The sequence below is a fragment of the Geotrypetes seraphini genome, chromosome 2, assembly GCF_902459505.1.
Source record: "Geotrypetes seraphini chromosome 2, aGeoSer1.1, whole genome shotgun sequence".
In the NCBI taxonomy this organism is placed as follows: domain Eukaryota; kingdom Metazoa; phylum Chordata; class Amphibia; order Gymnophiona; family Dermophiidae; genus Geotrypetes; species Geotrypetes seraphini.
The window spans coordinates 315,635,993-315,780,171 of NC_047085.1; the positions used below are offsets into that span (position 1 = coordinate 315,635,993).

General features: G+C 44.7%; 1 protein-coding gene across 2 annotated transcripts; it reads left to right on the forward strand.

The window, feature by feature from the left end:
• Window positions 1-14,162: 14,162 nt before the first annotated feature.
• GASK1A (golgi associated kinase 1A) lies at window positions 14,163-104,167 on the forward strand. 2 transcript variants are annotated; one of them, XM_033930070.1, is made up of 5 exons: window positions 14,163-14,323; window positions 65,102-66,487; window positions 82,985-83,107; window positions 99,269-99,372; window positions 102,789-104,167. In XM_033930070.1, the coding sequence occupies exons 1-5, from the start codon at window positions 14,321-14,323 to the stop codon at window positions 102,976-102,978; spliced, it is 1,806 nt and encodes a 601-aa protein (XP_033785961.1). In that variant the 5' UTR covers window positions 14,163-14,320; the 3' UTR covers window positions 102,979-104,167. The 2 variants fall into 2 exon arrangements, with proteins under 2 accessions (XP_033785961.1, XP_033785962.1); XM_033930071.1 differs by lacking the exon at window positions 14,163-14,323 and having other exon boundaries at window positions 65,348-65,466; window positions 65,634-66,487.
• Window positions 104,168-144,179: the final 40,012 nt, after the last annotated feature.

Genomic DNA, 144,179 nt, shown 5'->3' on the forward strand with positions numbered 1-144,179 from the left:
TCCCTGTTTCCAAGTCATTAATAAATATATTGAATAGCAGTAGTCCCAGCACTGACCCTTGTGGGACTCCACTTGTGACCCCTTTCCAGTCAGAATAGTGTCCCTTTACTCCTACCCTCTGTTTCCTGTCCGCCAGCCAGTTTCTGATCCATCTGTGTATGTCCCCTTCCACCCCGTGGTTCCACAGTTTCCTTAGCAGACGCTCATGAGGTACCTTGTCAAAGGCTTTCTGAAAGTCCAGAAATACTATGTCTATGGGGTCACCTTTGTCCAAATGTTCGCTTATCCCCTCGAAGAAGTGCAGTAGGTTCGTTTGGCAAGATTTTCCAGTACAGAAACCATGCTGGCTTGTTCTCATAATACTAACCTGGTCCTGGAGGGAGGGGGGTGTACAGCAGCATTTTCTTTATTGTGCTGTCATCTCGCAAAATGGTAGCACCTGACCCCTAGTGGTGCATTAGAATGCATTGTTAGGAGTCTGTTTGCCAAACCTCCCAACCCCAAAAGCAGGGAGGATGGTGATCCATATACTCACTGGGCTGCCAAGGAAATTCTTGAAGAGTGAGAGGCAGGAGAGTCAGGGGTTAATTTAGCTATCAGGGAGACCTGCTAGAGAAGATTATCTGAGGTGGAGGGAAGATTTGGTGCTTTTAGAAATGTACAAGAAACTGGGAGCAATTTAGAATCTGACCTTCTAAAAAACAAAAGGAATTGACCCCAAAATATCCACAAAGAAGAAAATCCAGAGAAAACAAAAAAAAAACTCTGTGGAGTGACGATGCTCCTAAATGGACTTTATTTGAAAGTGTCAAAGTTCCAAAGGTACACTGAAATCATCCACATAAAATAATTTCATCCACATAAAAATAAATCATCCACATAAAAGCCTTAAAGGATCTAGTCCGCTAGGGATACAGGACCCAACACGGTCAGCGTTTCGACAAAAAGTCTTCTTCAGGGATCCCTGGGGGTTCTATAAAGGTGAATACGTGGGAAACAATTATGTGGTGAGCCGGAAGTGAGACACTGCTTGCATTTGCAATAGAAAGGCTTTTAGGTGGATGATTTATTTTTATGTGGATGAAATTATTTTATGGGGATGATTTCAGTGTACCTTTGGAACTTTGACACTTTCAAATAAAGTCCATTTAGGAACATCGTCACTCCACAGAATCTGACCTTCTATCACAATTATCAAAGATAAGCAGTAAAAAGCAGAAAAGATTTCACTATGACAGAGCAGCAGAGCTATTTTTTAGTCTCTGAAAATGATACAGAATCTTCATTCTAAGGGAATGTTGTTGATACAACTTTGGACCATGTTATCAGTGAATACATTTGTATTCCATTCAGGCCTAAAATAGCTGCTAGCACTGAAGTCTGAGAAGCCAGAAGATATATCTATTTCACAAATACCCAACAGATCTTTCTGAGAATTTTCTTTGTGAAATAATATTGAATTTGAAAAAGGGCAGTGGAGGATTAAGTGACTTGTCCAGGGCCAAAAGGAGCAGTGCAGGATTTGAACCCACAACTGCAGTGCTGAAGCTATAGCTCTAACCCCTACATTACATTATATTACATTACAGATTTCTATTCCGCCATTACCTTTCGGTTCAAAGCGGATTACAAAAAGAGTTATGGAAGAAGGGTTACAACGTTAGATCAGAGAAGGTTTCCAAGAGAGGGAAAAGTAGGATCTGGGGTTAGGGAGGGGATGGTAAGAGGGGGGTTAAGCTTTATCATGGTATTAAGCTTTATTAAGGGATTTCTTGAAGAGTATAGTTTTTATTTCCTTTCTGAACATCTTGTAGTCTGGGGTTGTTGTCAATAGGTTGGAGACTTGGTTGTCTATCTTCGCTGCCTGAGTGGCCAGTAGTCCGTTATATAGTTTTTTCAGTTTTCTTCTTTGATTGGGGGGTAAGTGAATGGGGTGTGTGTTTTTCTATGCCTGGTAGAGGTGGTTTGGATGAGGCGGTCGTTTAGGTAGGTTGGGCTGTCTCCGTTTATAGTTTTAAATAGTATACAGTAGAATTTAAATTGTATTCTTTCCTGGATTGGAAGCCAATGAGAATTGATGAATGCCTCAGTAATGTGATCATGTTTTTTCAATGAATAGACGAGTCTCAGAGCTGTATTCTGAATTGTCTGTAGTTGTTTAATCATTATTGCAGGGCAGGGGAGGTAGAGGATGTTGCAATAGTCTAGGATACTTAGGATTAGAGATTGTACTAGGAGCTGAAATTGTGTTTTTTCGAAGAATTTTCGGACTTGTCTAAGGTTTCTCATAACTGCGAAAGATTTCTGTATTGTTTTGTTAATTTGTGGTTGCATGGTGCAGCCTTTGTCAATAGTCATACCTAGAAGTTTTAGGGTGGTTTGCAAAGGGTAGTTGATAGAGTTGATTTCTAAGTTGGTTATGGTTGGGATTTTGTTATTTTCTAGGAGGATGAATTTAGTTTTGTCTGGGTTGAGTTTCAGTTTGTGGTCTTCCATCCAAGTCGTAACTGTAGCTAGAGTTCTGTGTAGTGTGTCTGACATTAAGAGCATTGGTTGGTCAAAAGGAATGAGGATGGTGATGTCATCAGCATAGCATCACACTCTCTTCCACTTGTTACATATAGAATCACACTTAATGCCCATACGCATGACTAACATATAGGCACACCCATTTATTTATTTCAAAATTTCTATTCTGTACAATTTACAATTCTAGGCAGAGCACAATTGAACAAGCATAAAATTAAATAAGACCGATACATAAACATACAAAACTATTCTTTACATTAGCTTCCAGCTCTGTTAAGAGTACACTTTTTCAAGTAAATCCAAGCCATTTTTCATAAAATTCAGCATTACATCCCAAATGTTCTCTCAGACAAGACAGTGTTTAAACTTTTCTTAAAGTCATTAATATTTTTCAGCTCTCTCAAGTGCAAAGGTAATGTATTCCACAATAGTGGGCCAATTACAGATAATTTTGAAACAAGGAATGTCAAGTAAATTCTGTAATTCAGACCGAAGCGATCTAGATGGCTGGTGTAAATGTAGAGATGATTCCAATAACCACTGAAATTGGATATATTGTTACTTTAAAAACCAATAAAAGAATTTTATACTGAATTTGAAATTCAGTAGGTGGCCAATGTAATTTTTGGGAGCACAGGAGAAATAGGCTCAAACCTTGAAATACCATATAAAACTCAAAACAGTGGCATTTCGTGCAATTTGTAAACTCTGTAGCACTTTCTTCAGTAAAGTACTCCCCTGAAATTTGCGTGAATATGGTTTTTCACCTGTCATAAAGCAGGAGAGGGCAGCTGGGGCGCCGGTGGGTGCAGGAAATCACTCGCGGTATGCTCCGACCGCCTCTTCCTGTTACTAAAGTCAGGCTACACCAATCAGGAGCTGATTTGACATACCAGATAGCGTGTCAAAGCATCTCCTGATTGGTGTAACCATGATTTTAGTATTAGGAAGGGCGGTCAGAAAATACTGCGAGTTACTGAGTCTGCGATTCGCAAACTACGAATTCACAAGAGTTTACTGTATACCCCTTAATAAACCATTACAGTAGTCAAAATTTGGGGTCTGCAGTTTTCCTTTTTTGTTCATACTAGCATAAGTCCACAGTTATTCACCTAACTTTAGGTATCAGCTCAAAGATTGTTGAAATACAGTTAGGCGTGTAATTGCGAGTACTCTATAACGTTATAAGTACTAGTCCTGCTTCCGACCCACCCATGCCCGTCCCAAGCAGGGTTACCAGATTTTACATGAGTAAAATCTGAACACGGTGCCCCCATCCCTCAGCCCTGCCCCAGCCCCGCCCCCAAACCTCCTCTTCTCGAGCTCAGAGCCACATGTGGAGAGCCTTTGAGCATGCGCGGGGGTGGATTTGGCATGTGTGATTTGTAGAGTAGAGAGTTGCGCAGAGACAGAAATCCCACCCATCCTCGCCCATCCCCGCCAGGATCCTCTCCGTCCCCACCTGTCCCCGTCAGAATCCTCTCCGTCCCCACCCATCCCCGCAAGGAATTACCTCCATCCCCGCCCATCCCCATAAAAAGCAGCAATTACTTCTGACAGGATCATCAATTCCACAGTTTCTTTTGTGTTTGCGCTGCTGTTTTCCTTGTGGAATCTCTTTAGTGGAACCCTTTTTTTGTTTTCTGTTCAGGTAATTAACTTATAAACCCCCTCTTTTACTAAGGCTGACGTGTCCATTATATTATATGGACAAACCCTGCTTCCAAAGCCTTCCATCCCCGTGGGAGTCCCGTTGGCTAGAGGGGGGTCCCCATGGGAGTCCCGTGGGCCAGAGGGGGATCCCCATGGGAGTCCTGTGGGTTAGGGGGGATTCCCACAGGACCCCTGCGGGACCTATGGGATTCCCGCAATCCCCGTTCCCGTGCAGACCTCTATTGTAGAGTCCCAACTAAGAATACATGCATAACTGCTAATTAGTTCAAATTAATATCAATTAGAGCCAATTAGCAGCTAAGCATAAAATTGTGCTCACAACGTTATAGAATTAGGGGATATAGCATGGGCTTTTTAAGAAGAGTACAGACGCAAACTAAAACCAGGAACAGAAAACCCCACGTAAAATACAACACGAAAAAGAAAATAGGTGGGGAGTGGGATAGAACACATCAACCACTGGGTTATTGAATTTCAAGGACATTATATTTAGGCTCTCTTTTACTAAGGTGTGTTAACCGATTAGCGCGCGCTAATCGCTTTAGCACATGCTAAACGCTAACGTGTGCATGTTAGTCTATGGACACGTTAGCGTTTAGCACATGCTAATTCAATTAGTGCACGCTAATCGGTTACATAGAAGCATAGAAGATGACCGCAGAAAAGGGCCATAGCCCATCAAGTCTGCCCATTCTAATGACCCAACCCCCTAGATTTTACCCCCCCAGAGATCCCACATGTGTATCCCATTTCCTTTTAGCGCACCTTAGTAAAAGAGGGAGTTAGTATTTATTTATATCCTTGTACTTTTGGCCCTCTTCTATTAAACAGCGTTAGCAGTTTTTAGCGCGGTGAGCCACACTGAATGGCCTGTGCGGCTCCCGACGCTCATAGAGTTCCTATGAGCATCGGGAGCAGCATGGGCCTTCAACGTGGCTCACCACGCTAAAAACTGCTAGCGCAGTTTAATAGAATTATGTGTGTTTTAATTGGAGTCTACATGAATAAATATGGTTTCAAGGTTGATGTGCTCTATCCCATTCCCTACGTGTTTTCTTTTCTCTTTAAGAAAAGTCCATCCCCTTTGGCCAAAGAATTTGGGTCTATCCTGATGTGACCAAAACTACTCAAGAATATAGGAAATTATTCCTAGACATGAGACAAGAAGTTAAGGCATTGAGGGCCTCTTTTTTGCTAAGTTACCCGTGCAAATGTTTAGTTAACTATGCTGGTACCAAATATACTTTTTTTCCCCCCGATCAGCTTAAGGCCTTTCTAGACGCTAAGAAGCTGCTCCATTAATACAGGGTTAATGTAAATTTGCAGATGTTGTTATAACCCGCTAAGCATATGCCTGATTGCTGTATATATATGATTCTAATTGATCTCCTTGTCTTTTAAGTTCTCCCCTGCTTATATTGTGGTCTGAGGAAGAGATTATGTATTACTTTGAGATAGTCAATAGAGAATGACACGGGGAGCGATCCCCGCAGGGAGCTGCGGCGTGGCTGCGGTTTGGCTGCGGGTTATGGAGACTCCAAAGCCAAATCGCCGCAGACACGGGGACAAAAGTTTTCACCGCCCGCAAAAACGGTGAAAAGATTTGTCCCCGCAGGCCAATGTACCCCCTTCTAGGAACCGCTATTTACCTGTGTTTCACCGTGCTCCTCATTTGTCAGATCAACCCTTCCTGCCAATAGAACCCGCCCCCCCCCCCCCGACGATCGCCAGCAGGAAGGTGCTCAGCCCTTCATGCCGACAGAACCAGCCCTCCCCAACGATCGCGGCAGGAGGGTACCCATCCCCTCCTGCCTACCCCAACAGCCCCCCCGACGATCGCAGCAGGAGGATATCCAACCCCTCCTGCCAGCTCCCCAACAGCCCCCCTATGATCACTGGTAGGAGGGTGCCCAACCCCTCCTGCCGGCCCCCCCAACGGCCCCCTATATCGCCAATAGGAGGGTGCCCAACCCCTCCTGCCGGACCCTCCCCCAACAAACCCCGCCATCCCGGTGACGGGGCGGTGCAGAGGATGGTGAGACGGGGACGGGGCGGTGACGGGGACCAATTTTTTCACCGTGTCATTCTCTAATAGTCAAATTTCCTTTTTATTGTATTAATTCCTTATTCTCTGTATTTCCAGAACAAGTGAATGCTTGTAAATATATTGATGAAATGAATAAACATAATAATAAAAAAATAAAAAAAGAAGAGTCCATCCCTAGTTTGAAGCTCCATATTATACTACTCTTTTCTGCTTCTTTGTAAAATGGTTGTTGCCTTTTATTTGTCACCTTGAGCCATCTGCTTCTTGAGTGCCCCCTTCGACCTTAACATCTCTTCTTGTTTCCCGTGGGAGGAAATATGACATTTTAATTTTCTTTTTTTCACACAGAAAATGCTGGCAGCTGGCAGTTCACACACCTGATTATTATTTTATTCAAATGCGCAACACTAAAATCAAAGCTTAAAAAAAAACCAGCATAGGTGATAGGATTTAAAAAGGCTCGACTTTAGTCCTTTGAAAAAGATAACCCTTTAACTACCATGAGCAGGTCAGTAAAACAGCCTCACAGTTTTTCTCATCATTACCTAGTGGTGAAGAAAATTGACCCAGTGATCATGCAGGCGCTTAATGAAGTGTTTTAATTGTCTCCAAGCTGCAAGTAACATGTTGGCACTCTTTATACCAGAGGTGTCAAAGTCCCTCCTCAAGGGCCGCAATCCAGTCGGGTTTTCAGGATTTCCTTAATGAATATGCATGAGATCTATTTGCATGCACTGCTTTCATTGTATGCTAATAGATCTCATGCACATTCATTAGAGGAATCCTGGAAACCCAACTGGATTGTGGCCCTCGAGGAGGGATTTTGACACCCCTGCTTTATACAGAAAGTGAAAGTCCATAACTTTATGTCTTAATTCCCAATTACTCATAACTTCCTTTACAGTTACTGCAGTTACTGGCTTAGTGATATTTTTCGGTATTTTCCTGTAAATAGTTTGTTTTCTCTTTTGACTATAAAATTTCTAATCCTAAAATACTGTAGAAGTGACTTTTGTGGTGTCACCTTTGTAGTACTGAGCTGTATTGAGCTTCTGATGCTGGTGATTTCCCCACTGCTTCCTATGGAGCCAGGAAAAGGAAGCATTTGAACATATACCAATATCTATACTTGCATATCAGAGACTAAAATCAGCTACGCTATTCGCTTTTACTACAACCCCGGCAACACGTTTCAGAGCTTAACTATTCTCCGAGTGAAAAGAAATTTCTTCCTATTGGTTTTAAAAGTATTTCCCTGCAACTTCATCGAGTGTCCCCTAGTCTATCTAATTTTTGATAGAGTGAAAAATCGATCCACTTGTACCCATCTACTCCACTCAGGATTTTGTAGACTTCAATCATTTCTCCCCTCAGCTGTCTCTTTTCCAAGCTGAAGAGACCTAACCATTTTAGTCTTTCCTCATACGAGAGGATTTCCATCCCCTTTATCATCTTGGTCGCTCTTCTTTGAACCTTTTCTAGCACCCCTATATCTTATAAGGTATAGATAAGGAGACCAGAATTGAACGCAATGCTCCAGATATATTCTCTCGAAGAGCGCAGGGAAAGGGGGGACACGATAGAAACATTCAAATACATCAGGGGCCATACTGATGTGGAGGAAGAAATCTTTTGTCTTACGGGTCCCACGGCGACAAGAGGGCATCCGCTAAAACTCAGGGGAGGGAAGATTTCATGGGGACACCAGGAAGTACTTCTTCACCGAAAGGGTAATTGATCGATGGAATGGTCTTCCACGTCAGGTAGTCGAGGCCAGAACCACGCTCGACTTCAAGGGACGATGGGACAGACGGGTGGGGTCGCTCCAGAGGAATGCTTAAAAGATGGATTCCCGAAGGAGGGAGGGTTCTTGATGCAAGGTGGACCCTAGCATCTGGTAACTGTGATTCGGGTTATTCGTCCCAACATGCATCACTTTACATTTGTCTACATTAAATTTAAAATGCCACTTGGATGCCCAATTTCCTAACCTTAAGACATGTCACAACATGCACCGACTTGTTTCAACACACGTTACTTTCTTTCATACTCAGGTAGATAAATTATTTAACGCCCCTCCTATTAAATCCTGAAAATAAAGTAAACTAATCCAATAAAAAAGAGGTTTTTTGTTTGTTTTATTCTCATTTGTTATTCTTTATTTCTATGCTATCTATAATGTCAGACCGAGTTGCATCAAAACAAATGAGTCAAAAGCAAAGAAATGGTGGAACTCAGGGTGAACTGTGGACTATGCCCCTGATTGCCATAATCCACAAAAGACAAATGAACTTCACTCTCACACATTCGACAGGGAGTAACCTGAATTTGGAGCTGCTTAATAGTGGTACGACCCAAGTCAGAGAATTATGGCTTGCCTGATATTTTGTTCAACAAATACACCGTAAGGATGTAAGAAAAGAAATGTTGTTTCGGGTTGGGACATGTGGTGATGAAGCAGCAGGGAATGCGTAGGAGAGTCCAGAGAGAGCACTTGCCTAGAACAATTACGTAGTAATCTCTTTTTTTGTGTCTATATCAGCAATCAGATTGATTTGATTTTTGGCTAGTTTCTTTTCCTTCTTCACAGCTACTTGAAAATGCTTTAAAACCATACACTGAACCAGTTCTTCTGGGAATTAAAGTAGCACTGCAGAGAACATGTTTTCAAATCCCTTATAACACAAAAACATACTTCCATAGGGAATACCTGCTGCTAAATGCATTTTCATATTTTCATCTCCATATTTCCTTTAATGAAAGCCAAATGTTGTTATAGCATGTCTTACACTCGTATGTTTATTTATTTTTTTAAAATAATATAATTTTTATTGATTTTCCAGTAATCATTCACCATAACAATGAAAAAAGTAACCCCCCCTCCACCCCCAATCCAATCCCTGAGAGCTCCAGCATCATGATTTTATTAACAAACTACATGCTCTAAGACAGTGTTTTTCAACCTTTTTACACCTATGGACCGGCAGAAATAAAAGAATTATTCTGTGGACCGGCATCGGTCCATGGACCGGCGGTTGAAGAACACTGGGCTAAGTCGTGGGCCAGACCCCGCCCATCTCTACCCAATATCCACCCCAGACCCCGCCCCCATACTAGTACTTGCACCTTGCACGTCCCTTGCGGACCTGATGGGCCGCCGCGGGTGCGGACTGTTGGGCGCGATGGACCTCTGGTCTGACCCAGCGGAGGCAAATTCTTATGTTCTCATCTGGAAGCCTTCCCTCTGACGTTGCAATGTCAGAGAGAAGGCTTCCGGTTCAGGCGCAGGACGCACGTAGGAGCCACTGCCCGTGGCTTTGTGCACTGAATCAGTTAGGAAGAGGGAGCTGGCTCGAAGATAACGCCGCATCGATCGCACAGTGGACTGGCGGTTGAAGAACACTGTTTTGGGCCTGATGCACGTGCTGGCCCTGTGGACCGGCAGGAAATTTCTGGGACCGGCACTGGTCCATGGACCGGTGGTTAAAGAATACTGCTCTAAGAGACAAACCGTCCCATATAGGTGACCAAATTTCTTTATACTGTTTCCACAATCGAGGTGACCCTCGCTTAACATCCAAATATTCCATTTTCAACAATGTAAACATTTTGTTTCTCCATAAGGTGAAAGTGGGGGAATCAGATTGTCTCCAGTGTTGTGCTAATAGTGAAGCTTTATGGAGCAAGGCATTCTATCTCCCCTCCCCCCCTCCCCGGACAGACCCAATGACCTTACATTAGAAAATAACAATAAATCGGCCCTCAAAGGGATCCATTTACTCAATACAGTTTGTAAGTAAAAGGCAATAAATGACCAAAAGGTTTGTATTCTCTCACAAGACCAAAACATATGTATCAAGCCAGCAGGGGTATAGTGACAAATAGGCCACTCTGTATGAGAAGCAATACCAGAAACTTAGGCTTGATAAGGTGACACATACAGGCGGAGAAGGAACTTATATTGCAGCTCCTCTAGGGCAACAGAGCAAGTCAAAACTTTTAAATGTTCCATGAGAAGTCTCAGTTCATCCCCTGGTACATGTTCCGAGGGTGGAAGGTCTCTATTCCATACCTCCACCAATGCATAATAGTCTCATGGGGTACTGAAAGTACCCAGGCTTACATGTTCTTATGAATAAACTGGCTTTGGTTTGTTGGGATAAAGTAAGATTTATTATTTTTTTTTTGTTAATCTTTATTCATCTTTTAATCTAAAAACAGTGCATACAAGAATTCATGCAAATTATTTGAAAAAACAGTACTTACATCCATCAATTAAATACACAAAAATCATTTTATCCCCTCCCCCCCCCAATTTCAATGTATCCAAGAAAAACGATACAAAGGTACTTTCACATCATTAATGGACCAATTCCTACATATTATCCCACTCCCTCCCACCCACCCCCCTTCCCTGGATGTGCAGATTATAACCAGAAGTTAAAAAAAATGAACCATTCTTTTTTTATATATATAATTCTTTATTCATTTTCACAAATTACATTAAGTGTTAATATTTTCATTCACAGTAACAATAAATACATCACTTATAAACAATCATTGGTATATTACATATATTCTTATCCCTATCCCTCGCCCATCCCCCCCAACCATATACTCCATTATTGTATGATATATGTAATAATAAAATACCCCCCTCCCTACCTCATAAAATGAACCATTCAATTAGAATCAATAAAATTAGTCAATGGACCCCATTTCAGATTAAACCATATCAGCCATGTCTTCATTCAAAGTAGCCAAGTTCAATGATTGAATATAGTGAAAGACCTGTTGATAAGAAAACGAATCTTGCTCCTGCAAGGGACCTTCAATCTGCAAATTCTGGAATGACTTCATGTTTAAATTTTTTTTTTATTACACAACATAAGCTCACAGCATGGCCCACATTTGTTTTATACACACACACACACACACACATATATATATATATTTAGAGGGACATAGTCAAAAGAAACATCTAAGTCTGATTTAGATGTAGGGTGCTAGATGCCCAAAGTTGGCAGCGGGAAAATGCCCCAATTTTTTTTTTTTTTTTAATAGTTTGTCTGTACGTTTATGCATTTGATTGTCCAGACCGCCACCACGTCTATCTTTATACCATATTCTCGCCCAAAAATTCATCCAAGTCCCAAACGCCCAGAACAAGGCCTTTTGGATGTGGGAGGGGCCAGCATTGTGCTGGCCACCCAGACATGGTAACAGAGCAGTGGGGCACCTTACAGGGCACTGCTGTGAACGTCACAAAAAGGGTGCCACATAAACATTTCACAAGAACTCCCTTATAGGTAATGGTGAGCCCCCCCAAAACCCACTATACCCACCTGTCAACAACCCCAATAGTCCTTATGGCTGCAAGTGCCACCTATATGGTAGTAGAGTAGGGTTTTGGGGGTTTTTTTTGGGTGGGTTCACATGTTCCACCATGAATGTAATAGTTAGAGTGGTTTGTGGGCCTGGGTCCTCCTCTCTATGGTTCACTAGCCCACCCCCCCAGACTACTTAAACCACTTCCGTGCGTTAAACCGCTACCGTGCCTTTGTAAAAAGGACCCCTTGATACGATTATACTTTATATGTCGATGAAGTTATTGTGCATTATGTCTTATTTTGCCCTGTGCGATTTTAGATTTGCAACCAGAAATCAGTTCAAATAATGTTGTGCCTGTTTTATAAAGATACCCCCAGTTTTGTTAATAGGATTTTATAACACAACTATATATCTCCCATCTCTGTCTGCTGCCTTAAGCTGTATCCCAAGGAACACCTGTGAATCCATATACCACATAAAATCAGCAGAGTATACTTTTATGCCTATATATATATATTTTTTAAATTTTTTATTCATTTTTTTATGTTACAAGTGTAGCAATTAAACTCATATGAACTTAAAGATACACACTTGATTAACTCTCATATAAGCATAAAGTTTAACATTTCATTACAAATTAATATTCTATAATATTTTAAATATTATGTAAGAAATCTAATATTTAAATTATTCTTATTGAATGGAATAACCTCCCCTCCCCTCCCTCCCTATTCATAATACATAAAATCATCCTTACTGTGAAAACTATTCAAATACTCATGTATTATATAATAACAACAAATAAAACCCACCCCTTTTCCCCCCTAATCAAATATCTTATCATGGGAAAAGTTAATCATTCATTACAAAAATCCGTTAATGGTCCCCAGACTTTCTGAAATTTACTAATATAACCTTTTTGCGTTGCTATTGTGAGTTCCATTTTGTATATATGACATACAGAATTCCACCAGAAATTGTAATTTAACCTGTCATACTTTTTCCAATTGTATGTTATTTGTTGTATTGCTACTCCAGTTAAAATAAATAAAAGTCTGTTGTTATTTGACGAGATTTGACTCCTTGCTCTCATAGTTGTTCCAAATAAAATAGTATCATATGTCAAGGCTACCGGCTATGCCTGTATACTATGGTGCAATTTTAAAAACACCAATTTCTCTGCATAAAATGTTATTTTCTATGCAAAACAAACTTATAAAATTATAAATTACCTCACTTTAGAAACACAGGTAAAATTGTCATGCCAATAAAGTTTTGTGAATTTTGAATCTTATTCTGCTGCACCACAAGCTTAAATCACTTGCCTCTTTGTGGTAAGGATCATATGGAGTCAAACAGGACCGATGAGGGCCTCAACCATTTTGAAAGCATTCTTTGCCTCAAAATCATAATGTTATTTTTCCTGGAGCACAACACTGTGGGCTATAATTTTGAGACATAGCTATGATTTTATCACAGCCATTCTGCATGAGCTAACCATGACCTGGAACAATCTGGGAAGGGCCCTAGACTAGTCCAAGAATGAAAAAAAAAAGTCCCTTTTAGACGCCAAAAACTCCTTCCAGCTTCAAAATATTCTTCCTGGAACCTACACGGGCAAGAACTGTATACTTCTCACTATAAGTTTTGCTCCCCTTTATTCTCTACATGCTGTCTTTAATAAAAATTCGGATGTTTTCTTCATACATTAGTTTAATTTTATATATGGCTATTTTTACCTCATTTCTCTTCATGGGTTTAGCATTACATTCCAGAATAGGCTGCCAGGAATGGAAAATATTATACACTGAACTAAGGCATCATATAAATGCAGACATTCTTAAATTGCCACTGATGTCCTCCTAGACCCTGTGATGCTTTTCTTCTTTTCTTTTACTCGGATTTATTAACTGACTTTTCATTAAGAGATTCATCCAAAAAGTGGTTTGACTATTTTAACTGCCTTGGAAAGATCTAAGTCACAAGGAGCAGGCTAGGATCGAACTCACAAACCTCAGGGTGCTGAGGCAGCAAATCTACTAGGCCACGCCCTCGTTATTAATTAGTTTCCGAGTCAATAAAGAACTACGGCGTATTTCCAGGTAAGAGATAGAAAAAAATAAAATGTTTTTTGCTTTTTTGTGTTTAGTTCACCAGTTCTCACTAAATCTGGATCTCTGATTCCCCCCCCCCCGCTCCCAGACTTTTATTCTGAAAGAAATCACTTTCCTCTCTCCCCCCTCCCTTCCCTATCCTTTCACGCTTCTTTCCACTAAAAAGGAGGCTGAGTTGGGCTGCCTGACTGGGGGGGAGCAGCCGAAGCAGCGAAAGTGCACAGACGCCACAGGGCAGCGGGGGGTTAATCGTAGCCGCATGTGTGCGTTCATGCGTGCGACGCGCATCAGCAGCTCCAGGGAGCCAAACATGAGGCGCAAGTTGGCCATCTGCTTAAAGGAAGGATTGTCAAAGAAGCAAAGCGTCTTGGGCAGGAGCAACGGAGCTAGGCACGGAAGAGAATTTGCATGGGGCTCTGATTGACAAGTATTTGACACGGGGGGGGGGGGGGGGGGAGAGAGAGAGAAAGATCCGGTGGCAACTACAGAGCTTTCCGAAGAGAAAACGTGGACAACCAACCAAAGAACAAAAAACCAAACACTCATGAGACATTCAGAGCTTAGTATCCTGTCGAAAGAAGCGGATTGCAGATGAGCACCAGAACTTCGCCCCCGTTCCAAAGGGATGGTAAGAAAGCTTTGCCCTGTTTACTGGAAACGTTGCCCTCCGAGATCACGGCTTTGCTAGTAAGGACGCTTGAATTCAGCACTTTCACTGGACTAGCAGCCCCTGCCGAACTTGACTGCCTGCAGCTTAAGACTCCTTTAGCACATCCGGGAGCTCATTTTCAAATCAATTAGGCGCGCAATAGTGCCCTAGAACCCTGTGGTGCTTTGAAAATGAGCTTTTGTCGCCTAACAAGCGTACTTAATACCTTTTGGACCTCATCTTTAAAATGATTGCACTTTAACTGAACAGATAAATAAGGTTTCGTTGTTTTTGTATTTTTTTTTTCTTTCTTCTTAAAATAAGATAAAGCCGGTGACATCCGAATCGGTTCTGATAACTTGTTCCACAAACAAGGACCTGCTGTAGAAAAAGGTGCCGTTGGTCTCCTAAATCAGTCCTGGAGGACCACCAGGCCAATCGGGTTTTCAGGCTAGTCCTAATGAATATGCATGGAGCAGATTTGCATGCCTGTCACATCCATTATATGCAAATCTCTCTCATGCATATTCATTAGGGTTATCCTGAAAACCTGACTGGCTGGTGGTCCTCCAGGACAGGGTTGGGAGGGAACCACTGTCCTAAATGACCTGACTCATTCTAGCCTTTAAGAACTTATTTAAAATAGGAGACACAACGGTTAAAGGTTTGAAAATCAATGCCCTTCCCCCCTCTCTGGATGACCTTTAGCAGATGTGGAACCTTCTTGTGTTCAGGTGTGCATTGTAAGCATACAGTATGTTGTTTGCTGGGGGGGGGGGTTATTTTAAATTTTTATTACATGCTTTGTTAAAAAAAACAAACCTCCTCCAAGTGTGGTACAAAAATCAATAATTTTAAAAATTACCCTTCTCCGCCCCTTATAAACTTATCACCTGGTAATAAATATTCAAATAAAAAGCCAGGTCTTATCTATTCTCCAAAATCTCATAAGCCTCTCTTCCAAATGGATTTCCAAAGGTCAAGAATGCCATACAGCCGGAGTATGACAGGGAGGCAGAAGTCCTTTGCGAGTGCACTGGGAAGAAGTTCTGAAGGAGTTAATTGCTCATTACAGAGAGGGTGCAGTCCATCAGCTTTAGGGGGTGTAATCTCTTTGGTAGAGTTCAGAGGGTATCGTATGGAAATCTCTGTCTTGGGGCACTGTTTACGGTTGGGTTAAGTTTGCACATACCATGACTGACAGCAGTGAACCTCCCTCCTAAGCTAGGGTATTAGGTACCTATGATCTCAGTTTCTCACATTTTAGCAGGGATGGCAGACTTGCTTTCCTTTCTCTTTTCACCCTGGCATTCTATGAATGCACTCTCTTGCACTCCAAAAGGAAAGGTGATCTCAGCTGAGTAATTGGACCTGTAGACTTTTTGGTTCCCAGCCAAGTGCCTGTGATTCATAGCCATTTCCCTAAAGAATGGTTTAAGTTATGTGCTTCCAACACCACCCCTTTCCCCTCCTCCTCTCTTATTCATAATGAAATAAAAAATGAAAACAAAACTTTGGCAAGGAAAGTAAAAATGCATAATACCACAAAGTAAATTAAAGTATTCTTAATCACTGATTTCTGAGCTTTGTGGCCCTTCTACTAAGCTGCAACAAAAACTCTTAGCATTCTCTTGCTTGGCGCTTCACACACTAAAATCATTTTTACTGCAGCCATATGAGGGGGTGCTGAAAAGTTTTCAGCCCGTTCAAGAAGGGAGTGATGTGAAGCCATGAAATTTAGAAGTTATTCCACGTATTCACTCCTAAGTTCAAGACACTTGGCACATCATGTCTGAAGTTTCTGTAACCCTTCCAAAAACTACTCTGATGTCTGATCACTGAAATGCTACTCTCCTGCTGCAATTATCTCTGGAACACTCAAAAATTGTCACTCGCTAAAATTGAAAGAGGATAGATTCCGTACGAACGTAAGGAAGTTCTTCTTCACCCAGAGAGTGGTAGAAAACTGGAACGCTCTTTCGGAGTCTGTCATAGGGGAAAACACCCTCCAGGGATTCAAGACAAAGTTAGACAAGTTCCTGCTGAACCAGAATTTACGCAGGTAGGGCTAGTCTCAGGGTGCTGGTCTTTGACCAGAGAGCTGCCGTGTGAGCGTACTGCTGGTCTGACCCAGCAGTGGCAATTCTTATGTTCTTATGTTTCAAACTCTTTTTTTTTTTTTTTATTATTATTTAATATTTATTGAATTTTTCAATATAATCAAGCATAAAACTTGTACAGAAAGGAAATTCAGCATGAAATTAATACAATTGAAAACATATATAAAGAAATATCAAATATAAGCATAAATTTCTACTCAAGTCCTCAATAAGATCCAAGAGGGGAAATAGGTGAATCAAAGTAATTATATATAAACCAAGTAATAACTAGTTGAATGAGATTAAAGCACCCTTCTTAAACTAAGCACTTTCTTTCTCCAGAGATGCAGTTGAAAGAAAGGTTGTCAGTTGAGATGGCTCAAAGAAAACATATTTATGAGAATGATAATTAATAACACATTTGCATGGATGTCGCAAGTAAAAAGTTGCCCCAGAGATATAACACTAGGTTTCCTTAACAAGAATTCTCGTCTCCTTCTCTGTGTGTCCCTAGCCAAATCTGGGAACATCTGAATTTTACAACCTAAAAATTATTTTTGTTTATTTTTAAAGAAAAGTCTCAGCAACCAATTTTTATCTGGTGCGAGAGCTACTGTCAAAAGTAAAGTGGCTGGGGTCACTAATTCTCTATCAGACATTTCCAAAATATTAGATATGTTCATTAAATCAGGTCCCATTTTCTGTTGTTGTTGTTGTTGGTCTTGAGTCTTATTTGGAAGGTAATAGACCTGTGTAAATGGTGGTAACGACTCTTCAGGAAGTTCCAATACTTCCGTCATATAACGTTTCAGCATTTCCCTTGGGGCTATCATAGAAACCCTAGGGAAATTTATCAGTCTGAGGTTATTATTACGAGAAAAATTTTCCATTGCCTCCATCTTCCTTCTTAGGTTAATATTGTCTTTAATTAATGTCTCAGTAATTTGTTGGGAGACTTTTAATTCTTGACTTTAATTCTGTACTGAAGTTTTTGAGTCCTCTAATCCAGTCTTTAAGTTTTTAATCTCAGTCTCATGGTTATTAAGATTCTTTTCTAGTTGTTGTAGTTGTGGGTTAATAGATCTTGCCAAATTGGCCACAAGATCCCACAGAGAATCTAATGTAACCTCTCGGGGCTTCTCAAGTTGAAAAGTTTGTGATTTTAATTTAATTAGCTCACCCTCTGGCAACTTGTCTTCAACGGCAGTCTGTCGAATTCTCTCATCCCCCAGCGCTTCCTCCTCAGTCTCCTCGCTCAGACTCCTCTGCACCGGCAGGGAGTCCTGCAACACAGTTCCCCCGTTGTTCTCCTTAGCCTCCGGGAGGAGGTGAACTCCGACCTCAGGAAGTACCTCCTCTCGCGGGGAACTGGTTGACTGAGGGCGTGGGGGAGGTGCTCTTGCTTCGGGGCTCAACGATGTCTCCGGCCCCATGGAGAGCGACACAGACGCGCCTCCACTGTGCGTCTCCCGCGGGGAACTCCCCAAAGCCGCCAGCGTGCCCTACATTCTCCGCATCAGCTCCTCTATATTCCCGAAGACGGCCGTTCTGGAGCGCTGCGAGGCTCTAGCAGCGCTGCGTCCCCTCCTCTTCGGCATTGATCAAAACAGGTAAAAGATTTAAGAGTTTCAAACTCTTTTTAAGGGTTGGAACAGAAAATAGTCCGTTGGAGCAAGATCTGGTGAGGAGGGTGGATGGTCTATGCACTAAAACTCCAACTGCATTAAAACATCCATCATTTTGCCAGCCTTGAGAGCAGGTGCATTGTCATGCAAAAAGAGAACTCCTTTCCGCAGCTTCCCTCTCCTATCTTTCAATGCCTCCTTTAATCAACAAAGTAAGTTACAGTAATATTCTGCACTAGTCTTTAAGCCCATTACATTAACGGGTGCTAGAATAGATGTCTGTCTTTCTTTCTGTCTCTCTCTCTCTCTCCTTGGCTGCTGTCTGTCTTTCTTTCTGTGTCTCTTCTTGACCACTGTCTGTGGGTCTTTCTGTCTCTCTCTCTCCTTGGCCGCTGTCTGTCTGTCTTTCTATCTCCCTCTGTCGCTCTCTGTGTGTGTCTGTCTTTCTCTCTCTCTCCTTGGCTGCTATCTGTCTGTCTTTCTGTCTCTCCCTCGCTCCTTGGCCGCTGTCTGTCTGCCTTTCTGTCTTTCTCTCTCCTTGGCCGCTGTCTGTGTGTCTGTCTTTCCCTCCCTCCCTTTCCCGGCCTGTGCCCCGCTCCCCTTCCTTTGGCTGCCCCCCCCAGCCCACCCCACTCCCCTCTGTAGCAGCGCCACCAGTCTCCAACAAATCCTCATCCTCGACCCGCACAACGAACTGAAATTTACCCAGAGGGGAGAGTGGAGGCAAAGGAGAAGGCCATGCGACCAGGGAGCAGCATTGGTTGTGGCCTTCCCACCCCTAGCTCCTTAGCTCAGTCGCCGCCGCCTCCTCCTCTCCCCGATGTCAGCTCAGAACGTGCGCACACGCGCCGAACGCGCATGCACCGCACTCTCTAACATTTCTCTGCCGGCCACAGAGTTACGGACGCACGTAGCCATGAAGATTGAAGTGCGCATGCACGCTAAGGGTATTATTATATAGGATTGTTTGGCCCCTCGGAAGATCATTACATTACCTTCCTGATCCCAAAACACTGTGGCCATGACCTTTCCTGCTGACTTTTGGGTCTTCAATTTCCTTGGCCTTGGAGAACCTGAGTGTCACAATTGCATAGACAGTTGTTTTGTCTCAGGATCATAGTAATGTAACCATGTTTCATCAACAGTAACTAGTTGTTCCAAAAAGTTGGCACTAAATCGCTGAAAATGCTGCAAAATCAATTTGGAAGTGTCCACTCAACCTTTTTACAGCACTATGCTGTAAATAAGCATACTTTATACATAACCCCCCCACCCCCACCCCAATTTCTATAAATGAACAATAAGGTGCTCAAACGGATTGAAAAGGTGATGGCGAAATCTAGAAGGATAGCCAGTAGGAAAAAGGAGGTATTGGTGAGACCTCATTTAGAATATTGTGCAAAATTCTGGAGGCCACACCTTCAAAAAGATATAAAAAGGATGGAGTCGGTCCAGAGGAAGGCTACTAAAATGGTGTGTGGTCTTCGTCATAAGATGTTTTTATCTCTGTTCTTATCCCTATTTTATTGCTGCAACACGCTTAGCATTTTGATAAGCGTTTTATGAAATTTATAATAAACTTGGAAACTTGGAAGATCTCAATCTGTATACTTTGGAGGAAAGGCGTGAGAGGGGAGACATGATAGAGACGTTTAAATACCTACGTAATGTAAATGCACATGAGTTCAGTCTCTTTCATTTGAAAGGAAGCTCTGGAATGAGAGGGCATAGGATGAAGTTAAGAGACGATAGGCTCCGGAGTAATGTGAGGAAATACTTTTTTTACAGAAAGGGTGGAAGAGGTGGTGGAGATAGAGACTGTGTCTGAGTTCAAGAGGGCCTGGGATAGGCACATGGGATCTCTTAGCGAGAGGAAGAGATAATGTTTACTGTGGATGGGCAGACTAGATGGGCCATTTGGCTTTTATCTACCATCATGTTTCTATGTTTCTAATAATCAATTATTGGTGCTACCTGACAACAATTTGGATTGATGTGCTCATCTTGCCATGTGCTATTCTACAAAGATGCAAATGCACATTTTCAGCATGCTGATGACAACGGGGATGTGGCCACGGGACAGGCATGGGTAGATCAGGGGCATTCACTATAGATGCACATAGTATTATAGAATTCAGGGGATCTGTGCCCGACTTAGGTGCAGGGATTTATACCAGTTTTCATGCACAAAAGTTGGCCACGGAGCCTGGTACTAAGTGCTTTTCTTTAAATGGCAAATAGCTCGGAGCACTGTTTATAGAATAGCGCTTAGCTTGCCTTTTTTTCGGCTCTCAAATTTGGGCACCATTTGCGGAATTTAATCCCATATGTATTGTACAGGGAGGCACGAGCGTGATTTGCAGTAAGTGTTTGAAAGAGTATTGCAGCAGGATTGGCGTTGCTGCTGAATTTTTGTACCAGCGAGAAGTTTATTCTTTGTGTTTAAATACTTTGGGTCTCGGGCTACATTTTTGGGGAACGCTGAGGATCTTCTCTCTCTCCATGATTCATCGGCGCTTATGGAAGAATTTCTCCATAGTGTAAACCAGTGGTTCTCAACCCTGTCCTGGAGGACCCCCAGATATTATAAGACAAAGCCTTACAAGTATATCAACCCCGTGTATCAGAAGATTTATAGCAAAAAGAAAGGGGGAGAGAAAAAGAATTATTATTCAATGAACAAATAATCAATTTGAATGAAGTCAAACTAATTTTGGCCATTATGGCAACTAATAAATTGTATATATATATTATTAATTTATAATATATGTTCATACATCTACTTCAAAAAACAATATCACAGATTTCCTTATTGAGTATTAAAGTGCAATGGTGGTGGGCATATCACCAATTATTATACAGACGTCAGTCTTTGGAACCTCTTATGATGTATACCATTCCAAGTTCCTGTCTTGTATTTCATTGTAATCATCTATGTCTACCACCTCCTACCAAACTATTTGATTGTTAATTAAACTTTTGACAAACCTTATTTGAATGTGCTATTTGAATTAATTTTAATCTGTCAATTCATTTTTAAATTTTGGTCTTTTTAATTCATTTTAATACCCTGAATTTATCTTCCATTAAAACGTTATAAATCCCCAGACTACCTCCATCGCGCTAAACTTAGCTCTACAGATAATTGTCTCAAATGTGCTCAACCCAGGGCAACCTTGGGTCATCAATTTTGGGCTTGTCCCTTGATCCAGGGCTTTTGGACTCAATTGCAACAGCATATTGCCTCTATGTAGCGCCATGGTTACACTAACCGCCCTGAGATGCTCTTTACATTGGACTTTCTTCCCCGGGTGTCCCCGAAGGGCTTCCGGGGTTTTTTGACTCGGGCCCTCCTCTTGGGGAAGAAAACTATTTTACATTGCTGGATTGTATCGGACCCACCGACTTTGTCACTCTGGCGTACTCTTATGCTTCATCAAGCGTCTATGGAGCGTCTTTCCTTGACATCATTGGACACTCCTAAGGGACATTTGTATTGTTCTGTTTGGGAGCCATTTTGGCTTACACTGACTCATAAAGCTCGAAGTAACTTGTTAAACCCGTAATTCTGTTTGTTCACTGGAGGATGGATCATCTGTTCCTGTGGGATACTTGGGTGGAAGGGGGATTGGGAGGGGGGGGGAGGGAGGGTGGGTGGGGTTTGGATGTATTTCATTGCATACTGTGTTTGTACTTGTGTTTTTTGGCCTTTTTGCAAACTTAATAAACATATTCCAACATAAAACGTAATAAATATGGGAAAAATATATAAAACTCATAAGGTTTATCTTGCCTAAGAGATCTTATGTTACATTCTTATCATATCAAACTTCAAACTCTAAAGGAAAGGCAACACTTAGGGCTCCTTTTATCAAGGTGTGCTACGGGGGTTAGCGCGTCGGACATTTCATCACACGCTAACCCCCACGGCACACCAAAAAAAACTAACGCCTCGTCAATGGAGGCATTAGCGACTAGCGCGGCAGGCAGTTGAACGTGCGATATTCCGCACGTTAACTGTGTACCGCAGTTTGATAAAAGGAGCCCTTAGCTTTGGCATTGAGTGGATCCTGCCACCGTCAACGTTGACAATATGACAACTCGCGACGCCCTCTTCTTTTTTGGGCATTTCAACCCACACCGGGTCTTCCTCAGGGGATAATAAACATAAGCTGCCTCTCTAATACTTGTGATACTGAACACAATATCTGATGAGTGTACTAATAAGAAAATCTCGACTGACGAGCAAACGATATGGCTAACAAATTCAGCTGGCATAACGCTCAAAAGAATTTTTAATGAGAACAATGTTTATTAAAGTTTAATTAGCATTTTTCCCTCAAATTTACAAGTTCAATTATGAGGGGGGGAGGGTAAATTCATTGTTACATATTGTATAAGGTATTGATTATATGATAAGAGAGGTTGGGAAGGGTGGGAGATAAGAGCATATCATTTGTACCATTGATAATTATTAAGTGTTATATTTATTGTTAATTTGTTTGGATATATTGTTACACTTATTGTAAATTTGAAAATGAATAAAGAATTAAAAAAAAAAAAAAAGTTTAATTAGCAATCAAATAGTTTGGTAGGAGGTGGTGGACATAGATGATTACAATGAAATACAAGACAGGAACTTGGAATGGTATACATCATAAGAGGTTCCAAAGACTGACGTCTGTATAATTGGTGATATGCCTACCACCATTGCACTTTAATACTCAATAAGGAAATCAGTGATATTGTTTTTTGAAGTAGATGTATGAACATATATTATAAATTTATTTATATATACACAATTTATTAGTTGCCAAATTGATTGTTTGCTTATTGAATAATAATTCTTTTTCTCTCCCCCTTTCCTTTTGATCTAAATCTGGAGGACCCCCAGGCCAGTTGGGTTTTCAGGCTAGCCCTAATGAATATGCATGGAGTAGATTTGCATGCCTGGCACCTCCATTATATACAGATCTCTCTCATGCATATTCATTGGGGCTATCCTGAAACCCCGACTGGCCTGGGGGTCCTCCAGGACAGGGTTGGGAACCACTGGTGTAAACCAAGCAGATCACAATTGTGTTCAGATAACACTCATAATTTTTTTCATAATATGAAGAAACTCCTTTCTAGTTGTAGTACTTCTCAAATTGCAATCTACATAAAGATAGAGACTCATGATGCAAACATGCAACATGTTTGTGTTGTCTTTTTAGTGAAGAATGAAAGCTCTCCTGAATTACCGGTCATCTTCACCTTTTTTGTGTGTGGATTCGATACCCTATGAAGGTGGTTTCTCCTGTTTTGTTGCTTTTACAGGGAGGCATACATATGGGCAAACTGAGTGGGTGAAAAGATGCATGCCACATATAGGGAAGTCTTAAGTACCTGTATTTTATTGTAACCGTTTAGATCTGTAATAGAGAATGACACGGGGAAAAAATTTATTACCATTTGTACCCCGTCCCTGTGAGCTCGTTCCTGTCCCCGCAAGCTCAGTTCCCGTCCGTGCCCCATCCCCATGAGTTCGGTCCCCATCCCCGCTCTGTAAACTGTCAGATCCCACCCGCACAAGCCTCGAATAGTTATGATTTTATATTGAACCTATTTTATTAAAGTATAAAAAGAGCCTATTCTGTACAATTGTCATTTTATAAACACAAATATCCCCTCCACTATTGTGAAAACTGAAGAAACCAAATTACTACAGAATGCTACATAGAAAAATCAAGCTAACAGAATACTTCAGTCATATATGGCACGAATAGTGTTAGGGGAGAGCAACTAGGGCATCTGCCTCCTGGTCAGAGAGAGAGCCCTAAGCCAGCTGGAAGCTAAAGAAGCACAGCCTGGGCTTAGCGGTCCCAAGTTATGTCTAATACCAGCTCTAGCAGGATTCATATTTCAAATCTGAAATATTCTAATCACAAAATATTAAATTTATTATGTTGTCTGGTAATTTTATTTTTCAAATCACATTAGTCTCAGGCTTTAGTTTTGGGTTTCTTCTGTCTTCATCGTGGCATGGCTGACTCCTGAAGGTAAAATAGGCCCAAGAGGAGCTGGAGAGGAGATGCCGAGTCTGACATGGGCACAATTTTTTTACCACAGGAGCAAGACTTTTCACTGCTTCCACGGGGCAGTGAAAGGTCTTGTCCCCATTCCTGCGGTAAACCAGTCGCAAATGTCCCCATTACTGCAGATTTACTGCGGTCACCACGGTTAACTGTGGTAAACGGTCCCCGTGTCATTCTCTAATCTATAATATGCTTAAGCGGTATATCAAATATTAATAAAACAAACATATAGAACAATGTGTATCGGCAGAATTAGGTGCACACTCTTGTGTCAGCTCTCTGCCTAGCATAAGTGCTTGTTCCTCCCTTATAGGCATATCTTATTACTACTACTACTACTATTTATTATTTCTATAGTGCTACCAAATGCACGCAGCACTGAACATTAAACACACAAGAGACAGTCCCTGCTTTAAAGAGCTTACAATCTAATTATGACAGTACATGTCTACCCGGTTACATTCACATTATATAAAGGAAAGTAGATACCTTATGTTCCTTTTAGAGCAGTGTCTTTCAAACTTTCTGAGCCGGGGCACACTAAAGGTAGCAGCCATAGCTTGAGGTGCCCAGATGTGCGCGGACATCAGAATGGAGCCAAGGCCAGCGCGAGTAGCAAGTGGAAGATGCTGCTCCCTGTGAAGATGGTGCCTGGGGTGGTCCACCCCCCCCACCCCTTTATGCCCCTGCCTCTACTAGTAATCATTTCTATCGTATTACTAGACATACACAGAACTGTGCACATTGTTTGCAGGTACTTTCTCTGTCCCTAGTGGGCTCACAATCTTGGGGGGGGGGGGGGGGGAGGGGTTGTATCTGGGGCAATGGAGTTTTAAGTGACTTGCCCAGGGTCACAAGAAGCTGCAGCGGGAATTGATCCCAGTTCCCTAGGATCAAAGTCCGCTGTACTAACAATTAGGCTACTCCTCCACTCCGCTCCACTCTCCCGCACTGCTCCCTCGCCTTTTTCACTCCTCTGTGGCCCTGTACAGTTTATATTGGTAGATCCATGGTGGAGGAGAGAGAGGGAGAGGCACCACCAAAGTAATTTGGATGAGAGTGCTACTATCCCATGAGCCAGCCCTGGGTGTGTGCATTGATAGGAAATGGGTGGAGCTCCTTGCTACATGTGAACCTGACGGAATATTCTAAGTTAAACGCATCTCTACCACATAGAAGTGGGTGCAAAGGGGGAATTCTAGACATGGCAGCCAAAATTAAGCACCGGGAAGATCTATGCTAAACGAGTAGTGTGCACCGGGCACGCTGTACAGAACACAACTTAGCATGGATTTCACACTTAACTTGTGGGTGCAGCACTTACGCCTGCTAAAATCTGGAGTAATTGCTAGCACACAACTCATGGCAGTTGGACATGTAAATAACCCTATTCTATGACATCATGCCTAATTTCTAGGAATGACCCTCCCATGGTCCTGCTCCTTTTGAGTTGCGTGCAGGGCAGGATTAACCAATAGGCCCAGTAGGCACGTGCCTAGGGCCCGAAATGGTCAGGTGGGGCCCGATGAAGGAGGGCATCAACATTGTTTTTTCCAAACGACGATGGGCCCCTCCAGCATCGATCGGCAACATGGGCCCCCCCCAATCGCAACGCGGGCCCCCCCGATCAGCAAGGCAGTTCCCCCCATCAATGGAAAGTAAGACAAGCAAGCAACGCGGGTAAGAAAGGCAACAGGAACTGTAATTGTGCAAGTGGTGCTGCTTGCCAAAAGCTTCCCTCTGACGCAGCTTCCTGTTGCCGCCTGGGCGCATGGTGGGGTGGGGCGGGCAGGGGGCCCAGTGTACTTGCGTGCCTAGGGGCCCTCGATGAATTAATCCTGCCCTGGGTGTGTGTTATAGAATAGCGCATGTGAAAAATCCAAATGAGTGCTCGCAGCTCATTAAGTAATTAGTTTGCATGTGGACTGGGATCTGCATCCAAATTTAGACAATCTTTATAGAATCCAGGGGGATACATATCAGTCGCGCCAATACTGGAATAAGCTAATATTCTATAATGGAACCTGGGTATCTGGGCCCTGAATTTATAAAAGATGTCTAAAGTTAGGCGCCTAGATAGGCATGCCTAGCCAATCTAGGTGCCTAACTTAATTATTCAGTTAGGTTTAATTGGTACTGAAAATTGAAAGCATCATTTAAAAAAAACCCCAATTAAAAAAGTTATCTGGTAGGCACTTAACTTGGTGGATGCCTACCGCTTTGAGGTAGGCGTCAACCTCGAGGCTCCTACCAGAAAGTAGGCGTGGTTAGGGGCGGATTTTGGGCAGGGTTTAACTTGGGCGCTCTCTTGTAGGCCAAGAAAATCCTGGCCTAAATGGGAGTGCGCCTAAGATTTCAGTGCCTACCAGTGCTGAAAACTGCATAGTCACCGCTAGGTGCGATTCTATAAATGGCACCTAGCGAATGATTGATAGTTGTGTTCAGTGGCGCCTACAAGGTACATAGAATATGATGGCAGAAAAGGGCCATCGGTCCAACAAGTCTGCCCACTCGAAGAACCCTCCCCCCTAAGCACTTCCTCAAAGTGAACCCACATGTTTATGCCATTTTTTCTTAAAATTGAGCATGTTGCTGGCCACAACTACTTGAAGTGGAAGATCATTCCAACGATCAACCACTCTTTCGGTGAAGAAATACTTCCTAATGTCACCATGAAATCTCCCTCTTGGTGGATGCCCTCTTGTTGCTGTGGGTCCTGTAAGGAAAAGGATGTCTTCTTCTACCTCAATGCGGCCAGTAACATATTTGAATGTCTCTATCATGTCTCCCCTCTCTCTGCGTTCCTCGAGAGAGTATAGCTGCAACTTACCTAGAAGTTCTTCATATGGGAGATCCTTGAATCCTGAGACCATCCTAGTGGCCATTCGCTGAACCGACTCTATTCTCAGCACATCCTTTTGATAATGTTGCCTCCAAAATTGAACACAATATTCCAGATGAGGTCTCACCATTTATAGACTTGGGGGCCCTACTGCATATGCTCAGAGCACTTAAATGAAGATGCCCACTTGTAGAATTGCTCCCACTACACTTCTGAACAGATTTTCTTGTAAAGATTGATTTCCCATTAAAAGTGTTAGTCTGTTCTCATTATCTGTGCATTCCCGATGCGCAATTTTATGTATCTATAGTTAGAGCTTTTGTGACTAATATTCCCCATTCATAGGGTTACCAGATTTTCCTTTGGAAAATCCGGACCCATGGCCACGCCCCCAAGCCCACCCAGTTCTGCCAGCCCCAGCCCCTTAACCGGTTTGTGCGTTGGGACAGCATCCGCGCGCATTCACGGATGTCGTCCCGCCATTGAAAGCTTTTCAAAACCCAGATGGACCCTCTCAAAAGGAGGACATGTCCTTGGAAATACGGATGTCTGCTAACCCTACCCATTTGTATCACTGTGTTCTCATATTCGCGGACCTGCTCTAAAAGAACCAGCTTTCTTTGTTTTCATTTTCACTTCGTGTTTGGTGTTCACTTCCTATGTGTCCAGAGAGCGAATTACAAGCATCTATTGGTACTCCGAGTTCTGTGCCAAGCAGGAACCTAACCCTATTTTCTCAATAGGATCCACTGTTCATTTTCTGTGATTTTGAGGTACAACATATGCTGCTGGAACCTAACCTCTAATTTCCCACAGACTCACTGCTTTGCTATTTGCAATTTTGCGGCTCCCAATTACTACAAAATAACGAGAATGGCCTGTATAATTGTGCAGGTCCTGTATAAATGCGCTTTATGTTCTGGTCTTATGCATGCTCCTTCAGCAGACACATCTCCTGGAAGAGGTGGTGGAGATAGAGACTGTGTCTGAATCCAAGAGGGCCTGGGATAGGCACCTGGGATCTCTCGGAGAGAGAAAGAGAAATGGTTACTACGGATGAGCAGACTAGATGGGCCATTTGGCCTTTATCTGCCATCATGTTTCTATGTTTCTAAATGTAGCTTTCTTATTGTAGAGTACATGTATAAGTTATGCATTCACATCCTAAGACTGCAGCACGATTGATCCCAGCAGTCAAATCATTGTAGCACGTTGTGAAATGTCGCTCTTGGGTTGTGGAGTCTCTGTAGGATTGGCTTTAGCAAGATAAAATGGATGTAGGTTGTGATGTGTCCAATACTTTTCATTTAAGCAACAGGAAAGCAGGCTATTTTGTCTCTTAGAATAATGAGAATACTTTTACTTTTCACCGCAAAGAGCTGTTTTAAACCCTGTGCAATAATTTGGCTTCATATATACCATATCGGGAAGAAAATGAGAGGGAGATGCTCTTGATTAAACAGGATCCATGTAGACGACATTTGCAGAAATAGTTTGTCACTGTAAATTGGAAAATTGGTTTCATTTTTTATGGTGGCATGGAGAAGGGTCATTCATCTTTCTGTACAACACAGTACAGCCCTAAGGGCCAAGCTTACCAATGTACTGTATATTAATGTGAATAACATGTGTTAGTAGTCTATAGGACCCACTGAGAATGCTAAGAGATGGTATTAAATAATGCATATTACTTTCAAACAATTTTATTGGTGATCAACACACGATGAACAAGTTGCAGCTCAGCAAAATACAAATGAACATATTTAAGAAACAACAATATACAGCTCAGAAGTATGTCAAAGAAAGCAAAATTGTCACCAAGCTTTTATTGCATATAAGCCTTCGACTCACATCTTGTCAACAAATCTACCCCGACTCCGAAAACCTACATATAATTCACCCCTTTCATATCCCTGCACCCCTCCCCCTTCCATATCCACAGCGAAACCTTAGTAAGCACCGCAGAGATATCAGGGGATTGTGTTTTTTATATGACCTAGATCAGCGTTCTTCAACCACTGGTCGGTCCATGGACCAGTGCCGGTCCACAGAAATTTCCTGCCAGCACGTGCATCAGGCCCAAAACAGTGTTCTTCAACCGTCGGTCCATGGTGCGATCGATGCGGTGTTATCTTCGAGCCAGCTCCCTCTTCCTAACTGATTCAGTGCACAAAGCCACGGGCAGTGACTCCTACGCGCATCCTGCGCCTGAACCTGAACTGGAAGCCTTCTCTCTGATGTTGCAACGTCAGAGGGAAGGGTTCCAGATGAGGCATAGGACGTGCAAGGTGCAATTAGTACTATTATGGGAGCGGGGTTTGGGGTAGAGATGGGCGGGGTCTGGCCTACGACTTAGCCCAGTGTTCTTCAACCGCCGGTTCACGGACCGATGCCGGTCCACAGAATAATTCTTTTATTTCTGCCGGTCGATAGGTGTAAAAAGGTTGAAAAACATTGACCTAGATAGTCAAGAATGACACATCCCACCCATTCCCCTGACAGATCATGTTGGACATTACATTACAATAAATTACCATACATTTCTAGACCACAAAACCTTCCAGACTGATGTGGTTTACATAACCAAGAGACTGTACAACAACAGTAATTTACAAAAGAGCCATCATAATCATTAGTTCCCTAAGAATCTTACAAATAAAGTAAATTTCAGTAGCTTTCGAAAGTGCATATATGAACCTGAAGAAGCAAACAAATTACGAAGCTCAGTGTCCCAGCTAGCTGCCTGATATGCGGCCATTCGATGGAAGAATTTCTTGTAAACAGCTATGCACTAATAATGAGGTAACCCGTAAAGGGCGATCTAATTAACAAGCATAAATTGATCCAATAGGTACCCAGGTGCTTGGTCATAGAAACATGATGGCAGATAAAGGCCAAATGGCCCATCTTTAGAACAAAGTAGCCCAAATTTAAACAGTACCCTGGCCTCAAATGGAAAACAGGAGGAGAAAACACAACAATCAACATAACGCATATTAAAGCATTAAAGCACATTAGTGAACTTTGATCTCAGACTGATCCTGAAAGACACTTATATAAAGAAAGCTTCTATTACACAGAGCGTTTCTAACTGTGGGTTGGGCCCTGAATATGCTCATAAATTTGGAGTCGTGACCTCTGTGGGATCTCCAAAGGTGCATCGTTGCTGTCACAGAACTTTATTTGGCTGTGATCTTGGAGGTCACTGTCACAGAAACACTGATAAACACTGGATACACACATATGTGGTCCTTGGACTACCAAGAGAGCCAACAAATTGATTTTGGAAGAGATAGACCGGATGTCACTTGAAGCCCACATGAAGTTACGACTATCCTATTTTAGTGACACTGTTAGAAGAGAGAGATCACTGGAGAAGGACATCATGTTTGAGAAGATCGAAGGAATTAGGCGAAGAGGTTGACTTGCAACTAGGTGGCTGGACACTTTGACAACTACTATGGTGATGACGCTTGGCTGGAGGACTTCGTTAGACTAGCACTTGACCGACTTCATTGTGGATCTTCAACTCAAGTTGCTAGGACTCAAACCCATGTCGATGGCACCTAACACTCACACACTCACACACGTTTCATTAGAATATTGGTATATATACAGTATGTGTGAACATATGCCAAATATACACCTATGTGTTATTCTCTAAATATACGTGTATCATCAGTCATGTATAGTTTGAGGGTGGGAGGCAGAGAGTAGGTGGGGTGCCAAAATATTCATGTAACTTATAAAATAGTATAAGTGGGTAGGTATAGAATAGTATAAGTGATATACCACTTTTTCTGTGTGGTTACAATCAAAAGAGGTTTACATATTTTAGACAGATAATTATTTTGTACCTGGTGCAATGAAATGCTAAGTGACTGACTTGCCCAGAGTCACAAGGAGCTGCAGTGGGAATTGAACTCAGAACCTCAGGATGCTGAGACAACTGCTCTAACCACTAGGCTACTCCTATCGCTGGATCTCGGGTGTATACACTTAATACCAGCTCTATGTCTGGCAGAAGTGCTCACACTTAAGTTATGCATGAGTATTCCATCTAATAAGCTAGGTGCCTACTTTCCTTTTATTGCAGGAGTCCTCAAATCCAGCCCTCAAGATCCACAACCCAGCCAGGTTTTCAGGATTTCCACAATAAATACAAACAAGATCTATTTACATTACACTGCTTCCAATGCATGCAAGTAGATCTCGTGCATATTCATGAACCAATCAAATACATTTTTCCAAATGTTCAGTGAATAATTGGACTCTAAGAAGCTAAAAAATGGTACTTAAAACAGAAGAGCATCTAATGATAGCTAGGGCTGATTTGGGTGGCATTTCACTGCAGCCAGCAGTTGTTACTGGTGCCACAGCACCCCACATTGGGTTAGGTCAGGGGTAGGCAATTCCGGTCCTCGAGAGCCAGAGCCAGATCAGGTTTTCAGGAAAGCCACAATAAATATGCATGAGATAGATTTGCATCTTAAGGAGGCAGTGCATGCAAATCCATCTCGTATATATTTATTGTGGATATCCTGAAAACTTGACCTGGCTCCGGCTCTCGAGGACCGGAATTGCCTATCCCTGGGTTAGGTTGAACTGCTGTTTGCTAGCCCAAAGAGTTGGGTGGTTGCTCACAGTGAGCTGGAGGAGATGGAAGACTTCCCAAACTGGTTATAAAGCGTCCTCCTTCACGTTGGCAAGCTGGACCCTGAGTAGTGCAAACATATGTATGCTTGGGAACAAGCAGAAAGGAGATGGAGGAGGCTAGCAATGCACACATCCCCCCACTTTTCTACTTCTTTGCCTTAGCCTGACACCCCAGATGGGCACCCATTTTACTTACACATAGTGACGGCTCTGAGCACCCTTCCCTTCCCTATCTTCCCACCCTATATAATGTCTCCTCCCTTTCTGCTCAATTTTCCTTTTTAATTTCAAGTTTAAGCATGAGCCAGAGGTTGTGGTAAGAGCAGCTAGCGTAGCTGGTTTTAAGGAAGGTTTGGACAATTTCCTGTAGGAAAAGTCCATAGTCTGTTATTGAGCGAGACATGGGGGAAGCCTCTGCTTGCCCTGCATCAGTAGCATGGAATGTTGCTACTCCTTAGATTTTTGGCCAGGTACTAGTGACCTGGATTGGCCACCATGAGAACGGGCTACTGGGCTTGTTGGACTTATGGCCTGACCCAGTAAGGCTATTCTTATGTTCTTATGATAGCGATTAGTCTGCTGGGTGTAGGATTCAAGCTTTGCTGTAGTGTGATGGAAGTCCAGCCCTTCCAGATGGAAGAACAGCATGCAATTTACAGAAGCAGCATGTGTTCAATTACTCTAACACACGCTGTACAGAATACTTGCTTGCAACCACAAACTGCTCAAATTTTCTGAATATCCAAGATGCGTTTGCATGAGACAAATTTACAAATGGTTCTTGTTTAAAGGGAGCACTCGTGCTTTTCTGCTTAAAATTTAGAAACGGAAATTAAAATGGTTCTACTTATTTACTTCCCTGTTCAGTTATAAAAATCACATTTTGAATATAGCAATATAAAATCACTAATCCACGCTCTACAGCCTTCAAAAGAATGAAATGGTCACATATTGATGATGCAATGGATTGGGTTTATGCGACACAGACATGCCAGTTTGTGTCTGAAGCTGTAAAGCCTCAGGCAGGGCTGAGCCTGGCTAAAAGATCTCCATAGAGCACTGGATTCTTCAGGCAGTGCTGTTGACCCATGGCCTAGTCAGTTGTTAAAGGCCACTAGACACTGAGATGTTGGCTTTCCTATGAGATATTACACCAACCTCCTACCTGCTATGTGCAAAACAATGACCCATATTCCAACCTAGATGGTGTAATCTGCTCTTCTGAAATTCTCCCTCTTAAAAGAAGTTATTATACTAAACTTAGAATAAGCTCTGTTCGTTTGTTGGTTTTATAAACTGTACATTCCCTGCCTAGGCGTACCGGATCAAAATAGCCCTAACAACTCCCCCCAAAAAAACCCAACCCTGACAATATATTTCCTGACAAAAGAGCCCACCCATAATTGGCCTCTGACAAAGGGCCCACCCCTGACTGTTTTATCCATGCTGCTGCTGTGAGCTGAGGTACTTGCTCAGGGCCAGTCATAGGCAGGAGTGTGTGGCACAGTGGATGGAGCTACGGCCTCAGCACCCTGGGGTTGTGGGTTCAAACCCCGCCGCTGCTCCTTGTGACCCTGGGCAAGTCACTTAATCCTCCATAGCCCCAGGTACATTAGATAGATTGTGAGCCCGCCGGGACAGATAGGGAAAATGCTTGAGTACCTGATTGTAGAACCGCTTAGATAACCTTGATAGGCGGTATATAAAAACTAATAAACTTGAAACTTGACGGGGTGCCCTTCCCAGGTCTAGACAACATCTCTCTCCTTCCCACCCTGAATCCAGCATTTCTGCTCCCCTTCAGACTGGAGGAGGGATGAGGCAGAGACCAGTAAGGGGATGGGGGATGTAATAGGGGAAGAGAGATGCTGGACCCACAGATGGTGAAGAGGGCATTATGCCAGGGAGGTGGGCATGGGATAGAGAGGAGGAAATGCTGGATCTGGGATGTGGGAGGAAGGGAAGAGAGAAGGGAGAGACAGGGCACAGACAAGAGATGCTGGACGTGGTGTAAGAATAGAGATGGACACAGGAAAATCCCGGAAAAGGGTGGATGCTAAAAGGGCAGATGCTGGACAGGAAAGATAGGGATGCAGAGAGAAGATAGTTGGCAGACATGGAGAGAGAAGAAATGTTGAGGGCTATTTTGGTGGGGCTGGTATGTAGGGATGCCAACCAGGTGGTGGGTATGTCCTGGGTGTGCTTCTGGCAAAACATATTCTCGATTTTAGAACAGAAAACATGTATACTTTGAAAAAGTAAATGTCTGCATTTACTCCTGCTCCATGGTAGGTATTAAGACCTATAATTCTATAAATGGCACCCTACCAGCGCCTAAATTGGTTAAGCCATTTAAAAACAATTTAAATATCATTTTTTAAAAACTAGGTATCTACTAGCGCCTAGAAAAATGTGATGTTCATCACATCTGCGGAGGCACCTTAGAATGCCTAAGTCAAACTAAGCGTGGTTAATGCTGGACACAACCTTAGGCGTTCTAAGGCGCCTCCATAGACACGATTTTCATCCTAGGTAGGTCTGTAAATGTATGCCTTTAAAACCCTGGCCTGCATTTCTGGCTCCTATCTTTGACGAAAGCCATGATTCTGTAAATGGCACAGTTGTGTGATTGACATGCGATTGGCGGCTGTTTTTTTTAGACAGCTGCTGATAACGGCGCCATTTACAGAATCCAGTCCTACGTTTAAGGTAAGTGCTGATTTGGACCTACAGTTCCCACTTCCCACCATTCATTCTGGGCCCAATTGTGAGGGGTAAAAGAAGGTAAAGAGAAGAATTTTGTATACTGCCTTTTCATGATACAGTCAAAGTAGTTTACATCTTATATGCAGGAACTGGTTGAATGGAAGTAGTCAGAAGATAGTGGTCAATAGAGATTTCTCTGAGGAAAGGGAAGTTCCTCACCAGAGGTGTGCTTCAAGGTTCAGTTCTTGGGCCTGTTCTTTTTACCATTTTTTTGTTAAAAAGGGCTATCAGATAAGATTTGCCTCTTTGTAGGGATACCACGACGTCTGGATTTACCTGGACATGTCCTCGCATCCGGATGGCTTTGCAAAACCCAGCACTTTGCCTGGGTTTTGAAAAGCAGATCACATCAGGAGGGGGAATCTGCGCAGATGCAATGCGGTGATGTCACATGCGCATGTGTGTGACAACATCACATTGCATCTGTGCATGCATGGATGCCCTCCCGACCGATGAGAATAGGCAGGTGGGTCTAGGAGCAAGGCTGGGGTGCCCAAACCACGCTCACGCCTATTGAGTTAGGTGTGAGTTTTAAACATGGGCGTCCATGAAAATGTGGCTGCATCTACAAAGTGGCGTCTACGTTCTTTGGATGCCTAAGTACCAATTATCGCTTGTTAAGACCCTTAATTGGCTCATTAACTAACTTTAGGCATGACTTAGGAATCGGGGCCATTATGTTTGTTTATTTAAAATTTGATATACCGCTGTAGCACACAACTGTTCATAGCTGTGTACAATAAAAAAAAAAATGCGTCAAGCAAATAGAAAAGAACTCCATTAAATATAGAACAGACCTATATAAATTTAGAAATATAATTTTATCTTACTGTGTTTGCAGGTTAATCCTTGAATATCACCCAAGTAAAGATGAATAAATATGATCATTCTGAGGAATATCGTGCCCAAATGCTAAATAAATAAATACGTTTTCAAAAGTGTTTTAAAAGCTTTTAAATTTAATTCTAAACAAATCTGATTTGGAAGTTGGTTCCATAAATTTGGTGCTAACTAGAAAAAAGCCTTTGAACGGGTAAATTCCCATTTAGTCCTTCTGACTGATGGTAATACCAACCTGTTATCCTGTAATCAGCTCAATGTTCGTAGTGGAGAATACGGAATGATTTATGAGTAAAATCAATTCTGTCACTGACTAGTGTACATTTAAGATGGAAAGGAGAGATAGTAAAGGTCTGGTGACTCTGTAGTGGTCTAATCTATTTCACCTATACTCTATTCTAAAGGTGGAGAAATAGCCTCAGAGTTAGAGTGGCTACATTGTTATGTGCTTGAATAACAACTCACTCGTAATTTCAATCAATTTCAAGAGAAAATAAGCTAAGTACAACTATAGATGATTAATGATACATATGATAATATATAATATAATATATAATATATAATGAGAACATGAAAAAATGAAGTAATGTGATTATGTGAAATTCAACACAGCTAGCAGTACTTCTCTGTAGGAATATATACTATACTAGTGTTTAAGCCAGTTACATTAACGGGTGCTAGAATATGTCTGTCTGTCTTTCTTTCTTTCTGTCTCCCTGCCTGCTGTCTTTCTGTGTGTCTGTCTTTCATTCTCATGCTCTGCCTGCCTATCTTTCTGTCTCTCTCCATGGCCCCCTTCTGTCTCCACCCAAAGCAAACCAAGATTGCTCCCAGGCCCCCTTTCCCTGTGTAGCAGCAGCAGCATTCCCCTCCTTCCCTGTGTAGCAGCAACAGCATTTCCCCCTTTCCTTGTGCAGCAGCAGCATTCCCCCCCACTTCCCTGTGCACCCACCCTTTGCCTGCTCCCCCTGTTCCCTTCCTTTTCCCTCCTCCCATCCAGCAGCACCCCTTTCCTGCTCTCCCTGTGCATACTCCCCGCAGAAATCTACTTGCCTCAAAGAAAAGTGCTGCGCCGCGCTGTTGCTGGCCTCGGTGTCTTCTCTCCACTGTGGCCCGCCTAGCAGAAACAGGAAGTTGTCAGAGGGCGGGCCGCAGTGGAGAGAAGACGGTGAGGCCAGTGGCAGCATAACGCAGCGCTTTTCAGTTAAACGCTGTGAGCGGGTGAGCAAGCGAGAGGGAGGAGGGGGAGAAATAGATGCCGGCAGGGGCGCCTGTGCCCCCCGTTCTGAATCAGCGGCGGCAGCGGTTTCTCTGGCGGTGAGTGAGGGCGGGAGGGGGAGTCGCTGGTGTGTTCCCTGCCGCCGGGTTCTAAAATAGAATCCGGCCATGGATCAGAAAACACGGCGGCAGGAAACACAAAACCCTAAGTGCGCATACGCGCTTAGGGTTTTATTATTAGTGATTGCCTAACAGCGTGAGAACTACGACAGAAGAAAAGTTTATAAAACCCGCTTATGAGTTTATTATAAGGAACATATACATCAGCTCCATTATAAAAGATCAAGAAAGTTTGAGGAATATGAACATTAGTTTTGAGTTTGCTATAAGGAATACTGATATCAGCTCTCCTATAAACAGATCAAGAAAGTTTTTAAAGTATTTATTTAGGAGTTTTAACCTATTCCTATCGTGTGTCCCGGATGACTGGACATTCTAAAAATGACATAGACAGTGGATAAACAGTCTGTATGGACTAATAAAGAGCCAGGAACACAAAATATTTGAATTTACAGACTTATGACTTATTTACATTATGTTTACAATAGCTGTAAATGATAACGGTTTATGGGGACAGCTCAGTTTACAACCCAGGAGATGGAAAACTAGAAATAGGTAAGCCTTACTTCAGTGGTTGGAAAAGTAATGAAGAAAAGGACAGTGAACTTCCTAGAATCCAAAGGGTTACAAGATCTGAGGTAACAAAGGAAAAAAATGCCTAACAAATCTGGACAATTTCTTTGACTGGATGTCTAATGAACTGGATAGAGATCATGTGCTAGATGTAATCTACTTGAATTTCAGCAAAGCATAGAAACATAGAAACATAGAAAGATGACGGCAGAAAAGGGCTGTAGCCCATCAAGTCTGCCCACTCTACTGTCCCACCCCATTAAGTCAGAGTGCTTCTCGACCCACGTAGAGATCCCACGTGGATGTCCCATTTATTCTTAAAGTCGAGCACGCTAGTGGCCTTGATCACCTGCACCGGTAGTTTGTTCCAGTGATCCACCACCCTTTCTGTAAAGAAATACTTCCTGGTGTCACCACCAAATCTCCCTCCTCTGAGTTTGAGCAGGTGCCCCCTTGTTACTGAAGGTCCCTTAGGAAAGAATATGTCGTTTTCCACCTCGACACGACCCGTGACGTACTTAAATGTCTCAATCATGTCACCCCTCTCCCTGCGCTCCTCTAGAGAGTAGAGCTGCAACTTGCCCAGTCTTTCCTCGTATGAGAGACCCTTGAGTCCGGAGACCATCCTAGTGGCCATTCGCTGGACCGACTCAACTCGAAGTACATCTTTACGGTAATGTGGCCTCCAGAATTGCACACAGTACTCCAGATGAGGTCTCACCATGGCTCTGTACAGTGGCATTATGACTTCAGGTTTACGGCTGACGAAGCTTCTATTGATACATCCCATCATCCGCCTTGCCTTGGATGAGGCCTTCTCTACCTGTTTGGCAGCCTTCATGTCTGCACTGATGATTACTCCCAAGTCCCGTTCTTTTGAGGTCGTAGCTAGTGTTTCTCCATTCAAGGTGTATGTTCTGCATGGATTTCTGCTGCCGAGATGCATCACCTTACACTTCTTTGCGTTGAAGCCCAGCTGCCATGTCGAGGACCAGTTTTCCAACTTGATCAGATCCTGCGCCATACCATCCATGAGATCGCTTTCACCTACTATATTACACAGTTTGGTGTCGTCGGCAAACAGATTACGTCGGCAAACAGATTACGTCGGCAAACAGATTACGGTCAAGTCCTTTATGAATATGTTAAAAAGGGATGGTCCCAGGACTGAGCCCTGCGGCACTCCGCTAGTCACTTCCGATGTCTCAGAGAGGGTGCCATTGACCACCACTCTCTGAAGTCTTCCACTTAGCCAATCGTTGACCCATGCAGTTAGTTTCTCACCTAACCCCATCGATTTCATCTTGTTTAATAGTCTACGGTGTGGGACACTGTCAAAAGCTTTACTGAAATCCAAGTATACTATGTCCAGAGACTCTCCCAAGTCTAGCTTTCCTGTCACCCAATCAAAGAAGCTGATGAGATTGGACTGGCATGACCTGCCCCTAGTGAATCCATGTTGACAGGGATCCCTCAGATTCCCCTCATCCAATATCATGTCTAATTTCCCTTTAAGTAGAGTTTCCATGAGTTTACACACTATTGATGTGAGACTTACTGGTCTGTAATTCGCAGCCTCCGCTCTGCAACCCTTTTTGTGCAGAGGAACAACATTGGCAGTTTTCCAGTCCAGGGGGATCCTCCCGGAACTTAGGGAGAGATTGAAGAGCATGGCTAACGGTTCCACCAAAACATCGCATAGCTCTCTGAGCACTCTTGGGTGCAGATTGTCCGGTCCCATGGCTTTGTTCACCTTGAGTCTTGACAGTTCTCTGTAAACATCAGCTGGTGTGAACTCAAACTCCTGAAATGGGTCATCCATGCTTTGCTTTGCATCCAGCCGAGACCCGTGCCCTGGTGCCTCGCAGGTAAAGACTGAACAGAAGTAATCATTCAGTAGTTTGGCTTTATCGGAGTCAGTTTCCACATAATTCCCATCTGGCGTTCTAAGGCGTACTATCCCGTTTGTGTTCTTTTTCCTGTCGCTAACGTATCTGAAGAAGGATTTGTCCCCTTTCTTGATGTTAATCGCTAGAGTTTCTTCCATATGAAGTTTGGCCTCCCTGACTGCTGTTTTGACCGCTGCAGACTTTGTCCTGTACTCAATGTTTGCTTCTTTTTCCCCCATGCGTTTGTATGATAGAAATGCTCTTTTCTTCTCCTTGACGAGGTATGATACCTCATCTGTGAACCATTGGGGTTTCCTTTTTCTTTGTTGTTTGGTTACCGATTTTATGTAGCGGATAGTTGCCTCATGAAGGATCGATTTCAAGGTTGTCCACAAAGCTTCCACATTATCAGTTACGTCTTGAACCTGCAGCGTCTGGTAGACGAAATCTCCCATGTGTGCGAAGTCCGTGCCCCTGAAATTGAGTACCCTTGGTTTTGTTTGTGATCTAGGGAAGCCTTTCTTAAGGTTAAACCATACCATGTTATGGTCACTGGTGGCTAGCGTCTCTCCCACTGAGACGTCCGAGACGCTTTCCCCATTCGTAAGTACCAGGTCCAGGATGGCCTGGGCCCTAGTGGGCTCTAGTACCATTTGTTTGAGCCGTACTCCCTTCATGGATGTTAATATCCTTCTGCTATCACAAGCTGTCGCTGATAGTGTGTTCCAGTCTACATCAGGCATGTTGAAGTCTCCTAATAGAACAGCCTCCCCCCGTAAGGTAATATTCTCAATGTCTTCAATTAATTCTGCGTCCTTTTCCTCCGATTGTCTCGGAGGTCTGTTTGCAGTTGATACAGTTCCTCACAGGCAGCTCATGGACAAACTGATCAGGCTGAAGTTAGGTCCCAAAGTAGTGAACTGGATTGGAAATTGGTTGACTGACAGAGGGAGGTGATAAGTAGAATTCATTCAGAGGGGGAAAAAAAGTGAATAGTGGATTATCTCAGGGATCAATATTGGAACTGATTCTAGTTAATATATTTGTGAGAGACACTGAAGAAAGATTAGAAGGAAAAAGCTTTTAGGGAGCAAGATGTTAATTTAGGTCAAGCAAATGGCTCCTAACTTCTACCGAATTGCCACCTTAATGATCTCAAGTTCTTCACACCCAAGCCTGACCAGTTCCTACAACTAATAATTCTCATAATGAAGGACGCTTTTTTCAGACATCCTTTGCAGGTGCTTATTTGGCCATAGAGCCTTATATGTACCAAAAGTATTGCTTACATATGGGTCTTGTTTACTAAAATTACTGTCTCTAGCACAGCGAGAAATAACCAGTATTGATCTGTGTAGAATGAGGGTAGTTATTTGAGAGGGCACCCACTGGTTATCGTGCCCATTTTAAACATATTCTATAGAGAAATGTAGGTGTTTATTTTTCTTTATAGAATATTAGTGCAAATGGCCAAAAACATGTACATTAAGGTAGAATCACACCAGCCCTATAACTGGTGTAAATAGCTATGCCTAGATGTTAGCACATACTGTTTACGTGTAAATGGTAGAATTTTATAATTGATGTGCGTACTGTTGGCTCAGATCATATGGGCAACCACTTGCAAGCTAGACAAATCATAGGTTGTATCCGTAGGAGCTTCGTCAGCCGTAAACCCGAGGTCATAATGCCATTGTACAGATCCATGGTGAGACCCCATCTGGAATACTGTGTACAATTCTGGAGGCCACATTACCACAAAGATGTGCGGAGAGTTGAGTTGGTTCAGAGAATGGCCACCCGGATGGTCTCAGGACTCAAGGATCTCCCGTATGAGGAACGGCTGGATAAGTTGCAGCTTTACTCACTCGAGGAATGCAGAGAGAGGGGAGACATGATCAAGACGTTCAAATATGTCACGGGCCATATCGAGGTGGAGGAAAATATCTTTTTTCTTAAAGGTCCCACGGCAACAAGAGGGCATCCGTTGAAACTCAGGGGTGGAAAATTTCATGGTGACACCAGAAAATATTTCTTCACCGAAAGAGTGGTTGATCGCGGGAACTGTCTTCCACTAGAGGTAATTGAGGCCAGCAGCGTGCCAGATTTTAAGAAAAAATGGGATTGGCACGTGGGATCTCTTCACGGAGGGAGTTAGGAGGTGGGACATTGGTATGGGCAGACTAGATGGGCCGTGGCCCTTTTCTGCCGTCAGTTTCTATGTTTCTATGTATCTAATCATAGTACATACTCTTCTATTAGTTGGTTTTATATAAGGGCATTATGGGCAGAATTTGCTAGCACAGTGCCATCTCTGAACCTTCTTTCTTATGGAATCGCCCTCAATTTGTTTGTCTTAGGTGGCAAACAAGATTTTGAAAGAACTATTGTCCACTTTGTAGGAATTCCATAAAATTTGTTGTACCCACAGCTTTTACTTTGCCAAGATACTGTTTGATTTTGTTGTATAAAAACACTTTAAAATAGCTATTTTCTTAATTGAACTTATTAAAATTGTGCTTAATTGCAGCAGAACAGATGGCTCAAGGATCTTACCATGAGTGCATCCTAATCTTTCAATCACATCCACTGCTTGAGAGAGCACGGATGGGATATTTCTTTTTAATTTCAGCATTTATTTAGCACACCAAACAGGCCATTGCAATTTTACAAAGATAGAAGTCCCTGCCACTAAGAGCTTACAATTGAGTGGGTGCCTGAGGCAACAAGAGACGTGAGGGTCAAGTCCTATAAAAGTGCTCACTTTAATGGGGATGCCCCTTAATGTCACTGTCAAAATGTACATATTTACATAATCTTTACAAAAAAGGTGTGTATCCTGTAAGAAATGTAAGTGCACATTTGCAGTGGGATGTCCATTGATCAGCATGTATTTGCATGTATGTGACATACTCGTTGACATTGCAGGTGTGGGGGCATTTATAAAATGGAGAAACAATAAATGCCAAATGCATAAGCACCACTTAAAGCTTGATAGTAACTGGCTATAATTTTTTACACAAAACTTTAATCCCGTGTAAATCAGTAGCGTATAAGAAAGTAATCCACTGGATCAATATAGTTCAAATCCAACTATTTGATGTTTAGGACGCCTCAGCCCCACCACTCCACCACTGTAATAAATTTATTATAACAGCGGGAAGGCAGCCTTCCCGCTGTTATAATAAATTTATTACAGTGGTGGAGTGGTGGGGCTGAGGCGTCCTAAACATCAAATAGTTGGATTTGAACTATATTGATCCAGTGGATTACTTTCTTAAATGCATAAGCACAGCAGCAATTTATTTCCCCAGGAACCTTAACGGATCAACATCGGCCACATGGGTGGTTAAGGAGAGGTGAATTGATGAGCAATTGATAGTTGCAGCCTAGGACAGCAGATTACGGACGAGATGGTTTACAGTAAGCATTGAAAAAACTGGCTCAACGTGTCCGGGTGTTCGAATGGCTTTTCAAGGTCTGGCATTTTGTCCAGGTTATTAAAAGCTTCCAGCTCAGGAGGGCATCTCTCCGGCTTCATTTCTATTCATACAATCTGAATGCCCAGGGAATATCTGGCTAGTGAGTACACAAAGCACAGCAAATACTAATTACCCTGCCTCTGAAAAGCATACATCACCATCCCCCTCTTCTACAAAGCCACGCTAGCGGCTGCCGCGTGGCAACAACCCTGAAGCCCTTTAAATTTCTATGGGCTTTGGGGGCCGTTACTGCGCGGCTTTGTAGAAGAGGGGGCATGTGGTCTGGATGCCACCTGTATAGCAACCCTAAAATGTATAGACAAGGCTGACATTTTCTCATTGTATATCATGCCAGGAACCTAATTTAACAGCTGCCTTTCTTTATAATTCTCACATCCCACCAGCAAGCTGCTGGACTCGCAGCCACTTCATGAAACCTGTCCTCTTCCTCTCCCTAGAATGGCCTCTCTCCCTCCCTCCCAAACAAATTTTACACTTTGGAAATAATATTTATAATAGGGATATAAGTTAATTAAACTTTTTAATCACACAGTTAATTGCATAAAACGCCCCCTCACATTTCCTCCTGTACAGTGCAATATATATAGGTAGTAGCAGCAAATTCTCAAAACTGACATATTTTAGTTACTAAAAATAAAATCATTTATCTTACCTTTGGTGATTTTATCTTTCTAATTATCTTGTTCCCTGTCTCTGGTTCTGCTTCCCTGGGCTCCCAGTATAGTTCCTGCCCCGTCCAGCACTCCACGCCGCTCCTTCCAGCCACCCAGCAGCTTCAGAGGAAACCCCGACCTCGCCTGCCCAGATGGATTTTTAAAAGGCCAGGATCACCGGCCCAAGACACCCTGCAGCACAACGTGGAGGCAGAGAAGCCTTTCTCCTGCTTCCCCGTCCAGCCACCCAGCAGCTTCGACGGAAACCCCGCTCCCGGCACCGACTACCTTGCCTGCCCAAATGGCCTCTTATAGGGTCACAAAGCAGACAGGCACCACCAAAGGGTCTGGATGGTCCTTGATGTAAGCTGAAGAGACTGAGGAACCAAACCAAGTACCTACATCAAAGCCAAGTAGAACCCTCGAACCAATTAACAAATTAAAAGTTGATGAAAACTAAGGACAAAACACCAGAAGAGAATTGTTCAGTCCACAGTACTGCTTCGAGCCTTTAAGACTTATTTTAATAAAGGAAATCGCTAAACTGATGATTCCCTCGGGTGTGGGAGAGCACTCTGCCCCTCACCGACGCTCCAGCCGCTGAACCAGTTGGAGGGCTCAGCTGGAATCCTTGCTTGTTTAAAAGTTCCCCCTTTCCTTTGGCTCTGCCATTTTGTTCCCAGAGCAACTGAGGATCCCTTTGAGCGTGGGAGAGCACTCCGCCCTTCAACGACACTCCAGCCGCTTAGCCAGTTGGGCTCAGCGGAAACCTTGCTTGTTTAAAAGTTCCCTTTCCTTTGGCTCTGCCATTTCGTTCTTCCCGGAGCAACTAAGGATCCCCTCGGGTGTGGGAGAGCACTCCACCCCACCGACACTCCAGCCGCTGAGCCAGTTGGAAGGCTCAGTGGGAAACCATGCTTGTTTAAAAGTTCCCTTTCTTTTTGGCTCTGCCATTTCGTTCTTCCCGGAGCAACGAAGGATTCCCTTTGGTGTGGGAGAGCACTCCGCCCCTCACCGACGCTCCAGCCACTGAGCTAGTTGGAAGGCTCAGCGGGAAACCCTACAAATCATGTACATATATCGATCCCTCCAAATTCTGGAATAAAACAGACACTACAATCCAAGAATGTGACCCCAAAGACTTCATCTCACAATGGTGCAATATAAGTACAACTACCCTAGACGAGCTAGCCCCAATACAAACAAAACCCAGAATCAGCAGACGATCAGACAAACTCCTCCTCCTACTCAAAAGACAGACGAACTCCTCCTCCTACTCAAAAGAAAATGGAGAAAAAGTAACAAAGAAAACACAAGAACAGCATGGAAAAATCTAAACCAACAATGCAAACTAAAACTAAAAGAAAAAAGAAAGACATACTACACAAACCAAATAGGCATAGAAGCCCAAGACGCATAAAAACTATTCCAATTACTAAAAACTCACAGACACCAAACCCTACCTAGCCAAAAACGACAACCCTCCCCCTTCAGCCACCCTTTTAGTTGAATACTTTAAAAACAAAATTACAACTGCCAGGACAAACTTGGCAGGGACCTCAACCCACCTAGAAGAGATCATAATGCCCCCCACAGAAAAAGAATCAGCTGCAGCAGATAGAACCTGGTCCCACTTCTCCACAATACAATGGTCCGACCTTAACAAACTCTATAAAAAAAAAATACAGCCACGCAGCTTGCGACCTCAACCAATGTCCTCCATACCTATTAAAAACCTCCAGCCTAAAATTCTGCACTCTCCTCATGCAATGGATACAAACCATGCTCAAAGATGGCCTTTTCCCACAAGACCTCTCTGAAATCATCGTCACCCTGATCTTAAAAGACTCAAAAGGAGCAACAGATCAACCATCCAACTACAGACCCATAGCCTCATTTCCACTATATGTCAAGCTAATGGAAGGCCTCGCAGCTAAACTCCTCACCAGCTTCCTAGAAAACCACAATTTGCTCCACCCTACACAGTCTGGATTCAGAACCATCTTCAGCACTGAGACACTACTAGGATCCCTTCTGGACACAGCCAGACAACACCTTAGCACAGGCAAAAAAATGCTGATTATTCAACTAGATCTCACCACAGCATTTGACCTGGTAGATCACGACATCCTGCTACAAATACTAGATACAATAGAAATCACAGGCAAAGTATGCACATGGTTTCAAGGATTCCTACAATCCAGGACCTACAGAGTAAAGACAAACAAAGAAAAATCAGAACCATGGTACAACCCCTGTGGCATACCCCAAGGATCATCATTATCCCCAACACTCTTCAATCTCTACATTGCATCCCTTGGCACCTGCCTAGACAAAATAGGCTTAACCTCCTATAGCTATGCAGACGACATCACCATTCTCCTTCCTTTTGATCAGCCAATGTCCACAATGACAGACACACTACACAGAATTCTAGAAACAGTGGCAACATGGACGAAAGACCACAAACTAAAACTGAACCCAGACAAAACAAAATTCATACTTCTCGAAAAAAAAACAAAAAACCTCAACCATAACAAACCTAGTAATAAACTTAATCACATACCCCATTCAACCCACTCTAAAATTTCTGGGCATGACGATAGACAGATGCTGCACCATGCAACCACAAATCAACAAAACAACATAGAAATCATTTGTGGTCATGAGAAACCTAAAGCAAGTTCGAAAATACTTCATAAAACAATTCCAGTTCCTAGATAAATTCTCCCCTAAAGCCTCCACTTAAATAATCTCTTCCTCCCCAAAACACCAACCAAGTATTCAGATCCCTGAAATGTAACGTAATCTTATTTGTACTCTAACTGTAATCTATTTGTTATATCACCCCAGTAACGTACAGTCAATTTAATATCCAATTTGCAAGTTCTTCCGGAATTAATCCAGCTACCTCTCCTCCCTTGTAACTGAAAAAAACCCAAAACCCAAAACTGTTGTAACTTCACTGGAAATGTCCAGTTAGCTCTTTTGTAATCCGCCTTGAACTGCAAGGTATAGGCGGAATAGAAGTCCCTAATGTAATGTAATGTAATGATCCAGTCCCAGGTCTTCTTGACTACTGAAACATCCTATATCTCACCTGCCCCACAACAATGATAAAACAACTACAAACAGTACAAAACACAGCCCTGAGACTAATCTGTTCACTAAGAAAACACGACTACCGGTACATCACCGAGGCATACCTCGACTCACACTGGCTCCCAATTCAAGCAAGAATACTATTTAAATTCTACTGTCTATTATATAAATCCATAAATGGTGACAGCCCAGCCTACTTGAACAACTGCCTAATCCAAACTACCACAACCAGATACAGGAGAACCCAGACACCATTCACATACCCTCCAGAGACATTAAACGGAAAAAAACTGTACGATGGCCTTCTAACCACACAGGCAGCAAAACTAGACCACCAACTCTCCAATCTACTAATCGTGATCCCAGACTACAAAACTTTCAGAAAAGAAATAAAAACCCTGCTATTCAAAAAAATCCATGAAGACTAACTACACCGTATGAAACATTTCAATCCTCTAAAGCAGTGTTCTTCAACCTTTTTACACCTATGGACCGGCGGAAATAAAATAATTATTTCGTGGACCGGCAAACTACTAAGACTGAAATTTTTTTTTAAAAACCATCGCTGCCCCGTCCCTGCGAGCTCGGTCCCACAAACCATCTGATCCCATCCGCACAAACCTCAAATAGTTATAATTTTATATTGAACATATTTTATTAAAGTATAAAAAGAAACAATATTCTATACAATTGTCATTTTATAAATACAAATAATACAGGGCAAAGATCAACAAAACCCCTGTCTCCCCTCCCCTTCACATATATCCCCTCTACTATCAAGAAAACTGAATAAGCCAAATTATTACAGAATGCTACACAAATATCAAGTAACAGAATACCACAGTCACACATGACAGGAATGATGTTAGGGGAGTGGAACTAGGGCAACTGCCCCCTGGTCAGAGAGAGCCCTAAGCCAGCTGGAAGCTAAAGAAGCACTGCCTGGGCTTTTCACTCCCCAATTATGTCTAGCAAGATACATATTTCAAATCTGATATATTTGAATCACAAGATAGAAATAAAATTATTTTTTTCTACCTTTTGTCGTCTCTGGTTTCTGCTTTCATTGCCTTTTCACTCTCTTCCAGCCAGTGTCTGCCCTAAGAACATAAGAATTGCCACTGCTGGGTCAGACCAGAGGTCCATCATGACCAGCAGTCCGCTCACGCGGCAGCCCTCTGGTCTAAGACCAGCATCCTAACGGAGACTAGCCCTACCAGCGCACGTTCTTGTTCAGCAGGAACTTGTATAGCTTTGTCTTGAATCCTTGGAGGGTGTTTTCCCCTATAACAGCCTCTGGAAGAGCGTTCCAGCTTTCTACCACAGAACTTCCTTATGTTTGTATGGAATCTATCCCCTTTCAACTTTAGAGAGTGCCCTCTCGTTCTCCCTGCCTTGCAGAGGGTGAACAACCTGTCCTTGGCTACTAAGTCTATTCCCTTCAGTACCTTGAATGTTTCTATCATGTCCCCTCTCAATCTCCTCTGCTCAAGGGAGAAGAGGCCCAGTTTCTCTAATCTTTCGCTGTATGGCAACTCCTCCAGCCCCTTAACCATTTTAGTCGCTCTTCTCTGGATCCTTTCAAGTAGTACCGTGTCCTTCTTTAAGTACCAGTGCTGGACGCAGTACTCCAGGTGAGGGCGAACCATGGCCCGGTACAGCAGCATGATATCCTTCTCTGTCTCTTCAGTCCAGCATCTGCCCCTTCCATTCACTGTCTGTCTTTCCCTGCCATCTCTCCTCCTGCCCCCCCCACTCCCCAATTTGGTCTGACATCCATCATCTTCCTTCTGTTCCCCTCATGGTCTGGCATCTCTATCCTTCCCTCCCCCCTGTGGTTTTTAGCATATCTCTCTTCTCATTTCCTCCACTCAGATCTGATATCATTCTCTGCTCTCTCTTCCCTTTTCTTCTCTGGTCTTCCTTCTCTATTTTCTGCCTCCATCTAAATTAAATTCCTTCTTACTATTTAGTCCCGTTTCTCTCTTTTCACTGTGTCTACGCACAGCTTGTCACCCCTTTCCCTCACCCCTCCATTATCTTACTATTTTCTTCCCCCTTTATTTATCTCCTCCTTCCATCCAGTATGTGTTCTTTCTCCACTTCCATTCAGCATCTGCTCTCCCCTCTCAACTGACATCCATCTGCCTTCTGCTCTCTCTCCCTTCTTCTCACTTCCATCATCTGTCCCCTTCTCTCTCTCTCATCTCCTCCATTCCATCATCTGCCCCTTCTCTCTCTCTCTCTCTCCCCCCTCCCCAACTTCCATCATCTGCCCTCCTTCCCCTCACCTTTGTGGGTCACTTTCTTTCCCCTGAGGGTGGCTCATGTTACAGGGGAATCTTTGGCCAAGCAGAACCGCTTGATTGACAGTGGAACTTACTTGATTGATGTCGATGCTGGGGCCCGTTGCCGTTTGAAGGAAAAAAAAAAAAGGTGGAAAAAAGGGACCTGCAAAGGCGAGAGGAAGAGAAACCTCCAGGACAGCTGCTCTTTGCCCTCCTTCAGCGGCCCAAGAGTCCAGACCAACAGCGGCAGCTCTGTGTACTTCTAACTTCGGCACAGAGCTGCTCCTAATCAATAGTTTAGCGCGGTTTCATGAGGCAGCCTCGGGGCCTTTGATAGCCGGCCCGCTTCGATGATGCGATGTGGGCCGGCCTAGCAAAGGCCCCGAGGCTGCCTTATGAAACTGCGCTAAACTATTGATTAGGGGCAGCTCTGTGCCGAAGTTAAAAGCATACAGAGCTGCCGCTGCTGGTCTGGAGGTGCGGAGACAAGGCAGGAGGCAAACGCGGTGGAAGGCAGGAGTCCCGGCGAAGGCAGGAGTCCCGGCACAGCGACTGCAACAGGAAGTTGCAATTCAGCTTACGCCGGCCTTTCGTTGCGGCGGGGACCGAATCCTTTGCGGACCGGCAAGATTTTGTTTGCGGACCGGCACCGGTCCGCGGACCGGCGGTTGAAGAACTGTGCTCTAAAGCAGTGGTTCTCAACCCTTCCTGGGGGACCCCCAGCCAGTCTGCTACTTGGGCGCCCAGTCTTCCAATTTCCTAAGATCTGTTTGCAATTTTTCACAATCTGCCTGTATGGTGATCCCTCCAAAACTCCCCCAAAAACTACTATACCCACCAGTCTCCCACCCCAGTATCCCTTATGGCTGCAGGTGGCACCTATATAGTAGTACAGTAGGGTTTTGGTGGCCTCATACTTTCCACCAAAAATGTAGTTATTAGAGTGTCTTATGGTCCTGGGTGCTCCTCTCTGGCTCATTAGAAAATACCAGATAAAACTGAAGGAAATGAAGAGAGATATATGGCTGGTGAAAGCAGAAATGCATGAAAAATAATGGCCAGAGAAATTAGAAGAGGTGATGAGACTTTTTTTTTGTTTTTTCAGGCTTATTAGTGAAAGGAGGAAGGCTAAAAATGGAAGTATAAGATCAGAAGACTCTATGTGGAGAGTGATGAAGAAAAGCAAATGTGTAAAATACTTCTGTGTTCACAGAAGAAAATCCTAGAGAAGGACCTCAAGTCAGAGCCAGATTGGGATCTTGTGCCTGAAGCCTTCATTCGCACAAACTGGGGATGCTTTTCCCCTGTTTTACATTCCTCCTCCCCCAGAATAATACTGGAGGTGGGTCATTCCGGTGACCATCCTGACTCTGACCATCTAGGCATCACTTCCACTCACCATGCCTCCAGAGGCTGTGACCACTGCCTTTTCAGCATCCCCAGCCAACCTGGACATTGAAATGGGTAAATGACCACATGAGCCATCAGGCCAGCCTGTAGAAATCCATCATGAAACTAAGTGAGCTGCTGTACATAGGAAACCCATGTGAAGGGTGAAGCTTCTGCAGGCCTGTGAATACTTGCTGGCTCATAGGCCTAGTGCTGATTTCTGTGATATTGCTGTCAATTCTATCTTGGTCCCTGAGTATGCCCAATTTTGGAGGAGGTCAAATCTCAGCAGCAGGTTTGTGGCTCCTTCAGAACTGGCCATGACCCCCCCCCCCCCTATCAACACACACACAGCATCTCATCCTCTTTTATATTCTCTTTTTGATCTCTCTGCTCCTATGGGTGTATGAACTGCACTTTAATCTTCTCTGTTTCAGGCTGGCTTGAGTCATTTGAAGATTTTCATTCTCCAGAGTCTCTGTTTTAAAGCCACATTCTCCTTATCATAGCTTTTATGTAGCATACAACCCCTCTATTCTGCATCCTTACACTGCTTGTTAGGAATCATTGCCCAGGAAAAGGATCGAGGTGTCATTGTTGAGAATACGTTGAAACCTTCAGCAGAGGCAGCTAAGAAAGCAAATAGAATGTTAGGAATTATCAGAAAAGGAACGGAAAACAAAGATGAAAATGTTATAATGTCCTTGTATTGCTTTATGGTACGGCCGCACCTCAAATACTGTGTGCAATTCTGGTTGCCATATCTCAAAAAAGATATAGTAGAATTAGAAAAGGTACAGAGAAGGGCGACGTAAATGATAAAAGGGATGGGATGACTTCCCTATGAGGAAAGGCTAAAGCAGCTAGGGCGCTTCAACTTGGAGAAGAGACAGCTCAGGGGGGATATGATAAAGATCTATAAAATAATGAGTGCAGTGGGTAGGGTAGAATTGAATCTCTTGTTCATTCTTTCCAAAAATACTAGGACTAGGGGGTATTCGATGAAGCTACTAAGCAGTAGATTTAAAATAAACCGGAGAAAATATTTCTTCACACAATGTGCAATGTAACTCTGGAAGTTTTTGCCAGAGAATGTGGTGAAATCAATTTGCTTAGCAGGGTTTAAAAAAGGTTTGATATTTCCTAAAAGAGAAGTCCATAGGCCATCATAATGGTTTGGGGAAATCCGCTTCTTATTTTTTACGATAAGATCTGTTTTACTACTTGGGATCTAGCTAGGTACTTGGGACCTGGGTTGGTCACTTTTGGAAGCAGGATACTGGTCCAAGTATGGCAATTCTTATGTTTTTACGTTCCATATGCAGATCCTTCTTCACATCTGTCAATACTTTCAAGGCAAGTCTTAGCAATTAGCTTTCCTCCATCCCTCTAAATGCACCTACTACTACTACTATTTATTATTTCTATAGCGCTGAAAGGCGTACACAGCGCTGAACAAGGACTTGGGAAAATCTACTGCTTATTTCTAGGATAAACAGCATAAAATTTGTTTCACTCTTTTGGGATCTTGCTAGGTACTTGTGACCTGGATTGGCCACAGTTGGAAACAGGATACTGGCCTCGATTGACTTTCAGTCTGCCCTAGTATGGCAACTCTTGCGTTCTTATGTTTTATTCGTCAAGCACTGGAAGAAAAGAGCTGAAGATTTATATGCCAGTGAAAACACATGTCTCAAATAAGACTGTTTGTCATGGAACAGCCTCTTCATTTGGAACAGATTTTCTGTTCTAAATTATTGAAAGAACAGTAAAATCATAAACAAATGTGGAGTGTTTTTTTAATTAGGGCTTCTTCAGGGCTGCACTGATTTCAGTGTGTCCTGGGATGAGCTTGCTCGAGACCATAATGCGGGATGTTGCAGTGAACGTAGCAGCAGGCTGGCTTTGAAGGGTTACAAACGTGTTCACAATTATGGAAGAGTTGTAAATTCATAGTATTGACTGGCGGAAAGAACAGTGGAGATTGGGAAGTCACTGGACTGAGAGCAGAGGGGAGGGAACTGAGCAAAGCAGACCTACTGGTAATTGAAAACAAGGTGAAGCTGAGCATGAATCGTGGAAGTTAACATGTGAAGGAGACAAGGTGGGAAAAATAGAGTAACTGCCTTTTGGGGAACCAGAAAAGTGTTGGCCAGCAGGATTTCTAGAGGCTACTAATACTACTACAATTTATCACTTATATAGCGGTCCCTACTCAGAAGAGCTTACAATCTAACTTGGACAGGCAGATCCTCATCCAAAAAGTGATATTCCATGGAAAATACAATATAAAACAAAACTGACAGCAGGATAAAGTGATCTATCACCTACTTTTTTTTTTTTTTTAAATCTTTATTAAATTTTCAAACTACAATTATGCATGCAAATAATTCGTGTACATATAATATTACAAGAAAAGCACAATAAACTTACAGATATTAATAAGCAATTATTTCCCCCCACCTTCCCACCTAGTAATCAAGAAAATAAATACCCACAAGAAACAACCTAAAAAAAATTCTCAAATCAATTCCAATGCAAACCCCTCCCCCTCCCTCCCACCCTGGATGTGTATGTTTAAAGGTCAGTAAAATAAAGTTAGTTATCATTCCTTACAAAATTTAGCCAATGACTCCCAAACATCCAGAAATTTCCTGTAACTTCCCTGCTGTATAGCCATCAAACGTTACATTTTAAAAGTATAACAAAGAGATTCCCACCAGAAAGTGTAATTTAACCTATCCCAGTTCTTCCAATTCTTCAATATAAGTTATATGGCAACCCCTGTCATTATAAAGAGAAGTTTGTTATTCCGGGCAGATATTTTGGCTTTTAGCTCTAATTAACGTACCCAATAGAATGGTATCGTACATCAATACCACTGGATTTTCCAATATTTTGTTCACCTGATCCCATATGGATCTCCAAAATTTAAGTATCAAGGGACAATAGTACAGTAAATCGTCCAATGTCCCGGCTTCGAGATGACGGGTGAACCTTTTCTGACTGAATTGGCATCAAGGATTGGGCTATTTTATGTGATAAACTTACTGAATATCTTTTGGCCTTACATTTTCTAAATGATGAATTTGGGTGACTCAGACTTTGTATTATTAACTTGCTTCACATCTACCAAAGCGCACAATCTCATTACTGTCCTTCCAGAACTGCTCCTGTGTTTGATGGGTCCATCTGCACCTCACTTATTGCCGTCACTGGCTTTGATGTTATGTGAAGTGGAGAAAGAGGCTGTCGTGTGTTGAGCTTTGCCTTCAACAGCTCCCGTCACTGGCAGGGCTGGTCGTAGGGCTGGGGTGACACTGCTTGAGACAGGGGAAGAAAACCCTGCACTGAAATGAAGATAAGACGAGAAAGTGTCGATGGGAGCCAACAATGGCTGTGGCTTGAAAACGAGAGAGAGATTGTTGCAAGCAAGAATCAGCAGCAGGGCCGGCTTAACCTATGGACCAGGTAAGGCTGTGGTCCAGGGCACCGGTGAAAAAGGGTGTCAAGTGCCTGGGCCAGTTCTTTCCCTTCCCCTCCTGCTGCGGATCCAGAACCTCTTCCTCCTCCTCCTGCCTCAAGTCCATTGCCTCTTCCTTGGCCTCTTTCAGAACCCCCAGACCAGCAAACCTGTTATTCATCGGCGGCGGCAGTAATAACACACTGCCCGAGTCAAGTCGGTTCCTAACCTTTGCAGCGTCTTACAGTGCTTTGACACTTTTAGCAGAACTCAACAAAACTGTTCACAATACAATAAAAATCTTTTATTTTACAGAGCGTTTTTCATGTCCTGTGGGGAAGGAGGGGGGTAGAAGAAAGAGTGATTATCCCCAAAGTGAGCTAAGCAAACATCTTTTTCTGTTGTCATTTTAGCATCTGATCTCATAATGCTTTTGTTCATTAGGAATCCACAGTGCATTTTGCCTTATATTACCAATATTTTTGTAAAAAAAATTTGTCATACATCATGCCAAGCGTAGGTAGATGTGATTTATAAATCCAATAATTTAAATGAACATTCACTGTATAGAACTGACAAGAAAAAAAAATGCAAAATCGCTGCTTAAAACAATGACTTCACATTCCAAGTGCAGAAATCTGCAGACGAGTTATGAACCTGCAGTGTACCAGAGCCGTGCCACAGTCTTATTTTTCTAATTCCCAGATCCCATTTTGAACGCACCTCAGAAAATCTGCCAATTGAAATACATGGCATAGTAGGACACTTCATGCTATCAAAAGAACAATAATCTTAAAAAAAAAAAAATGAAAAGCTGATCGTAGGACAGTGGTAAAGTGAAGTTTCTACTATAAATTGGCATATTTAATTCATCACTGTGAAATATATTTATTAGGATTTTTATTATAAGGGTTTATTTACTGCTTGTTTGAAGAAATTCATTCAGCACAGTGTATAGCAAGTAAACTGAACATAGGCAACCTCCTGCAGTCAGTGGCGAACCAGGAAATTCAGTGCTAGGTCATATCTACTGACATTGAATTTCCGGTCTAAGTTCAGCCGCAGTAGACATAGCTGGCCAAGTCGATATTTATTGGCTGGCCAGCTAAGTCATAGCGGTCAAAGATAGACCATGTATTTAGGCGCAGTGAATATTGGCGTTAACTGGGATATTCAATGAAATAGCCTGCTAAGTTAAGCCAGCTAAGAGAGGCTGGTCAAGTAGTCACAAAAAGCAAAGATGCAAAAGGAAGAAAAAATAGTCAATGGGGTAAAATGGAGGGTGGGGGATGGACAAGACATTTTTTTAGCTATATTGGTGATAGGAAGAAGTACAAAAGTGGCATTGTGAGACTCAAAAGTGAAGGGGAAGAATATGTAGAAGCTGATAAAGAAAAGGCAGAATTGCTTAATAAATATTTCTGTTCTGTGTTCACAGCAGAAGTGATGGGAACGGGACTACAGAAGACAAACAAAAATAGGGATGGAGATGTGGTAGACCCTGATCAATTTTCAGAGGATTGTGTTTGTGAGGAGCTTGCTAAACTAAAGGTGGACAAAGCGATGGGGCTGGATGGTGTACATCTGAGGGTAATGAAGGAACTTAGGGACGTTTTGGCAGTTCCGCTGACTGACTTTTTCAATGCTTGTCTAGAGTCGGAAGTAGTACCAGAGAACTACAGGCTGGTAAGTCTGACTTCTATGGTAAGTAAATTAATGGAAATGCTTTAAAAACAGAGAATGGTAATGTTTCTGGAATACTATGGATTACAGGACCCGAGGCAACATGGATTCACCAATCTAATCAATTTCTTTGACTGGGTGACCAGAGAAAGGGATAGAGGGAGTGTGCTAGATGTGGTGTAGATAACATGAGGAAGGAGCTAGCGAAGCTTGAAGAATGGTCTGAAATCTGGCACCTAAGATTTAATGCTAAGAAATGCAAGGTCATGCATTTGGGCCGCAAAAACCCGAGGGAACGGTACAGTGTAGGGGGTGAAGAACTTTTGTTCACGAAAAAGGAGCAGGACTTGGGCATGATAGTATGTGCTGATCGTAAGGTGGCCAAACAGGTTGAAAAGCTTGACAGCCAAAGCTAGAAAGATGCCAGTAGGATGAAGGAAGTATTGATGATGGTGAGACCTTATTTAGTATTGTGTATAATTCTGGAGATTGCTCATTCCAAAAGATAGAAATAGTATGGAGTCAGTCCAGGGGAAGGCTACTTAAATGGTTTGTGGTCTTCATTATAAGGCATATGGGGGATAAACTTTAAAGATCTCAATATATATACTTTGGAGTAAAGGTGGGAGAAGGGAGCTATGATTAGAGATGTTTAAATATATATATGGCATAAATGTGCATGAGGCAAGTCTCTTTCAATTGAAAGAAATCTCCAGAATGAGAGTGCATAGGATGAAGTTAATAGGTGATAGGCTCAGGAATAATCTGAGGAAATATTTTTTTTACAGAAAGGGTGGGAAAAATTTGTCTCTACAACTGGCACTGGCCTGGAAGATTAAAAGCTGCAGTGTGCAGGGAGAAGGGAGAGAGAGGTACTGGATCCCGCAGGATGAGGGGATAAAGGAAGAAAGAAATGCTGCACTAGCATATTGGGGGGGGGGGGGGGGGGAGGGAGAGGTAAAGGAGAAAGAGGCCAAATCACAGAGGGGAGGGAGCTTGTGGATAAAGGTAAGTCAGTCGATATTGTATATCTGGATTTTCAAAAGCGTTTGACAAAGTACCTCATGAAAGGCTTCTGAGGAAATTAGAAAGTCATGGGATAGGAGGTAATGTCCTATTATGTTTTAAGAACTAGTTGTTAGAAAACAGAGAGTAGGTTTAAATGGTCAATATTCTCAATGGAGAAGGGTAAATAGTGGGGTTCCTCAGGGGTCTGTGCTGGGACCACTGCTTTTTAACCGATTTATCAATGATCTAAATATGTGAATAACTAGCAAGATAATTAAATTTGCTCAACACACAAAGTTGTTAAATCGCAAGAGGACTGTGAAAAATTACAAGATGACCTTGAGAGATTGGACATCAAAATGGCAGATGGCATTTAATATGAACAAGTGCAAAGTGATGCATGTGGGAAAGAGGAACCCAAGCTATAGCTATGTGATGCTGGGTTCTGTGTTAGGAGTCACTGCCCAGGAAAAGGATCTAGGTGTCATCATTGAGAATATGTTGTAGCCCTCAGCTCAGTGTGCAGCAGGAATTATCAGGAAAGGAATGGAAAACAAAGATGAAAATGATATCATGCCTTTGTATCGCTCTATTATGCAGCTGCACTTCGAATACTGTGTGCAGTTCTGGTTGCTGTATCTCAAACAAGATATAGCAGAATTAGAAAAGGTACAGAGAAGGGCAATGAAAATGATAAAAGGGATGAGATGACTTCTCTATGAGGAAAGGCTAAAGTGGCTAGGGCTCTCCAGCCTAGAGAAGAGACAGCTCAGGGGAGATATAATAGAGGTCTATAAAATACTCAGTGTTACATGTAGATGCGAATCTCTTATTTATTCTTTCCAAAAATACTAGGACTAGGGGACATGCAATGAAAGAAGTAGGCTTAAAACAAACCAGGAGAAATATTTCTTCACTTAATGGATAATTAAACTCTGGAATTTGTTGCCAAAGAATATAGTGAAAACGGTTAATTTAGCAGGGTTTAAAAAATGTTTGAATAATTTTCTAAATGAAAAGTCCATAAGCCATTATTAAGATGACTTGGGAGAAATCCACTACTAATTTCTAGAATAAGCAGCATAAAATCCGTTTTTCTCCTTCGAATCTTGCTAGGTACTTGTGATCTGGGTTGGCCACTGTTGGAAACAGGACACTGGGCTTGATGGACCTTCGGTCTGTCTTAGTATGGTATCTCTTATGTTGGAAGGAGAAAAATCTGCCAAACTGGAGGAGATGGGAGATAGAGACATGGAAGGAGAGGAAATAGATGCCAGATGATTGGGGGGGGGGGAGGAAGAGAGGGAAAGGAAGAAGAGGAGAGGAAATACCAGACTATGGGGAGGGAAGGGAGAAAGTGGGAAGGAAAGGAGAAGAGAGGCATGCCAAACCACAGGGGGAAGGGAAGGAGAGAGAAGCCAAATCACAGTGGGGGGGGGGGGGCAGGGGCAGAGTGTGAGAGAGGAAGAGATGCTGACCATAGAGTAGGCCTTAGGAGAGGAAAGAAGAGGAATGGGAAAGAGTAAAGACTGTAGGTATGGAGGGAGCCTCGGGAGAGGGATAGAGACACAGGATAAAGAACATTTGTGGACAATAGAAAGAGGGACACGGAGAATAGGACACTTAAGGGATGCAGAGGGAAAATGGGTAGTGGGCCTGGAGTGAGAAGACATGTCAAATGAACAGGAGACCCTGCAAGAGACACTGGGACTAAAGCAAATAAAGAAAGAACGTGTTCAGACAACAAAGGTAAAAAAACATATACAGTATTTTATTCCAAATTTAGTAACTAGAATGTGTCTGCTTTGGCAAATGTTCTCTGATATCTTGAATTTCAGTTTCTATTTCTATTTCTCTACTAGTGCTGTATATGCAGATTGTGAGTTCTTGAGGTTTCCAGTTCAGTTGTTTGCTTTCATATCTCTCCTACTGGTGTGTGGTCCCTTGTTTTCAATTTGTTGAGGGTCTGTCATGTTTTGTTCATATGACCAAGGTGGAGTATTCAGTTAGCATATATTTTCTGTGAGGTATTCTGCTAGTGTTTTGTTTCTAGATAGGAAGCTGTATCAGTCTGATTTTCCAGTAGAACAATATCGGTATTCTATGGTGCTGCGTTTTCATGGTGAGATTGCTGCTCTATGAAACCTGGATATCAGTGCTGCTTTATTATGCCAGGTTTTCTATATTAGTGTGGAATGTGTTTGTTTTTTTGCAGGGTTTGGTTACTGGAGTTCTGTCAAGCTGTGAAATAATCGTAGAACATATGAATCTCCCTTTTCAGAAAGGTTCTAGGTCCTGTAGTAATATTTTCAGCATTGTATTTTCATGCTATTTGAGTCCTGGGGTTAGTGCTGTTTGGCACGACTTAGATTCTGCATGCCAATAGTGTTTCTGAACCAATCATTTTGCAGTTAGGGCTAGATTCTGCAACCGGCATTGGTTGACGCCTCCAAAACCGGCACTGGCCGCATGCCGATCATATACCGGTGCCGGCTGCAGAGTCGCAGCCATGTGTAAAGTAGATGCTGGAAATGTAGGCCACGGTTTTACTGGCCTACATTCTCCGTGCCTATTTGACATGAGAATTGCATCCGCATGGGCTCCTGCCGGCGCCTAATAATAATAATAATAATAACTTTATTTCTTCTACTAGTTTTATAGCCCGTTAAATTAACGGGTGCTAAAATATATGTGTGTGTGTCTGTCTTTATTTATTTTTCTCTCTCCTTAGCCGGTTTCTGTATTTGTATCTTTCTTTCTTTCTTTTTTTTCCTTGGCTGTCCACCACCACCCCTTGCCTGCTATTTTTGTCACCTACCATATGTTCCTCACATGGTTAAACTGCAGTGCCCTGTCCTCAACAACTAAAACTTAACCGATTTAATTACCGTATTTTTTGCTCCATAAGATGCACTTTTTCCACCCCCCAAAAAGGGGGTGTGTCTTATGGAGCAAATATACCTCTGCACCCCCTGGCGTTCTGTTGCTGCTCGTTGCCACCCCACCATTCCCTCACCGCCCTCTGACTTGCTCACCATTGCAGGAAAGGAAGAGAAGGACCAGCGGTCTGCAAGTCTTGCCCCGATGTCAATTCCCATTGGAGAGAAGGTCCAGGTCCAGGCCCAGACCTTATCTCTGACATCAGAATTGACGTCAGAGGAAGGCTTGTGGGCCCAATTGCAAGCTGCCGGCCCTTCGTGGAGTTGCGTGCAGGAGTCAGCAGTCCTGTCGGAAGCAGGAGTCAGCCGCTGCCGTGTTGGCAGCGGCATCGGGTGTGCTCTGTGGTCCAGGAGTGCAGGAGCCTCGTTTTGAGTGTGTTGCAGTCCAGGCCTTGAGGATCATGGCAGGGAGGAAGGCATTGTTTGCCGGCCGCTGGAAGGAGGGGGGAGTGATGAGCCAGCGGTCCTGTCTCGGTCCCACTAAACCGGCTGGCAATAATGAAGCCAGACATCATGGGGGCTTTCCCTATAGGCTATAGGCTATAGGCTATAGGCTATAGGCTCTGCCGGTCTCGATCCCGCCCCTCAAAATCAGGAAGTAACTTCAGAGATGGGCAGGATCGAGACCGGCAGAGCCTTTAGTAATTTGGCAAAAGGGAAGAACCCATGGCATCTGGCTTTGTTATTGCCAGCCGGTTTAACAGGGACAGGACCGAAGGCAGGACTGCTCACAATCCGGATGTGCCACAGGACGCGGCGTTCACTCCCTCTGTGACGGTTCGTCTTCTGCCAGTGACGTACTAAGCGCGCATGCGCAGTCGTACGGCCACACCACTACAGAAAAGGGATCAGGGAACACGGGTCGCTAGTGCGCATGCGCGGGCTAGCATTTTATTATTTAAGAAGATACCGCCATAATCTTAGACTTCTAGGTGGTTCACAGTGAAGAGAGCTGGACAGTTAGCGAATTACAGAATACAAATGGCGAGGATGATACAGTACAGTCAGTGAATTACAGATTACAATTAGTAAAATACAATAAGATACAATACAGTTTGTACAGTACAAGTATTTCTCAAGTTATCAGCATGGAGTTAATCGTTTAGAACTGGTAACTTTTGGCGCAAGCCTTGCCCGCTTTGACCATAGGCGCTGGTAGGCACCACTGTGGATGGGACCTCGGCAAACTGTTTTATTTTTAATTAGCTTTTAATTGGTTTTAAATTACACGGTCAATTACTGCGTCGTTTATCGCCAATTAAACCAATTAAGTTAGATGGCGGTAGGACGCCTACTGCCATGCAACTTTTGCATCCCTATAAGAATCATGGCCTTATTGTATAATTTAATATGTGTCAGATTTATTTCTTTATTAATATCACTCAAAATTTACTGTTGCTACTTTGTGATATAATAAGTTCACTAGTGTACTGGCATTCACCTGTATGTATATTATTATTGCTGTCCTAGCCCTGGTGCCCTTGCTGGGTCTCTGTTCCAGTGTAATCAAAAACATAAGAAAAAGTAACAAAATACATGACAGGTGAGGAGATACATGAAACAGTACCAAGGGAAAGGGGACTGTTCTGTCATTTATCCAATAAACACATTTAGCTTTGTGTTGGAGTAGGAGTGTTTTATTGCTGTTTATTGATTAAACCTAAAACCAGAAGGCCTTTTTATAATAACTGCTTTTTTAATCGTAGGGGGCCTGATTCTTTCCCTCGTAGACTTGGAGTGCGAGAAAAGGCTTCATGAATCAGACATGAAGTATAGCAGATAAACACTGGGCGAGAGCAATTCAGTTATTTCAAATAAAGTTATATTATCTTTCATTTTTTGATAATCATATATATCGCACCATTTTTTTGGCTTCCTCTAAGAATATTTAAAAACACAAGAGGGACAATTTTATAAAGCATTTTTCATGTGTAAAAGCACTTTTTATATGTGGAAAACAGCTCTTATATAACTGTGCTCTCGAATTCCTGGGATATTGTGGGGGAGTGGGGAGGAATAGCAATGTGGGTACTTATCGTAGAAAATATGTAAGCACATGCATCGATTACTGTATACACTCAGATTTAAACAGAGATTTTTCACTCCGTCAAAAATTACAAAGGCTAGGGGACACTCGATGAAGTTATAGGGAAATACTTTTAAAACCAATAGGAGGAAAAAAATTTTCGCTCAGAGAATAGTTAAGCTCTGGAATGTGTTGCCAGAGGATGTGGTAAGAGCGGATAGCGTAGCTTGTTTTAAGAAAGGTTTGGACAAGTTCCTGGAGGAAAAGTCCACAGTCTGTTATTGAGAAAGACATGGGGGAAGCCACTGCTTGCCCTGTTTTGGTAGCATGGAATATTGCCACACCTTGAATTTTGGCCAAGTACTAGTGACCCGGATTGGCCACTGTGAGAACGGGCTACTGGGCTTGATGGATCATTGGTCTGACCCACTAAGGCTATTCTTATGTTCTTAAATGTCTAAAAATGGGGATCTCTGTTTACATCCTAGCCTCTCTTTTCAACCCCCATCCCCACTGGACCACTAGTTTTTTCCTCTACATGCACATACCCCTCTCTGGCGGTTACCAGCATTTGAGTTCCAGTTCCTACGTCTTTTGACTGAGGCTGACAAAAAAGTTATGTTCTGAGCCAGCCGCAGTACTTTGAGCATCTTTGCATGCTCAAGGCCTGTACTGGCTTAGCCCATAACTTTGTCGGCGTTAGCCAAAGGAGGTAGGAGCTGGAACTCAAATACAGTGGAACCTTGGTTTACGAGCATAATTCGTTCCAGAAGCATGCTCGTAAACCAAATTGCTCGTATATCAAAGCAAGTTTCCCCATAGGAAGTAAGGGAAACTGCTTTGATTGGTTCCACCTCCTCCCCCCCACCCCGAGGCTACCGGTGCTGCTCCATTCTCCCCCCCCTTGAGGAATCCGACGCTGTTCCAAACCCCTCCCCGCGATCCGGCTTCCCCCCCTCTGCGAACTGGCATCCTCCCCCCACTCGCATTGCTCCCCCATCGCGATCCTACTTCCCCCCCCCCCGAGCACGTCAATGACACTTCCTTTACCCGACTTGGCACCAGTGCCGGTGCCCGAAGATCCTCCCTCTTCTGGCGCGGCCTGGGCTGGGCGGTGCGTCGGAGATCCTCCTTCTTCTGGTCTGGGCTGGGCTGGACTGGCTTTGAGCATTTGCGCATGCTCATAGCCTTCTGGTCTCGCTCTCAATCTCGGAGAGAGCGAGACCAGAAGACTTTGAGCATGCGCAAATGCTCAAAGCCAGTCCAGCCCAGACCAGACCAGAAGAAGGAGGATCTCCGACGCACCGCCCAGCCCAGGCCGCGCCAGAAGAGGGAGGATCTTCGGGCACCGGCACTGGTGCCAAGTTGGGTAAAGGAAGTGTCATTGACTGCTTGGGGGGGGGGGGGAAGTAGGATTGCGGTGGAGGGGGGGCAACGCGAGCAGGGGGGGATGCCGGATCGCTGGGGGGATGCCGGATCGCAGGGGGGGGGCGCTCGTACAGCAAGGCAAGCTCGGTTTACGAGGCACCAAGTTTGTGAATGTTTTGCTCGTCTTTCAAAACACTCGCAAACTGGTGCACTCGTAAACCGAGGTACAACTGTACTGGTATTCACAGGGGAGGAGGAAATACCAGTAACTGCCAGGGAAGAGGTATGTGGAAGAAGTAATGGCTGTCATTAGAAGATGGGTGTGTTTGGGGGAAGGCAGGGTGGTGGTAGTGTACACTTGAATATAAATCCACCGATTTATATTCAGGTTAACAGTTTTCCCCATTGGGGGGGGGGGCAGGGAACTGTTATCTCACTCAATACTCGACTAAGTTAAGATTTGAGTATATACGGTACATGCTTACTGTTACATCTTCAGAGCAGATGTAGAATTTGTGCCCTCCTGAGAATGTTTCTGATTGCTTATTTTAGAAAAGCATATCGGAACATATGTAACCTTTATAAAATATTCACCTTTTTCGGTATTCCAGATAGGTACCCTTTTATCAACTTACCTCCTATCTGTAAACCATTTTTGTATGTATCCCTTCCACAGAATATGAAACCTGATAAAAGCATCTTTTCATGTGGAATCCTGTTTCTTTTACAATTCTGGAATACTTTATGGGGAAACTCGGTACAATTGCTAATTCTATTCAGTGAGGGGATGGAATCAGGGCAATAAGAATCTTAGGCATAAGCAGGATGGTTTTGCCGTTTTTGTTTACGATCTGTGCATTTTTATGGAGAATGTAGCACTTGTGACCTTCCTAACCTGCTCACACATTGGAAGCCTGGATATGAGATCATGTCAGGTACCAGCTAATGGTATTGACAAAACTGTGAACTTATTTACCAGGCCACAGTCAAGAGAAACAGAACTACCGTAGCTCCTAACTTTAGCACTGAAGATAATGGCAGTTGCCAATGTCACTTAACCCTCAGTTGACCTAGGTGCAAAGTAAGTGCCTGTGTATATATTTATGTTTTATTAAAACTTGTCATACCACCAGAACCAAGCGGTTTACAATTCAAATACATTATGAAAGGAAAGCCAGAGAAAGAATACATATATCGCCAGTGTCTTAAAGAAAAGAAACATGAATCCTACAATTTACCCAAATGGCCTCTATCCATCGCACTCCCCAGGAATTACACTGCTGACCCAAATTCTTTTAATAAATATGGATAATATCTGATAAAGAACTATAAACCACTTTGTAACCACATGAAGGTGGTATATCAAGTTCCATCCCTTTTCTCCTTTTAAAGAAAAAAATAAAACAATGTATTGCAGGAACTCAGTGGGCTTTGAAAAAATTTGTAGATACTGTATAAATTCTTCAGCATGAGGGTGATTCTTTAGGCTGTAGGAAGGTATGTAAAAGGCAGAATTCTTGTCAGTTATGGCCTTACTTGTAAATGACTTCCTGTAGAATATGGACTAGTGGAAAAGCATGCTCCAAGATTTGAAGGTGTATACTTGGCATGTGCACAAGTATGCACATGCATTCTAGAATTCTGTGATGTACCATATGCACGTTCATGTGAGCATTTAGGCGCTCTGGAGGGCTGGCATAAGTGATAGCTTCCTTAGACGCAAGTACATTTTTGGAAACTTGCATAGTGTTCTATAGAAAAAAAAAGTAGGCACCTATTTTCTTTATAGAATGGGTTTGAAACAGGTACCATAACCATATAGATACTTGAATTATAAAGAATAGTTTGGGTGGGGGGGGTTATTGATCTGTAAGAATCTTGTAATATTTTAAGTGATGTCTATAGTATAAATGTTTTATTTATTGTTCTTCACTTATTGAAATTATTTTAAAATGAATAAAGATTATTTAAAAAATATATATATATAATATATATAATTGCCCTCCATATGACTCCGTGGGATTGAACCCTTTAAGATACTCATGGTATTAAGGGGACAGCTGTTTCCTCAAGAGGTTTAGGTCATCAAACTTGCTAGCTTTAAAATAATTTTTATGACTTTCAGAACAGTATCTGCAGATAGAATAGGTAGCCCGAGAACCCGTCTCGACGGGCAAACCTAACGTGGAGCTGGGAGGCCCATGTGGTAGCCCGTCATAGCACAGGGCCGGCCGGGGAAGTTAGGAGGCAGGAGATTGGCTGGCAGGTCTTTCCCACCATCAGGAAGACCTGCCATTGGAGGGCCGCGGCCATTGAGGGTGTTGGGGGGGGGGGGGGTAAAAGCTGGGGCTTGGGAGGATTCAGGGAATTTTTGTGTTATCATGTTAATATGCTGTTTATATATTTATTAATATGTAATTTCCAATAAACAAGGGCTGCGGCTAATTTTCACCATATGTAGAGTCAGAAGAAAAAGGGTGGTGGGGTACAGGTTAATGGGTGTAAGTAGGGAGCGGGCCTATCCAGGTTCCGCTGTTAAGAAAAACTAATGAAAGCACCTCATCTCTAAGCTAGTCTCTCTTGTTTTGTACGATGCAGTCCATGAGCTGTTTCTCTTTTCTAATTCACAGGCTCTTAGGCCGTGGCTGAGGATGCGGCGGAAGAGGAGGCCTGTGGCCGGATTCTGTTTTCTCTTCGTGTTATCTATTGTGTTGATCAATAGTTTACCTACCCTGCCGCCCAACAGTGACAGCAAGGCTGACTTTCAGTTCCCGCCGCTCGCTAAGTCGCGTGGACATGTCAGACGAAAGCGGCTGTGGACAAACTCCACCGATGCCTTCATTTGGAAGGCGCAGAGCTTCAGCCATATGAAATGGGAACCCGGTCCCCTTTCATATGATCTTGGGAGGCTACCCTTTGACAATTCAAGCTCCATCTGCAGCAACGACAACAAGCAGAAGCAAAGTACCGAAAATGACCCAAAGCGGACAGAAAGGTATGGCAGTGTTACCAGAAACCTGAAAGCCAACAGCAAGCCAAAGCTGAGGGTTCTTTCCCTGAGAAACAAGCCCAGACAAATCAACACAGATTCCAATGTGCCTCTGAAGAAGACAGTGAATAAAAAAATAGAAAATGTGACACTCTTTTCCCGCCCTTTTGCAGGTAACAGGAAGATATCACTTGATACGATGACCCAAATTCTTCCATTGCTGAAGGACTCGCCGGCAGGGCGGTCGGTTGTTCTGTGGAAGCAATCCAAACCAGATGTGCAGCGAGGCGGTGGTGAACGACAGCAATCCAATACGGTTACAGTCTCTCCATATTTAAATAAAGGGCTGTCTGTCGAAAGGTCAAAGGGTGGCAGACTAGAGGCAGACAAGCAACCTGACATCTATTTCTCAACAGATGTAGAAAGACTGCGCAAATCAGTATGGTGTGCTCGTTTCCAAGAAGGACCTTATTTAGCCCAGTTGCAGGGCAGGAAAAGTCCTGTAAAGCAACAGCATCCACCCTGGTTTACGTCAGATGATTTGCAGAAGATGAGATTACTAGCAACTGGAGAGGTGTGGACGAAGAGCCGAATTCCTGCCCATGGCCAAATTCTTAAAGTAGGCCTTTTGGCAAACCATACTGCTAAATCCTATGACCTTGGAACACATTGTTTAGACGGTCTGTGCGGGTTAATAAAACGTCCCACTGACTTATATGAGGTTCTAGCTTTCCACTTGGATAGAGTGCTAGGGTTAAATCGAAGTCTCCCAATAGTAGCCCGCAAATTCAAAAATGACTTGCTGCCCTACCAGTACACCAATGGATTAGTGAGGCCCATCGTTTGGTGGGCCCCTGATATCCGGCACCTGGGAGATGCTAACAATGACCAGAACTCCATCGTGCTGGGGTGGCTGCAGTACCAAGCGCTGCTGAAGCAGGGGTGCCATGTGGGGGACTCGGTACCACGTCTGACTATCAAGCATACTGAGTGGGCCAAACTAGCTCTCTTTGATTTCCTTCTACAGGTATGTTTGGGCTAATTAACACTGCATTGTTTGGTTTGAGAAATTATGAGACTAATATTCTTTCTTTTTTATTGTTTATTTAATTTTTCACATCAAAGAACAAAATAAGATAATAAAGGAATGCAAAAACCCCAAAAGAAAACTGGCGAAATAGGGAAAAACTATCCCATTCTCATCTACTAATACCATGAGCATAGTCCACAGTTAGGGAGAAAAACCATACTCAATCAAGAGAAGTTGAAATTAAGAATAATTATAACAAGAAATACAGAGATCTTTTGGATTAATTAATTAATTAATTAGTAGCCTGGATTGTGGGTATGCTGGATGATTCTAGATTTCTTATAACTGCCTTGCTTTCCAGGAAGTATTGCAGTTGATCCGGATCTTGAGAGAGAGATTAATATTCAAAGGATATAGGCCAGTGTTCTTCAACCTTTTGACACCTATGGACCGGCGGAAATAAAATAATTATTTTGTAGACCGGCACAGGTCCGCGGACTGGCAGTTGAAGAACACTGGGCTAAGTCGTGCCCATCTCCACCCATTCTCCACCCCAGACAATGCCCCCATAATAGTACTAATTGTAACCAGTGTTCCCTCTAAGCGGGCGGGTGTTGTGAGCAAACTTTTTTCACTGTGAGCTAAAAATATCGGGCGCCAGCAAGTTATGAGCCAAATAAATATGTTGCTTTCTACCACAGAACTTCCTTACGTTTGTATGGAATCTATCCCCTTTCAACTTTAGAGAGTGCCCTCTCGTTCTCCCTGCCTTAGCTACTAAGTCTATTCCCTTCAGTACCTTGAATGTTTCTATCATGTCCCCTCTCAATCTCCTCTGCTCAAGGGAGAAGAGGCCCAGTTTCTCTAATCTTTCGCTGTACGGCAACTCCTCCAGCCCCTTAACCATTTTAGTTGCTCTTCTCTGGATCCTTTCGAGTAGTACCGTGTCCTTCTTAAAGTACCAGTGCTGGACGCAGTACTCCAGGTGAGGGCGTACCATGGCCCGGTACAGCAGCATGATAACCTTCTCTGTCTCTTCAGTCCAGCATCTGCCCCTTCCATTCACTGTCTGTCTTTCCCTGCCATCTCTCCTCCTGCCCCCCCCCCCACCCCCCCAATTTGGTCTAGCATCCATCATCTTCCTTCTGTTCCCCTCATGGTCTGGCATCTCTATCCTTCCCTCCCCCCTGTGGTTTTTAGCATATCTCTCTTCTCATTTCCTCCACTCAGATCTGATCATTCTCTGCTCTCTCTTCCCTTTTCTTCTCTGGTCTTCCTTCTCTATTTTCTGCCTCCATCTAAATTAAATTCTTTCTTACTATTTAGTCCCGTTTCCCTCTTTTCACTGTGTCTACACACAGCTTGTCACCCCTTTCCCTCACCCCTCCATTATCTTACTATTTTCTTCCCCCTTTATTTATCTCCTCCTTCCATCCAGTATGTGTTCTTTCCCCACTTCCATTCAGCATCTGCTCTCCCTTCTCAACTGACATCCATCTGCCTTCTGCTCTCTCTCCCTTCTTCTCACTTCCATCATCTGTCCCCTTCTCTCTCTCTCTCATCTCCTCCATTCCATCATCTGCCCCTTCTCTCTCTCTCTCTCTCTCCCCCCCCCCAACTTCCATCATCTGCCCCCCTTCCCCTCACCTTTGTGGGTCACTTTCTTTCCCCTGAGGGTGGCTCATGTCACAGGGGAAGCTTTGGCCGAGCAGAACCGCTTGATTGACAGTGGAACTTACTTGATTGATGTCGATGCTGGGGCCCGTTGCCGTTTGAAGGAAAAAAAAAAGGTGGAAAAAAGGAACCTGTAAAGGCGAGAGGAAGGGAAACCTCCAGGACAGCTGCTTTTTGCCCTCCTTCAGCGGCCCAAGAGTTCAGACCAGCAGCGGCAGCTCTGTATGCTTTTAACTTCGGCACAGAGCTGCCCCTAATCAATAGTTTAGCGCGGTTTCATGAGGCAGCCTCGGGGCCTTTGATAGCCGGCCCGCTTCGATGATGCGATGTGGGCCGGCCTAGCAAAGGCCCCGAGGCTGCCTTATGAAACCGCGCTAAACTATTGATTAGGGGCAGCTCTGTGCCGAAGTTAAAAGCATACACAGCTGCCGCTGCTGGTCTGGAGGTGCGGAGACAAGGCAGGAGGCAAACGCGGTGGAAGGCAGGAGTCCCGGCGAAGGCAGGAGTCCCGGCACAGCGACTGCAACAGGAAGTTGCAAGTCAGCTGACGCCGGCCTTTCGTTGCGGCGGGGACCGAATCCTTCGTGGACCGGCAAGATTTTGTTTGCGGACCGGCGGTTGAAGAACTGTGCTCTACACTGTGTGCGCTGCGACGAGAAACTTGTGCGCTGCGAGGTAATATTTTGTGCGCGTGCGCACGTCAACGCAGCTTAGCGGGAACACCATTTTTTCCATTCATTTTCATATATACAAATACACAATATAATCGTATTAACAACACATAATGGTTAACCACACAATTAAAATACACAAAGCACACTGTATGCTTTTCAACATTCATTCCTACCAGAAAACAGATAACCCCATGCAAATGCAGGACCAAAAACTAAAAGTACTAATATTTACAAACAAACCCTAAGATGCAAGACTCTGCAAGCAGTACATCCTCAGAGGAAAAGAAACAAATGCATTTCTTCCTGAACAGACAAATCATTCACTAAATAAAAAAATAAAAGCATTCCCTCTACCGTAGTCTCTCTCCCTCCATGCTGTGCCTTGCCCTCTGGCCTGCCCCCTGATATTATCTTCGAGCTGGTCCACAGTGTGATCAACGCGGCGTCTTCGGGCTGGCTTCCTGAGTGCTGCGTTGCACAAAGCTGTGGGCAGCGTCCCGCGTCTCATCTGGAAGCCTTCCCTCTGACGTTGGCAACGCCAGAGAGAAGGCTTCCGGTTCAGGCGCAGGACGCACGTAGGAGCTTTTTCCCACGGCTTTGTGCACTGCAGCACTCGGGAGCCGGCTCGAAGATGCCACGTTGATTGCACCATGGACTGGCGGCTGAAGAACACTGTCTTCTGCCTGATAGACATTCTGGCCCTGTGGACCGGCAGAAAATTTCTGCGGACCGGCACCGGTCCAAGGACTGGCAGTTGAAGAACACTGATTTAGGCTCCTAATTTTGACAGTTAAGCTTCTAAATTTGTCTCTGAAAATTTACTAGAGCTGAGCAGTGGCGTAACGAGGGTGGTGGCGCCCCTCCCCTGCTCTCTTCTCAGTCCCTTGCAACCCCATTCGCTCCTTCCCCGCCCGCTCCTGCAGCGCGCCCTTCCCTTTCCCCAGTCCTCTTTAACGTTTCCGGCGTGAGCGGCAAGCTGCTGTTTACGCCAGTATCGGCTCCTCTTCTGCCGTCGATTCCTAGGCGTAAGTCCAGAAAGTGATGTTGGAGGAAGAGCCGATACTTGCGCGAGCTGCAGCTTAAGGTTGCTGCTCATGCTGGAAACATTAAAGAGTTATGGGGGAAGGGGCACACGCAGTTGGGGGGGCATGGAAGGAGTCGGGGTAGGGTGGAGAGGAGGACAGGTGCCAGCACCCCCACCAAGACGCCCCCTCCCCCCTTACTACGCCATTGGAGCTGAGTACCTAAATTTAAACTCCAAAATTTTACCTAACTGCTAAATTTAGGAGTCTGAAAAGTGAGTGGCAACAGGGGACAGATTTAGGGCATGGAAAAAGTAGCTTAGGATCAATTTTTCAGCTCTTTCCACCTAAGTGCAGCAGTTTACACTTGATTTTCCCACACTAATCCTATTCCCAATACAGGAAGAAAGATTAGCATGGGAAAATCAATGTAATACACTGCACTGAAGGGTAGCATATTCAGCACGCAAATCTCTAGGGCCCTCTTTTACTAAGCAGTGGTAGAGGTTTCTACCGTGGCCCAGAGCACTAAATGCTCGGATGCTGCTCCAAAGCTCATAGGAATTCTACGAGCAGCATCCGAGCATTTAGTGCTCTGGGCCATGGTAGAAACCTATACAGTGACTTAGTAAAGGGGAGGGGGTAAATTAAAGATTGCTCTCCAACATAAAAGAATTATGCTAAAATCTAGCACAGTTTGTTGTGTTTTTTTTTTTGCTCTGTTTGAAGAGCTGGCTCTGTGCCAGTTCAGCCTGTGATAAAGACTGAGTGCAGGACCAGAGGGTGAAGTGCTATACATCAGATCTTTGATCACTATCGAAGGCCCTTGAAGCCCCACTCCTCAAACCCACAAAGGGCCTGCACGCCTCTAACCCAGCTCCCTCCTGACTTTGAAAACCCAAACCCTTTGGCAATCTACTGATCCTCCTCTGAACCCTGGACCTTCCTCCTTCCCACTGAGAAATCATTGAAAATTGATTTATCATGGCAAACATTCCCCTCCCCCCTCACCTTCCCAACCCTCCATCGGATACCCTCGATTGCGTTCCCCATCCCCTTGACACTGCCAATGATTGCCACCAAACCCCTAACACTTTGATATCCCCTGAACTCCCAATGACCATCCCCTGAACTTCCCAATACCCCAGATGACATCCCCTAGTCTCCTTGACATCTCCAATGTGACCTCCCACACTCCTCGTTGTAAACCCACAACTTCTCCAATGCCCTGGATGACATTCCCTGGACACTCCTGGATCCCATAACATGATAAGATCTCATCCCACTTAGACAAGCTCCCATCCACATGTGGCAGTATACACCTTCCTGCCCTCTCATCACCCCCCAGACTTACATGGAGGCTCTCCCTGATGGTGTAATGGGCTAGGATGGAAGTGGTCCTCCTCTGCTTCCTCCCAATCCAGTTTCAAATATCAAAATAGGTACCATTAAGCCCTGGTGGTAGTCTTATGGTACTACAGTTAGATGGCATCCCTCCATAAAAGGCTACGTCAGAAATGTCAAGGAGTTCAGAGGATTTCATCAGGGTTGTTAGGAGTTTTGGGCCTTGGACACTGCTTCAGGGGATAGTAAAAGGGGGGGGGGGGGGGTGAGGATCTGCGATAGTGTGTCTGTGGCCCACCTACCAGTCTGCTGGTAGAATAGCTACACATACCACCTGTCCCCCCCCCAACGATCGCTGGCAGGAGAGTGCCCAATCCCTCCTGCTGGAGGATACTCCCCGACACCCCCCGATTGCCATCAGGGGGGCGCCTAACCCCTCCTGCCAGAGGATGCCCCCCCGATCTCCAGCAAGAGGGTGCCCAACCCCTCCTGCTGGAGGATTACCCTCGATCACCAGCAGGAGGGTGCCCCCCATCCAGACCCCCCTAACCTCCTCCCCAACTAACCTCTAATTGTTGGCTAGCCGGGTCTTACTACTGGCCCGCCAGCAGGCCCGCCTCGTTGAAATGAGGCAGGCCCGCCCCTTTTCGGCCCATCCCCGCTAAGCCTAAGGCCTGACTGGGGTATCCTTCGGCAGGAGGGGTTGAGCACCCTCCTGCCAGCAATTGGGAGGTATCCACTGGCAGGAGGGGTTGGGAACCTGCTGGCGATCGTTGGGAGAGGGGCAGGCAGCCACAGCCATGGCCGCTATACCTATCGTGGTAGGGAGATCCCTTGCCGCGATAAGTGTAGTGGCCGCATCTACTTTAACCCGATTCTGTAACCGGCATCTGTAACATGGGCATCCGTTACAGAATCGGGGTTAGTGTAGGCCCCCCCCCTTTCTTTACAAAACTGCAAAAACAGTTTTTAGCACTGGTCGGCATGCTGAATGCTCTGTGCTGCTCCTGACGCTCATAGAGTTCTACAAGTGTCGGGAGCAGTGCAGATCATTCAGCACGCCGACCAGTGCTAAAAAACGCTTTTGCGGTTTTGTAAAAAAAAAAGGGGGGGGTGTTAATTTTTGAAGACCTGAAATTTTGGCAAGACTTATTTCATGTCTGTTGTAAGAGGAAAAATGAAACAGTCCAGTAGGAAGTACAACAGCCTTTTTTTTTTTTTTTTTTTTTAAAGGTTTTTTTTTTTGTTGTTTTTTTTAGTACGGACTCATTTACCACCATTCTGAATTCTTTGCCCATTTAGCAGTATTTTCTACTGTTCCTGTACTGGTTGGCTTGTTTACCATTCATCTGTGTGAAGCAGCATCAGCAGACAAAGATAATGAAAGGGAAAATATTTGTACCTAGTTCTAATACTCTATGGTACTGCTGTAAAACAGTTCAAAAAGGCTCACTAATGCAGAGTTTCAAGGGTTATACATTCTATTTGTAAGGGTGATCAAGCACTGGAATGGTATAATCTCAGTTCCTGGAAGGTTATGAATGCAGCCAAAATGTGCCTGCAATAATACAGGTGCTGTAGACTCTTGTGCCTAAAAGGATGACCTCTTGAAATCCCTACCACTGTCATTTTCTGTAATTATATGTAATTTTAGTTTCTTGAGTCAAGATTCTAACCACATGACGTAAGCATCATTGCCTTTAGCAAAGACCTTAAAGCAAGATTGGGCTCCTGCCATGTCTAAAACACGTCTATGAGCTTTACTGCGGAGAATAGTTTACTCTCAAAAGTCCTGCAAAAAGCAAGTGTACAGTAGAGTGAAATCTGTCCAACCTGCTTTGCAGCTGCTGTAAAGCATGTATACATATTGCTCAGAATGGAAATTGTAGGCCCAGACTACTTCTTGCTGAGCCCAGCCCTGAAGCAGTATCTTGGCCTTTGGCTGCTCAGTCACTGTATGCAGACAGCCACACCCCTGGATTTCAAATAGAAGTGATGGCAGCTGTCCCCATGTGCACCAGGATTCTGTCTGCTCAAGCAGAGCTTAAAATACACCGAGTAGTGGTAGTGAAAAAGCCTCTTCTATACTCTGCAATCTGTATTGTAAAGAAGTCATGTTAAATATGCTTATGTTTATTAAAATTTGATATCCCACAGAAGCTTACAATGGCTAACAATAAAGCCATGTATTCAGTAAAGAACAAGAACTCTATAACATATAGGAAAAACCTATACAATCATACAAAGAAAGGAAAAAAGGTGCCTATACGCCATCTAAAAACATTCTACATAGTATGTATGTGTATATATATCTTCTTAATAAATATGATCATTTTAAGGCACATTCGACCCAAAAGCTAACTGAAAAAAATATGTCTTTAATAAAGTTTTCAAGGCTTTAAAATTCAATTCAAGACAAATGTTATTAGGAAGTTTATTCCAAGAACCTGGTGCTAAATAGAAAAAAGCACTCAAGATGGAACATATGGAATAGTTAATGAATTTAGGTAGCTAGATTCGAACATGTGAAATGCTTAGTGTGTCAACATCAAAATTTTGAATTGAATATGATATGAGATCAGTAACCAATGATATTGCAAAAAGAGTAGTGTTACATGATCAAATTTACTTTTATGTCCTAATAACAACTTCATAGCAGTGTGTTGAAATTTTTGAAATTGCCAAAAGTCAGCAGAATTCCAGCATAGATAACATTGCAATAGTCGATCTTGGAAGTAAAAAGTGCATGGATCAAGGTATGAAAATTCTTATCAAAAAGATATCATACAGCTCTTGAAGACTTTAGAGAATTAAAACATTTCTTAGTTAACTCTGACACTTGATTGGTAAAAGTTAATTGCCAGTCAACAATGTCAGCAATATATTTAAACCTCTTGACCAAAAAAATTTCTGAATTATTGAGGGTTAACTTTAAATTCGGTGCTGGAGCGTATTCAGTAAACCAGCAGGAGTGACTTTTTGTAAGATTCACTGCAAGTCTATTTTTATTCAGCCAAGAAACTATTACTGAAAGACCATACTGAAACTTTTCAAGAGATAAATTAATGGGATCAATTATCGAAATAAGTAGAATATCATAATCCTGAGTTCTTGTAAGTAATGGGGCCAAACAAAGATTGAATAAAATAGGAGCTAACGCAAAACCTTGAGGAACACCAAAAGGTAAGAGGAGATTGAGAATGGGCAGTAACAACCGAATAAGTTCTATCTTTGAGAAATGTTTTAAACCAAGACAATACTGTCAAACCAATGTCTAATTTAATCAATCAGTTCAAAAATAAGATCCAAGGAAACTGCAAGAGCAAAGTGACCATTGTCTACAATTTTCAAAACTTCATTAATAAAACGTCATTAATAAATCAGTACTATGTTCTTTTTCTAAAATCTGCTTGTTTAGGATGCAATGCATTTGTTTTCTCAACAAAACGTGTAAGTTGACTCAGAACCACTTGTGGCACCCCTTCCCTGCCCTCGTTTAAGTACCAGTTTGATAAACAGTATATCAAAGAATACAGAGAGGGTGGTGGATGCCTGGAATGCGCTCCCGAGAGAGGTAGTGGGGACGAAAACGGTGACGGAGTTCAAAAAAGCATGGGATGAACACAGAGGATCTAGAATCAGAAAATAATAGTAAATATTGAAGAACTAAGACCAGGACTGGGCAGACTTGCACGGTCTGTGTCTGTATATGGCCGTTTGGTGGAGGACGGGCTGGGGAGGGCTTCAATGGCTGGGAGGATGTAGATGGACTGGAGTGAGCTTTGACGGAGACTTCAGTAGTTGGAACCTAAGAACAGTACCGGGCAGAGCTTTGGATTCTTGCCCAGAAATAGCTAAGGAGAAGAAGAGAAAAATAAATTAAAAAAAAAAGAATAAAGAAACTTGGCCCCCCTGCTCCTTCCCCGATCCCCCCCCCCCCCCGCTGCATGCGAGCCCCATTCACTTCCCTTCCCACATACCTCTAACTGTTCACCACGGCGAGCAACAAGAATTTCAACATGCTCCTTGCGATCCTGTTGGCTCTCCCTCTGACATTTCTTCCTATGCGTGGCATCTGAAAGTGACATCGCGAGGAGCACATTGAAATTGTTGCTCGCGGGGGCAAACAACTAGAGGTATGGGGGGTGGGGGTGGCGTGCATACTGAGGGTAGGAGTGGGAGGAGGGGTGTTGGCACCATGACCAACATGGCACCCAGGGTGGACACAGCCCCCTCCCACCTCCCATTACTGCACCACTGGAGATCGGCCTATAACTCTCTACATTCAATTGTTCGAGTTTTCCCAACTTAAGCAATCTGGGAAATAGCCCTGGTCTAAACTTTGACTGGATGGCAAGTAATTTTTAATTTTAATTTTTTATGTAGTAGTTATCCTAACTTGAGCAACAAAGCAATCGAGGCTTTGTTACCATATGAATCTTTGTATGTTTGCAAACTTGGATTTTCAGCTCTGACAGAAATTAAATTGAAAAAAAAAGAGCGATTGCAGATGGTGGATGATGAAAGCACAGTTACTTACCGTAACAGGTGTTATCCAGGGACAGCAGGCATATATTCTCACATGTGGGTGACGTCATCTACGGAGCCCCAGCGCGGACAGCTTTTCAAGCAAACTTGATTGAAGTTTTCAAGTTTGCACACTGCACCACGCATGTGCTAGCCTTCTTGCCCACTAGAGGGCGCATCCCCACCTCGTGGTCCTCAGTTCCATATCATAGCAAAGAAGCCATCCCCGGGGAGGTGGGCGGGTTGTGAGAATATATGCCTGCTGTCCCTGGATAACACCTGTTACGGTAAGTAACTGTGCTTTATCCCAGGACAAGCAGGCATGATATTCTCACATGTGGGTGACCTCCAAGCCAACCAAAAAAGGGCAGGTGGGAGGATGGCAAATTATGAAAACAGGTTACGTAACACCGACTGGCCAAACCGGCCGTCGCTTCTGGACAAAGTTTCCAGACAGTAGTGGGAGGTGAACGTATGAACCGAAGACCAAGTGGCAGCTTTACAAATGTCCTCCATAGGTGTAGATCGGAGGAAAGCCACAGAAGCTGCCATCGCTCGGACTTTATGACCCGTAACACGACCCGCAAGCGGGAGACCAGCCTGAGCGTAGCAAAAAGAAATACAAGCAGCTAACCAGTTTGACAAGGTGCGCTTTGAAACCGGGTGTCCCAAACGATTAGGATCAAAGGACAAAAATAATTGAGGAACCTTCCAATAAGACTTGGAGCGTTGGAGATAAAAGGCCAACGCCCTCTTACAGTCAAGGGTATGAAGCGCCGCCTCACCAGGATGAGAATGGGGCTTCGGAAAAAACACCGGAAGGACAATAGACTGATTGAGGTGGAAATCAGACACAACTTTAGGTAAAAATTTTGGATGGGTGCGAAGAACCACCTTATCATGATGAAACACCGTGAAAGGAGGATCCGCCACCAAGGACTGTAGTTCACTGATCCGACGAGCAGACGTGAGTGCAATCAAAAAGACTACTTTCCAAGTAAGAAACTTAAGATGCGACTTGTCGATGGGCTCAAAGGGAGGCTTCATCAGCTGAGCCCACACCACCGGAGGAGGTCTCAGAGGAGGATGGATATTCACTAGCCCCTTCATGAAACGAGTCACCAGAGGATGAAGAGAGAGAGAACGACCCTCAAGATGCCGATGGAATGCTGCAATGGCACTGAGATGTACCCGAATGGAAGTCGTTTTCAGGCCAGACTCAGACAAATGCAAAAGGTACTCCAGAACCGAAGCCACAGGCACCGAATCCGGTTCCAGACGATTCAAAGAACACCAGGATGTAAACCTGGTCCATTTCTGAGCATAGCAAAGCCGAGTCGAGACCTTACGCGAGGCCTCTAAAATGTCCCTCACGGCCCGAGACACCGGAATCGAAGTCAGGGGGATAGAAACCAAGCAGTCAGATGTAAAGACTGAAGATTGGGATGCAACAGCGAACCCCGACTCTGAGACAGCAGAGAGGGAAACACCGGCAGAAGCAGAGGTTCCCTGGTACTGAGTTGAAGAAGTAGGGAGAACCAGGGCTGCCTGGCCCAACGAGGCGCAATGAGGATCATGGAGGCTCCGGTCGATCTGAGATGAACCAACGTTCTCAAAATCAGCGGAAATGGCGGAAACGCATAAAGGAACTTCCCCTCCCAATCGAGAAGGAAGGCATCCGCCTCGAGACGATCCTGAGAGTAAATCCGAGAACAATAGAGAGGCAGTTTGTGGGTCTCCGGTGAGGCAAACAGATCCACCTGAGGAGTTCCCCAGCGGTCGAAGACCATGCGAAGGACCCGGGAATTCAGAGACCACTCGTGCGGCTGGAGAAGACGACTGAGCTTGTCCGCCAGCCGGTTTTGCTCTCCCTGAATGTAAACTGCCCGCAGGAATATGTTCTGCGAGATCGCCCAGTCCCAAAGGCGGAGAGCCTCGTGACACAGAGGCCAAGAGCCCGTACCCCCCTGTTTGTTGACATAGTACATCGCCACCTGGTTGTCCGTCCGCACGAGTACCACCTGGTCGTGCAGTAGGTGGACAAAAGCTCGCGCAGCTAGAAAAATGGCGCGAAGCTCCAGCACATTGATGTGACAACGACGGTCCTCGGCCGACCACAGAGCCTGCGTCCGCAGACCGTCCAGGTGAGCTCCCCACGCGTACTCGGAGGAGTCCGTCGTCAAGACCTTGGTGTGAGGAGGAACGAGAAACAGCAAACCCCCTGACAAATTGGAAGAGTCGGTCCACCAACGGAGCGATCGACGTAAGCAAGGGGTCACCGATATCCGGGAAGACACCGGGTCGCGATCCTGTCGCCATTGCGACGCCAGAGTCCACTGCGCGAGCCTCAGGTGCAAGCGAGCGAAAGGCGTGACGTGAACCGTCGACGCCATGTGACCCAGCAAAACCATCATGTGCTGGGCCGACACCTCCCGCTGCCCCTGACAGTGGCGGCACCACCGAAGCAGGGTATCCCGCCGAAGAGGGGGGAGAAAAGCGCGGAGGCGAACCGTGTCCAGCACGGCTCCGATAAACTGGAGAGACTGTGCCGGGCACAATTGAGACTTGGGAAAGTTCACTTCGAACCCCAGGTCTTGTAGAAGATTGATAGTCTGTCGGGTCGCTAAGATAACCCCCTCCCTGGACGGGGCCTTGATTAGCCAATCGTCCAGGTAGGGAAAGACCTGTAGACCCCGCGTGCGCAGGGCCGCCGCCACCACTACCATACACTTGGTGAACACCCGAGGGGACGACGCCAGACCGAAAGGAAGAACCCGATACTGCAGGTGCAAATCCCCCACTTGAAAGCGCAAGAACCTGCGGTAAGCGGGATGCACCGGAACATGGGTGTATGCTTCCTTCAAGTCCAGGGAGCACATCCAATCCCCCTCCTCCAACAGCGGATAGAGAACCGGAAGCGATAACATACGGAACTTCTCCCGGACCAGGAACTTGTTGAGCTTCCGTAGGTCCAAAATGGGGCGCAAGTCCCCGGTCTTTTTTGGGACCAAAAAGTAGCGGGAGTAAAACCCCCGTCCCTTCTGATCGGGAGGAACCACTTCGACCGCCCGGAGGGTCAACAAGGCCCTGGCTGCTTCCTGGAGAAGGGCCAACTGGTTCCGATTGGGAGGGCAAGCCCCGGGTGGCAAGTCTGGAGGCTGACTGGAGAAGTTGAGCGAATAGCCCTCTGAGATTGTCCGGAGCACCCATGCGTCCGACGTGATGGCCGACCAGGCCCCGGCAAAGGACGTCAGCCGACCCCCGATGGGGAGGGGATGGTGCGATATTGCGGTGAGGGCCCGCCCCCAACCGCCTATCCCGTCAAAAGGACGGCGCGGCCTTGGCGGCCCCCTGCGCGGCAGGTTTAGAGGGGCCACCCCTACTCTGTTGGGGCTGACGCCGAGGCGGCGGTCTGGAGAAGGCCGGCGTTGACTTCTGAGGGTACCTCCTCGGGGGCTGCCGGAAAGGACGCTGGGCAGGAGCCTTAGGCTTCGGCCGTACCAGAGAGGCCAGGGAGCGTTCCTGTTTGGACAGTCGCTCCGTCGCCGCATCCAAAGAGTCATCAAATAATTCCACCCCAACGCAAGGCAAGTTTGCCAGGCGTTCCTGCAAATTTGACTCCATCTCGAGGGTACGAAGCCACGCCAGCCGGCGCATGGCCACCGCACAGGCTGACACCCTCGAGGCGAGTTCAAACGCATCATAAACTGCGTGGAATAAATATAGGCGCAGCTGGGCCAGATTCGAACTAAAGGTGGCGAACCGGTCCCTATGCGACTCAGGCATCACCTCACGAAAAGAGGGGAGGTCCTTCACCATCGTACGGAGGAAGGAAGAGTACGAAAATGCGTAGTTCAGGACCCTTGTAGCCATCAGAGAGTTCGCATAGAGACGACGCCCAAATTTGTCTAGGGTCCGGCCCTCCCTACTCGGCGGGACCGTCGCCGAGACCCTGGAGGGCTGCGATTTCTTGACCGCCGATTCCACTAGGAGCGAAGTATGGGAAAGTTGGCCCTTCTCGAACCCCTTGATGGGGAGGGTGCGATACTTAGACTCCATTTTGGAGGGGACCACAGCGACCGTCAATGGAGCCTCAAGATTCCTCAGGAAGGTCTGACAGAGGACCTTGTTAATCGGAAGGCGCGGGGACTCCCTAGGGGGGGCGGGAAGATCCTGCTCCTCCAAGAACTCCTTGGTGTAAGTGGACCCTTCAGACAAGTCAACACCCAAAGCCGCCGCCATATCCTGCACAAACCTCGTAAAGGATGAGGGTTTAGCAGGAGGAGAGGGAGACCGGGACTTCCCGGCGGAGCCGAAGGGAGAGGCCTCGTGGGAGTATCTGGGCTCCCTACCTGACCCCGACCCCAACGAGGCACATTCCTGCGACCTCGACGGAGTCGGAGACCGTGTGCGTCTGAAGGAACCCTTCGGGGATCCCCCCGGGGTCCGAGGCACCGAAGCCCGACCCTTCGGCCCCGGCGAGGAAGCCCGGGAGCTCTCCCTGGCCGGAGACCGGAACAAAATGGGGTTATCGACCCGCAGGTCCCGCACCTGCAAGGCATCGGCCCCGGCCGGCGACGAGCGACCACGCCGCCGAGGCGAGGTCCGAGACCGCTTGGCCTTCCTCGGACGGTGCCTCGCCCGAGACCTGCCCGAGGGCGATGAACCTCGCGAGGACCTCGAGGACGAAGACGAGATTCTTCGCACCCGGCGCACCTTGTCCTTTGGGCGCACGCTACGCTCCGGCGGATCCCGCGAAGCCAGGTCCGAGGGTACCGCCGAGGTCGAGGCCGTGGGCGCCTCGGGAGCCGAAGCCCCGGTACCCGAGGCCGAGGTCGCCAACTGCGGGGCCACCGAGGCCGAAGCAGCCGAGGCCGAAGCAGCCGAGGCCGAAGCCTGCTGCAGATGTTCAATGGCCCCGGTGAGCTCCGAGGCGATTAACGCCCGGAGCAAGTCTTGAAACACGGGGATTGACATTCCCTGTGGCAAGACCTGCCGCTGCTCCTCAGAGGGCGACCTCGGTCTCGAGTATTCCCTCGGGGCGGCGGACGCGGGCATCTTGGGCTTAACAGAGGCGGACCCACCCGCCGACGAGCCCGAGGATGGCTTTTTAGATGGAGCTGAGGAGGGAAGCGGAGACTTACCCGAGGCCTTGGAAGAGGCCAGCTGCTTCGAAGGCATCGAGGCCCGAGGCGAAGCCGACGGTCCCGAGGCTGAGGTCGAGGCCGATGTCGAGGCCGAGGTCAAGGCCGGGGCCGAAGCCGAGGCCGAACTCGAGGCCTTCCCCGGAGGGGACTCGACCGAGAAAAGTTCTGCCATGCGGGCTTTGCGGCGTTTAAGTGCCCGCTTCTGGAAAGTGGCACACTTCTCGCAGGACGCTGTCGGGTGATGGGGCCCCAAACACCGCAAGCAGCACCCGTGCGGATCAGTAATTGATAGAAGCCGTTCACAGCGCCCGCACTTTTTAAAGCCCGTTACGGGCCGGGACATGGGCCCAAAAGAGAGCCGGGAACAAGCGAGGTTCCTCGGCCACGGCTACCGGGAGCCCCCGGCAGCTACGAAACGAAAAGTTGTTTTTTTTTTTTGGAAAAGAAAGAAAATAAAGAAAGAAGAAGACAAAAAAACGCAGCGACCGTGCGAAAATCCCTACACAGCCGCGGCGACAGAAGGCACAATTTAGCACAAATTCTCCACAGGGCTTCTGGCTCCGCGGATGAAAATGAACTGAGGACCACGAGGTGGGGATGCGCCCTCTAGTGGGCAAGAAGGCTAGCACATGCGTGGTTTGCTTGAAAAGCTGTCCGCGCTGGGGCTCCGTAGATGACGTCACCCACATGTGAGAATATCATGCCTGCTTGTCCTGGGATAAATGGGTGTTTGCTTGTCGACTATGAAGCCGCATAGAGTTAATTTGCGTTCAAAAACAAGAACATCCATCACATTGATTTATCAATTCTATTCTATCTACTTTAGTTTCACCACTGTTACAGTTGCCCATGCATAGCTTAAAGAGCTTTAAATAAACAACTCTCAAATTAAATTTTTTGTTGGTTTTGCAATTTTATACCTTCGATTATAATGTGCCACGAAAACATTTGCTCCATTTAGGGCTCCTTTTACTAAGCTGCGATAGCGGTTTTAGCGCGTGCTTAGTGCTTAGTGCATTGAGCTGGCGTTAGTTCTAGCCTTGTAGCGCGGGTTTAGCACATGCTAAAATCCTGCGTGCCCTAAAAACGCTATCGCCGCTTAGTAAAAGGAAACTCTTATTGTGCCAGAGCGAAAAAAAAGTTTGAGCGACACTGCCTTAATGTAATGTATCTTGAGCTACTACTGAACTACATTCAAATAAATTAACTTTTGGCACTCCTTTGCTTTCTTTTTTTTTTATGTGTGTCTTAATTTTTTCTCCAGTTTAGGCCTCGTATATACTGTAGTCTCCCCTATCCAATAGGACCCTTTGTATTTGTAAGTGCTCTAATTTGTTGTGTTTTGGGTCTTTTCCTAGTTTGCAGAGGTATGCACCCTTGTATAGATTATTTTTTTGTGTGTGTGCCTTTGAGTAATCAAATCTCATACCTAGAAGCCGGAGCTACAGACCCTTACCAGAAATTTTCAAAGGAAAACTTTCAAGAGGGTTTCCCTGGGAAAATGATTTTGCAGGACTACTGGTACAGCCTGCGTGCACCTTGAGGAGTTGAAAATGGCATCCTGCATTCCTTTGTTGTCTTCCAAATATAGTAGTTATAGTAGCCCTGTCAAGCTGGAGTTCAGGAGGGATGTAAACCACTCAGGTTTTCAGGTTATCCTTAATGAAGATGTATGAACTGGCTCAGTGGGCTTTTTCTACCCTGAAGGGTGGTCTAGCAAATTCTATATAAGTCAAAATAAGATATATTTGAGAGATTCTGAAAACTCGACTGGTTTGCACTTTGCAGCCTTCCAAAGTTGTAATTTGACACCCTCGATCTACAATGAAGGCTGAGCCACAGTGTACAACTATTTATTAAAACAGAAAACACATTGAGCATTGGGGTATAAATGTACTAATAAGAATGCAGGTTTTAGTTCTCGCATGTCTCTGCCCTGAGTAATTTGTCAGAAAATGTTATCGGAACAAGAATACTTTGCATATATCCAGAAAGAATGATGTGTTAAGCAAAACATATCCTAGACTCATACTGTAGATCTCAAGGTGCTGTACATTTGAGATCTGGCACATTTGGACGGCAGTAATGTTTGAGCATCTTTCTCAGGTCCAGGATCGCTTGGATCGCTACTGCTGTGGATTTCATCCAGACCCCAAGGAGTCCTGTGTGGAGGAAAGGTTACATGACAAATGCAGGAATCCAGAAGAGCTCTTCTTGGTTCATATTTTGGTATGTAATACCATGCATTCCGGTACTTGGGGAAAAAAAATCATCTAAACTGAGAGGTTTCTCCTCCTGTCTGCTTTTGAGTTCTGCTGTTGTCTTTATTTGCTCGTTTCTCTGTTGCCAAGAATCCTTTTCTGCAAAGTTGATCACTGCTCCTGCATGCATAACACATGATTCGCACAGACACTTCTTAGGAAGGGATGGCTTTGCAAGAATGTGTCCCTGGAAGCCAGATGCAGAGAGCTGTAGAACAATGATAAACAGCTTCTATATGGAATTCATATGTAGTGAGCCTCATGGTACATTTAAATTTTAAATGGATGAGTCGCTGTCGGTGGTGTACTTGCAAATGGATGGCTCCCAAGCAAAACTGTGCTTAGCTCTTACCCACCTGCTTTAAATTTTCAGAAGGCAAAGCACAGTAAAGTATTTACTTTAAAAAAAATATAGCCCCACTACCTCCTGCTGTCTTTCTTCAAAGCATGCACTTCATTCTCCAGTCCTGACTCCCGGCAGCCAGAGAAACACATAAGCACTTCATCTCCTACTGCTGGTTGAAAGTCTCACAATAGCAACCATGGTGTCGGAGGGGGGAGGGGTTTCGGGGGGGGGGGGGCAAAACTGAAGACTAAATTACTTGCAGTTGAGAAAGTTGGCAGGAGGCAGTACAGCAACTGTTTTGAAAGCGTCGATGGACGCACTCTTCCCCTATCTTGAGTTTTTTTCATTCTCCCACCCCCACACACACTCATTGTGGTGGCTGCCTTTGCAAAATTTATGCTTCTGCACATTGGGCTCCTTTTACAAAGGTGCATTAGGGCCTTAACGCGTGGAATAGCGCGCGCTAAAATGCCACGCACGCTAGCCGCTACCGCCTCCTTAGTAAAAGGAGCCCATTGTGAATATTTTGTAAATGTATTTATTTATTAGGCTTTCTTTACCACCTTTTTGAAGGAATTCTCTCAAGGCGGTGTAAAGCAAGTGGTGGGATATATTTAAATTTGTTTCTTTCAAGATCCCTGTTGCAGCAGCTTTCTGAAATCTTGGTCAACAGCTGACCTGAGAGAAGATAAGGATTTCAATCTTAAGATAAAAATTGCTAATTTGATTATATTTTTGACAAGGATTTATTCACATTCATTTAGTATAAATTAACATGGGAAAATAACCAATGATTTATTAAAAAAAAAAAAAAAAAGGCACAAAGAAATGTATAGAAATATTTTTGTATTATAATATTCTCCTAGGTCTTTTCTTCCCTTTAAAAACACAGGGCTTGATATTTAGCACCAGAAGCTTCCAGCAACATTTTGGGCTCCTTTTACGAAGGTGCGCTAGCATTTTTAGTGCACGCACACGATAAGCGGGCGCTATAGCTTGCGCTAGCTGAAACACTACCACCTGCTTATAAGGAGGCGGCAGTGGCTAGCGTGCGGGGCATTTTATCGCGCACTAAAACCACTAGTGCACCTTCGTAAAAGGAGCCCTTTATTTCATCTGTATATTTAGCAGCAATGCTCCTTCTAAGGTGCGGCCTGATGCATAGAAATTTTTTTGTGTGTATGTGAGCAACAAGGAAACCCCCCCCACCCCCCAACAATTTTTGATCCCAGTATAAGCAATGCTTTTCTGTATATAGCGCAAAAAAAATCACACATATGGTAATTGATTTAGTTTAATTTCTATAGTTTAATTTGTTTGAAAGTCATGTTGGGTCAGTATTTTGTAAGTGACCTTGTAAAATGTATGACTACCGTATTTTCACGCATATAACGCGCGCGTTATACACGATTTTACAAACCGAGCATAACCATGCGCGTTATATGCGTGAGCGCGTTGTACAATTTTTTTTTACATGGTTCCCCCCCGATGTCCGATTCATCCCCCAGCCCTGAAAGCATGATGCCCCACCCCGAAGGACCACTGGCACCCCCACCCTGAAGGACCGCTCGCACCCCCACCCTGAAGGACCGCTCGCACCCCCCCCGGACGTCCGATTCATCCCCCAGCCCCCCCTGCACGGAGAAGCAGCCTACCGTAGGTTCGCGATGCCAGTGAGCCCTGCTGCTTCCTCTGCCAGCGGTCCCGCCCCTTCTCTGAGCCCTGCGCTGCTTCCTCTGCCGCAGTCCCGCCCTTTCTCTGACGTCAGCAAGGTCTCTGTTTGGAAGGAAAGATCTAAGTTATGGTAAAAGCAGATAGCGTTGCTGGTTTTAAAAAGGTTTGGACAAATTCCTGGAGGAAAAGTCCATAGTCTGTTATTAAGACATGGGGGAAGTGTCTGCTTGCCCTGGTTCGATAGCATGGAATGTTGCTATTCTTTGGGTTTTGACCAGGTAGTGACCTGGATAGACTACCATGAGAATGGGCTACTGGGCATGATGGACCATTGGTCTGACCCAGTTAGGCTATTCTTATGTTCTCATCTGTAGGGGCCTTTGTTTTCACTTCTTATTTTAATGTATTTTTTTCTGGGAACTTATCAGTGTTTTTTATAATGGGAACAAAAATGGAAGAGAATTACCGTAATGTGTGTGAAATGGGGGGGGGGGGAGGTTAACTACCGTAATTTCTTCAGCTAAATAATTCAATCCACCTCAACCACCTCAACCAGACATAGGAGAACTCACGCACCATTCACATACCCTCCAACAAAAACGTCAAAAGAAAAAAACTGTTCATTCTTATAAACTACCATATAACTTTTAATCTAGAGTTAGTGGGTATGAATTCAGCAACAAGAACAGAAATCACATGCTCATTCTTATAAACTATAACATTTACCGGTAATCTAGATCAAACGAAGTATCGAGGACAAAATAATCTAAATACAGTTACCGTAATTACGGTAAAGCTGTAAATAAACAAAGTTTACTGGTTTATTCAGTCGTCATCATCACAGTCATCTGAATCGTTGAATCCATCAAAATCCGAATTGTCATCATCATCATTAAATAAAGTGAGCACGGCCTGCAGACAATCCTCGTTTATTTCCGAAGTGATATCGTCATCGTCGTCATCATCATCGCTGATATCCGTGTTGTTGCCTCCTTCCGCTGCATGATTACCGGTAGTAGTATCATTGGTTTCATAAACAATGCCCGCTTTTCTAAATCCGTTTCGAATAGTATCTGGTGTTATTTTATCCCATGCTGAAGCCATCCACATGCAGACTTCTGTGAAAGTTGCCCGCTTCAGCCGCCCCGCGGGTGTGTACTCGTGCGTGCCGCTCTGCATCCACTCCTCCCACTCCTTTCTAACAAAAGTCTTGAATGGATGATTCACTGCGATGTCAAGTGGCTGCAACTTACATGTCAGGCCTCCAGGTATCACAGCGATGTGGGCACCAGTAGAATTAATGTAGGCCTGAACATTTTTTTCTTTGTGGACAGCCATGGCATCAAAAATTAACAAGGATTTTTTTTTGAAAAAAATCCACCCTGTCTTGCCCTAAAGCATTTATCTACCCACAATCTCATTACGTCGCAGTCCATCCATCCCTTCTTGTTGCAGTGCACAACCACACAGGTGGGCAGTTTTTCACAGGGCATAGTGACCCTTTTGAAAATGACCATGGGCTTTAACTTAACCCCGCTAGCTGAGCAACCAAGAACTACTGTAAAACACGTTCTTTCATGCCCAGTTGTGGTGATGGCAACAGATTTAGTACCTGTGGGGGCTACGGTTCTTGTCGCTGGAATGTCGAATGCCATTGGAATTTCATCCATGTTGATGACGTCCTTTGCAGTGATGACAAGTTCAGATATTTCTTTGGCGACAAAGTCACGGAAATCGATCAATTTTTGCTGCCAGTCATCCGGAAGTCGCTGGCCAACAGTTGTTCTCATTCGAACAGATAGTCCGTTCCTTTTCATAAATTTTGAGATCCATGTTGAAGCCAGCTTTGAAGTTGGGTATTCCTCTTCCATTGGCAAGTAGTTTTGTCTTCATTTGAATTGCAACAGTAGAGACTGATTGATTTTGCTCCCTTCTCCCCAGAATCCACTGCTTCAAGTCATCCTCCAGCTGAGGCCATTTTGGTTTGGCCCCACGACGTGCCTGTTTTTGCGGATTGCATTTCTCCAGTTCCTTCTTATCTTTTCTCCATTCATGCACTGATGTTTCTCCAACATCGAACTCTCTCGCTGCGGCCCGGTTGCCTATTTCCTCAGCTTTCGCAACGACTTTAAGCTTAAAGTCCGGTGTATATGACTTTCGTCTCATTCCTGGCATTAAGGCGGTAAATTTAAATTTAATTGATAAACTCTACTAGATAAATGCAGAATACCAATCTGAAGAGATCAAATTAAAATGTGGGCTCTACATGCAGCATTAATGATCTTTTATAGGCTTACCCAAAGGCTGGGATGCTGTTGTATAGGCAAAATCCTATTCAATGGGTCACTGGGCAAATTACAAGGCCAGATAAACAACAGATTGAGATGAAGGGGGACACGGACACAGTGATCAAAAGCGCGCCCCGACAACCCGGCAGCAGAAAACTGAGTACAAGCATGCTCAGAGCATCTTCTTTGGTCTGCGCATGCTTACAGAGCTGGGAGCAGGGTAGCAAGAGGAGAGTCGGGTGGCAAGGCAGGAGCAGGGCAGCGATTCGGGGCAGAGCGGCAAAGGTAGAGTCCGGCGGCAAGGCAGGAGCAGGGCAGGGATTTGGGCCAGAGCGGCAAGAGGAGAGTCGGGCGGCAAGGCAGGAGCAGGGCAGCGATTCGGGCCAGTGCGGCAAGAGGAGAGTTGGGTGGCAAGGCAGGAGCAGGGCAGCGATTCAGGGCAGAGCGGCAAGAGGAGAGTCGGGCGGCAAGGCAGGAGCAGGGCAGCGATTCGGGCCAGAGCGGCAAGAGGAGAGTCGGGCGGCAAGGCAGGAGTAGGGCAACGATTTGGGGCAGAACGGCAAGAGGGGAGTCGGGCGGCAAGGCAGGAGGAGGTTTTACCAGTAATTCAATGCGCGCTATACCCGTGTGTGCGCTATACGGGAATTTTTTTACATAAATGTTGTTTTCCCGCGCGCTATATCCGTGTGCACGTTTTACACGGGTGCGCGTTATATGCGTGAAATACGGTAATTGTTCACATACTCCTCTTAAAGGGAATATAGATTGCAAGCACCGCTGAACGTGCGTTTTGTGTGACAGCTGTGTCATCGCTTCAGTGCAAATGTTAGGTTTGCTTTTTGGCAAGTCAGCTTTATGCATAGTAGTAATCCAGAGAGTGGCTGAATATCTCTGTTGTCCGGATAACTTTTGACCTGGTCCTTGGCACACATCCAGTCCCTTCTCCTTCTACATGCCCACCAGTAGATATTCAGCCCTCTGTAGTCAGTGACTGCCATAGTCAGAATTAGCTCCAGATGTTCAATGCTAGGCCCTGTCCGGTTACTAGCATTGAATATCCAGGACTTTTTTTTTTCTTTTTTAAATAATACAAACAAAAGTAAAACTATAAACTAGGAAAAAAGAAACACGAAGCGGAAAGGCAATACCGACTGAACAGAGTTCAGTCAAAAACAGACTTCTTTGCTCCTTGGAAAATGAAGAACTGAGGTACCACGAGTGGGCGTTGAGCAGAAAAGGCACTCACACATGCGCGGTGTGGACAGTCACAAAGTTTCTTAAAACTTAGTGACAGTACACTTTCATGCTGTCCATACGTCGCCCATATGTGAGAATATGCTGCCTGCTTCTCCTAGGATAACAAAATATATAGGGTAACATCCTAGTGAAAACTCAGATAGGATTAGTAGCTCAGAAATTCAAACCCAGTTCACAAAGCACAGTTTAGGAGTTCAAAAGTAAATCAAGTACTCACAGTCCAGAACATCAAAGAGAAAGTACTCCACATGCATCACAGATTAGAGCTTCTAGATTTGAGGCTATACCATAACATAACATCATATTTCTATACCGCATAACCGTGAGTTCAATGTGGTTTACAAAAATTATATAATCTACAAAAAAGGGTCATAGATAACTACTCAGACAAGTACTTAGGGAAAAGATAAGACTTCAATTGTTTCCTAAAGTGTTCATAAGAGTGAGAGGTGAACGAAAGTCTTTGCCACAAAAAGTTGCTTGAAATGAAAGCAGATGATCATTGTATTTCTTGCCTTTGCAGCCTTTAACAGAGGGAAATACAAACAGAGCATGTGATTTTCTAATATTCTAATGGGATGCAATTGAAAATCTGTAAACCTGGGTGCATACCTGAGGTAAGAGGTACTTTCTTCCCTTGTTAGAGGGACAAATCTACTGTAATCCCAAGGTTTATCACAGGAAAATTCAGGAAATCATACAAACCGCGGTACAGAAAGGTAGACCAGGTCAGAGCCCATGACAGTAATTTAGCTGACTACCCTATGAGCAGTGAAGATGAGACTGAGACAGAACAGGAATGGTTTGCCTTACCTGAGGTAGTATCAAAGCCAAGCAGGAAATCTCTGCCTTGCTATTACCCAGTTACTGTAAGGCCGAAACCAGAAAGAAAGTTTTCCCTCATAGAAACGTCCGCAGGCTGAGGAAGGAAAGCCCTTCCCCCCACTGAAGCTAAGGGTGTGTGGTTTTCCTCAGCTTAAAGCGAGGCTCAGCAGAGAGCAAAGGGAGAGACAGGAAGCTCAGAGGGGGACTGAACTTACCACAGACCAGCCAGCTGAGGTACACAGCACGGATTGGGAGATGACAGAGAAGCAAGCGGAGGGTAACTTGACCTCAGATTTTCTTATCTCAGAGCCGAGTGAGGCTATGGTCTTTGAAGAGAGTGGAGCTGCAGCTGAAACTTGGCCAGAGAGAATGGAAGTGGCTTGAAACAAACGTGAGTTTGTTGGATGTTTTCTTTGCTACATTTTTCCTGGTATGCAGACTGCAAGAGAAGGTATTTTTGGACTGTAAAGTTTCTGCATTTTTTTCCCTCTCTGTGCCTTAAAACTAAGGGACTGTCTCCTTCACTGTACAGAACAGTGATTAAACTAAGTTACCATGGCAGCTCCTTTGATTACACTGAGCCTACATGCTTCTTAGAAACGTATTGAAAATCTCTGAGTTTAAAGCTGGTATGTTTTCTCTGTTAAGCACCATCCCAGTTTTGATTGAGTTCATCTTTAAGAACCAGGATTTGCTATCTACTGCATAAATGCCATAAAGCTGTCTGTATGCCTTGCTAAAGAACCTACTTCACAGAAGTGTAAATTGTGCTCTTTCTCCTGGCTACCAGTATTTCTGGCTTATTAATCACTGCAATATGCTCCCATCCTGAGCTCAGGAACAGAGAGCTACTTATTTTGGGCTGCTGTAAAATAGTGAAGCAGTTAATCGAAATGATTGTATTTTTTTTTCCTTGCAAAAGCATTCCTAACATTAGATTCTGGTGAAGAGGACTGTGTATGATCTATCTACTAAAGTCCAGAGCTTGCAACAAAGTTAAAGTTTGTTTTGGAGGAATCTTTTCGTTTGGTTATGTTATGCTTTCATTGAAACCTGTTATGGACTATGATTTTGAGGCCATTGACCAAATAAAGTTTACATTTTTTTTCTTATGGCCATTCTAAGTGGGGTTCATTAAAAGACCATTTGCAACAGCAGTTCTAGGCTGCTGCCTAGAGATAAATGTCCTGGGAGGCTCCTCTAGTTCCAGGGGGACCACACTAGGTTTAAGCAGTGTGTCACTACCTGGTTGCCCACCACGCTCTTTGGGGGCATAGGTGTGACAATACGCCTCCAAGATAATTGTATATAATGTCTCTCCCATGAGAGGTTATAAAATGGTTTACAACCTAATACTTTCAATCAATATATACTTCAGTGAACAGATTAATAATCAGGCTTTACAGTTCTTAAAAATTATCTTCTGCCATCCATTAATCTTAGAGCATATGGGGTAGAGAGTCTAAGTTATGAACCTGCATACAGAAATGTGCATTTTTTAGTCTCCATCAATAACACAAAACAGTAGTCATGTCTCATAGGAGATTAAAAGTGTCACACGCAATCACTTTTCGATCCTTTCTATTCTCAGCAAACCTCACAGGATCCCAAGAAATCTCCCCGACCCAGAGGGACTGGGCACCACAGCCTTAGACCTCAGCCTCCTACCCAGGACAGGAGATAAACAAGAAGGATGAGAACTATGAGCATTTATAAGGGGTTTTTTTATTCCTAGCTCTGAGTCAGAGATCTCTTCTACCTGAGAGAGTTTCTATGAATCACTAACCTCCTACTCTCTGCTAGATCATCAGATTTGATTATTGGGAGCAAGAAAGGACTCTATTGGGATGCCAGCGAGTTTTTTTTCTAAAAGAGGCAAGACTCGGGGGGGGGGGGGCAATTATTTTGGACGGACGCACCAAAAGGTGCACACTAGGGAGGTAGGGAGAGAGAGAGAGCTTCAATCAGAGAGGAGGGCTGGGAAGGCAGGGACTCATTGTTCCCTTATCTGTAAACACTATGAGATCTTCAGGAAGCAGAACATGAGAACATAAGAAGCGCCATCTCCGGGACAGACCCTAGGTCCATCAAATCCGGCGATCCGCACACGCGGAGGCCCCGCCAGGTGTACCCTGGCATAGTTTTGGTCCCCATATCGCTTCAAGCTTCTCGTAAAGAGAAGTGCATCTAGCCTACCCCTACCCATGTCACTTCATGCCACTCATAAGGAGATGTACATCTAGCTTACCCTTAAATCGTAGAATGGTGGATTCCGCAATTACTTCTTCTGGGAGAGCATTCCAGGTGTCCACCACTCGTTGTGTGAAGCAGAACTTCCTGATATTTGTCTTGAACTTGTCCCCCCTTAGCTTCAGCCCATGTCCTCTTGTCCGTGCCACATTGGACATTGTAAATAACGTTTTTTCCTGCTCTATTTTGTCGATTCCTTTCAGTATTTTGAATGTCTCGATCATATCCCCTCGTAGTCTCCTTTTCTCAAGGGAGAACAACCCCAGTCTCTTAAGTCTTTCCTCGTAATCCAGGTTCTCCATACCTTTCACCAGCTTTGTTGCTCGTCTCTGCACCCTCTCTAGCAGTATGACTACTTTAGGTATGGAGACCAATGCTGGACGCAGTATTCCAAGTGTGGTCTGACCATCGCTCTATAAAGCGGCATTATGACTTTCTCCGATCTACTCGTGATTCCCTTCTTTATCATGCCTAGCATTCTATTGGCGTTCTTCGCTGCCGCCGCACATTGCACCGACGGCTTCAGTGTCCTATCGATTAATACTCCCAGGTCCTTTTCCTGTTCAGATTTTCCCAGAGTTGCACCTGACATACTATACTTGTGTTCCTTATTTTTTCTGCCTAAGTGCATCACTTTGCATTTTTCTACATTAAACTTCATCTGCCATTTATCTGCCCAATTCTCCAATCGGCTCAAGTCTTAGATTTATATACCAAATCATCTCTTAAAATTAAGGGCTTGATTCGGCTCAAGAACAATTCATATGTATAAGCTCTCTTTCCTTTCTATAAAAGGAATAAAGTTCATCGGCAAAATCTCTCGTTCCTTTTCGTACTTATTAACTGCGATATGGAATGAACTACCTCTTCACTTAAGATCTTGTCTATCTCTTCAGATTTTTCATAAAACCTTAAAAAACTACATTTATTTAAAAAATTTATGAATCGCTTAAAACTAAGCAATTTACAAGAACATGACGTACAGTTTTAAACATTGTTTCATTGCTTTTTAGGTAATGGTTCCAAGTGTTAATGGATTCTTTTTTGTAATCTAATTATGTAAACCGAATCAAGCCCTTAATTTTAAGAGATGATTTGGTATATAAATCTAAGATTTAGATTTAGATTAGATTAAAGAGAGATAGCAGATAGACAGAGAGATCAAGAGGCAAATAGAAAAGAGGTTATCCGCGGGGACGGGAACGGAGATGAATTTTGTTACCGTGTCATTCTCTATTTCACATCTTCTTTCATTCCAAGGAACTTTTTCCTTCTTGTTTGTGTTGTTTTTGAAACATCTGGGAACATAGAAATTTTCCTTTCCAAGAAGGAAGTTTCTCCATGCCTAAAAAAAAGACGGAGAGCTTCCCCATTTTGTTGGAACACAAATGTCACAAGAAGTGTAGCACATGTAATAACTTCCTCTTGACAACTTTCTAATATGTTTGAAAGGTCCATAGGACTCGGAGTTCTTGCCTGAGGTTGAGTCTCAGGGTCAGAAAAGGAAGGGTTGTTTTTTTTTTTTTTTGAACGCCGACAAGAAGTATATTTTATGTAAAGGTGGAAGTCTTTCAGGCTGCTGTTTTTTAATTGTCTTAATTTTTTTTAAAAAGTGTGAGGTGTGATCTGAAAATACAGTGAATGCTGTTGCCGAGCGTTATCCAGCGAAAAGACAGCGATCTTCAATATGGGAAACGGTGCATCGAACCTTAGTAACCATGCGTCAAAAGTTTAAACTTCTTTCTGTGCAGTAGGTCGGTTGTGAGCTACAGTTGAGAGAAGGTGTGTTTTAAAGGGTGCCGTAAATCATGGATCACGAACAATGCATTAACATGAAATTTTGTTTCAAACTGCAAAAAAGTGCAGAAGAAATACATGATCCCCGTCAACATGGATTTACTAAGGGGAGATCATGCCAATCCAACCTGATCAGCTTCTTTGACTGGGTGATGGGGAAGCTGGATGTTGGGGAATCCCTGGACATCGTGTACTTGGACTTTAGCAAAGCATTCGATAGCGTACCACACCGCAGGTTGCTGAGCAAGATGAGTTCTATAGGATTAGGTGACACATTGACGAAATGGGTTGGGACTGGCTTGGAGGTAGGCTTCAAAGGGTAGTGGTGAACGGCACCCCCTCTAAAATGACGGAGGTGATCAGCAGTGTTCCCGCTAAGCTGCGCTGGCGTGCGCTGGCGCACAAAATATACATCGCAGCGCACACGTTTCTCATCACAGCGCACGGCGTACGGCAGATGGCAGGGCGGCGAGAGGAGAATCGGGCGAGTTGGCTCATAACTTGCTGGCGCTAGCTCACAGCGAAAAAAGGTTTGCTCACAACACCCGCCCGCTTAGAGGGAGCACTGGTGATCAGTGGAGTGCCATAGCGCTCGGTCTTGGGCCCGATCCTATTCAACATCTTTATAAGAGACTTGGCTGAAGGGCTTCGAGGTAAAATAACATTATTTGCCAATGACGCCAAACTAAATAATGTAGTGGGCAAATGCACAATGGACGAAGATTCAATGCCCGACAACATGATGCAAGACCTATTCCTACTGGAGCGCTGGTCTAGGACCTGGCAACTCAGCTTCAATGCCAAAAAATGCAAAGTTATGTACCTGGGCAGCCAAAATCCATGCAAGACTTATACCCTTAATGGCGAGATCCTAACAAGAATGGTAGCAGAACGAGACTTAGGGGTGATCGTCAGTGAGGACATGAAGGCTGCCAATCAAGTGAAGCAAGCTTCATCCAAGGCAAGACAAATCATAGATTGTACACGCAGGGGTTTCGTCAGCCGTAAGCCTTAAGTCATTATGTCATTGTATAGATCCATGGTAAGGCCCCACCTGGAATACTGTGTGCAATTTTGGAGGCCGCATTATCGCAAGGATGTGCTGAGACTGGAGTCGGTTCAGAGAATGGCCACCCGGATGGTCTCGGGACTCAAGGATCTCCCGTACAAAGAACGGCTAGACAAATTACAGCTATACTTGCTCGAGGAGCGCAGAGAGAGGGGGGACATGATCGAGACGTTCAAGTATCTCACAGGCCGCATCGAGGCGGAGGAAGATATCTTCTTTTTCAAGGGTCCCACAGCAACGAGGGCATCTGTGGAAAATCAGGGGCGGGAAACTACGAGGTGACACCAGGAAATTCTTTTTCACTGAAAGGGTGGTTGATCGCTGGAATAGTCTTCCACTGCAGGAGATTGAGGCCAGCAGCGTGCCTGATTTTAAGGCCAAATGGGATCGACACATGGGATCTATTCACAGGGCAAAGATAGGGGAGGGTCTTTCGGGTGGGCAGACTGGATGGGCCGTGGCCCTTATCTGCTGTCTATTTCTATGTTTCTATGAAATATTAAAATTAGTTTATGGTGAAGCTGCAGTGGCCATGAAGGCGGTTTACAAATGGTTCAAGCAATTTTGTAATGGTTGTGAATCAGTTGAAGATGAGGAGAGATCAAGACGTCCTTCAACATCAAAAACCCAAGAGAATGTTGAAAGAGTAAGCGAAATGATTTGATCAAACAGGCCATTGACTATTAGGGAGATTTCTGAGGATCTGAACATCTTTTATAAGGGCTTACTGATGTGCGTAGAAAATGACAATGCTCCATGTCACACATCGCTTCTGGTACGGCAATTGTGGTCTGCAGTGGCGTACCAAGGGGGGGCAGGGGGGAAGTCTGCCCCGGGTGCAGTCTTAGGGGGAGTGCACAGCCGGCCAGGTCCGGAAAATTCCTAGGCTGCAACGGCGACAGCACTCAGCGGCATTGGCGACGGCACTCAGTGGCATTGGTGCCCTCCCCCCAGCGACGGCACTCAGTGGCATCAGCGCCCCCCGCAACAGCACTCAAGTTCGGCCTCCTTCTCCTGGCATCAACAGAACTTCAGATCGGCAACAGGTGCTCAGCTTCCTGTTTCCGCCCAGGCAGTTCAGTCAGAGGGAAGCTTTTGACTGAGCACCTGTTGCCGATCTGAAGTTCTGTTGATGCCGGGAGAAGGAGGCCGAACTTGAGTGCTGACACGGGGGGGGGGGGCACCGATGCCGCTGAGTGCCGTCACGGAGGGGAGGGGGCCCTTGCTGATCTTGTTGCCAAAATTGGAAAGGTGAGGAAGGGAGAAAGATGGGCCTGTGGTGGATGGAGAGATTGAGAGAATGGGCCAGATGATGGAAGTGGGGGAAAGAGAGAGAAGGGGCAGAAGATGGAAGTGGAGAGAAGGGGGAGAGAGAAGAGGGCAGATGATGGAAGTGGGGGGAAAGAGAGAGAAGGGGCAGATGATGGAAGTGGGGGAAAGAGAGAGAAGGGGCAGAAGATGGAAGTGGAGAGAAGGGGGAGAGAGAAGAGGGCAGATGATCGAAGTAGGGGGAAAGAGAGAGAAGAGGGCAGATGATGGAAGTGGGGTGAAGGGGAAGAGAGAAGGGGGCAGATGATGGAAGGGGGGAAAGAGAGAGAAGGGGCAGATGATGGAAGTGGGGAGAAGGGGCAGATGATGGAAGTGGGGAGAAGGGGCAGATGATGGAAGTGGGGAGAAGGGGCATATGATGGAAGTGGGGAGAGAGAAGAGGGCAGATGATGGAAGTGGGGGAAGAGAGAGAAGGGGCAGATGATAGAAGTGGAGAGAAGGGGAGAGAGAAGAGGGCAGATGATGAAAGTGGGGGGAAGAGAGAGAAGAGGGCAGATGATGGAAGTGGGGGGAAAGAGAGAGAAGGGGCAGATGATGAAAGTGGAGAGAAGGGGAGAGAGAAGAGGGCAGATGATGGAAGTGGGGAGAAGAGAGAGAAGGGGCAGATGATGGAAGTGGGGAGAGAGAAGAGGGCAGATGATGGAAGTGGGTAGAAGGGAGAGCAATGGAAGTGGAGAAAGAGAACACATACTGGATGGAAGGAGGGATAAAGAAAAAGGACATATGCTGGATGGGGAAGAAGATAGAGATAGTGGAGGGGTGAAGGAAAGGGGTGGCATGCTGTGGGTAGACATACTGAAAAGAGGGATTTTGAGGACTGCATAGTAAGAACAAATTTAGACGGACGCAGAAAATAAAGAAGGAAGATCAGAGAAGGAGAGAGATGCCAGAGAACGGGGAAGGAGACAGAGATATCAGATCTGAGCAGAGGAAATGAGAAGAGAGAGATGCTAAAAACCACAGGGGGGCGGGAAAGAGAGATGAAAGGAGAAAGATGCCAGACCATGAGGGAACAGAGGGAAGATGATAGATGCCAGACCAAAGGGGGTGGGGGTCTAGAGGAGAGATGGCAGGGGGAGACAGACAGTTTCTGGAAGGGGCAGACAATGGATGGAACGGGCAGATGCTGGATTGAAGAGATAGGGCAGACGCTGGAAGGAAAAGAGTGAAAAGAAGATAAAAGCAGAAACCAGAGACAACAAAAGGTAGAAAAAAAAATCATTTTATTTCTATTTTGTCATTAGAATATATCAGATTTGAAATATGTATCCTGCTAGAGACATAACTGGGGACTGCAAAGCCCAGGCAGTGCTTCTTTAGCTTCCAGCTGGCTTAGGGCTCTCTCGGACCAGGGGGCATTCCCCTAACACTATTCCTGTCATGTGTGACTGCAATATTCTGTTAGCATGATATTTCTGTGTAGCATTCTATAATAATTTGGCTTGTTCAGTTTTCTTGATAGTAGAGGGGATATATGTGAAGGGGAGGGGAGACAGGGGTTTTGTTGGTCCTTGCTCTGTATATTTATATTCATAAAATGACAATTGTACAGAATATTGTTTCTTTTTATACTTTAATAAAATATGTTCAATATAAAATCATAACTGAGACTTATATGGATGGGATCAGATGGTTTGCGGGGACTGAGCTTGCGGAGATGGGGCAGAAATGTGTTTTTTAAATTTCAGTCTTAGTAGTTTGGTCCACAAAATAATTCTTTTATTTCTGCCGGTCCACGGGTATAAAAAGGTTGAGAAACACTGCTCTAGAGCAGAGTCAGCAGCTGCGCTGAGGTGCAGGAAGGTCCCTGATGACTCGTCTGCCAGCTTTGCTTCGGAAGAAGTAAGTTATGTTGGAGGGGGTGGACCCGGCAGACGCAGTCATTGTGGATCCTTGCCGCAACTCCCTGCATCTGCCAGGTCAACCCCCTCCGACATAACTTACTTCTTCCGGAGCAAAGCCTGGAGTCATCGTGGGACCTTCCAGCACGCAGCTGCCGACTCTGCTCCAGAGCTAGTACGTCAAAGTGGGGTGGACCGGCAGCCGGCAGCTATAGTCATCGTGAGAAAGGAGCAGGACTGCTGGAATGATAGAGTAGTGCAGGGAGAGAAAGGGGGCAGGGTGAAATGGAAGGGTGGTGCTGATGGACCCACAAAATTCACAAGACTTGAACTTTTTATAAGGCTTGGTGTTACATATATGGTTGATGTGTTCATTCTATAAAAGATCAGTCACCTTTTTTTCCAAGCTTAATATAGTTTTTATTAATTTTATGAGCATACAACAACAACATACAACAAGTGCAAAATATAATACAATAATACATAGAAGCACTTGTATTCTAAGCATAAAACCCAAAATGTTAAAATCCCTCCCCCCTCCCTACTTTCCCCCCACCCTCCCCCTATCCCCTAATCAGGAAACTACAATAGAATAAATGAAAGCAGACAGGAACTAAGTAAAACCTTATTAGAGATCTTTAATACAAGTCTCCAATGGTCCCCAAATCTCATTAAATTTCTTGGAGTCCCCTGATTCTTTTGCCAGAATTTGCTCATAACAGGAGTATAAACAAAGAGACTCCCACCAAAAGGTTAAATTTAATCGATCCCAACACCCATCATTATTAGAAGGAGATTATCCCTATGTTTTTTAAATGGGTAATTAGTCATGAATGAGGTACCAAACAAGACCGTTCTATAAGATAACGGTATGGGTACCTGAAGAATGTATATTATCTTACTCCAAATAAACTTCCAAAATGAAAACATTAAGGCACAAAAAAATAAAAGATGATCCAAGGTACCCACTTACAAGATACAATGCCAACACCTATTAGATCTTGTTTTGTCAATTTTATGCAAATTATGCAATCGGTATAACAAAAAATACAAGGACTGCAATTTCTGGTGGGAATCTTTATGCCAAGTTTATAAATTTGAACGTACACATGCAACACAATTGGGACACTACAGTAATTTAAAAACAATTTGGGACCCATTAACAAAATTTTGTTTGACTTGATGATTAGTATTACCCTTTAGTTTCTCTATGAGTGTTGAACACATCCAGGAAGGGGGGAGGGGAGGAGGGAGGTGGGGGAGGTGGTGGTGGTGGTGGTAATATATACTTATTATTATATTTGAATGAAATGAATGCTGTTCATTGAAATATTTGTTCATTATCTGTTGCACTTTATGTTGGCTTTAAAAGGAATAAAAAATATTTTTTTAAAAATACAAAGACTGTCTCATTGAAGCTGTCACCCATTTTTTTAATTTTTTATATCCTCAGGTTCGTGAAAGTAATCCATCTCACTTGGTTTACATTGATAACGCTGGAAGACCTGATCACCCTGAAGAAAAACTGAATTTCAGGCTGTTGGAAGGAATTGATCGGTAAGAAGGGTTATAGCTCAGTCATGTACCTTAACCATGTCACTTGTTTGGCTTCATGCAAGATCGACAGTTCTTGGTCTCCCAGATTTAAGAATTTTGACCTGAATCCAATTTGTCAGTCTGATGTGTATTGTGAAGTACACCAGAGGCAAAATAAGTCATTCAAAGGTCTACAATACAAAGATAGTGTAGAAAGGTCACAGATGGAGTAACGAATGAAAGAAACATGAAACGAGAAGCAACACTTCTGATTCACGGTTGTGATTATATGAAATTCCTCTCTGTGGATTTGTGAATTTATTTACAAGGTTATGACATCTTACGTAGGTATTTGCTGAAATAAGAGCCGTGTGGGGGGTCTTAAAATAAAGGTTACATTACATTTATTGACTTCTATTCCGCCTTAATCTTAAACTTTCAGTTCTAGGCAAATTACAATAAGAAATATCTGGCCATTTCCAGCGAATTACCTTTTCAATCTATGAAAGTGTCTCCTGCTTCATTGCTCCATCTGTGGCCTTTCTACACTCACTATCTTTGTATTGAAGTCTGATGTGTGTAGTCAGGACAGAGCAAGCTGGGCAATAAGAACCACTAAAGCAATTTAACCAAGTAGAAGAGGCTCCTACTGGTTAAATCACCTGTATGGGGCTATCCATTGAAATTCAGCAGCACCTAATTGGATATTGCCACTGAATATCAGCACTAAGCTGAAACTGGCTATTCATTGAGTGATCTGGAGGTGGACTCAGGGCAGAGTCAGCACTTAACTGGTTAAGTGCTAATATTCAGTCCTAAACTGGTTAAGGACTAGATTCACCAAGTCCACCGATCAAATCCCAACCACTTAGTGACCCCTTTGTGACCCGATTTTCCTCCGACCCAATTCACAAACTTCTGCCCTGATCATCCTCCGATCTGCGCATGCAAATGAGGGGGAATGGCATTCAAATGGAGGCAGGTAGGCTAAAAAAAATGAGGGACACCGACTGGGCTAACCGATCAAGACTGGGCTGCTGAGGAACAGTCGCTCAAGTCCTTTCCGACTGCCCTGCTCTCTGCCCCAACTCTCCTGCCCTTTCCCGCAGTGCAAGCCAGTGGTTTTAACCTGCAGGACTCGAAAGTGAAGTTAAAAGAAAAAAAAAAAATATTGCTGCTGTAAGCATGCGCAGACCAGCTACAGGCAAAGAAGATGGTCTGCGCATGCTTCAGGATCGCTCACTAGCGATCCGTGTGGTCGGAGGGGGGCGTTCCTCCGATCGCCCCCATTTAAATACTGTTATGGATCAGTCGGCCTGCCGCAGATCGGGCACGATCGGCAGGTTAGTGAATCTAGTCCTAAGTTAGCCCTAAGTTATCTTTGGCTGGTTTGACTGAACTAGTCAAGGCTGAATACTGGCATTTAACCAGTTACGTTCTGGTTGTTCACCCATACTTGTATATTCAATGCTGGTGCCCGGATGTTGCATGGCTTTGCAAATCCTGGCATTCGGCCAGCAGTGGCGAAAAAAGTCACTGATCACCACCAGCTGAATATTAATGTTGAATTTACCGATCTGTTTGACCACTCTCTTGCACACTCTCTGCATCTAGCATTACATTATGGAGGGAATTCTACAAATGGTGCTGAAATTATGGCGTCGGAAACAGTTGGCACTAAGCGCCATTCTGTGAAGGGTGTGTGCCTTTTGTAGAATCACAGTGCCGATTTCTGTGTCTGACGACTGCTGAAACCTGGTGTAAATGCCGGCATCCAAATTAGGCAGGCTGAGGCTGTAGTTTAGAACTCTGCATGTAATATTTTGGAGCCCCCTGGCCACGCCCCCTTTTGAGTTACACACTAGTAGAGTTAGGCATCATGCCTCATAGAATAGTGCGCCCACAAATTTTAATGTGCGCCAATTAATGTTAGTAATTGGTTGTTAGCACCCAATTTGATAGCTAAGGATTTGTTACTCCATTAATTTGTGTACACATTTGAGGTGTGCAAATCTTTGCACCTTATATAGAATCCAATGCTATGTGCATATATTCGAGACAAAAAGCACCAGCTTTGCAAATCGTAGCACTGGCTGTTCAAATATATCAAGGGGGGCCTCTGTAATGGACCGAATTGACTGGGGGGGGAGGGTGTCCCAGCCTGGCACATTTAATTAGTAAGCACTGTGCATCCAACTAGTAGTGTGGTGACCAGAATAACATCCCTTCAACCCCGCCCTAATATTCTGACACATCTTACTCGGTTTCAGAGAATCACAAGTTGAATTAAGGCTCTGTTCTGAGATATTTCTCCCAGTTTAATCACTTAATATCATATTTTTAATACCAGCCTACAAAATCATTACTCCTAGGGAGTGAAGAACATTATGTACGTATTATGTTGCAATATATCCAATTTCTAGCAAATGGATTCTTTATTAATCCCCTTCTCCTTTTTACTAAGCAGCAATAGAGGTTTCTATGAGCGTTGGAGCATTTAGTGCCACGGGCTGTGGTAGAAACCTGTACTATAGCTTAGTAAAAGAGGTCCTAAATGAGTAGAAACAGAAACAGAAAGATGACGGCAGAAAAGGGCTACAGCCCATCAAGTCTGCCCACTCTACTGACCCACCCCATTAAGTCTGAGTGCTGATGACTTAGTTCCTTAGCTCGACCTTCGTAGGGATCCCACGTGGATGGCCCATTTATTCTTAAAGTCGAGCACGCTGGTGGCCTTGATCACCTGCACCGGAAGTTTGTTCCAATGATCCACCACCCTTTCTGTGAAGAAGTACTTCCTGGTGTCACCACTAAATTTCCCTCCTCTGAGTTTAAGCGGGTGCCCCCTTGTGACCGAGGGTCCCTTGGGAACGAATATGTCGTCTTCCAGCTCGACACGACCTGTGACGTATTTAAATGTCTCAATCATATCACCCCTTTCCCTGCGTTCCTCTAGAGTATAGAGCTGCAATTTGCCCAGTCTTTCTTCGTATGAGAGACCCTTGAGTTCGGAGACCATCCTAGTGGCCATCCGCTGGACCGACTCGGCTCGAAGCACATCTTTACGGTAATGTGGCCTCCAGAATTGCACACAGTATTCCAGATGAGGTCTCACCATGGCTCTGTAAAGTGGCATTATAACTTCAGGTTTGCGACTGACGAAGCTTCTCTTGATACATCCCATCATTTGCCTTGCCTTGGATGAGGCCTTCTCTACTTGTTTGGCAGCAAGACAGAGTATGCAAGACAGAATCTATAAAACACAGAAGATATTTGTCAATGAGAACTACAACGTTTAAGAAACTCAGGCACTATTTATTATTTCATGCAACACTGAAAGTAATCTGTACCCTCTATGGTATTACCTATATTAATGAATCCATGCATTTTCTTTGCAGTTCTGAGTTTGGTCATTTCCCTGTACCTTCTTCCTCCAGGTTTCCCGAGACTGCGGTGGCCGTGCTTCGGTCGGGTTGCTTACAGAACATGCTCAGGAAATCGCTCTTCACAGATCAAGAATTCTGGGAAAGCCAGGGCGGGCAGCAGGGACTCAAAGCATTGCTGCAGACCATTGAGCGAAGGGCACAAATCCTGCTACAGTACATCCAGGATCGCAGTTTACAATAGCAGGAAAACTGCACCAGGCCCAGACTTTTCTCCGGAGAGATTATTTTGTTTGCTCACATTGAGGATGGTTTGCTAAGTCTCACTGCATAAACTAGGCCCGGTGCGAAAATAGCCCAAGTTAATACTAAAATGATCCTAATGGAGACCATATTGATAGCTTCTCCACTTAGAAGGTGATTTTATAACAGAATATCTGGTTTAAGAGGGCAAGTAGGCAGGTGCTTAGTTGGTGTTTTATGAAGACATATAGGTGCTCACGTCTTGAACCCGTCCTCCATCCATCGGTATGGAGGAGTAGCCTAATGGTTAGTGTAGCAGCCTAATCTGAGGAACGGGGTCCAATTTCCACTATAGTGCCTTGTGTTTCTAGGCTGGACAAGTCACTTAACCCTCCATTGCCTCAGCTATAAAATAAATACCTGAAAATAATATGTAAACTGCTTTGATTGTAACCACAGAAAAGCAGTATCCCCTCTGAGGGGATAAGCTAGGCTGAGAGAACTAGTCTATGTCATTTCATTACTCGGGGATATGGTGCTGAACTGGATGGACTATTAAACTAGGGGAACCAGGCTGGACTGAGGGGCTCAGAAGTGCCAGTTCGGCACTCAAAGGTCCTTTAAACTGGAGAGGGGTGGCAGGGAGGAATTAAGGAAGCATAAATACAAAGAAAAGGAACACCAAAAAATAAAAGGAAAGTCCACAACCAAACAAGTAACAAGTCACACATAAATCCAATTGTGTCATCTAATTCTAATCAGTTTTCCTAAAGAGAACAGTTAAAAGCCATTAAAAAAAAATATATGTTTTTAAAAGAGACTTAAATTAAAAAAGGATTGTTCTACTCGAGTAAAAGGAGGTAAATTATTCCATATAAAAGGGGAAATATAAAAATATGCTGATTTTCGAGTGGATTCATAATGAGCCAATTTGGGAGAGGGGAGAACAAGTCTATTAGCATCAATCGACCTCAAAGCATGGGACGGAGTATGCAGTATGGAAACAGATACTAGGTAAACCAGCTGGGAAAAGTGAAGTGCCTTAAATGTTAAGCACATGATTTTAAACAACTTGGGCCAATCAGCGACATGCCCCTCCCCGGTGTATCCCAGGATGCCCACCATTTTGAAGAGGCAGGCCTGCTGGCCAGAGGGAGTAGGCATCCCTCCAACCAGCCATTGTTAATGAGGTAAGGGAGAGGGGCGGGGGTTGTTGGAGACATGGGGGGTTGAGGGGTTACGTGGTGGGAGGGAGTGGGCATTTCTCCCATTGCTGGGAGGTGTTGGGGGGTATTGCTTGGTGGCAGGAGGGAGGGGGCTTCTCTTCCGCTGTGGGGGGGGTAGCAATGTTGTGTGATTGTGCGAGGTGACAGGAGAGAGTGAGCATCTCTCCTGTCGATCTTCAATTTGGTTGTTTTTTTTTTCATTTGCGTGTATGTGTGTGTGGGTGGGTCAGCTGTCAAACCTTACTTTCCTGTCAGTGCCTGAACCAACTATATCCTGACCTGGAGGCAGTGGCGTACCTAGGGTATGTGGCACCCGGGGCCCATCATTTTTTGACACCCCCCCATGTAAAAAAATATTTTTTGTAATGACCATGAAATGGAATAAATGGTCAGAATAGAAACAGGCAGTGAAAATTTTCTTATATTCCAAACATAACATAACATAAATTATGTCTGAATTGTCATGACATCAGAAGTACATATGGAGTAGTTGCAGGTGATGCTTGGGACAGTTCTGATTGTGTTAGTTCGGTTTTATGTGTTTTTTGAATAGAAGGTTTTTTATTTCTTTTTGAAGGTTTTGCAGTATGTGGTCGATGTCAATTGGTTGTAGGATTGGGGGTCGAGTGTTGCAGCTCGAATGGCTAGGAGGTTGTCGAACAGTTTTTTTCTTTTAACGTTTTTGGTTGGAGGGTGTGTGAATGGTGCGTGAGTTCTCCTATGTCTGTTTGAAGTGGATTGAATTATTTAGCTGAAGAAATTAGTTACCCCCTCATCCCACACGCATTAATTCTCTTCCATTTTTGTTCCCATTATAAAAAACACTGATAAGTTCCCAGAAAAAAAATACATTAAAATAAGAAGTGAAAACAAAGGCCCTTACAGATGAGAACATAACATAAGAATAGCCTAACTGGGTCAGACCAATGGTCCATCATGCCCAGTAGCCCATTCTCATGGTAGCCAATCCAGGACACTAATACCTGGTCAAAACCCAAAGAGTAGCAACATTCCATGCTACCGATCCAGGGCAAGCAGACACTTCCCCCATGTCTTAATAACAGATTATGGACTTTTCCTCCAGGAATTTGTCCAAATCTTTCTTAAAACCAGCTACACTATCTGCTTTTACCATAACTTCTGGCCACTTCATTTTTAAGTTTAGATCTTTCCTTTCAAACAGAGACCTTGCTAGATGTCAAATACAGCACAAGGTAACTTCACATGGACTTAGCTGTGCAGGAAATGTGAATCTCCTCATACACCCACCATATAGTGCAAAAATGTGCAAAGGTCTGTTTTTTTCTTTCGATCACTACATAGCCTAATGCCACACAAGCAGCGCTGTTACAAACATATTCTGTAGGTCAATGCTAAGGATAACAAAGTTTCCTTCCTTAGACCAGAAGGAGATACTGATAAACCACTGGAAGAGATCCCAACACAACACCCAAAGACCCACTCAGTGTGTGAACCAATTGAGTGGAGTGGACTAACTGGGGGGTGGAAATGGGCCCGGAGTTTGCTCAGCAGAATTTCCCAGACCACCTCTTCCTCTCAACACATTGACACGCTGCCACCACCACCACTAGAAACACCTCACTGGGTAGGCCAGCTATGCTATAAACTTTATAAAACACATTATTATATTTTCTTATAAAGCACATATTTTAACTGAACTCTCTGACATCCTCAGCCTTTCCATTCACAAAAATAGAAGGAAGAAAAGTTCCCATTTCCTGCTGTTTCATGTCCCCGGCCTATACAATATTTTTTTTCTGCAGACCTTTCAAAAGTCTGACCAAATCCTCGTTTCACTTGCATTATAAAGTACTGAGGATGCCATCTCTCCCCAATCCCAGGTCCTAAAGTCTAAGACAGTAGCGCAAACTAATGCTGCCAGATTCAGGAAAAAAAATTTCGATTCGATTCAGCCTATTGAATTGGTTTTTCAATTCGATTTTCCTGCCCAGTTGGTTGATTTTTTTCAAAACTCCTGGTGGGTTTTATAGCTTTTTCACCCCCTTTGGTTTCTCCTAACCACACTGGCGCTGTGGTGTAAATAAAATAAAGAAACAAAAAGGACTTTTCCTCTCTCTGTTAAATCCTAGCTCACGTTTGCAGTCCAACACCAGCTCTGTCAGGATACACATTTCAAATCTGACATATTATAATCACAAAACAGAAAATAAAATTAATTTTTCTACCTTTTGTTGTCTGGTTATATTTCAAATCTTGTTGGTCCAAGGCTCTGGTTTTCTTCTGATAACTTGCTTGCCAGGGTCTCCTTCTTTCTGCATGCTAACCATCCATCTGCCAACTCTGTCCTCCCTTTCCATTTCCCTTCCCTCCCCAGGAAGTCTGGTATCTTTCCTTTTTTTCATCTCCCTCCACAGATCCACCTTTTCTTAACTACCCTTTCATCCGGCATCTCTCCCTCCTTCCCTACCACCCCAGAGTCCACCATCTCTTCCTTTCTTTTCCCAATTACCCTCCTAACCAGTATCTCTATCCCTCCTCCACACCATCCCTTGTGTCCAATTTCTCTCCCTTTCAGTTCCTTCCCTCCCTAAATCTCATGGTCCATCATTTCTCTCCCTCTCCTCTATTTTCAGACCCATTATTTCTTCATCCCCCCCCCAAAGTTTGGCATATGCACGTCTCTTTGAACACCCCCTTCCCTCCGTGTACTTCTAAACCAGGGTCCCCCCCAAAGGCCTGTCCCTCCTTAAAGGTCTGCCTGTCCCCCCTTGAAGGCCTGCACCCCCCTTGAAGGCCTGTCCCACCCCCTTGTAGGCCTGTCCCACCCCCTTGTAGGCCTGTCCCTCCCCCTTGTAGGCCTGTCCCCCCACCTTGAAGACCTGCCTGCCTGTCCCCCCCTTGAAGGCCTGTCCCCCCCCCCTTGAAGGTCTGCACCCCCCCCAAAGGCCTGCACCCCCCTGAAGGCCTGTCCCCCCTTGAAGGCCTGTCCCACCCCCTTGTAGGCCTGTCCCCCCCCTTGTAGGCCTGCCTGCCTGTCCCCCCCTTGAAGGCCTGCACCCCCCCTGAAGTCCTGCACCCCCCTGAAGGCCTGCACCCCCCCTGAAGGCCTGTCCCACCCCCTTGTAGGCCTGCCCACCCCCTTGTAGACCTGTCCCCCCTTGTAGACCTGTCCCCCTTGAAGGCCTGCCTGCCCCCCCCCTTGAAGGCCTGTCCCTTCCCCTTGAAGGTCTGCACACCCCCCGAAGGCCTGTCCCCTCCCCTTGAAGGCCTGCCTGCCTGTCACCCCCCTCCCCCTTGAATGCCTGCCTGCCTGCCCACCCGCCCCACCCTGAAGGACCGCTCGCCCCCCTGGCCTCCCCGCACCACCTATGAAGCAGCACTACCTATGCTCCCGGCCTTGCCGTTCAGTCCCCACCCCCCCCGAAGGACCGCTCGCCCCACTGACCTTCCTGCACCACCTATGAAGCAGCCGCAGCAGGATCGCGACGTCAGCTATCCCTGCGCTGCTTAGGCACTGCTTCCTGCGCCGCGTTCCCGCCCGTCCTCTGACGTCAGAGGAGGGGCGGGACCGCGGCGCAGGAAGCAGCGCCCAAGCAGCTCAGGGATAGCTGACCTCGTGATCCTGCTGCTTGCTGCTTCACAGGTGGTGCAGGAAGGTCAGTGGGGCGAGTGGTCCTTCAGGGGTGTGGGGGGACTGAACGGCAAGGCCGGGAGCACCCCTTCAGGGCTGGCACCCGGGGCGGACCGCCCCTCCCGCCCCCCCCCCCTTGGTACGCCACTGCCTGGAGGCGTCATTTTTTAATTTCTAAATTTTATCTAAAATGGGGCTCAAAGTCTGCTACAGTCAAAAAGAAAGCATTTGTCTAAAAAAAGGAGATAGGAATTGATTTATTTCCATTTATAAATAAACCTAGTCATGGTCTTCTATTGAGCATCGGCTTCAGAACTGCTGCTGATGTGATCTAGCCATCTGCCTTGCTGAAAACCTTCTGACAGTGTTCTGTGGAAAACCATCTGCTACATTTATATTCATTTAGAATTATGATTTCATATTATGTGATGCAAGCGCCCAGCCCCATCTCCATTCAGTGAGGTGCTGGTGGGCAGCTCAAGCACACAGCTTCACATCAGTGATCAGGTAGATACTGCTACTATTTGGGCTTTTGCCAGGTACGTGTGACTTAGATTGGCTTCCATGAAGACGGGAATATTGGGCTAGATGGACCATTGGTCTGATCCAGTAAGGTTATTCTTATGTTCTTATGATGGCTTAATGAATGTATAGGGGTTGATGTTCAGGCACAATCCAACAACGAATAAAGGAAAAAACTGCAGGACTGGTGTACAAGATGCCAAGTCTTTAATCAACAAACATAGATGTGAACATAAAACAGTTTGTATCCAAAATATGGTCCAAGAAGGTTGATGAACGTCCGTGTTTCGAAGAAACACTCCTTCCTCAAGGTCCTAAAAATGTATGAAAATCACATACCAGGGTGTTATATGATTTATAACTGGATAAAAGGTGATTTTGTGGGCTACTAAACAAACTGGGTTAGCTCCTTCGCAGTGCAGATACAAAAGGCACAATCCAAACCATGCCGGGACAGAGCTGTAAAATGTGTGGACACCAGCAGTATTCAGTGCTGGTACCTACCTACTTAACCTAACTGCTTTTTATGCAGCTTTCTCTATGCCCAGTTAGGTATGTGGGTGCCAGCACTCAATATCAGTTGGCATCTGCTGATGACCCAGGTATTCAATGCTAGAGCATGGATATGGTCTACCATTGACTATTTCTGTCTCTATTTATTTATTTATTGGGATTTATTAACCGCCTTTATGAAGAGCTGTGTATAGCAGGTATCCAGGGGCTGCTATTTACCTGGATACAGGTTCAGGAGAAGTTCCACAGGACGAAAATTCCTCTCTTAGGCAGTAAGAGAAGAGCTTCCTGTCCTGATATGTAAAAATTGGACACAAAACACTGAAGACTTTAAGAACAAAATCTTTGAGATTTATTATAATAAATGCAAAGTAAATATCAAATTATAAAGAAGTTACGTGTTCAATTGGAAGGAATAAGAAACTCGCATTACATTCTCCTGTTCAAATTCCTTCAATGAAATCTTGCCAAGCTATACATTTTATCTTTTCTCTGACATTAGCATACAGTAGTCTGACGTGTACGTTTCCTAAACACATATATCCTGTGGAGCCTAGTTCATTTACAAAAATGTATTTTCTCTATATCAGGGGTGTCCAATGTCGGTCCTCGAGGGCCGCAGTCCAGTCGGGTTTTCAGGATTTCCCCAATGAATATACATGAGGTCTATTTGCATGCACTGCTTTCATTGTATGCTAATAGATCTCATGCATATTCATTGGGGAAATCCTGAAAACCCGACTGGATTGCGGCCCTCGAGGACCGACATTGGACATCCCTGCTCTATATAATTGTCCCAGTTAACCCTTTATAGCCTGAACCAAAGATAAAATTTAAATGGAAATGATAAACCATCACTTGCTCATCAAGTCCAACAGATGTCAGTATTACTCTTTTTCTCTATATAACAACTGACATTTGTAACCTGTCAAATGTCGCAACCCAGGCTCCTGAACCGTGCAGCGAGCCGGGTTCACAGCGACCACTACTGCCAGCGTGTTCCCTCCAACTAGGGAATCCTTCAGGCCACCTAGGCATGGCCTAGGGTGAAAACCAACAGGTAAAATGTCCACAGTGAACGCAGGCAAGGAAACCACACACACTCAAAAAGGTTCAAAAATAAAGATATACTTTTATTTCTGACCCTGGGTCAGACGGTTTTGGTATTATCAGTAGGTTGTAACATTTTTCAGTACATTTTGTTCAGAAACCAAAGTATGCAAAAACACGGCCAACCTGGCCACACTGACTTCCCAAGCACTAGAATGAATGTTCTACCAAAATTAAAAAAAACACATAACCAGAATTATGGCTGGACTTCAGTCTCAGTAACTCAGTCCTCTTCACCAGCCTTTCAAGGATAGTGGTAAGTTTAGCAATGTTCTTTTTCTATGGAGGAGCAGTAAAGAACAAAACACAAGGTTCTGGTTTACATGACCAAAAGACTTTTCCAAAAACACAAAGTATACTGCCCAAAGCTGACACTCTGGTACAGGCTGACTGCAGCTAGGGAATTATGCCAAACAGAGCTCCTCAGTGGCTGAGGTTCCCTGCAGCAGCTTATCAGTATTTAATTAACTTCCAGCTGTGAGAAGAGGAGAGCAGTTTGCAAATGTCCCAGTAATACAAAGCAACAAGCAGTGAGAGAGCCTAGCTCTGGAAAGTTAGACAATTCTGCTCACAAAATAAACTTAGTCACAAAACAGGTAAGCATAAAAAAAAAATAGCATAATACTTCCAACCTCTCACTAGGTATACTTGGCATATCAGTGTCCATGGGTTCCCAGCTTTGTGACTGTCTCTCTCTGGTGGGTTCAGACCCTTCTGACATATCCACCATTTCCCAGTATCGTCCCAGTTCTTCAGCATTCAACTGGGGAACTGAGTTGTGCTGCCTTGCAGGCTCATGTTCCCAGTTTCTCTGCCCCTCCCCCTCCTTGGGTCTCAAAGGCCTTGTTTTTAACAGGTTCCAAATCACTCCTCCCTTCTCTGAAGAGGGGGAAGGGAGAAAGCTTCCTCTGCAGCTGTGATGGGTCACGTGACAGCTTCCTACTAGTTCTCTGCTTTTCTGGGAGATGCAGTTTCCTAGCCCCTGAGGTCTTATGAGATCTAATAGCAGGCTTGGGAGAGTAACCTGCAACTGGCCTGAACTCTTCCTGGCAATCTCTGTCTGTCTCATCAATATTGGTGCAAGGGAGGTCAGCGCTATCACACTCCACAGAGCCAACCTGGTCAGCTCTCCTGCATAGGGGCTTACTGCTCTTTCTAGTTACTCCTGTGATAAAGCTAGGAGGAGAGCTAGGTTTGTCACACAAGACATGCATCATGTCATTAAAGACCTACATCCTGGCATCTGTGTGAACTCCTAATTAGCCTTGTATTTGATAATCTATAAGAAACAGAGTCAATCACATGATTGTGTGTGAGTCTATATACAAGGACAGTTTTTCCTGTTTCCTCTGAAAACCTTATCTGTAAATTCCATGACTGCATTTAAACAATAGTAAATAAATTTATCTATGTCTTAAAAAGTCACAAGCCAAACTAAACTTTTGAACTTCCTTAGCATAACTAAAATGTAGAATCAGCAATTTAGATTTTTTTCCCAATCTGTAAGTACACTCTCTCAGACTTTTCCTTTATAGATCTCTCATCTGAGTTCCCAATTTTAATGTATAGGCTCTTTGTTTTAATTTATTCACAAATTCAGTTTTCATCTCATTTATGACACCTTATGACACCTGCAAATTCCAGGAAATCTTCAATACAGGTATAATTCAACATAAAACTTACCATTTTGTTAACAGCATAACAGTTATAAAAACACCAAATACTCGGGCATAAATACAATGAATGAGGTAAAATTAAAATCAGTAAATTGAAACTTAACAATAGGTTTACCATGAAACAGTTTCAGAAATATACTTATTAACAGCACTGAAATTCAAATGACAGAGATATAATACGTATAAAAAGGGATACATAATACTTATGCAGCATCTAATAAGCACAAATCAGAACATTCAAATAACATAGATATGACACCAATGTTCTTCTATAATACAGCTTATCCTATAGCTGAGGGGATAAATACAGATATTAGATGGGGACAAGATAGGTGGTACAGAGTGCTTTGGAATAAACAGATGGGAGGCTAAACTCAAGGCAAGTTGTTTATACAGTTAAACAAAGTATAAGGAATTGATTTAGCTGGTGTGTGTGGCAAGCTAGTCCTGGTGTAGAATAAGTATATAGTCAATCACCCTTTGTATTAAAGGCTTGGGTGAAGGCTTTCACCTTTTTCCTGAAGTAGAGTCAGCAGTGCCAGCTCAGCTGACTGTGGCTCCAGAGCTCGATCAGATGAGCCAGCAGGCGAGAGCAGTGCTGTTACCTCAACTGCAGCATGGTTTTGGGTTGTTTTTTTTTTTTTGCTGCTGTTATGCGTGTCCCATGTCTATTTTAGGCACAGGAAATACACTCATATAATACATGCACAACAGCTAGCAGTAGCTCCAGACCTGCCATAAAAATTATTCAGTAAGAGGTGGGTGTTCCCTTCTCTTCCCTTTTTGAGCATTAAAAGGAGGGCTCATTTAAATACTAATGAGCTCCTTGTGATGCATTTTAATAATGTTCTCGAGGGCTGCTACCAATATCGCTAGAAGCCTTGAAGCTTCCGTGCAAGTAACATTGGTTGCACAGAAATGTTTTGAGCATCTGGGTCGTGGGGACATATTTTGTACTGTAAATAACTCCAAAATATCAAAAATTGTTTTGTTTGGGTTTTTTTTTTTTTTTTTTTTTTACTTTTAGGAGTGTCTTGAGTAGGTGGCTCAGAAACAGTCCATAATTGCAAAAAATACTTCCTTGCTACAAGACATATCTTAGATTAAAAGGGTGCCTCCCATATCCTTCCTACTAAGGCACCTGATCTATCCAACAGCAATTGTTCTGGACATTGGGTATTGCTTAAATGTGTATTTTTTGTATATATTTTGATTTGTATTGTATTTGGCATTTTCGATGAATTGGAATAAAATTTTATGTGCTTGTTAATTTCACAAACTGGTTTTCTTTTATACTTGAGACTGAGATTTGTACCCTTGTGTATTGCTTCTCTTTTTTTAATCTTACTGTTTTTACACTTCTACATTGTTGAACAGAAAACTATTGCCACACTTTAGGTTCTGTGTCTCTTTATTTTAAGGGGGTGACGGTTGATGTCTATACACAGACACAGGCATATACAGTGGCATAGCGAGGTGAGAGGCGCCTGGGGCGGTGGCGCCCTTTCCCTGCCCTCATCTCCAGCCCCGCACCCCGCTTCTTCCCTGATCCCGCCTGCTGCATGTGCCCCCCCCTTCCCTTGTACCTCTAGTTGAAATTGTTGCTCACAGCATTCAACAACATGCTCATTGCGATCCCATCGGCTCTCCCTCTGATGTCACTTCCTGTGTGCAGCACCCAGAAGTGACATCAACGGGAGAGCCGCTGGGGTCGCAAAGAGCATGTTGTTGACCGCCACGAACAACAACTTCACCTAGAGGTATGGGGGAAGAGAAGGGGGACGTGTGGAGGGTAAGAATGGGAAGAGGCGGGGGGGATGGAGAGGAGGAGGGATGCTGACACCCCCACCAACATGACGCTCAAGACGGACCACCCCCTCACCCCCCCTTACTATGCCACTGGGCATATATTCTAAGTATACTGTACATGTACAGTATGTGCAAATATCCACCAGCCCACTTGCAGATCTCTCTCTGTCATCTCCCTTATTACATGTTAATGTACAGGCAGTCCCCGGGTTAAAAATGAGTTACTTTTTATAGCTGTTCTTAAGTTGGATTTATACGTAACTCACAACTTGTAAGATTTTAAGATTCCTGCTGCTTACCTCTGCTCCCAGCTGACAAAAGGACTAACTGTCCCTGCCAGTGTCCCCTCTAAGATACAGCATGCACAACCACACACTGTTCTTAATATGGCCATGCATCGTTCCTGAATCTGCTACAGGAGAAGTGTAGGAGTCTATGCCACTGGAAATACTGCTCAGCAAAATCAAATGAAGCCACAACCACGTTCTTAAGTACGAGTCGTACTTAAATCGGGTGTCTGTTACTTGGAGACTGCCTGTAATATTTGTGGCCAGTTGCAAAGTGACTCACCAGTGGGTGATTCAGTCATCATCTCTGTGACTCTGCAACCAAGTACAAATATCAAGTCCTCCTGCCCCCTTCCCCCTTTTAAAGATTTTTGTTATAGTTCCTCATAACTGGAAATATATCTATGCTCGACTGAATCAACACTTGTCAGACATCCAAAGGACACAAACATTTGGCAGCAAGATAATGTTATCCTTTGGTTTAATAACATAGTTATGTAATGTGGAACACATACTTGCAATATTTTAAAATGTTCTTTTGGGCACATTAATTTTCTGACATTTTAAAATGTTCTTTTGGGCACATTAATTTTCTGACATATTCCTTGAGAATTTATAGCAGCGAACTTGTTCTGGCAGTTTCTATTTCCAGTACAGCTCACAGAGATTTATAATTTCCTCTGCTGAACTTTCCACAGGGACCTTTGCACAGTCGACACAACCTGAGAGTATCTGGAAAACTAATAGCCCTTTATCCAGACCAATCTCTCATTTTGAAAATGTTGGGCGAACTTATGCTCCAGCTACAAATATGAAAAAATGAATGCTGAAATCTTGGGGCATACTAATGTATTTAACTTGGTGTGGGGCCCATTGGCATCTTTTATTGCTTCTATATAGTTGGCATTTCTCTTTAATTTTTTTTCTGATTTCCTTACACATCCAGGGTGGGAATGTATTACTACTTTAAATAAGAGTGGGTTATTGGAAGGATACTTGCATTTATATTATTGATTAAGTAAAGGTGGTGGGGGGAAAAGATTACTTTCAAATATTTGTTAGTTCAAAGTGCTTTTCTTGATTTGTTATACGTTCAGATTCATATGGATTGCACTGTTACTACTTGAAAATCAATAAAGATTTTTTTTTTTTAAAAAGAAAATGTCAAGCACCAGCTGAATCGCTGAGTCTTGGTGCTCCTACTATTGGCTGACGTCTAAGGAAGAGGGCTGTGTGGCCTCCAAGGCTCTTGTACAGCATCATCTCTGGATAATTCTTTTGCTGATTCAAGAAAAGATAATCCATTTTTTTTCTCTAGGACCACTACACCTACTTCTGCTCTGCCTATCCAGACAGAAATCCTTCACCATGTAGGGTGTGTTGTGTTTCATGAGTGAAACCTTCAGGTCAGACAGTCTGACTAACGGGATTAGGGGTTTGCAAAGACTGCGCGCCTGGAGAATTCTGGTTTTATTAGGTTCAAGGGCTCAGTTGAAACAAAATAGCACAAACCGATCAAGATGACTGAACGTTCAGTCCCTAATGTTATGTTAGATGGGCTTTTTCTAAATGATACACCGCTAGACAGTGTCAAATTTTATGTAATCTCCCCCCCCCAAATTCTGTATATTGTGACTTAAGTTGTGCGTGCAAATCAGTGAGCATAGCAGATTTCTGTGTACAGCTTACCGTAATTGTTTAACAGGCCTAATCAGCACCGATAATTAGCAATGAACACCTCATAATTGACACTAAAGCACAGTTACTTACCGTAACAGGTGTTATCCAGGGACAGCAGGCAGATATTCTCACATGTGGGTGACGTCATCCACGGAGCCCCGACGCGGACAGCTTTTCAAGCAAACTTGATTGAAGCTTTCAAGTTTGCTAGTGCTGCACCACGCATGTGTGTGCCTTCCTGATCCACTAGAGGGCGCATACCCTCCTCATGGTCCTCAGTTCAGATAGCTAGCAAAGAAGCCAACCTCGGGGAGGCGGGCGGGTTGTGAGAATATCTGCCTGCTGTCCCTGGATAACACCTGTTACGGTAAGTAACTGTGCTTTATCCCAGGACAAGCAGGCAGCATATTCTCACATGTGGGTGACCTCCAAGCTAACCAAAAAGGGACGGAGGGAAGTTGGCAATCCAAGAAAACAGATTATACAAAACCGACTGGCCAAACCGGCCGTCGCTCCTGGACAGAGTATCCAGGCAGTAGTGGAAGGTGAAAGTATGAACCGAAGACCAAGTGGCAGCCTCGCCAAACTCCTCGACAGGCGTCGACCTGAGGAAAGCTACAGAAGCCGCCATCGCTCGGACTCTATGTCCTGTGACTCGACCATACAGTGCGAGACCAGCCCGAGCATCTGAAAAGGAAAAACAAGCAGCCAACCAGTTGGACAAGGTGCGCTTGGAAACTGGGCGTCCCGATCAATTAGGACGAAGGACAAAAAGAATAGAGGAACCGTCCAAGGAGACTGATGTGCGTTGAAGACAAAAAACCAACGCCCTCTTACAGTCAAGTGTGCGAAGCGCCACCTCGCCAGGAGACGAGTGGGGCTTCGGAAAAAAGACCGAAAGAACAATGGAAAGATTGAAAGGAAAGTCCGAAACCACCCAGGACAATAACTGGGGTGGAGCACGCATGACCACCGTGTCATGAAGAAAGACAGGAAAAGACGGGTCCGCAATCAGAGCTAGCAGCTCACTGATTCTGCGAGCAGACGTGAGAGCAACCAGGAATACCACCTGCCAGGTGAAGGAATTCAAAAGAGCTCCATCAAATGGAGATACCACCAATTGAGCCAGGAACACACAAAGATCCCAACCACCAGAGGGGCTTTGAGCGGAGGATGTACAATGAAGAGATACCTCATAAAGCGGGAAACCGTCGGAAGGACGAAGTCCCATTCATCGGCCGATGAAAGTCAGCAAATGCACAGAGGTGGACTCGAATAGATGTAGATGAGAGACCAGACTGAGACCAGGGCAACAAATAATCCAGCACCAAAGGCAAGGATGGCAGAGAACGAATCCATGAGGTGCTCAGCCCACCACTCAGAAATTCAGGCCCATATCTGGGAAAAGCATTGCCGAGTGGAGATCCTTCGAGAGGCCTCGAGAACACCCCCACCGACTGAGAGAAATAGAAGGAGGGAGGCATGTTGCGAGGAACCAAGCTGAGAAGTGTAGAGACTGGAGATTGGAATGCAACAGAACCCGTAACACTGAGACAGCAGAGACGGGAACATCGGTAGAAGCTGAGTCTCCCTGACACGCTGGAGGAACAGGGAGAACCATGGCCGCGAAGGCCACAGAGGAGCCATCAAGATCCTGGTGGCGCAGACCCACAGGAGGTGTATCAAAGACCCGAGAATTAGAGTCAAGGGAGGGAATGCATAGAACCCGCCCATTCCATCGAGAAGGAAGCATCCACCTCGATGCGAACTCGGTAGACATCCTCGAGCAAAAGCGAGGCAACCAGTGAGTGAGGGGTCAAGCGACAGCACTACCAGTTGGGTTCCCCATCGAACAACCACCTGCCGCAGAGTCTGAGAATGGAACAACCATTCATGCGGCTTAAAAAGGTGACTCAACGCGTCCAGCAGACAATGCTGCACGCCCCGGAAATACACCGCCCCAAGAAAGAAGCAGTGATGTAACGCCCACTGCCATTGACAAAGGGCTTCCCTGCAAAGTAACAGGGAACCTCTACACCCTGGCTAGGTCACCGAATACATCGCCACCGAGATGTCGGGACGCACCAGGACCCCACTATCTTGCAACCAATACCCCGATATTGCAAATGGCCTGGAGCACCAGCAGATTGATGTGGCTGCGACAGTCCGCACCCGGCCAAGGACCCTGAGTCCGAAGGCCGTCGCCCATGCTGAGGAGTCCATCGGCAGAACCTTCTGATGCGGGAATACAAAGAGGTGGCCCACCAACGAAACAAGCGTGTCAAGGAGGGAGGCACCTCAATGTGCTGGGAAGCGGGATCCCGATCCTGCCATCACTAAGATGCTCGGGTCCAGCGGGGAACACGAAGATGAAACCAGGCGAACCTCGGGACATCCACCGTGGAGACCCCTGATCCCAAAAGGATCAGCATCAGCTCGGCCGAGGCCGAAGACCGCTGAGACACCAGCCGACACAGGCGCCGACAGGCAGCCTGCCGAGGCAGAGGCAGAAAAGACCGGAGGCGGACCGATGACAGAGGGCCTACCCTCCGGCATAAACAAACAAGGGCCTCCTGTGAGGCCGAGACAAAGATCCAGGTCCGCCCCGACGGATTCCCGAGACTGGGGCGGGCTGAGTCAGACCCACTCCCGTACTAGAACTAGTGCAGGCCTCGAAGGGCCAGGACCAGACGCCGATGGAGGAAGGGAATGCCCGACCGACAGCAGGGAGGCTATACTCCCGGTGCGTAGACACGGAGACACCCCTCCCGAAGGGAGGGGAGGAATCCCCAGAAGGAGAGCAGCCCAGAGGCTATGCGAGAATAGACAAAAGACGACCAGGAGTCGCCGAAGCCGGCGGCTAACCCCAACCCCGGCGCTGCAGCAGCTATTGCGGCTGCTGCGAAGGAGGCCGAGGTAACACAAGAAAGTCTGGAGGCCCCCTCCGGAGGAGTCCAAACCCCCAGGACAGACGGGATTCAGCTGAAGGCGTCCCGATAGGTCGCGATCTGAGAGGCGGTTAGTGGCCACCGCAAGAGAGGCCTCAATAAGCGCTGAACTCACGTAAGTAAAAACGGCGAGACGAGCCTGGAGGCTCGGAACCTCAGCCACACTCGGCGCCCAGCGAGAGGCTGCATGGCGGGAGCAATAGAACCGGAGCAGGGAGAGAGTCTGAACCCTCTCGAACCGGAGCTGGAGACGCCCAGGTGCAAACCCGCAGTCGACACCGAGGTCCAAAACCCAGCCGCTGCCGCGGGAGAAAGCCCCCAGCGACGTTGCTGCACCAAGCCACAGTTGACTTCGAAACACAAGGCCATAGTCAACCACAGGGCACAAAGCCCAAAGCGACGTCAAGTCACAAAGCCCCCGTCGACGGTACGAAGCCTCGGCAACGACGAGGCACAGAGCTCCAGCCGACGATGAGGCTCCTAGCCTCAGTCGACGTCGAGGCACAAGCCTCAGGCGACGTCGAAGCACAAGCGTCAAGGGACGCGGAGCACACGGCCGCAGCCGACGGCGAAGGTACAAAGCATCCGCCGAGACACCCAGCCTCCGTCGACGGCGAGACCTCAAGCCCCAGTCGACATTGAGGCAGAAAATCCAAGCACAAAGCCTTAGACGACGTCGAGGCACCCAGCCGCCTTCTACATCGAGGCGCAAGGCCTCAGGCGGCGAAGAGGCACAAGCCTCAGGCGACGTCGAAGCACAAGCGTCAAGGGGCGCGGAGCACACGGTCGCAGCCAGCCTCCGTCGACATCGAGACCTCAAGCCCCAGTCGACATTGAGGCAGAAAATCCCGCACAAAGCTATAGACGCCGTCAAGGCACGAGGCCCCAGGCGGCGGCGAGGCACCAAGCCCCACGCGACGGCGAGGCACCAAGTCCCAGTCGACTGCGAGGCACGAAGCCCGGTCGACGTGGAGGCACGAAACCCCCATTCTACGTCGAGGCATGAAGCCTCCGTCGACGTCGAGGCACGAAGCCTCCGTCGACTTTGAGGCACGAAGCTTCAGTCGACGTCGAGGAACGAAGCTCCTCGAGGCACATCGAGGGTCAGAAGGCAGCACCGTACCAATTCATCTTTTCAGTTACAGCACCACAAATATGGAATTCCTTGCCAATCTATTTAAGAAAAGAACATGATATCGATAAATTTAAGATCAACCTAAAAACGTTCCTTTACAAAGACGCTTTCGATTAAGTACTCATAAATAGGAACACAATGATGCATTAATTTTAATTCCCAACCTCATGTTTTGACCCTACCTCTCTTTTTATTGAATTTTGTATTTCTTATCCCTTTTCCCTTTTATTCATGTCTTGTCAAGTATGTATATAGTATATGTTTACTGATTATGGATAATTAATGTTTTAGATTATACGTAATTTTTATTTTTATTTTTTTAATAAGGTAATTTTGTATCCACTCCTATTACTTTGTATTTATGTTCATCGCTTTGAAAATATGACAAAGTGATTAATCAAAAATTTAATAAACTTGAAACTTGAAACTGGTAAGAAAGGAGCAGCAGTGTGCTCCATAAGGGCACCCTCGATCTGAGTATTCCCATGGAAGGAGGCACGCTTAGAAGGTCTCGTAGAGGCGGGCACGACTGCCCTCGATGCCTCAGTCGACGTCGAGGCACGAAGCCTCAGTCGACGTCGAGGCACGAAGCCTCAGTCGACGTCGAGGCACGAAGCCGCAGTCAAGGTCGAGGCACGAAGCCGCAGTCAAGGTCGAGGCACGAAGCCCCAGTTGACGCCGAGGCACGAAGCCCGGTCGACGCCGAGGCACGAAGCCCCAGTCGACCCCGAGGCACGAAGCCCCAGTCGACGTCGAGGCACGAAGCCGCAGTCGACGTCGAGGCACGAAGCCTCAGTCGATGTCGAGGCATCAGTCAAGGTCGAGGCACTAAGCCTCAGTTGACGCCGAGGCCCGAAGCCCGGTCGACGCCGAGGCACGAAGCCCCAGTCGACGCCGAGGCCCGAAGCCTCAGTCGACGTACGAAGCCTCAGTCGACGTCGAGGCACGAAGCCTCAGTCGACATCGAGGCGCGAAGCCTCAGTCGATGTCGAGGCACGAAGCCTCAGCCGACGTCGAGGCACGAAGCCTCAGCCGACGTCGAGGCACAAAGCCAGCCTCAGCCGACGTCGAGGCACGCAGCCTCAGCCGACGTCGAGGCACGCAGCCTCAGACGACGTCGAGGCACGAAGTCACAGTCAACGTCGAGGCACGAAGCCTCAGTCAACGTCGAGGCACGAAGCCTCAGTCGACGTCGAGGTACGAAGCCTCAGTCGACGTCGAGGCACGAAGCCTCGATCGACGTCGAGGCACGAAGCCTCAGTCGACACTGATGTACGAAGCCTCAGTCGACGCCGAGGCACGAAGCCTCAGTCGACGTCGAGGCAGGAAGCCCTCGTCGACGTCGAGGCACGAAGCTCCAGCCGACGTCGAGGCACATCGAGGTTCAGAAGTCAGCACCGTACCCATGAACAGGTAAGAAAGGTGCAGCAGTGCGCTCCATAAGGGCAACCTCGATATGAGTATTCCCATGGGAGGAGGCACGCTTTGAAGGTCTCGTAGAGGCGGGCACGACTGCACTCGATGCCTGGAATGCCCGAGACTCAGCCGATGGCATTACCGAGGTAATGCAGCTAGAAGACAAAAAGAAAGAAAGAAGACTTACCAAGGATCGAAGCTACTCAGTCCGATTCCCACGAAGGAACAAGGGTCCCGGCCATCCTGCTCACACGAGGTGAGCCCAGAGAGAGGCCCGGGAAGAAGAAATACAGCTGCAGCCAGAAGAGGCCTAGCCGCATGGCTGAGGCCCAAGAAGGGCCTGCCGGATAGAAACACAATAAAAAGTCCTTTTTTTTTTTTTTTTTTTTTTTTGAAAACAAAGAAATACACGATCAAGTAACAGCGCACAGCGACTCCCTAACAAAATAAAGAAGCCGCGGTGCTAGAAAGGCACTTAAACGAACGGAGAGAAGAGAGACAGGGCTTTCTGGCTCCGCGGAAAACTAAGAACTGAGGACCATGAGGAGGGTATGCGCCCTCTAGTGGATCAGGAAGGCACACACATGCGTGGTGCAGCACTAGCAAACTTGAAAGCTTCAATCAAGTTTGCTTGAAAAGCTGTCCGCGTCGGGGCTCCGTGGATGACGTCACCCACATGTGAGAATATGCTGCCTGCTTGTCCTGGGATAATTAGAAATTACTCACCCAGCTTATTAGGCGCATTTTATAAAGTGCTGCACGTCTGTTCTAGTGCACGAATCTGAAAAGGGGGCATGGTGTATTCTTGAAGGTCACGAATGCTTTACAGAAAAGAAGCTATTGCTTAGTCCCATGGCTGCAATATCAAGGAAATGGTAGCTCCCCTCTGTTTTTCCAGATCAGGCATCCACTAATTTGGAACAAGTAGGCCATTCCCCTTGTGGATCTTATTCCATCTGCTCATCATCACTTACCAGCAAGGAATTTGTTCATCCATTTAATGGGAAAAGAATATGACATACTGCAATACAGAAAGTGTGGTCTATCATCACTTGCTCATGTTACTACTACTACTAATCATTTTTTTAATATATAAATCTTTATTAATTTTCAAAACTAATACAAAGTGCCAGGAATTATACAGACATTAATAATCAAAACAAGTACTTATATTCAATCAATAACAATGCAAAAGAAAAATATCCCTCCCCTCCCATTCAATACATTTAATCAAAGAATAAACCAACAAGATATCCCCCCCACCCTGTTCTGGATGTATATGGAAATAAACAAAAATTAAAAACAAAAGATACCTATAACGAAGTTACAAAGGATGTCAACGGGCCGCAAACCAGTTTGAATAAATTGCTATGCCCCAACATATCAGCATTCATCTTTTCATATTTGTAAGCTCAACATAAACAGGCCCACCAAAAAGGAAAGTTGAGGCGGTCGCAATTCTTCCAATTGTGGGTTATCATTTGTATGGCTATCCCTGTCATAATTAGGAAAAGCCGGGATGGGGTGGGGAGGTCATTGAGAATTTGATATTAATTCTTCATATCAATGTAATAAATAAAGTTGTCTTGTATTATTAATAATTGATAAATGGGGGGGGGGAGTAAAGTTATGGTTCTATATATTAATTGTATAAAATGGTGTAATCTCTGTAATATTTTTCTGTATTCAATCAAATGTACTACACTGTTGTAGTTTTTAAAATAATAGAATTTTTACAAAAAAAAAAAGAAAAGGAAAAGCCTGCATACTACTACCGTATTTTTACGCAAATAATGCGTATAATCTTGTAACCAGATATTTTAGAGAAAGGATCTATTAGGGACAGCATGTGAAGGACTGATGGAGTAGAGGTGTATCATTTTATACTCAGCCCTGTGTTAGATTTTGAATTATTAATAATTATTTTAAACACATTCTTTTGGCTCCTCGGTCTGGTGACTCCTACCTCTTTGTTGTTTTGCTTTCTCATGGGTTGTTTTCTTTATTCAATTTTTTGGGCACAGATTCGTGGCCAAAGTTAGGTCTAATAGTTTCAAAGTTATGAGGAGGACACACAGACACACAATCCACTTATATTTCTTATGAAGAAACATGCAAAAAGTTTTCACATTCCCCCCCCCAACCACCACACACACACACACACATACACACACACACACACACACACCAGCAATTTACTCTACAAAATGAAAAAGTCTGATGTTCTCAGAGAATTTACCTCTGCTCAGAGTTTGGTACAGTGAACTTAACCATTCCAGAGTTCTAAGGGTAGAGGTGAGGCAAAATAGGGCATGCCTTGGGCATGGAGATAGGAAGCTTTTTTGGTGCTGTGCCTTTCTCTACACTAAACAGATTCCATTCCAGATATTTATTTATTTTGACATTCATTTTCTTTTTCCATGAAATTTTATTATATTTTCAAAGGTTAATACAAACAAGAAAGAAGAAATCAGATAAAGCACATTAGAAGCCATGATACAGCATATTATATAGTAAATAGGCTTACATCACAGTGAATTACAAAAATGTATGATATATTGCTCCTCTTATATGTTTTGTTCTATTTCTATCATTTAAATTTCTCCAGAATTCTACTGTTCAACGGCTCCCCCTTCTGCTTCTATTCCTTTCTCTCCTCTCTTCTACCTTCCAAAGTATTTAGATCAATGCTGTCTTGTTAAAATGTTTATTTTATTTTTATTTTTCCTCTAACTCTACTTTTCACTTCTCTATTACCCTCCAGGTACTTTAGTTAGATTGTGAGCCTTCGGGACAGTAAGGGAATTTTTCAAGTACCTTTCTTATTTCTAATCTTAATGTATATTTTCTGTAAACCGCTTAGAACCTAACGGATGTAGCGGTATATAAGAAATAAATTACAAATTACAAAAATTACAAATTAAGCAACAGAAATAAAGGATTGTAAGTATGTACGTAAAGGAGACCAGGATTTGTTCGTTGAGTGCAGAGATCCCATACGTTCTGCTAAGGCTAACTCACATTTTTGGTGCTGTAAAACTAAGTTCCACCAGAGCATGAAGTATATTACACAGATTGTTAAGATGGGAATTGAGAGGTCCAGGTCGGAACGTTCCCCCACTCTGCCAAAGGCGGAATCTTCTTTAAAATATTACAAGGATGTATAAGGGTGCATCGCAGGCTGATAGTAAATGATCCCTACTAAGTTTCAGGAGCAAACCCTAAGGTGCATTTATATCTGTGTATATCCAAAAAGGCAGAATGAACTAGAGACACCCAGCAGAGTATTGTGTTAAAATCTGAAAGCCAAAATTGCTTCTAATTTGAAATACAAACTGCAGGTACTGTATTTAGGAGCTGAGACTATTAGGGAAAGGTACATGGTGCTTGGTATATTTGAGACATCTGGCTTGAATTTGGCCTTGATATACAAGCACAACTGCCTTTCATGGTTAGCAGTGCTATTTCTGTAATGATTCAAATCAACACACCTGTGATATTCAGCTGCTGGCTCCGACTTGACTATCGTCCCCTGCAGGCTAGCACAAGTTTAATCCTTCATCTTTCTGTGCCTCTTGGGTGTTGAAAGGAAAGGAGGAATTTACTGCCAAAGGGAAAAAAGATTCCACTCTTCAGAGATTTGTTCTACCACAAGGCAACCAGATGACTCGGTGCTTTAAAGGATGAGCACAGCTGGTCCTTGGAACTTTTAATTTCTCCAAGAAGAACCAGGGTGAGATCCAGAACTGATTCACGGTGTGGGGACCTGGAGCTACCTGATTACTTTACTGTATTTTAGGACAGATATTTGGATTGGTAAAAACTTTGCAGAACCCGCCATTGTGTAAGTGTACCCTTAGATGTGAAGGTGCCTAGCCTAGCACGGTTGTGTAATGGTGCATCTAGCTTACATAGCATGTACACATGCACGAGCAGAGCATGGATGGAGTGCCCAGTTATGACCATAACTCAGTGGCGTACCTAGCATATGTGACACCCGGGGCCCATCATTTTTGGCACTCCCCCCCCCCATCTGTACGAAAACATGATTTTTAGTAACAAGCCACACGTCACACATGAGTACCTAGGAAAAGGCAGCATCTTACATATGCAGTGAGCAATACAACATCAATACACCCATTGTAAAACTAAACAAGCCAGACTAGTACAGATCAATCCTACACCGTCAATCCTATCAGAAAACCATGTCTTTTGAACACACAGAACACAGAAAATACCTTCGCTTAGTATGGAATATGTCATCACAAACTAACCTCTCCCTCTTTTACAAAACTGTAGTGTGGATTTTAGCCATGGTGGTAACAGCTTTGACGCTCATAGAATTCTGAGCATCAGAGCTACTACCACGATGGCTAGCACTAAAAAATGCTCCACAGTTTTGAAAAAGAGGGGATAAAATAGAAATACATAGACAAAGGTTAAATTGAACCAGCAAGAAGCTGGACTCTGCATACAATGCAACACCACAGAAACAGTGACACATGTCTCCTACAGCAACAAATAAATAGAAAATTTTTGTTCTACCTTTGTCTTCTCTGGTTTCTGCTTCCCTCATCTTCTTGTTACTCTCTTTCTTCCATCCACTGTCTGCCATCTCTCTGCCCCTATATGGCATCTCCTCTCCTTCTATGCCCCTTCCAGAAACTGTATGCCTCCCCCTTCCATCTCTCCTTTCACCTCCATTGGTCTGGCATCTCTCTCCTCACCTTCCCTCTCCCATACCTCTCTTCTGCAATCCCTTTCTTCCCTCATTTTCCTTTTCAATTTATTTTCTGCATCCATTTAGATCAGGGGTGCCCAACGCGTCGATCGCGATCGACCAGTAGCTCAGGAAGGCAACTCGAGTCGATCGCACTCGTGTTGCCGTCCTGATCTACGGGCCGATCAGCCTTCCTCTCCAGTATTCTCCCTAGGGCCTTTTAGCTGGGTGGTCCACCCAGCTGTCATCTGCCGCTGCTGAACATTTTAAAAAAATACCCAAAAAACCGGCTTGGAGATTTCAGCCCGTAGCGAACTTATGCTCCGTGGCTCTAACGTGTGCGTTCCGGCTTACCTTCTCTTCCCTCCGAAACCGGAAGTTATGTCCGGGGGGGGGGGAGAGAAGGGAAGCCGGCACGCACATGTTGAGAGCCCTGAAGCAAGCGTTCGCTACGGGCTAAGGCGGGAGACAAGTAAATGAAGCATTTCCTCTTCTTGCTGCCGGGTCCTGCCTACTTTCTGTTTCCGCGAAGGCAGGACCCGGCAGCATTTCCCCCAACAGTTCCTCGCGATGCTGGTCGGCCGAAGCAGGGAGAGGTTGGGGCGTCGTCGGCTTTTGGGCGTGTTATTGGCGTCGGCTTTCGGGCCTGTTATTGGTGGCGGTTTGGGTCCTGGTCCCCGATGGCAGTTTGGGTCCCCGATGGCAGTGGCAGTGTCTTGGGGGAGGGCAGGGAGAAAGAAAGAAAGAAAAAGGGCAGGCAGGGAGACAGAAGGAAAGAAGAGAAACAGAAAAAAAGGAAAGGGAGGCAGAGAGAAAGAAAGGGCAGGGGAGAGGAAGGAAAAGTTGGGGGAGGGAATGAGGTGTGGAGGAGAAGAAGCATACAGACTAAAAGAAGGGAAGAAAGATTGTATGCACAGTCAGAAGAAGAAAGTGCAACCAGAGACTCATGAAATCACCAGACAAGGTAGGAAAAATGATTTTATTTTAAATTTAGTGATCGAAATGTGTCTCAATTTATATCTGCTGTCTATATTTTACACTAAGGTCCCCTTTTACTAAACCGCAATAGAGTTTTTTAGCGCAGGGAGCCTATGAGCGTCGAGAGCAGCGCTGGGCATTCAGCGCAGCTCCCTGCGCTCTAAAAACTGCTATTGTGGTTTAGTAAAAAGGGAGGGGGGTATATTTGTCTATTTTTGTATGGTTGTTACTGAGGTGATAGTGCTTAGAGTCATCTGCTTTGACCTCTTTGAAAAACCCTGGAATATAAATGTTAATTAACATTTTCTATGCGTACAGTGTGCGTTGTGTTTTTTTAAAATTTTATTGTTGGTAGATCATTTTGACTTGGTCATTTTAAAAGTAGCTCGCAAGCCCAAAAAGTGTGGGCACCCCTGATCTACACCATTGTTTTGGGGCTCGCTGAGATGAATACTCAGCATAACTCCGAAACGCATGGAGAGATTTCAACCAAACTTGGTATAATCTAATCTAATCTAATCTAATCCTTAGGTTTGTATACTGCATCATCTCCACGTATACATATGATTTACTATCTGGGTAAAAATACTGTGGGGGTGGGAAAGAGGTGACATGTAAAAATTATTGAAAACGACAGATGATTGGGATAAATAAATATCCGGGCATCGCCAGGTAATCAGCTAGTATTAAATATATTGAACTTGATCCCTAATTTGTAGGTGTGCCAATAGAGTAATATAATTCAGTCACTGATGTAACGAGGGTGGGAGGTGCCCGAGGCCCTGGTGCCTCCCCTTCGCCCTGTTCTCCGCCCCTCCCCCCACTCCATCCCCACCCTGTGCTGCATGCACGCCCCTTCCCTTCCCCCACTCCATACCTGTTTAGCATCTCCAACTTGCTGCCCGTGCCAGTATTGGCTCTCCCTCTGACGTCACTTCCTAGCTGTGGGACCCAGAAGTAACATACTGGCAACAAGTTAGAGACATGGTGGAGGGGAAGTGAAGGCATGCGCATGGCGGGGAGGAGTGGGAAGGAGTTTGGAGGAAGAGAAATGCCGGCGCCCCCCCTTCCCCACTCACTATGCCACTGATTACAATTAAAAACTCATTTGTTCTTCAAATTTTTGTGTAATTAACCGCAAACTTTCAAGTCCCTTCATCTATTTGTAGCTTTATTATTTAATCTTTTGTTAACCACATACAACTTAATGTATATGCGGTCTAGAAATTGCTTTTATGTTATCTTACAGTAGTATTCTATAATGGAACCTAGGCACCCAGATTCTGTTAAAGATTAAGCTCCTGCTGCAATATCCCTGGAGCACAGAAATGGAGGTGCCCAGTTGTAGAATTGCCACCTGAGATATGCACGTACCCCCCTCCCCCCACCCACACACCTGATTCTATATATGATGCTCAAGTTTGTGCGCATCATATCAAGTTTGTGCGCATCATATTGGTGCGAATCAATTAGCACCAATAACTTAGCACTAACATTCAAAATAGTAGTAGTAGAGTAGTAATTATTGGCGCTAATAATAATAATAACAGTTTATATACCGCAGGACCGTGACGTTCTATGCGGTTTACAAAGATTAAAAGATGGTACAAACTGATTGAACTTAACAGGGTGGAAGCTAGTGATTTACAGCTCTAGGGATCAGTTACTGAGAAGAAAGAGTTGTACGGGTCAGCTGCCCAGATACTTGGCAATTGGATTTAAGCACACATCGTGCTAGGTGCTAGTCCATAAAAAAATGTGCTTGCGAATCCTTTTGTGCGCAACTGAAAAGGGGGCGTGGCCATGGGAGGAGCATGGGTGTTCACTAAAGATGAGCGCAATATTATAGAATTTGGGGGATCTGTGCCTAATTTATGCATGAGGAGTCGCTCGATGTAAATTCCAGTGCTCTGAGCTATCCTGTAAACCAGTGCATAGAAAAGTGTGCTGCAGGAAGATTCTGGCGAGATGCCAGCAAGGAAGAGAAGCGCCAGCTGACCACTTACAGGACGTGACTCTCATGGCAAGAGGCACATCGTGTACGCAGTCAGCCGGTGCCTCTCCTCCTCTCCATACCTCTCCTCTTCCAGCATGGTGATTGCACCACGTAATTTTTTATCCCGCAGTAACAAGATATTACAGCGGTGGAGTGGTGGGGCTGAGGCTTTTTCATTTATCAACTCATAAGTCTGCAAGGTTAAGATTCTTATCCAGTATACACTTTTTATAATAGTTCTGGACTTATACTGGAATAAGGACTACTGAAACTAGTGCCATAGTTCTAGTGGGATTCTATAATGCTTGGCACCCAAATCCCACAGTGTGCAACCCAAGAAGGGGCATGGAGGGTCAGCGGTGCTCCCAAAAATTAGGCACAGTGTTCTAGAAAATGGAGGATCCATACCCAACTTGCATGCCAGAATTTGCACCGGGTTTCAACTGGCATAAGTCAGGCACTCCGAGTTGGTTGCAGGAGCCTGCTTTCAATGCTATTCTGTAAAGGGTGTGTGCCCTTCAGAGAATGGCACTTAGTGCTGATTTATTCTGGCACCAAATTTCACACATTCTTTACAGAATTCCCCCCCCCCCTAAAGGTATACAAAATCATTCTCTATCTGCTTTTATATGGGACACACTGTTTCCATCAGGGGTTCACTTCATAAAAAGATCAGATTGCTAAAGAAGGCCGATCATTCTAGGCTTCAACCCTGTACCACATGTTCATCTTCTGGCACTTTGCTCTGAAATACTTTTTGGAACATCGTATTGCCAACATTTATACCTTCCATAGGAAACCATAATGCATGACTGGAAAAGAAAACACAGGCTAGTTAGAAGCCAGGCACCCTCCTTATGTTAGTTTGCAGTGGCGTACCTAGGGTATGTGGCACCCGGGGCCCATCATTTTTTGACACCCCCCCCATCTATATGAAAAATATGATTTTTAGTACCAATCTACATATCGCACCACAAGAGTGTACCTAGGAAAAGGCTGCATCTTAAACACTGCAGTGAGCACTAGAACACCAACACATACATTGTAAAACTAAACAAGCCAGATCACGCACAGTCAATTGGTCCTGTAGTCAATGCCAACTGAAAACTATGTCTTTTTCAGAACACACAGAACAGAGATACACCCTCGCCCAAAATGGAATAATCACAAACTAAAAATAGAAATATGTAGACAAAAGTTAAACTGATCCGCCAAGAAACCAGACCCTGGATACAATGCAACACCACAAAAAACAGTAACACATGTCCTCTAATACAGTGCAAAATATAAAGACAGTAGATGTAAATTTGAAAAAACTGATACATAACAATCACCACTTTATAAATTAACAAATAAAAATAAAACAAATAATGAGAAATAAAAAAATACCATTTTATTGGACTAATCCCCGTAAGCTCGGTCCCCATCCCCGCAAACCACCTGATTCCATCCACACAAGCCTTGAATTGTTTATATTAAAGTATAAAAAGAAACAATATTCTGTACAATTGTCAATTTATAAATCAGCGTCTTCTCCCCACTCTCTTCCCCATTTCCCTTCAGCATCCTCAGCCCACTCTCTCTCCACTTTCCTTCAGCGCACGCACATAAAAACAAGCAAGTAATTTTATATCATTTTCATTCTATTCATTCATAGAAATTAAAGTCTAGATAATGCCAGTCACATAACAAAACATGATTTTACAAAAATAATTCCCTGCAGTCAAGCCTGCAAGGATAACTAGATGTCTTTCAGCAGTTCCCCTCCCTCCCTCCCCCTTACCTTTGTGGCCAAGTCAAAATGATCTACCAACAATAAAATTTTAAAAACACAAAGCACGCTGTACGCAGAGAAAATGTTAATTATCATTTATATTCCGCGGGTTTTCAAAGAGGTCAAGGCAGATGACTTTATGCAATGTCACCTCAGTAACAACTATACAAAAATAGACAAATATTCCCCCTCCCTTTTTACTAAACTGCGATAGCGGTTTTTAGCGTAGGGAGCTGCGCTGAATGCCCCACGCTGCTCTCGACGCTCATAGGTTCCCTGCGCTAAAAAACTCTATTGCGGTTTAGTAAAAGGGGGGCCATAGTGCAAAATATAGACAGCAGATATAAATTTTCAAAACGGACACATTTTGATCACTAAGTTGAAAATAAAATCATTTTTCCTACTTTTTTGTCTGGTGATTTCATGAGTCTCTGGTCCTTCTTCTGGTCCTTCTTCTTTCTCTCTCCCCCTGGCTCCCCTCTTTATTTCTGCCTTTCTTTCTCTCTCCTCCTGGCCCCCCTCTTTCTTTCTGCCTTTCTTTCTCTCCCCCTTGACCCCCCTCTTTATTTCTGCCTTTCTTTCTCTCCCCTTTGTCCCCCTCTTTATTTCTGCCTTTCTTTCTCTCCCCTTGGTCCCCCTCTTTCTTTCTGCCTTTCTTTCTCTCTTCCCCTGACCCCTCTTTATTTCTGCCTTTCTTTCTCTCTCCCCCTGGCCCCCCCTCTTTATTTTTTCCTTTCTTTCTCTCTCCCCCTAGCCCGCACAAAGCCATCGTGCCGATTTCTCCACTTCCACGATTCTTTCCCTACCCTCACCCCCAAGCCAGAAGCCGATTTCTCCCTGCTCCTTCCCCGATGTCCTGATGTCCTGAACTTCATCGGGCAGCAGCAGCATTCACAATTCACTGCTGTTGCCCGCTTCAGGCCTTCCTCTCTGTCGGGTCCTGTCTTCATGAAAACTGGAAGTAGGCAGGACCCGGCAGAGAACAAGGCCTGAAGCCGGCAACAGCAGCGAATTGTAAACGCTGCTGCTGCCCGAAGAAGGTAATGGAGCACCGAGGCAGTCCGCTTCTCCCCCCTCCCAGCCGAACCCCCGCTGACCCTCCTATCTCCCCCCCCCCCCCGTGAACCTTTCCGACCTTCCCAGCGAGAGCAGCAAACCTCCTTCGCGGCTTTCTCCTCTCTCTGCCGCGTTACTGATGACGTCATCAGTGATGCGGCAGAGGGAGGAGAAAGCCGCGAAGGAGGTTTGCTGCTCTCGCTGGGAGGGTCGGAAAGGTTCACTTGGGGGGGAGAGATAAGATGGTCAGCGGGGTTTCGGCTGGGAGGGGGGAGAAGCGGTCTGCCTTGGTGCTCCAAGGCCTGGCGCCATTACCTTTTTCGATAATGGCGCCGATGCTGCTTTCGCTGGGAGGGTAGGAGCGCGATAGGGACCGGGCCAGCTGTGCACCCCCCCTAAGGCGGCACCCGGGATGGACCTCCCCCTCGACCCCCTTGGTACGCTACTGCCCTGGGGAAACAGCCTGCAACAAGATCGCGCGATGCCAGAGATCTTTGCCTGCTTCGGCTGTTTCCTCCGCCGCGGTCCCGCCCCTCCTCTGACATCAGAGGAGGGGCAGGACCGTGGCGGAGGAAACAGTCGAAGCAGGCAAAGATCTCTGGCATCGCGATCTTGCTGCAGGCTGTTTCCAGACGCGACACCCGGCGCAGGGGGGGGGAAAACTGGACCGGACCGGGAGCACCCCCTCAGGGCTTGGTACCCGGGGCGGACCGCCCCTCCCGCCCCCCCCCCCCCCCCTTGGTACGCCACTGTTAGTTTGTACTCCAAAATAGCAGGTGTCACCTTCAAAGGTTTGTTATTGAAACCAGCTGGACTATTACCACTTCATATAAAATAAAGATTATGAAACACAAAGTCTAATAAAAAGGTATCCTTTTATATACTAATATCTTTTCTGACTAGCTATCAGGAGCTAAATCCCCCTTCCTCAGCTCAGGACAGTATATTTTATAGAAATTATTTAATATGGCTAATGAAGAGGATGTGATGGTCTACATCATGCCAGTTTGAGATTTTATTGTTTATTTTGGGTATGTGTAACCTCTGCTCCACTTCTTCCTCAGGAACAAAGGCAAGCTTCAGTTCCCTTCAAGATCTGGATTTCACAAGTACCAGGTGCATAGACCACACAACCACACTAGTTTTTCTTCCCCTTAGCAGACCCTCTCTCAACACCTCTTCAGGTTATTTCACTGTCCTCTTTTTTAGTTCAGTACGCTGCTTTTACAGCAAAGTCAGTTTAGGCAATAGTGGAGCCTTTAGAACAGGGGTGTCCAACCTGCGGCTTGAGGGCCGCATGCGGCCCAGTGAAGTATTTTGTGCGGCCCCGGTCAAGGGCGATGCAGTGTTTTCCTTTGCTGCCCCTGGGTATTTACCGTCTTGCCGGCTCCTTCCTCTGTCTTGCTGCAGCGTTTGCGTGGCTCCAGAAACATTTTTTTTGGCCAATGCGGCCCAGTGAAGCCAAAAGGTTGGACACCCCTGCTTTAGAGTCTCTGTTAGGGTTTTTATATAAAAAGTGTTTTAGTCTAGATTAGTATTTTAGGTTGCATTTCAGAGTATACAATCAGATTAGGGCATAGATAGCAGTTGAGGAAAGTCTTGTTTAGTAGTGGTCATCCTATCTCCAGTCTTTCCTGCCCATACCAGGTCTGCTGAAAAAAAAAAATGGCTTCCAGGACCTCCAACAAGGGGCAGATGTAACTGGAGATTGATCCTTCCCCTCTAGATCACCAATACAGTAGAACTGGGGGGATGAGTGGGTGACCTACATGTGGTTCCTGGAAGGGGAGTTCCTTGTGTTGGGAGGGGGCTCAAGAAGGAGAGGAGAGAGATGAGGTTTCTCATGTATGAAATTATTTTAGGGATTCCGCTGTAAAAAAAAGTTTGAGAATCAGTACTCTACCAGATTCACCCATTCAACCTTAAATATCTTCCACTGTAGAAAACATTATGACTGTGTGTTTATAGAGACACAGGCATAACTAACTAATAAGGGTCAGCTTTATAACCTTTGACAGATGCTTTGTATAATACAATACAGTAAATGCTGCTGCTTTGTCTTGTACTTAAAGGCAGAAATTGAGCCTTACTGTGCTAACGAAGTAAGACGTGCTAATGCAAAATGGATTCAACCATTACAAAAGCCCATTTTGAGTAGCTTTGGGATCAGGTCCACCCAAATTTGGCTATCTTGCTATGCCACTGGCTCCAACACTCCCAGTGCCTCAAATTTTGCAAAGGTTGATCTAGCTGCAAGAAATAAAAATTATTTCTTTTTTTTATTGGCCTGTCTCAATTTTCTTATCAGCCATTTCTTCCAGTTTAGAAATGTGTAAAAATTTTCACCTCAAAAGGGAACATGCAAGGAAAGGAATATTTACAACTTGGGAACATTTGCCTGAAATATCTGTCATTATCTACAACAATTTTCACTTCACTTTCACAGAAGCAACAGTATAATGAAGACACTGGGCTTATCATAAGCACATAAGCATGGCCTCTGCCGAGTCAGACCATAGGTCCATCACGCCCAGCAGTCCGCTCCCGCGGCGGCCCCCCAGGTCAATGACCTGTAGTGATCTATTACTCAAGAGCATTTTGTCTTGTATAGTAACCCTCTAATTGTACCCCTGGATTCCCTTACCCCTCAGGAATTCGTCCAATCCCTTTTTGAAACCTAAAACCGTACTCTGCTCAACCACCCCCTCTGGAAGCGCATTCCAGGTGTCCACCACCCTCTGGGTAAAGAAGAACTTCCTAGCATTTGTTCTAAAACTATCTCCCTTCAATTTTTTTGAGTGTCCTCTAGTTCTTGTTGCTCCCGCCAGTCTGAAAAATCTGTCTCTCTCTACCTTCACTATACCCTTCATGATCTTATAAGTTTCTATCATATCCCCTCTAAGTCTCCTCTTTTCTAGGGAAAAGAGCCCCAACTTCTCCAGCCTCTCAGCATACGAGAGGTTTTCCATGCCCTTTATCATTTTTGTCGCTCTTCTCTGGACCCTCTCGAGTATCGCCATATCTTTCTTTAGGTACGGCGACAATAACGGGAGATAAACAAGCAATGGTTTCCTGTTACTTAACTGTGTCTCTATCCAATTAAGTAATTCATTTGTTCATCAATTCTGGTTATATAAGGTTGCCTGCCATTTCATATGTAAGGAGATTCTTGCACGATATAGGATGAATGCATAAGAAAACAAGTGATTCGGCAGAATCTTTACACTCCTTACTCTATAACATATAGGGACCTCACAATGTCTACTTTTAGACTTATCTGTGCAGATTTACATACATTCACCCATACGTGTAGCTCAACTGTTGATTTATAATGCATAGATTTAGGGCATCTGAATAAATGAAGCAACATGAGTTCTTTTTCCTTGAACATAAGAATAGCTTTACTGGGTCAGACCAATGGTCCATCTAGACCAGCATCCTGTCTTCACATAGGCCAATCCAAGTCACAAGTACCTGGCATAAGCCCAAATAGTAGCAGCATTCCATGCCACCGATCCTGGGCAAGCAGTGGCCATGTCTGAGTCAACAGCAGTTTATGGACTTGTCCTCCAGGAACTTGTACAATTTTTTTTTTAAACCAGCAACATTAAATGCTTTTACCACATCCTCTGGCAACGCATTTCCATATTCTAAAATATGGCATAAAATTCTGCAAGAAACTGAATGCTTTTATTAGCCTATGATAGGGCTGTGTTTTCTATACATGCCCATAGATTAATTGCATGCACAGAGCACATGTGTACTGTCCTACAAAGTAGGCTCCTTCACTCTGGGCAGAATGTCTCATTTGTATGTAGGTAGGGAATGAAAAAGTAACTTTCCATCCTGCCAAATACTCTATGCCAGCACTGCTGATTTCACCTGTGTGTGTTATGTCTGTGGTAGGGTTACCAGTTGGTTCCAGAAAAAGGACAGTTTGAGACATCCAGGTTTTACTTCCATTCGATCTATCCTCCTTTTTCTGGAGCCATATGGTAACCCTAGTCTGTGGGAATATCTGCATATAGATGTGAATTTACATATTTGTGATTATGTACTTGTGTATCTGTAATGACTTTGTATGTGTTTGTGACCAGGAGAGGAGAACAGGCAGGAGGCAGTCTAAAACAGCGGTCTCAAACTCAAACCCTTTGCAGGGCCACATTTTGGATTTCTAGGTACTTGGAGGGCTGCAGAAAAAAATAGTTTATGTCTTATTAAAGAAATGATAACTTTGCATGAGGTAAGTACCTAGAAATCCAAAATGTGGATTATCTGAAATTATCAGAAGCAATTAAGGAAAGATTTATAAATCTTTCCTTAATTGCTTCTGATAATTTCAGCTATACACAGCTGAAAGCAACATGCAGAAAGTGAAAAACTATCAAAGTATCAACTGCAAGAGACATGATTTTGGACCAACTATTTTGAGGCCCTTGGTATTATAAAGAACTAGTGTTTAAGCCCATTACATTAATGGGTGCTAGTAAAGCCTCCTTCCCTCACATGTCCCCTATTTTCAGCCCCAGCTCCAAACCCATTCCCCCCCCCCCCAGCCCCCTTCTTCATCTTTTTCCTTTCAGCCCCAGCCCCCCACGAAGCAGGCATCGTCCCCATAGCACATGCCGTCCGCGGAAGAGGAGCAGAGCGCGGGGAAGAGGGAGGGTGAGACTGTTAGAGTTGGTTCCTGTGCATCTGCCATGAGGTGAGCCAACCCACTGCCATCTTCCACTTTCGATGTCGTGTTCTGGACGCAGTAGCCAGGGAGCCAGGCCCCCTATGTCTACGCTCCATTACTATTCAGATGCGATCATCTCTCTGTCTCGCAGCGGGCTTGCCGGCTCCGGCCAGACAAAGTTCATTTTTTAGTTCAAAGCCAACGCTGCGTCTCCTCTCTCGATCCTCGGCAGAGTAGGAAGTCTTCTCCGACTCTGGTGAGGTTCGATAGAGGAGCCGCGGCGGGGGCTTTGAACAAAAAAATGAACTTTGTGTGGCCGGAGCCGGCAAGCCCGCTGCGAGACAGAGAGATGCGTGGTAAGCGCGCATGCGCACTCTGCCGGCCACGGAACTACAGATCAGGCAACACGGCATTAAGAGTGCGCATGCACGCTTAGCGTTTTATTATTATAGATGAAGAAATCTGGTCAATAAGAACTCAACACCAATAGAGTTGGTACTTATGAGTCTGAAGGTTGCAGAGTTCAGCCTTTCTCTCCATAACAATATCCTCTAACGATCTGCAACGAAGAGAACGTGCTCAACTCATTACTGAAGATTCTCAAATCTGAGCAACGCTGTCCCTTAAGTTTTTATATCTAGCTAGAACATTCCCATCAGACAGCACTCCAAGATTACCAGTTGCCACAATAAATAGAGGAGTTTTCAATTTAGCTCTAAACTTTTATACAATGATTCTGACCGTAAGTCAGGAGGTAAATTGCTCCAAAGACTGGGGACTAAAAAGAAAAAATGCACTCTATTCCCACCGGGTACAAAAAACAATCTGTGATCATTAATAGACCACAGTAAACGAGGGGGAACATAGGTAACTGTTAAACTTGAAAGGTGTTATGACTTCAGATGAGACGGTCCGTAGAAGAGCGTCTTTAAACCTGGAAGTGAGCTGATGAATGTTTCGGCGCCTCATGAGCGCTGTAGTGCTGGTGGGAGGTTTGGGCTCGTGAGAAAGATGAGGGTTCGCGGGTCGCTGGGGGTGACTTGCTGCGTGCTATTGCAGGCAGTTGCTGTGGCGCTGTTCCTTCGCGGATTTTTCCCTGCGCCACAGAGAGATGCGTGGTAAGTGCGCATGCGCACTCTGCCGGCCACGGAACTACAGTTCAGGTAACACGGCACTAAGAGTGCGCATGCACGCTTAGCGTTTTATTATTATAGATGATTCTTTATGGAAAACTTGTGCCTTAAAAGTCCGGTGGTCACATCCGCAACCGCCTTCAACTCTCACCTCCTCCAGCACCGGACACACGCACAAGGTGCACTGCCTCCAATGGTTACCTTACATTCTGGAACGTTGCCCGCCTCACTGCTGTAACCTCACACAAACGCTATCCTGCGTCTGTATGCGATTGTGAGGTGGAGTGGAGAGGACAATCGCATACAGATGCAGGAAAGCGCTTGCGTGAGGTTACAGCAGTGAGGCGGGCAATGTTCCAGAACGCGACTGCCGGACACTTAAGGCACAAATTTTCCATAAAGAATCATTCTTTATAATACCGAGCTCCTGGGCTGCAGGTTTGAGACTACTGGTCTAAAGGGAACAATTTTTGTATTCTATTCTATCAGGAGCAAATTCTCAAAACTGAAATCTGCCTTTAATGTGCTCGCTAAACCAGTTCCAGCCGATTTAGCGTGCATGTATTTTAGCAGCAGAATATCAAAACAGCTTAGTGAGGTAAACCGCCTAGAACTTTACGGGTATGGCGGTATACAAGAATAAAATTATTATTATTATTATTATTTTCCCAGTTTTCTAGAAGTCTCCAATACTGCTAGGCAAATGTAGTAAAATGAGGTCATTAATATTGAAATGATCACTCTACAATCGCCGAGTGATTCTCTAACCTATTGTGCCACATTTGCAACCAAAATATACCGACAGGTCTGAGCTGTCGTTGCCTTGCTTTCTGATCAGACTGATCAAACCCACCTTTTTGATATAGCCTTCAATCCTTAACCCTATTCCTCTGCGCTCCAACCCAGCCCGCTGATTAACCGTTCCCCTTAACTGTATCCATGACATCCTGTTTGTCTGTTTTGGCTGTTTAGATTGTAAGCTCTTTTAAGCAGGGACTGTCTTCTTTGTGACTCTGTACAGCGCTGCGTGCGTCTGGCAATGCTATAGAAATAATTCATAGTAGTAGTGTGGAGAGCTTCAGTCTTTGGGAAGCAGAGCTGAGATTGTGATGTCATAATGCCTCATTCCACCAATAAGAGCCAACCTAATGAGTGATATCACAATGGCTTGATTGTCCTGTGCTCCCCTCTGCCCTCCAACCCAGCCAGCTGATTAACCGTTCCCCTTAACTATATCCATGACATCCTATTTGCCTGTCTTGCCTGTTTAGATTGTTATAAGCTCTTTTGAGCAGGGACTGTCTTCTTTGTGACTGTGCAGCGCTGCGTGCGTCTGGTAGCACTATAGAAATAATTAATAGTAGGAGTAGTAGTAGTAGTAGTAGTAGACAGTAGAGCTAAAAGACAAGGATGAATAGAGTTATCATAGGGACACTGGGACACTATTTATTTTACTTCCAGCAGAGATGAAAGCTCAAGGACCCAGAGGCATGCAGTTTAGAGAACATCTTTTTAAATGTTAATGAAGAAATACTGTTTCCTGAAATCCAGAAAGTACATTAGCAGAAGCCTTCAGTAGGCAAACCTTCCAAATGGTCAAATGTATGACTCTATAAACAAAACTAGATTTTCGGCAGGTTCACCAGATTCACCAGATATTTTTGTCAAACCCTATCCCCAAAGAGCTCAGAATGGGTTACAGGTTTAACATACATAGTATATAATTAACAGGTTACAATTTACATAGATTGGCCATAATTTCAGTTTATGTTTCCAATACAAGTTTTTTCTAGCTAGACACATATTTAGGGTCTAATACTAATACCGTATACAGTTTACTGGTTATAATTTACCCTGGTTATTCTACAGTGCAAGTTTTCAAGTACAAGTTTTATCCTAATTGACAAACAGACAGTTTATAGGTTGGATTTGCCTTCCTTAGGTGACACATAATGGGTTCTGGTACCAATGAATAATGGACTTCATCAATAATGTTATCACTCCTTGATGATGCCATAGAATCATTATAAGACATCCTGACAGTTCATTCAAAGCAAAGGAAGCATTAACTGGAGAGGTAAGCATCGGAAAACCTCTTATCCTGAAGTGGCCAATAATCTCCTGCATTCAACATCCTGTTTCCCTTCCAACAGCAGCCTGTATTTTTCAGCGCTGGCTATGACTACAGCCAGGGCCAGCCAAGGGTAAACGTCAACACAATCCTAACAATTTTGAGTCCATGTAACACTAACCCCCCCTCCTTTACTAACGCGTAACGCGGGTTTTAGCACTGGCAGCGGCGGTAACTGCTCCGACACTCATAGGAATTCTATGTTCACAACGAAGAAGCTTCAATCCAAGGCATATGACAGTCAACTGAACACAGATAGGCAAGATGCTAAAGAATCAAAAATCAAATCAAGACAGTTTTTTGTTTTTTTTTAGTTCAAAGAATTTTATTGATTTTGTAAGAAATACAATATAATACCAACAATGAAAGTGTTCCCTAAAAGGGGGGGGGGGGGGGGGGGGGGGGCGGGGCGCTGTGGAGCGCGACTAAGATGGTCGCTTGATAGATCAGCTCCAGCAACCCTTTTTACTATTTTCCTCTTCTGCACTACTTTCTGCATATTACTATTTCCATCTATAGCAGAATTTGTTTCCTTTATTATGGCTTCTATGAAAGTGAGCAAACGGCACAAGCCAGAGCCTCAATCGCCTGCAAAATCCTCTTCAGACAAATCTGAGAAACCAGAGGCTCCCTCCATGATGGACTTATGGGAGGCGATTAAGTCTCTTCAGGATATAATGGCTGACACGAAGGACGCAATGACTGAAATCAAAGATGAACCTACCACTGATCGTTCTGCTTTTAAAGTTAAAGTCGCTGACCTCGAAATCAAATCAGCCGCTGCAGATGCTAATATCAAAACACTTCAAACACATGTAAAGCGCACTCTGGCCATTGAGCGGGAACTCGAAGACACGAGTAACTGCTCGCGTCGGAACAATATGCGTCTTCATGGGGTCCCGGAGGGACGGGAAGGAAACAACAAGCTCGCCTTTCTTGAATCTTTTATTCCCTCCTTGCTGAATCTACAATTTGTGAAGGACTTCGAGATCAAGCGTGCCCATCGAACACCATCTTCTCGCCAGCCACGTGACCAGCGTCCAAGACCCTTCGTCTTCAAAATATTTCGCTATCCGCAGGTTTTAGAGATCATGCAAAAGGCATGTTCACTATCACCTCTAACCTCCGAGGGCAGCAAGATCTTGTTTCTACCCAACCTTCACAAGAACACCGTACAATCCAGACAGCAGCTCCTGGCTTTCCGACCTCAACTTAAGAAGATGGACACCCGCTTCGGCATCTTTTACCCCGCGCGAATGCGAGTCACCTTCCTCAATCAAACCCGAGATTTTACAGACCCGGACCTCCTTGCTTCCTTCATTGAAGAAAAATCTCCCACCTCAATTGACAATATCTGACTTTGTTGCAAGTTTCTGATTGCTCCTGGTTTCAACACTCACAGCGTTGCTCTTTTTTACCTCCATGTTTGTTTGGGGTTGTTTTTTTTCTTCCAAGACAGTTTTAATATAATGAAAATGTTAGTAGAAGGATATGCTGCTGTCATTGCTGCTCTATAATACAATGCTCGATGCTTCTAATTGCTGAGCAACATAGGCTCTGCATGTCTCTTGACCTGCTGGGAGCACAGGCATCTCAACCTCGGGGTGCCTCCTGCTTCAGGAAGCACACTGAACAGAGTTTCTGCAAGCTGCTGGACCAGGAAAGGCAACAGATAACAGGAGGGGAGCCTGTAACGCCACAAACCTCGCTACTGTTAGCAAAGGATAGCTGAACAAGGGACTACTAGGAAGAAAGCACTCCTGTTGAGATGTCATGTCACCAGTGTCTGGCGTAATCAAAGGTACAAGCAATAAGTACACGTGGGTTTGCTGTGTTAGGCCATTTACATTTGAAGAAATCATGGATCTAGAACTAGGGTTACCAGATTTTCCTGACGGAAAATCCGGACCCATGGCCATGGCCCAGGCCCACCCAGCCCTGCCCAGTTCTACCTGCACCTCGCCCACAATAGAGAATGACACGGGGGCCAAATTTGTCCCCGTCCTCACAGGAACTCAATTTTCCTGTCCCATTCCTGCAAGCTCTGCCTTAACCGCACAAGCCTTGAACACTTATGATTTTAAAGTGTTTGAGGCTTGTGCAGATGAGGACGGAGCTTAGGCATTGGGGGAATGAGGCATTATGACATCACAATCTGAGCTCTAGAATGTTGCTACTTATGATTTTAAAGTGTTTGAGGCTTGTGCAGATGAGGATGGAGCTTAGGCATTGGGGGAATGAGGCATTATGACATCACAATCTGAGCTCTAGAATGTTGCTACTTAGGATTTTAAAGTGTTTGAGGCTTGTGTAGATGAGGACGGAGCTTAGGCATTGGGGGAATGAGGCATTATGACATCACAATCTGAGCTCTAGAATGTTGCTACTTAGGATTTTAAAGTGTTTGAGGCTTGTGCAGATGAGGACAGAGCGTGCTGGAATGGGGCAGGGGCAGGGACAGGAAAAGAACTCGCTGGGACAGGACGGGAAAATGAGTTCCTGTGGGGGACGGGGGAAAATGTGTCCCCGTGTCATTCTCTACTCCACGACCTGTACTAGAGGAATTCTAGGACTACACTCTGTGAAGCAGAAGACTGCTGTCCTAACCTGTCAAGGGGCAGGCCGTAGGAGGAAAGACTCAGTTCAAGGTCCTGCATTGATATGATCTAAAACTACGCTAAACTAAAACTTAAGTTTATAGACCGTGTCATCTCCATGGAAAATGGAGCTCGACTCGGTTAACAATCAGAAACTAATAATAACAATAATGATTAAAGATTAAATAAACCAAGAAAATAAACTGAAGAACATAGAAAAAATGATAAAGAAAGTTAAGAGCAGCGAGATGTTAGATATTTAGAGAATAACAGTCTGCCCCTCCCTAACTCTTTTTTCCAAGCACTCCTCAAGCTCCAAAAGAAGGTCACATCCCATTCAGTTTTTAGCATATATCAAAATGAACACTTTACTACAATTAAAAATCACATTAAAAAATTATCTTCACAGGCAACAAATTAAAGAGTATTAAGCAGAAAACCTAAGTTGCCTTCCATTTTTCCTCTTTTCTCTGGGAAATCCTCACCCTTCCGGGATCTTCCAGCTGTTGAGAAAACGCTTCCTCCTTCACTTCGTTACTCCCTGTTCACAGTCAAGATCTCACTTTTCTGACCTACACTTCAACAGCTTCTTTTCTCTCCTCCTACATCCAGAATTTACCAGTCTGGCATGACCTCTTCAACAAGATTCTTTGAACCCAAATAGAAACTCTTCCCGACAACCCCTTTCTCTCTGGATATGGCTCCTTGAGCCTCTGGAGCAAATGATTCTCCCAAAATGGGTCTGGATCATCTAGCTTCTACAATCTTACAGATGATACAGCCATTCTGATTCCAAATGCTGAATCTGCAAATGCTGATTTTCAGAACAAGGAATTCTTCCAGATCCTGGGACTTCTTCCCTCTGAACCGTCCTGCCTTGAATTAAGGAATTTTCTCTACTTCCAGCTTCTGAGGCATCTTCCCTCTGCACCTCCCTGCCTCAGATTAAGGAATTATTCCCTAACCCAGTGATTCCCAACCCTGTCCTGGAGGAACACCAGGCCAATCGGGTTTTCAGGCTAGCCCTAATGAATATGCATGAGAGAGATTTGCATATGATGGAAGTGATAGGCATGCAAATTTGCTTCATGCATATTCATTAGGGCTAGCCTGAAAACCCAATTGGCCTGGTGTTCCTCCAGGACAGGGTTGGGAACCACTGCCCTAACCAGTGTAGTAAACAGGGCTCAGCCCCTCAAGGTTGGCTGAGGATAGCAGAAAAAAAGATTAAAGACCATTTTCCTCCCAAAGTAGGGCTTTTATGCTCTTCCTTGACATCAGCACATTTCCATAACTCTTCACATGACCATTCCTGGTAGGGAAACCATCTGCCGTAACATTTCCATAATTACTGTTCCCTCTAAACTAAGCTGGAGTCCTCCAACTGCATTACTGCCAATAGGGGTGGTACTTCAATATTTATTTATTTTTATAGCCCGTCCTCCCCAGGAGTCCAGAATGAGTTACAAAGATACTCATCAGGATCCAAAACACAAATGTTACAGAGAATTTAAGACATGTTAGGAGAAACTAAAAACTAAGCCCTTGTTATGGCCTACAAGATATTCCACCTCATCACCCCTGCCTACATCATTTCCAAACTCCTTCAATACACTCCCACCTGCCCACTCTGCTCTGAAGCTGATAAACGACTATACATCCTGAACGAAGATCCCTCCAAATGGAAGCAGCTCATTAATGCTCATACAGCCAGAGCAGGATTAATTCATTGAGGGCCCCTAGGCACACAAGTACACTGGGCCCCACTGCCCTGCCCCATCCCACCATGCACCCAGGCGGAAATAGGAAGCTGCGTCAGAGGGAAGCTTTGGGCAAGCAGCACCACTTGCACAATTACAGTTCCCGTTGCCTTTCTTATCCGCGTTGCTTGCTTGTCTTACTTTCCGTCAATGGGGGGGCTGCGTTGCCGATTGGGGTGGGGCCCGCATTGCCAATCAGGGGAAACCCGCATTGCCGATCGATGCTAGAGGGGCCCATCGCCGTTTGGAAAAAACAATGTTGATGCCCTCCTTCATCAGGCCCCCCTGACCATTTCGGGCCCTAGGCACGTGCCTACTTGGCCTATTGGTTAATCCTGCCCTGCATACAGCCACTTCATCCCCCGTTTTTGGAACCAATTGCCTGCCCAGATAAGATCACAAGACTCGCTGATGACCTTCCAGAAAACGCTGAAGACCCATTTC

Bases quoted from the DNA above. Each gene is read 5' to 3' on its own strand.
- GASK1A (XM_033930070.1), top strand. The intron at 66,488-82,984 runs GTATGTTTGGGC...CATCTTTCTCAG, and splicing joins TCTTTGATTTCCTTCTACAG to GTCCAGGATCGCTTGGATCG. The intron at 83,108-99,268 runs GTATGTAATACC...TTATATCCTCAG, and splicing joins TCTTCTTGGTTCATATTTTG to GTTCGTGAAAGTAATCCATC.